This window comes from Capra hircus, chromosome 11 (genome assembly GCF_001704415.2).
Source record: "Capra hircus breed San Clemente chromosome 11, ASM170441v1, whole genome shotgun sequence".
Classification (NCBI taxonomy): Eukaryota; Metazoa; Chordata; class Mammalia; order Artiodactyla; family Bovidae; genus Capra; species Capra hircus.
The window spans coordinates 86,569,471-86,696,040 of NC_030818.1; the positions used below are offsets into that span (position 1 = coordinate 86,569,471).

At 44.6% G+C, this 126,570-nt stretch overlaps 1 protein-coding gene across 1 annotated transcript; it reads left to right on the plus strand.

The window, feature by feature from the left end:
- On the plus strand, positions 3,667-93,439 carry NOL10 (nucleolar protein 10). The gene is made up of 21 exons (XM_005687007.2): positions 3,667-3,866; positions 8,117-8,162; positions 10,369-10,467; positions 13,465-13,542; positions 14,754-14,791; positions 15,856-15,992; positions 16,714-16,779; positions 18,560-18,620; positions 20,544-20,629; positions 22,487-22,565; positions 23,731-23,880; positions 26,924-26,990; positions 34,316-34,368; positions 60,526-60,652; positions 64,459-64,538; positions 64,734-64,832; positions 65,855-65,944; positions 75,308-75,481; positions 75,730-75,977; positions 86,637-86,739; positions 92,588-93,439. The coding sequence occupies exons 1-21, from the start codon at positions 3,801-3,803 to the stop codon at positions 92,705-92,707; spliced, it is 2,067 nt and encodes a 688-aa protein (XP_005687064.2). The 5' UTR covers positions 3,667-3,800; the 3' UTR covers positions 92,708-93,439.

The following is a 126,570-nucleotide window of genomic DNA, read 5'->3' on the forward strand; positions in this document are numbered from 1 at the left end:
AACCATGAACTTCTAGATGTTCAAGCTGGTTTTAGAAAAGGCAGAGGAACCAGAGATCAAATCGCCAACATCCGCTGGATCATGGAAAAAGCAAGAGAGTTCCAGAAAAACATCTATTTCTGCTTTATTGACTATGCCAAAGCCTTTGACTATGTGGATCACAAGAAACTGTGGAAAATTCTTCACGAGATGGGAATACCAGATCACCTGACCTGCCCCTTGAGAAACCTATATGCAGGTCAGGAAGCAACAGTTGGAATTGGACATGAAACAGACTGGTTTCAAATAGGAAAAGGAGTACGTCAAGGCTGTATACTGTCAGCCTGCTTATTTAACTTATATGCAGAGTACATCATGAGAAACACTGGGCTGGAAGAAACACAAGCTGGAATCAAGATTGCCGGGAGAAATCTCAATCACCTCAGATATGCAGATGACACCACCCTTATGGCAGAAAGTGAAGAGGAACTAAAAAGCGTGTTGATGAAAGTGAAAGAGGAGAGTGAAAAACTTGGCTTAAAACTCAACATTCAGAAAACCAAAGATCATGGCATCTGGTCCGATCACTTCATGGCAAACAAATGAGGAAACAGTGGAAACAGTGTCAGACTTTATTTTTTGGGGCACCAAAATCACTGCAGATGGTGACTGCAGCCATGAAATTAAAAAACACTTACTCCTTGGAAGGAAAGTTGTGGCCAACCTAGATAGCATATTCAAAAGCAGAGATATTACTTTGCCAACAAAGGTCTGTCTAATCAAAGTTATGGTTTTTCCAGTGGTCATGTATGGATGTGAGAGTTGGACTGTGAAGAAGGCTGAGTGCCGAAGAATTGATGCTTTTGGTGTTGGAGAAGACTGTTGAGAATCCCTTGGACTGCAAGGAGGTCCCACCAGTCCATTCTGAAGATCAGCCCTGGGATTTCTTTGAAAGGAATGATGCTAAAGCTGAAACTCCAGTACTTTGGCCACCTCATGCGAAGAGTTGACTCATTGGAAAAGACTCTGATGCTGGGAGGGGTTGGGGACAGGAGGGGAAGGGGACGACAGAGGATGAGATGGCTGGATGGCACCACCGACTCAATGGACATGGGTTTGAGCGAACTCTGGGAGTTAGTGATGGACAGGGAGGCCTCGCGTGCTGCGATTCATGTGGTCGCAAGGAGTCAGACACGACTGAGCAACTGAACTGAACTGAACTAAACATAAATACATGGGAGAAACTCAGGGAAACTACTCAGTTACTCAACGCACCAAAACGGTCGAAACCCTCACCTTAAATGCCATCATTGCTACTGCTGCTTAGCTGCTAAGTCCTGTCCAATTCTTTGGGACTCCATGGACTGTAACACACCAGGCTCCTCTGTCCATGGAATTTTCCAGGCAAGAATACTGCTTGTTGTTGTTCAGTCACTAAGTCGTGTCTGACTCTCTGTGACCCCACGGACTGCAACACACCAGATTTCCCTGTCCTTCACTATCTCCCAGAGTTTGCTCAAACTCATGTCCACTGAGTCAGTGATGCCATCCAACCACTCCATTCCCCGTTACCTCCTTCTCCTCCTGCAAGAATAGTATAAGAAGGCAAAAAGAACACTGGAGTGGGTTGCCATTTCCTACTCCAGAGTTATCTTCCTGACCTAGGGACTGAACCTAAGTCTCCTGCATTGGCAGGTGGATTCTTTACCATTGAGCCACCTGGGAAGTCCAAATACCATCTTTCAGTTCAGTTCAGTCACTCAGTCGTGTCCGACTCTTTGCAACCCCATGAATCACAGCATGCCAGGCCTCCTTGTCCATCACCAACTCCCGGAGTTCACTCAGACTCGTGTCCATCAAGTCAATGATGCCATCTAGCTATCTCATCCTCGGTCGTCCCCTTTTTCTCCCGCCCCTAATCCCTCCCAGCATCAAAGTCTTTTCTAATGAGTCAACTCTTCACATGAGGTGGCCAAAGTACTGGAGTTTCAGCTTTAGCATCATTCCTTCCAAAGAAATCCCAGGGTTGATCTCCTTCAGAATGGACTGGTTGGATCTCCTTGCAGTCCAAGGGACTCTCAAGAGTCTCCTCCAACACCACAGTTCAAACGCATCAATTCTTCGGTGCTGAGCCTTCTTCACAGTCCAACTCTCACATCCATACATGACCACTGGAAAAACCATAGCCTTGACTAGACAGACCTTAGTCGGCAAAGTAATGTCTCTGCTTTTCAATATGCTATCTAGGTTGGTCATAACTTTTCTTCCAAGGAGTAAGCGTCTTTTAATTTCATGACTGCAATCACCATCTGCAGTGATTTTGGAGCTCCAAAAAACAAAGTCTGACACTGTTTCCACTGTTTCTCCATCTATTTTTTATGGAGTGATGGGACCGGATGCTATGATCTTTTCTGAATGTTGAGCTTTAAGCCAACTTTTTCACTCTCCTCTTTTGCTAAAGACAAAAAATTGTTTTGGGCTCTGCTTTGAGACTTCAAAGGCAAGGAAGGCAACTGACATGGAGATTAAAAAGCAAATGTTTGGTAAACAAATAAATGCTTGCTGGGTACCTCAGAGACAATGGGACAGGTAGAAGAATTTTAACAGACTTTGCTAGGTTCCTCCCTGTCCACCACACCTAGTTCATGCTATAGTTATCTCTGGTGACAGCTCCCTTCCTAGAACAGGTCCTCTGGCTACATTCTGCTAGACAGAGAATGGGAAGGTCAAGTCTCTTCCCATGTCTTTTGGACTGTGATTGTTTTCAGATGGAAATAATGCACATCCCAAAGAGACATGTCGGGGTGGTGAGTTTTGCTCTTCTGGATGAATGCCAAATCCAAATGAAGGGACTTTCCTGGTCCCTGCGGTGGATAGGAATCCGTCTGCCAATGCAGAATTCCATCCGGGTCTGGGAAGATCCCACATGCTGCTGAGCAGCTAAGCCCACCTGTTGGCCGCATCCACTGAGCCTGCAAGCCCAGACTTCACAAGAGAAGACACCGCAGTGACATCAAGCAGCGCAGTGAAGCCCAAGCATCACGAAAGAGCGCCACCTCGACCCAAACTCCGCAAGTAGAGAAATCATACGCAGCAAAGACGACCGATTGCAACCAATTGATAAATACTTCTGAAAAAAATCCAGATGGAAAAAAATCTTCATTTAATCATTTAATTTTCATCTCTGGCCACTCCATGCAACACGCGGGACCTTAGTTCCCAGAGCAGGGATTGAACCCGTACCACCTGCAGAGGAAGCCCAGGATCGTCGGGGCAGTCGCCCCCAGTTTTTCTTTTTTAAATACATCTCCAAAAGCATTTATTTCTATGGGAAGGTTGCAGAAACACTGGTGAGAACAGAATTTTACTGCCACCCCGCATTTGCTCGCAGGTCTCCTTCTCTACTTGGCTTCATTGACTGGGAGCCCCCCGCCCCATTCCCGAAGGCTTCCTCAGCCCGGCCAGCCACGCCCTCCGGGGTACCTCGACGCTTCGGCCCGGGAAGCGACCCTAAGAGCTTCCTGCGTCTCTGCCATGAGGAGGGAGAGCGGTTTCGGCCCTCCCCATCTTCACATGTCTCCCAGGGCGCTGCCATCTCTCCGAAAGCCTCACCGGATCCTCTCCCCTAATTCCGTCACTTCCGGAATCGGCCATTTTTTTTCCTCCCCGGCACCCGGAAGTGCGTAATCACCCAGCGCCGGCGCTAGCGCCTCACGCTGCTCATGCGCTCCGACAGGCTTTCTTAAGTTTCTGAAGCTCCCTTGCTCCGCGGGGAGAGGGTCCAGGACAGGAACGGGGCTTGTTGCCTCCTCGGCGCCGCCATGCAGGTCTCCAGCCTCAACGAGGTGAAGATTTACAGTCTCAGTTGCGGCAAGTCCCTTCCCGAGGTGAGTCAGGTCGGGTCCTCCTCCTCGCGGAGGCCCCTGTCTCCTCCGCTCCGTCCCTGGCAGTTTCTGCTGGCCTCGGGCCGGCCCCGGTCTCCGGGAGGCTCAGAGGCGAGGCATGGTACCTGGGGAAGCTGATCGGTGCTGGGAGACGACGACCGTGCTGTTACCATGCCAGAAATTGGGCCTCGAGGTAATCAGGATGGATGAGTTTTTCTTGAACTATCTTGGGGGAAAGTTCTCTAGACAGAGGAAGTGTCCCTTTGGACTTGTATGGATGTTCAGAGCCGCTGCTACAACCAAGGAGGAAAACGTGGACAGTTTGGTTGACAGATATTTCTCCCCCGTTTAAATGCCCCTCATCAGCTTCCCTGGTGGCTCAGACGGTAAAGGATATGCCTACAATGCGGGAAATCCAGGTTTGATCCCTGGATCCGGAACATCCCTTAGAGAAGGGAAGGGCAACCCACTCCATTGTTGTTGTCTGGAGAATCCCACGGACTGAGGAACTGGTGGGCTACAGTCCCTGGGGTCGCAAAAAAGCTGGATAGGACTGAGCGACTAACATTTTGACTTTTTTCAGCTGTTCTTCAATTTCTGTTATATGCCAAGTTCTAGAAATACAGCAGTGAAGGGAAATGCAGGCTTTGCAGCTGCAGAATTTATGACATGGACACATTTTTGAACCTTGTTGAAGTTAACTTGATATCATTGAGTCTTTAGACGCCAAAACTGAAAGGGGCTTGGAAAGTCAGCGATTCTCTTCCAATCTTTTCATGTTAGAACTATGCAAAGTTCCAGGGAGGGAAAAGGTGACTTGTCCAGGGGTCACACACCTGGGCTCTGACGCTTCAGTGTTATTTCTTAAGAGTGATGGTCAAGCCACCGTGGAAGCACTACCAGTGAGAAGAAAATTTGACAGAAGCTCTTTTCCACTTGAGACTACTTGTTAGACAGTTGTTTTTAAAACATGGCCCTTCCTACATGCTACCATTGGTCTGAGTTCTGCCGTTGGAAATCAGAATCAGTGTAGCTTTTTTCTTGTGTCCGACCCTAAAAGGTTTGGAGCCAAGGATCAGTTTCTTCTTAGAATTCAGGTTAAATAACTCCTTCTCCAGCTGTCACACAGCCCGATCCCTCTCAGTTTGTTCTTCTCCTCCGTGCATTTCCTGGGACGTGAGCACATGCAGGCAGTCCTGAGCTAAGTGTTGGGATACGTGATGAACCGGTCAGATATGGTTTCCTGTTGGAGAAAAAGGTAATAAGTAAGCAAATAGAACTTCAGATACAGATAAGTGCTTTGGATCCTGAGTGTCTATAAGAGAGCTCTTGTGGATGAAGTGTTCTGAGAAAGTGGTTTGGACTAAAGCCTTGAGGGCAGTCTTCTCTGCAAGAGGCAACCTTTGAGCAGAAACTTGGATGATGAAAAGGATGGAGTCTTGTGGCGATGAGGGGAAGAGTTTTTTTGTGCTGAGAGAACAGGTGTCAGTGACCTGCAGTGGAATGCACTTGGCACATTGTAGACACAGAAGCACCACTGTGGTGGCTGTGGAATGCTCAGTGGGATGGGAGAGGGGGGCCAGATGAGACTGAAGAGATGGGCCTTGTAGGCTCAGGTAGAAAGTTAGGGTTTTATTCTTAATGCTTATGGAAGCTACTGTTGGGTTTCAAACTGGCTACTCCATGTCAGATTACTGCAGCTGGGGAGAGTGAGTGGGGATGAGTTAGATGGTCCAGCTGAGAGACTGATGCTTGGGCTAGGATGGTGGCAAAGGAGATACTAAGACTTGGTGGGGTAAAGGAGGTGTTTTGGAGATAGGCTAGTGGCGCTTGCTAGTGGGTTGAATAGCGGTAGGGAGTTGAGGTGAAGGGAAGGAAAGAATCCAGAGAGGACTGTTAGGGTTTGGATCTGAATGACTGGGGGCACCGTGTTGCTGATAGTTGAAATGGAGAATTGAGCGCATTTTGCTCTACCTACTTCAAATGTAAGATCCACTAGGGTTTTTTTTTCCTCCCCCCAGTGACGGCAGGGTGCCTGTCCAGTGCGAGATTTAAGTCATCAGCATCTCTGGAGCTCTTTTGCTGGGTTTCAGGGTAAATTATTTGGCATTGGTGAAGTGCCGTTCTCTATTAGCGGTGATTTTATAGAACACAAAGAGGATGCCCGGAATCAGTGACAACTTTCAGGTCTTTGGTGAATTTTTAAAACTTAGCCTGATTCATTCTTGTACCGGACAGACTCTATCTAGTGTGCTGTCCTGGAGTGCTGTCAGTTTGTACAGAAACTCCAGCATGAATTGTCTTTGCTTCCTGTCATCACTGTGGTACAGAATTTCTGGCCCTTTAAGGCCCCAGGCTCCCATTTAAAAGGCAGTCTCCATCCCCTTCTCTTTGCCCCATGGTCATAATGTATGAGCATCCCTCATAGAACGGGAATCATAGCATTGGGCTTCCCTCGTAGCTCAGTTGGTAAAGAATCCGCCTGCAATGCAGGAGACCCCTGTTAGATTCCTGGGATGGGAAGATCCACTAGAGAAGGGATAGGCTACCCACTTCAGTATTCTTGGGCTTCCGTGGTGACTCAGCTGGTAAAGAATCTGCAATGTGGGAGACCCGGGTTCAATCCCCGGGTCAGGAAGATCCCCTGGAGAAGGGAAAGGCTACCCACTCCAGTATTATGGACTGTATAGTCCATGGGGTCACAGAGTCACACACAACTGAGAGACCTTCACCTTCACTTTTCATGATGTATGAGACCAGCTGTTGAGTGAACTGGCCTCTTCTTGAGCATAACTTCTGAGAAGATAAATTGAATACCCTATTAAAGGAGAGGCCCTGGTAATATACCTCTGTTTTGCTTGTCTTTTGTTGTTGTTTAGTTGCTCAGTTGTTTCCAACTCTTTGCAACCCTGTGGACTGCAGCCCACCAGTCTTCTCTGTCCATGGGGTTTCCCCGGCAAGAATATTGGAATGGGTTGCCATTTGCTTCTCCAGGGGATCTTCCTGACCCAGGGATCGAACACAAGTCTCCTGCATTGGCAGGTGGATTCTTTACCACTGAGCCACCAGGGAAGCCCTTTGCTTGCGTTAGTTTGATGTAAAAGGACATGTCGATTGCCCAGAAATACAGTTTAACATCACCTCTAGTTGAAACATTATTGCCTCAAATGAAATCAGAACAATGTAATCACAAAGACTAGTATAAACCCACAAATCAGTGCTCTGAAGACAAAGGCAGGAGGAGAACTCTGACTCGGACTCAGGCCCTTCAAAGAGTGACATGTGTTCCAGTGTCCACCCTTCCTCAGGTATCACACATCACAGTGAGTGTCTTTAGGGGTGGGTCTGTGTGACCAAAGAGCCCTAAAGATTATAATGTCTGGTATCTTAACATGGGCTGTACATTGGGTTTGTGCTTTTAGAAATGGTATCTGTTAATCTTTCTCTTGGTTTTCTTTGATTTCTTGAGCATATGTTTTTTTAACCTCGTGATTATTGACATTTTGGGAGGGACAGTGCTTAGCATACAGGCTGTCCTGTGCGTTGTAGGAGGTTTGGCAGCATCCCTGACCTCTACCCACTAGATGCCAAGAGTGCCCACCCCATCCCACTGTGCCAACCAAATATGCTTTAAGAATTGCCAGATGCCCTTTGGAGGCAAAATTGCCCCTGGTTGAAAACCACTGCTTTAAGGTAATTGTACTTTATGGTGCTTCATCATTGGACCTGTTCATGCAATGGATTTATATTGCTAGCTACAATAAGGTATAGTAATTACAGAACAAAATGTGGTGTCTGTGAATATGAGTTTTAAAAGTATCATTTCTTTATCATCAAGTCTCAGCTATTTATCTAGTTTTTTGTTTTGTAAAAAATATATTTATTTGAGATAGTTTCTTTTAATGTTTTGCTTTTTAAAATTTCACTTCAAGTGGTTCCATATATTAGTTATAGCCCATACTATTTGAGGCTTACTGCTTTCCCTTAGGTTGATTTAGATGAACTAGTTTTCTCTTGTGTAAAATTATGGTAGTTCTTAAAATTTATTGTCTAGTATAGGAAAATGCATACCAGGAAAAAATCTATATGGCAGGATGTAACAGTAGGGTTAGGATTACAGAGTATTTTCCTTTTCTATCTTACATATTCCTTTAAGTTTCAGTTTTTAAATATGAGCATGTATTATTTTTTGTAAGCAGAGAGACAATTCAAGTAAATGTGTTTTAAAATGAAGTCTCTTCGCTTTCTTTAAGTGGCTTTCTGACAGGAAGAAGAGGGCACTTCAGAAGAAAGATGTCGGTGAGTATTTTTTTTTTTCCATTTCAGCCACATTTGTGATCCCTATTATAATGCTTTTACTCACTTATTGTTATATTTAAGTGAAGGTTCAGAAAAACAGTGGAATTCGTGCAGTGGGAAATAAACATTCTTGCCCCTTCCCTCTGAAGAAAACTTTTGTTGTGGTAAATACAGTCACCTGTGGGCGTGATTTTCACCTACTCACACGGCAGTCAGTTAAGCCTCTTACTGTTTCATGGATGATAGCAGAAGTCATAAGACTCCTGGGTCAGAGACGAGGACCCCATGCATCATGTGGCACAGCAAATAGCGTGAACACCAGCATTCTTCCATCACTTCCCTGCCCAGAGTCCCAGGGGGCACTCAGGGTGGCCCAGATGGGTGCTCTGCATGCAGTAGGCTTGTCCTGCAGCTGAGGAACACTGAATATAGGGGTCCACTGCCTTTAAAGTAAGCAGTAAGCCAGCTGGCTCTTTGTCTGGAGGAGACTCACTCGTAAAGCTCCCCAGCTGCATAAATAATGCTGAGAAATGACTCAGGTTAACGGACTGGCCAGGGCCTTATAGTCTTGCCATACCCACTGAAGCAATCCTAGAAGGAGTAGCTGTCCTAGGTTCCGTAATCGCTTTATTTTCCAGCATGTTAAAATCTTTTTCCGTTTGTTAAATCCATCTGTCAGTTTTTGAGATATAGAGACGTTGAACCTTTTTTTTTCTGAACAAAGTAATTTTATATACAGGACATATAAACATGAACCCTGAAAGATCATTGTAGAAGATTTTTATTCTTTAAGTTATGACAGCAGGGAAGATAGGCTTGTAAGATCAGTTTTTAACTTAAATCATTTCAGACAGACTTTTATTAAATTTTCTCTGTTACAACTTATTATGTATGAAGAATGATTAACTTCTCATATATCTTGTTCAAGTTATTTTCTACAAATCAAAGACCTAAGATAATGGAGGGGTTTCTGGATGTGAGATAAATACCTCAAAGCAAGCATCTTGGAAAAGTAGGCTTTATATAGTATCTATAAAATTAGAAAATTAAGGACCTCTCTGGTGGTCTAGTGGTTAAGAATCCGCCTTGTAACACAGAGGACGTGGGTTTGATCCCTGGTTCGGGAAGATCCAGAACATGCAGTGGAGCAACCAAGCCCCTTCACCACAACTCTTGAGCACGTGCACCTAGAACCCGTGCTCCACAACAAGAGAAGTCACAGCAACGAGAAGCCTACACCTAGGGAGTAGCCCTCTCTCGCCGCAACTATAGAAAGCCTGTGCTCAGCAAGGAAGACCCAGCGCAAACAAAAATGATAAATAATTTAATTTTTTAAATTAGAAAATTAAAACTTTAAATCAAAGGAAAAAAGCAATTGCTGCTTTCTCAATGCCTACTGATTCTGATTTCTTCTGTTTCTCTCTTTGCCACTCCAGTGTTCAAGTGTGTAAGCAAACAGACTCAGATTATTTAGAGGAAAAATGTAGTTCACTGACTACTTTCTAACCCATCTCAAAACTATCCCTGTCTTCCAAGTTGTGTGGCCCACTCCTCCTTAGCCAGTTCAAATCTTAGGTTCAGGTTTAGTGACCAAGGCAGTGAGGGGCTGGACAGTCATATGCGGTCCTTGCAGAGGGCGCATACAGCAGCCAGCCAGAAGCCACCCCCTTGTGTTAGGGAACCCGTTTTTGAGAGTCCATCTTAGTGTTTTAACCCAGAGAGGTTGCTGTAAGTCTTCTCTAGCCTGGATCCTATTGGCTGCAGATCAGTGCTGCCAAGGAGAGGCAAAAGGCAGCTTGGTACCAGTTTCTTATATGAATTTTAAAAGATTTTGAAGGTTTAAGCTTATTATTTAGCCATGATCCATCACTGAATAACAGTAGTGGTTTAATGTTTATTCTGTCCCCCTTAATCCGGGCCTTGAAACTGGATGCTTAATGCACTATTATGGACATTTTTTTCCCCCATTAACGGTGATACTTTTTGCTTTTTGAAAAGTACAAATAGTTTAGAAAAATAAGGCAGGAGCTGAGAGAAAATCTTGCTGTGTAGTGGGGCTGTGTTGGTGCCTTCCCAAGGCTGAGAGGCACTGGGTTTTTGTTGTTTATAGGGACTGCTCCAAAATCTCTGTCTTCCTGTGACACAGAATAAGCACGTGACCATTAAACCAGTTATTAAACCAGTTATGTATTTTCTTTCTTTGCAGATATCCGTAGGAGAATTGAACTTATTCAGGATTTTGAAATGCCTACTGTTTGTACCACTATTAAGGTATCAAAAGATGGGCAATATATTTTAGCAACTGGTAAGCATTGTTTTTGTTAACATATGTTTCATACCAGGAAATGCTTTGGAGGAAAAGGGAAAATTATTCTAATATTTTATTATTAAAAAATTCCAAACATACAGAAATACTGGAAAAATTGTACAGTGAACAGCCATTTACCTGTCACCTTGATGCTTCAATAGTTTGCTGTGTTTGCTTTATCACCTGTCTATCCCATCTTTCTGCCATCCATCCGTCCACCCTGTGTTTAGATGCTTTTCAGAGTAAGTTGCAGATATTAGTATCTTTCACCCCTAAATACCTCAGTGTGTATGTCATTAACTAGAGTTCAGTATTTGTTTATGGCTTTTTAAAAAAATTTGCATGAGTAAATAATTTTGGTGAGTTTGAACAAATGTATATACCTATGTAGCCCAAACCCCCAGCAAGATCCAGAACTTTCCTTCCACCCAGAACATTCTCCTCACAGTCAGTCCCTGCCCCGACTCATGAGTAGCCAGGCCCCTCTCTGTGATTTACCTTTTCCCTACAGACAAATTTAGCCTGTTTTAAATAGACTCTTTTATATAAATGCAATCATGTACTGTGTATTCTTTTTGTGTAAGACCTATTTCACCTAGGACTTTGTATTTCAGATTCATTCATGTCCTTATATGTGTGAATGGTTCTTTTTTTGTTGCTGTTACCAAGCGATATTTCCTTCGAGGAATATGCCACACTCTGTTTATTCTTCAGTTGATGGACATCTGGGCTATTTTCATTATTTGGCTGTTACTGATAAAGCATTATAAACCATCTCATACAAGTCTGTTTTGAGGACGTTGCTAGGTCATAGGGTAGGTGTGTATTTAGTTTGATGAGAACCTGCTAGGTATTTTTCCAGAGTAGTCAGATCATTTTATACTCCCACTGACAAGGAGTGAGAGTTCCAGGAAAGGTCATTTTTATCATAATGATTTTCTCTATTATGTACTAGTATTTCTTATGCTACTAAGACCTCGTGTTAGCAATAATTCATCAGTATGAAAAAACCATAAAATATAGGGAACTTTCAATGTTTTGTCCTTTACAGCAACATTACTCAACCATTTTTGGTTGTGATTTTGCTCCATATATTCTAGATATTGTCCACTTACTTTTTATTGTTGTTTTTGGCTTAACATTCATCTATATCTCTTTTCCAACCACTTTCTTCTTTGACAGAACTTTTATACATCTACATGCCATTCTCTTTTGTTCTGTGTCAGTGGTTGTCTCATTACTAACACTATCCATGTTTTTTAGCCTCCAGTTTTATGTTCAGGATATAGGCTACGATTGTAGATTATATATAACATGTATATTACATAGAGAGTATGTTTGTATAGATATATTGTACTATAATGTGTGTGCTCAGTCACTCAGTCACGTCTGACTCTTTGTGACCTTGTGGACTGGAGCCCCCCAGGCTCCTGGATTTCCCAAGCAAGAATACTGGAGTGGGTTGCCATTTCCTACTCCAGGGGATCTTCCCGACTCAGGGATCCAATCCTTATCTCTCACATCTCCTACATTGGAAGGTGGGTTCCTTACCACTAGTGCCACCTGGGAAGCCCGTGCTATACTATGTACTATTTTTAAGTGAGATCTTGGGCTTTGATGCATGTCAGAACATATTGGACTACTTCATCACTTGCTTTTAGAAGTATCCTCATTGGTTTATGAACTTCCCTGATGGTCCAGTGGTTAAGTCTCTGTGCTTCCACTGCATGGGGCATGAGTTTGATCCCAGCTTGAGGAACTAATTTCCCACATGCAGTAGGGCATGGCTAAGAAATTTTTAGATATAATATATAGAGATATCCTTACTGGTTTTAAAAATCAGTCTTTTCCTGATTGCAAATGTGATAATCTTATTAAAAAATGTAACAGAAATATACAGGAGTAAATGGGAAAGACCCTAAAATTGTATTAAAATATACCAGGTGTCACTGTGCTTATTCCTCCATCGTTTTTGTGCAGAGAACTAGCACTGTCACAGTTGAGTTTTACGGAAGCCGGACTGTATTAATATTATGAGCATCACCCTGCAGGGCTCACCCCTCTTGCTGCACTCACTCTGCGTTTCACTTCATACTGTGTTTTGACAGCTTCCATGTCAGTGGTTACAGGTCTGTGTTATCCTCTTTATAAGTTATATAATGATCTACCATCATTTACATAACCGTTTCCCTCTCAGTGGACATTTAATTTACTTTCATCTTTTGGCCATTTGTAAATGATGCTTCAGTGAACATTCTTCTTGTCTTTGGTACGCTTATGGGTGTGTTTCTGTAGAATAAATTTGTATAAATTGAAATAAAGATTTAAGATGTAAAAATATCACATATTTTAAAAATACTGCCAGATTGTCCTTCAAAGAATTTGTAACAATTTAAACTTGTCACTGTACTTTCCTGGTGGCTCAAACAGCAAAGAATATGCCTGCAGTGCAGAAGACCCAGGTTTGATCCCTGAGTTGGAAAGATCCCCTGGAAAAGGGAATGGCAACCCACTCTAGTATTCTTGCCTAGAGAATTCCATGGACAGAGGAGCCCGGTGGGCTACAGTCCATGGGATTAAAAAGAGTTGGACATGACTGAGCAACTAACACTTTCAAACTTCCACTTTCATGCTTGTTACCAAAGTATGAGAGTAGATTTTTTTTTAAATATCCACCTAAATGCAAATATTAACCAAGTTTTCATCTTGGCCATTTGATAGATAAAAACTAGTTTTTAAAAAACCTACTTTATTAGAATATTTGTGAAGTTTATTAGTTATTTGTATTTCATTTTCTGTGTCTTCCTTGTTTATATCCTTTGCTCATTTTTCCCTTCACATGTTGGAAAGGGCTGCTTTTAAATTCTTTTTGTTTGGTAAGCTTATAATTATCCTACTTGACTGCTAAACAAAAAGTATAATCAACATATCTGCAGGATATTGATAATAAAAAGTATGTCCTTTAGGTTTTACATCCCATCGAATTTTTTATAGGAACGTATAAACCTCGAGTTCGATGTTACGACACCTACCAGTTATCCTTGAAGTTTGAAAGGTGTTTGGATTCAGAAGGTAAGAGATTATATTTGAATTCACGAAAATAGTTTTTATATTTGGATACTTTTCTCCTTTTTAAGCTGGGTATGGGTTGTGTATTAGTTACAGTAAATGTGGCAGCTTTGAAAATTCATTTCATTACTCATAGCTCTGTAGGTGAAGTCCCTGTAGGCTCACCTGTGTCCTGTGCTTAGGACTGACCTCATGGTGTCAGCGGGATAGGACTCTTGCACAGGCCCTGGGCAGGATCTTTTTTCAAGCTTACAGGTGGTTGGCAGAACGCAGTTTGTTGTGGTTGTTGGGTTGAGGTCCTGCTTGCTGCTGGCTGTGAGCTGGGGGACCACAGTCTTCTGGAGGCTCCTGTGTGCCTCACCTGGTCTCTGCCTCCTTCAAGCCAGCAGCAGTTCCTTGTGCTCTAAATCTGCCTCTTCTGCTTCCAGCTGGAGAAAACACTCACTGTTTTTAAAGGGCTCGGGAGAATTATAAATCTCAGCTTTGCCATAAAATGTGACGTACTCACAAGAGTGGTGTATCCTCATGTTGACAGGGTCTACCCACACTGTCCAGAGCAGGGGACCGTACCTGGGGGAAGGTCAGTGGGGTCGTTCTTAGAATTCTGCCTGGTACCAGGGCAGGTTGAGATGGGGAAGTTCATCTCCAACATGGAGATGGCCCCATGTTTGAGGTGAGGGAAAAGACATTAATGGAATTTGTATTCTCCTAACTTGTTTCACTCTCATTTTAAAAAAAGCAATACAAACTCCATGTGCTGCTAGTAGTAACTGTTTTCACTCTTTAGTTTTGTTTAACAGGTATACTATGAATGAGTAAAAAGTTACTGTTACCTTTTTTCAAGCAAACATTTTTGAGCTTTTAATGTTTGTTATTTTACTTTGAACATCTCAGAAAAACTGTGGCAAAATTTACAAATCATTATATTTGGTGAATTTATTATCTAATTTGCTTCAGTTCTGTAGAAAAATAGCTGATCTGTATTAAGAAACTATAAAACGTTTAACTTTCCACTTGGTGTTTTTTTTTTTTTCCCCACTTGGTGTTTTGAGGGCAATATAGTATGACATCTTTGTTCTTATTTTATGTAGATGGCAAAAAAGGAAGCAAAACCCAGCGTTTGTATATAATATTTGTGTTGAATTAGAATCTTTGCATCAATTTTATTAAAAATATTGATAATTATATTTTTCTTACTACTACTTATTTTTCAGTTGTCACCTTTGAAACTTTGTCTGATGACTATTCAAAGGTATGTTTTATAGCGTTGGTTTGTACTGCCTGTGCTCAAGAAATGAATGAGTGGAGTTTATTTTTATGATGAGTGTTTTTATGGTATTTCCATGGTTAAATTTGAAGTGGCTATGCAGCAGCAGCAGCACGCAGTAAAATAAGATCTATTCTTTGCTATTAATATCTGTTCAGTTTGTCTTGTGAATGTGACAACAGGGATGGAGACAGTCTTTGGCAAGTCTGATATCAAAATAAGTTTTCCATAGCATGTATGAATAAGACATTACGTATATTTTTAAGAATTGGTAGCTGTCATCTTTTTAGACATATCTAGGATATAAGGTGTTATATCCTAGATGTGTGATTTTCATTATTGCGTTTAAAGTAGTATTGTTTGCCAGCTTGCTTTCAGTTTCTTACTCATGTGAAAAATACAATAGCAGGTTGTTTGTTTAATATTCTTAACTGTGCAAGTAAGTGGTTGTGGTATATACTGAAGCAGTTCAAGACACAGCTTATATGTTTACATTTGCTTTTTTTTCTTTTTTGGTGCCATTAATGTGTCTTTCAGCTCTGTGGTCATTTTCAGCAGTTATAGAATTGTCAGTAGAAGTGCCTTATTAAATTCAAAATGAAAAATTTTTAGTGATGTCAGGTGTCATTGTGAAGGAAAATCGAAATTTCAGAGCTGGTATGTTTTATATATTGTCTACAGTTCTGGCAACTATGGAATACAGTTTCTATAGCCTGTGGGAGCTATTTATCATATGTTTCGGAATATTCAACTTTATGATATATTTTCTCTAGATACTGATAAATTTGCTTGTAAGTCTTTCAGTTACAAGGTAAAGCTTGCCAAAAAACCTATCTAGAATGCAGGAAGGCATTAAGTAACTAATGGAGAGGTTGATTCTTAACATATTTCTTAGCTATGATGGTGAGTTGTGTTTATACACGTGTGTTTACAGAGAGCAAGGAAGAGGACAAAACGAGAGTTTTTCTTGCTTTGCCAGTTTCAGTGATGATGAAATAAACACTTTATCTAGAAACCTAAGCAAACTAATTTTCTTGTTTCATTTTCAGATTGTCTTCCTGCATAATGATAGATACATCGAATTTCATTCACAATCAGGTTTCTACTACAAAACCAGAATACCAAAGTTTGGGCGAGATTTCTCTTACCATTATCCATCCTGTGACTTGTACTTTGTTGGCGCAAGGTATTGGGTCTAATCACCCTTTGATTTCTATTCTTAAAATGGAGGAGAGGGATTAAAAGAAGACTAAGACATTATCTCTGCCTTGTGGTTGCTCAAAGGGTGTAGTTCCGAAGTGACTGGCTCATTTAAGAGTCACATCCTTAACTTTCATTGGCATGGGGCTCTAAATCTAGAGACATGGTGACCCCGTAGGACGATGGTGGTGGAAAGTCAGTATCTTAGCCCCATTGCATGCATTGTAAAACATTATTCTTAAATGCTACCTTCTTTATGATTATCCATTTTAGAAAACTGAGAAAACATGAAAAAGAATAAAGAGAAAAGTCACCTGTCCTATAATTATGCCACCCAGAGAAAGCCCTTATTAGTATTTTTCTGTTATTTCATTGTAGTCTTGTTCTTATATACACTTAGAGATGCATTTTGGATCTCCTATTCTCCTGTTATTTGTAAATAATATTCTACTTAACTTCATAATGTTTCATAATATTCTACTTAACGACTTCATAATTTTTCCTTGGCACATGGATGGTTGAAATCACCCTTATGCATGAACAAATTTACAAATAAGGTCATTATCTTTTAGGTTTAGAGTACATTTTTGTATCAGTTTTACCATAGGAAGCGATGCCTTATGACAGATATGTTTCTAAAAATTATACTTACTTGAAGAAAAGTTCCTTTAGTTTACTGGATTTTTAACCCTTTCATTGTTTGGCAGCTCGGAAGTTTATAGATTAAACTTGGAACAAGGACGGTACCTGAACCCTCTACAGACGGATGCTGCGTGAGTGTTGTTATAAGAATCCTGCTGTATTTATTTCGGCCAGGAGATGGAGCCAGACTCCCAGTTTGTTGTCACATAGCCTGTGTTGCATTTAATCAGAGCTCTCTGGGCAGCTTAGGTAAAAGAGTAATGTTAAATTTTCTCCTACACACAAAAAAAATCGCTAAAAGACCTGGTGATGTCTTAAAATTTAAAAAAAAAAATTTTTGTATCTATCCAAAAAGGTTTTAACTCACCTCAGAAATTCAGTTATTGTTTTTTTCTGTGTTCTTTAAATTTTCATTCATGATTTTAATTTTCTGATATTTTCTCTTATAGGGAAATTTTGAATTAACTCAGAGTAGCGTTTTTTTAAATTTTATTTTTTATGTTTTTGCTAGTGGACATTTAAGATTTTTTCACGTTTTCTTTTTATCATGTGTTATAGTCTTTACTTTTGTTTTATTCATAGAGAAATATTTTAGGAATGAATCTGTCATAATGTTAATACTGAGTAGTAGCAACAGCAACACAGTAGTGAAAGCGCTTATTGTGTGCCAGTCTTTATTCAGGATTTTATATATATTCACTCATTTGAAGCTTATAGCAAAATTTTACAGTGTAGGTACTGTTATTACCACCATTTTACAAATAGTACAGCTGAAACTCAGAGGTAAGTAGCTTGTTTAAGGTCACACAGCTAGTATGGAGTGGAAGCTGGATTACTTCTCATCTAGGTATATAAAGTGGAGAAGGCAATGGCACCCCACTCCAGTACTCTTGCCTGGAGAATCCCATGGAGGAGGAGCCTGGTGGGCTGCAGTCCATGGGGTCGCTAAGAGTTGGACACGACTGAGAGACTTCACTTTGACTTTTCACGTTCATGCATTGGAGAAGGAAATGGCAGCCCACTCCAGTGTTCTTGCCTGGAGAATCCCAGGGATGGGGGAGCCTGGTGGGCTGCCGTCTGTGGGGTCGCACAGAGTCGGACATGACTGAAGTGACTTAGCAGCAGCAGCAGGTATATAAAGAGCTTGCTAGAGTTTCCTTATTGCTTTGAAAGGGATTTTTAAAGGTTGGATGAACAGGTAATGATAAAAACCGGTAAATTCTTGTTACCTTTTTTTTTTCCACATTGCTTTGAAATACCAATTTTATTTTCTTAAATTGTAACACCATGATGCATCCTTGAATAATAAAAGAGTTATCTGCTCTTTACTTCCAGAATTTCCTGTTTATAATAGTAACTGATATTTATTGAGTGTCTTATAAACTCTAGACACAGTGCTGAGCATTTTATAGTTTTTTCATTTAATCCTCATGATGACCATATGAAGTTGGTGAAAAGCGTTTTGCAGAGAAAAGAAAATTCAAGCCTAGAAATGGTGGACTCAGTAGGCTGGTCAAGCCTCTGGATTGGTGTTTTTTAGCCTGTGTTATTTTGCTTTGGGAGAAAATTATTGAGAAATTTGTTCTTGTGGCAGTAGGATAGTGGTTTTGAAGCAAGACCTTCCACGTCTCATCCCCTGGCAGGTAGGGTGTCACCCCGCGGTCTGAAACCCCAGGGCCCTTGTGCTGCCTTAGTGCTTTTCATATGCAGATGATCGAGAATCTGCTGGCTGCCGCCTTCTCCACAGTAGTGGGTTCCTGTTTGTTTAGACCTGGGTTCGATCCCTGAGTTGGGAAGATCCCCTGTGCCACAGTGCACAGGGTCGCAAAGAATCGGACTGAGCGACTTCACTTTCACTTTCCCCCTAAAGCAGATGCTAAAACTCTCTCCCTTATCGCTCTACTGTTTTAGGGAGAATAATGTTTGTGACATAAATTCAGTGCATGGCTTATTTGCCACAGGAACGATAGAGGTAAGCATACATTGACTTCATTTTGAAAAACATTCGCCCTGCATTTGCTAACAGAGTTTGATGTAAAGACAGGGTTACTTGGTTCCTAAGAGCAGAGTGCTGATGGTGAGACAAGCCCCTGGTTTGCTTTTCACGTGAACGGTGGGTCACGTTCCTCGGAGACACAGCTGTGCTCTTGCTGCAGACTGTGCCCCTCGGGGTTGGATTTGGCCTTGGGGGTGGGGGGCCGTCATCACTGGAGGTGAAGCTGATAGTTGCCAGCTCTTGTGGCGACCACTCTTGCTCTTCACCAGCTGTCTGCTGCTTGTTAGTTTTATGACTGCATTCCTTTCCCTGAGGCTTATTTTTCTCATCAGTGAAATGGAGATGATAAAAATTACTTGCCACCTGTGTGGAGGCGCTGTGCTGGTGAAAATCACATGGAAGAACCTACATGAGAGCATTATCAGCTGTAAGGGGACATGGAGTGTGATTTGGACATCCTGTATAGTAGCACTCAAATTATGCATGTTTGCATTTTAAACTACGTAACACCTTTGATTCAATTTCTTTCATACTTAGGAGTTTTTCTAGATTTGCTTTTTTAAATTACAATATTGTTAAACACAGTATAAAAAAAAGGTAAATATGTCAAAAATATATTGTTATAAAATGCCCTTCTGTACCTTCAAGTCATCGAGTCCTACACCAGAGGTGACTCTTTAATGACTTGTAATATTCTTCTTTCGTTTTTGTTTTTCTTTGTTTATGCAGGTATGCATATGTTTTAGTAACATGTTTTTAAATGTTTTTCACAAAATTGAGATTATGCTGTGGTTCTTCATTTGCTTTTTTTTTAAAATGTAATGCTATATAATGTACGTGTTTATACACTGGCGCTTGTAATTACTTGGAAAACTAAGGTAATTGTTTAAAACTGGTGGATAAGATTCCATTGTGTAGATGTACTGTAGTTTATTAAACCAATTCATATGGATGAAATGTAGATTTCTTTACTCAAATCATTTTTAGGTTAAAAGATTAAGATTTGAAATGGATCACCTAAGATTGATTTAATGGAAATATATAAAACTATGTTGATCTTGTTAGAAAAACTACTATGCCAAAGTTAGGCCAGTGAAGCATTATCTCACTAATTACTTTTCTTGAGATTACCAAGGGGAAGTTTTTGGTTATTTGAATAGAGTCCTTATAGAGCAAGCTAGGCTAGACACCAGGAAACATGCTGTGTAAGAGAAGTTGTGAATTAGAGCAGGCTTCTCTTTCACCAGCTGTTTTAAGACCAGCCATGAGACTTGTTGAAGGGGGTGCAGACCACCCAGCCCAAACGCTGGGTTCCTGAAATTCCTTGGGTTCCTCGATTACTGTGTGTGTGTGTGTGTGTGTGTGTGTGTGTGTGTACGCAGTCATATTCAACCCTTTGTGACCCTGTGGGGATTTGATATTTGATATGCATAGTCAGACCACTTTAAAATTCATTTTTGCATTAATTTTGATATTATATGTTGGATTTTGATTTCTTCTGTGACAGTTATTGTAGTACATATATTAAATATTTATCATTGATAACAGTAATATTTACATTTAAAATTTGCCAGTTATACCAAAATGTCTTTCATAACTCCTCTCCCTGCTACCACACCAACCAAATCAAGGTCCAGTCAGGTATCATGCATTGCATTTTGGACCTTTTTTCCCTTAACCATCCTTTTTTATTTTTCCTTTTTTAAATTATAAAAAAAATGCAGTTCATGATGAAAGGATTGACAGTACTAAAAAAGATACAAGTAAGAAGTTAAAAATGTTAAGTTCTTAATCTGCACACGATAACCAGTAAGGCTTTTCATTTTCTTTTTAGGGAGTATTTTTCTAAAAATTTCCTAATAGCAGCTGTAATTTACAATGATTGTTCTGTTTGTTTAGGGCCGAGTAGAGTGTTGGGACCCGAGGACTCGGGGCCGAGTTGGTGTGTTAGACTGTGCGTTGAGTAGTGTCACGGCTGATTCAGAGTAAGTGGAAGTGAGTTTAAATACTCACCAACTTGTGATTTAACAGATGTGTCAATGCTGAGATGTTGGGAAAGATTGAAGGCCAAAGGAGAAGGGGGGTGGCAGAGCACAAGATGGTTAGATAGCAGCACTGACTCAATGGACACAAGTTTGAGCAAACCCTGGGAGATGGTGGAGGACAGAGGAGCCTGGTGTGCTGCAGTCCATGGGGTTGCAGAGTGGATCATGACTTAGTGACTGTAGAACAGCAACCACAGTGTCAATACTAAATTAAAAGCAGTTGCTGAAGGATGAAACTCTTAAAACATGTTTCTCCGAGGTTGTGGTTTTGTGATTGTTTTATGGAAAAATCCTTTCCTGCGGAAGCTCACTAAGTGGGGAAGCCAGTGGAATTCCTTGTTTATTTAGTTACCGTGGAACTGAATTAAAATGTATATGCTACAAGAATTTATATTTCCCATTCTGTAGGATCTGGTGGTGGAATCCAGACAAACCACGCAGTTACCTATTGTGTGTTATTACATTTTCATAGGAAAAACAGTGAACTTACATGTATATCGGGAAGAAATCTGGGTATGTTGTAGTGTTGAAAGTAGCTTTACTTGTCGATTTAGTTTGGGGTGATTTTTTTGTATTACTTTTTTATGGTTAGCTTTATTTTTTTCTGACATAAGTGTTATAAGCTGTCACCTCTGTTATTGGACATAGGTGACCTTCTGGAAGGAGAAGCCAGTACAGTCAGAGAAAGAAATATGAATTAAATATTGGCTAGGGGAGGACAGGCTTTGTTGTTTACAGGTGATGTATGTGATTGTGTGCCTGAGAAACCCAGTAGAACGAACTGAGAAACTATAGAAACTAGTGTGAGATTTAAGTAAATTGGTTACAAAATAAATGTACAAAATCAGTGGCTTTGATGTTTATCAGCAAAGTCCATGTAGAAAGATACAATGAAAACCAGTTCTCTTTTATAACAAAAATTGTAAAATATTGAGGGTTAATCTTGATACGTAACTATCAAGAAAAGGAAAACATTTTATTAAGAAACAAACAGGTTTGAATAAATGAGGAAAAACAGTATCACCTCACCAAGAACGGTTCCAGAGTTCAGTTTGAAGAGTCAGTGGTGGAAGTTGATAGAACGAGAGGACCCGATGCTTCAGTGTAGTTGCAGGCTGAGGCTTTAGGTGGCGTAAGAGGCCTGAGGATGCCAGCAGTCAGCGGCCTGGACTCTAGGTTCTGGTCCAAGGTCATGGAGACAACAGCTGTTGAAATCAGGACTACGGCCATCATCTAGGACCCTTCCCACCCCAGAGTTACTTTTGGTTACTGAGTGAGAAGCATATTCTAGATTAATAGCTGTAAACATCCATTGTTCTGTTACTTTTAGAGATTCTAGGCTCTCATCTGGGGACTAGTCTTTTTTTTTTTTTAGCTTGACATCATTGACTTTAAAAGTGAAAATGGGTATATCCATGTCTGAATATAAAACTGTTTCCTCTTAAGCCAAAAAGGGTCATTTCTGTAAATACCTCATTCTGGCTTAATCAAAATGAAAGATAACTGTCATACTGGTCCTTTTCAGTTGGTTTTATATTTTCAGTAACTTTTATTGTTTGCTGTTACTTTAATAATGTTTCTTACAGTTTTAAAAGAAGATAACCTGCAAATTTTTTCAGGTAAGTTACATTTATAAGTAAAGGTTAGTTTTCATTTTGACTTGGAAAGTTTGGATACAGTTCTTTTAAATAGCAGACTAGAAATGTGATCCTCTCCATTAGAAGTGAAGAGTAATAATTTGTTACTTGGAAGAGATTTGACCATATATGCATGGAACGCAAATATTTTGCCTTTCAGAATAAACAGTTTGCCAACGATCTCTGCTTTGAAATTTAATGGTGCCTTGACCATGGCCGTTGGAACGTCCACAGGGCAGGTAAATATGTTTCAGCTGGAAACTTCGCTCTTAAGTTACTGTTTCAGAGGCGTGTATATCACGGGAAATACCCACTCGTCTGTTCACTGTGTGACCAGACTCTGAGGCATTACTGTTTGGCCAGCGTGGAGAGGGTACTCAGATTGCCGTGTTCTGTCAGGACCTTGAGAAACTCTGCTTCTGGCCCCAATGGTGGGTCTGAGAGATTCTCAAGCTGAAGCTGCCGTGGAGCTATGCCTCATGTGTCCTCTTGACTGTGGTTTAGAGCAGTGTTTTCTTGAGAGGGTGGAACAGAGTTCTGTGGAAAAACAAAAATTTGAAATTCTCCAGATTCCTATCTTTGAGGTTTATAGCGCATTTAAATATACAGTGGAGGCTCTGAGAATCCCTGTAGACAAGAAATGTGCTGAGTCAGTGTTTCCAAAAGGTATTTGTCCAAGGAGCCTTTTTTTTCCCACCCAGCACTGTCTCCCACATCCTGTGCAGGGAGTGGTCAGTGGGACCTGCCTCAGCAAATGCTGACTAGTCTGAGGAGTATGAATGAAATAGCTTCAGAGATTTAATTTCATCTTTCCCCCTTTCCTTCAAGGCAGAGCCCACACACTTAAGTCCGTCCAGACCTCAGCACAGGCGGGAGCCCTGCTTCCAGCAGAGTGCCTGTATCATCTGCCACCTGGGTCTGAGATCCAGCTTCCCCAGGCCTCTCACCTATCAGGATAGAGCTCAGAAGAGAACCCTGCCCTCCACCCGCCCCCCAAAGTCATAGCCTTGCCACCAGCATCTGTCTCTAATCTGCCACCACTGCCTTCATGATGATTCTTGTTCTTGTTTCTTTCAGCCACTGAGACAGTGCCTGGTACATACTAGGCCCTCAGTGTTTATATTTATTAAATTCATAAATGACACAAATTCTTGTGCACTTTTCCCATTTGGTTCCTTCCTTAACTTATCCAGGTAGTTCTCAATCTTAGTGTGCCTAAAAATTACTCTTAGGGTTGAATCCATAGAGCCATACCCTGGAAGGGTAATTGAGATTTTTCTGGAGTATTTTTTCTGGCTGACACTTTAGAGTCTTTGTACTCTGAGTGAGGATGTTCATTTTTTAAAGTTTCTTTTTAAGATGAAATATTTTATTTAAACAGAAATACCTTTTTTTTTCTTTTAGGTTTTATTGTATGATCTTCGATCTGATAAGCCATTGCTAGTTAAAGATCACCAATATGGGCTGCCCATTAAATCAGTTCATTTCCAAGATTCCTTAGATTTGATTTTGTCTGCTGACTCTCGAATTATCAAAATGTGGAATAAGAACTCAGTAAGTATTTTTTGTTGTTAAAATGACTTACTTGCCTATTTTCTTTATGTTCCTTTTCTTTCCAGTTGCCTTGTTTGAGTTATATGGGTTTTTGAGAAAAAAATACTGAGTATCCATTCAGTCCCTTGCCTGGAAGTTAGTTACTTCCAGGTCCTTAAGGTTGTTTTCTTCCTGTTAAGAACTTTTCCTCATTTGCTAGAACTGACACGCATTTTTACATGTTCAGTTCAGTTCAGTCGCTCAGTCATCTCCGACTCTTTGTGACCCCATGAATCGCAGCACGCCAGGCCTCCCTGTCCATCACCAACTCCCAGAGTTCACTCAGACTCACGTCCATGGAGTCAGTGATGCCATCCAGCCATCTCATCTTCTGTCGTCCCCTTTTCCTGCCCCCAATCCCTCCCAGCATCAGAGTCTTTTCCAATGAATCAACTCTTCAGTTAGGTAGATATAAATCATTATTTTTAAAAAACTTGATCCATGAGAAACCCCCTAGATTTTGGGGCTCTTTTGCAACCTTAGGAAACTTTTTATGAGCTACTACTAATCTTTCCAGGCTTTCCTGGTGACTCAGGGATAAAGAATCCACCTGCTAACGCAGGAGATGCAGGTTCAATTCCTGAGTCGGGAAGATCCCTTGGAGATGGAAATGGCAACCCACTCCAGTATTCTTGCTTAGAAAATACCATGGACAGAGGAACCTGGTGGGCTACAGTCCATGGGGTCGCAAGAGTGGGACACAGCTGAGCACACACGCACTAATGTTCCCATATCACTGTTATTATGCATCTCAATTTCATACCCTTTCCTTGTGTCAAACAAATAGATTTTAGATATGATACCTTTATAGTAATTTCTTACATGAAAAGTGAAAGTTGCTCAGTCGTGTCCAACTCTTTGCGACCCCATGGACTTTAGCCTACCAGGTTCCTCTGTCCATGGAATTCTCCAGGCAAGAATACTGGAGTGGGTAGCTGTTCCTTTCTCCAGGGGGTCTTCCCAACTCAGGGATCAAAACCAGGTCTTCCGCTTTGCAGGTAGATTCTTCACCATCTGAGCCACCAGGGAAGCCCAATTTCTTATATAGTGTTTTTCTTAAAAGTAGTATTTTCTTAAAGAATGTTTGATATTCTGTGTCCTTTTAAATGTCATTTAAAAAGTAACAAAACCCTATGTTGCTGATTCTCCTGTTTTGAGAGAGTAGTAAAAGGTTAGTTCATCTACTGGGACAAAATTCATTCAGTGTAGCAATTGCTTTTAGGAGTCTTTGTGTTTATTGATTTCAGACTTAGCATCTTTAAAGTGTTACTGTAAATAGAAAGATTCATTTTTGAGGTAAAGAGTGTGGGGGGCTGAGAGCCTCAGCATTGGTTACTGGAGGGCAAGCGTCAGTCCTTCCTGTGGGGCTCCCCTACACAGGGCAGAGGGGCCACCAGCAGCCTCATCACAGGTCAGCTGCTGATGGGAATCTCTGGCTGCTGGGACAACTTGTCAGCTCTCAAAGTACTGACCTTACTCTGCTCCGTGTTTTCCTCTGGATCTTTGTGGAGACTGAGTTATCCCTGGGGCGTGTCCTGTCTCTCAAGCCCCGTCACCTTTTCGGGCCCTCCTGAGACTTCCTTACAGAGAAAAGGAAGGGCCTCTGGCTCTCATCAGTCCTCGGAAGAATTCCCCTGATGCTTCATTGCCCAGGAGCCAACTGTCTCGCTTTGAGTTTGGAGGGTTTTGAGGGCTTTCTTGAATGTTCATGGTGTCTTAGGCCTGAATTTTTCTCTACTCTTTTCTGATAATCCAAACTAGTGTACTTTAAAACATTTCTTTTTACCTCTACAAATGCAGACTTCTCATGTTTGAAAGTTCCTAACACACTGGTAGAGTAAGTTTTCCATGGCCTGGCTCCCATCCTACCTAAAGGTGATGACTAACCAGTCGGAATGCCCCCTTCCCAGCCCTCCAATGGGCATAGTTTTCCCCAGCGTGGATTTCACGAACTGTGGTACTGTCTCTTTTTTGTTCTGTGCTGTTTTTATTCCGATTTCCCCATCCTTTTTCCTCTTCTCTTTCCATTTTTCGTTTCATTGGAAACTTGAGACAAAAGGGAGGTAACTGTGAGTTTCACTGTCTGTCTTGAATTAGAACCTTGCTGCTGTTTTTCATGGAGCACGAAATTAGTTTTTTAATACCTCCTCTCCCCCGCCGCCATGGAGCCTCTAATAATGGGTTAATAAATGCAAGAGCTGGCAGACATTTTCAACATCAGGTCTTGAAGTCATGTTGTAGTTGCTACAGTAAGTTTTACCTTGGCGTTGTTGTAATGACTGAATACGCCCTCTTGACCAACACCCAAATTACTTGCTTTTGCTTGACTCACTCTCCTTGTTTATCTTTCTCATCACCCTTTCCCACTCCCATCTATTATCTTCTTTTTTCTTTCACTTAATTTCTGTTAATTTTAAAAAATACAGCATATTTTCCCCCACATTTAAAATAAAATATTTTACCCTTCACTGTATAATAACTAGCACCTTATGTATTTATAGCATTTTGTTAAATTATTTTATATTCGTTATCTTACTTGATCCTCCTCAAATCCTAGCAACACAGGATGGCAGATACCAGCCTCATTTTACCGTATTGACTATCTCTTCTTTGTTTCTTTGAGGACAAGTTTAACTAGGGTGTGTCTTCCAGATTATGGACATTTTTAAGTTGACGTACAGATTTATTTTAAACTTTACCCTTGCCTGTTGTGTAGACATTATCTTTAAAAGTTTGTATTTATTTTCCAAAGAAAGTCAGTTCTCCCTACTGAGCCTCGGTTTCTTCCTCTCTAAAATGAGAGGATTTGATAAACTGATAAAAGAAATTCTCTAAGTGTTTTTTTTTTTAACCTTAAATTCTGTGATTTCTGTTAGGTGACTTTATTTTCTCACGTAAGCAGGATAAATGGAGTTATGTCTCCAGCTTACTTCCTGTATATCGCATTGCCAAAAGTTGTCTTCCTTTAACTGTTTTAACAGTTCACTTTTGCTTACTCTTTTAGGGAAAAATATTTACTTCCTTGGAGCCAGAACATGACCTTAATGATGTCTGCCTCTACCCCAACTCAGGTATGCACTACGGAGCAGCAGGCCATTCTGTGAGATGAATCTAGGCTTTGCTTTACAGGGTTTTAAACTCTTTTCATTTCTTAAGACAGGGTTTGGCTCAGTTAAGACAGTTTTTAGATATTGTATTTACTTGCAAAATTAAGAACAGGAAGTGATGTGGATGCTTCAGAAAGTGACACGCTCAGTGACTCAGCCCCCAGCCAGCCTAGCTGTTAGGAGAAGCTGGTGGCACTCTGTGGGTCGGGGCAGGCAAGGTGCTATTTTAGTGTGCACTTTAGCTCTTTTATGGGATTAGTAATTTTGTGTAGATTGAGGTTAGGGATTTGGAGGAGGCCGGAGTTGCCTGATGATACACAAGGCTGGCGAAGCCAGACGTCGAGTATATTCTGTGTTGCTGGCTCTTCTGTAAAGTACCTGGTAGATTTCGAGATTTAATACTACCTTCAAGCAAATCTGAAGAATTCTGGGGAAGGAGAGAAAATGAGAACACTTCTCACTCTCCCGCAGGGTTGTGTCCTGAGGACGGACACACACAGATACTTCTGATGGAGGGATACCAGGCAAAACAGGAGAAGTTCTGCTACGGAGGTGCACGCTGGCCCTGTGACAGCAGGAGAGCGAGGGGCTCCAGGCGGAGGAGCGAGAGGAGGGCAGAGGGGAGGTCCTCGCTGACACTGAGTGTGGGTGCTGGGTGAGAGACGTGGTGGGCAAGAGGAGCCCCGTGTGCCAGAGTGCAGGGTCTGTGGGAGGAATGGGGTGGGAAGCAGGTGGTGTGCAGGGTGTGGGCCCCAGAGTGACCATGCTGAGTGGCTGGGTGCTGTCTGTGGTCAGGACTGATGCAGGCCATTCTCACAGAAGGTGGTTCTGTCCACTGGGCAGAAGGTAGATCAGTTTTGGGCTAAAACGAATAGGAAGAGAGACGGAGAGCTGAGGTCGGCAGCACAGGAGAGAGGGCAGACTCGGAGAGAAAGATGGTGCTGTCTTCTCTGAGCATCTGAGTCTGAGGCGGCAGTGAGGCAGTGACGGTGTCTGGCAGAGGGTGTCCAACCTGCCTGCCCACCAATATCACCTGGGAGCTTTTTAAGAAGTACAGATTCCTCAGCCCCATACCAGGTGTGCAGACTCAGAGCGTCTGGGGGAGAGCCCCGAAATGGGTTATTTTTCACCTGCTTCCCAAGTGGTTGTGGATCCCCGCCCTGACCTACAGCCTCATCCTGGGAGCCACGTCCAGGGCACAGTAGGCAGCGTGGCCCGAGGAAAGCAGGTCTGCAGACATAAAATTTTAAGACATGTAAATAGAGGTCATCACAGAAGAAGTGGCAGTGCAGGCAGTTACCGATGAAAAGTGGAGAGACCGTAAGACAGCAGGACCTGAGTCCATGGAAAGGGAGGTGAGAGGGAAGAGCCGGCGGAGAGGCCGACAGAGTGACAGTGAAGGAACCAGCAGCTATGGAAGTAGAGAGAAGTGATTGCCCAGGCATTGCTCAGTGAACAGAGCATTGCATCGCAGAAGTGGAGGCAGAAAGGGGCAGGAAGGCCCTGTGCTGTGGGTCTGGATGTCGTCGTGGTTTCACTTAATCATGTGGAAGAGTTAGTGACTCCCTTACCATTCCTTTCCTTCCTTTCCCCCTTCCCTTCCTTTCCCCTCTCCTTTCCTTCCCTTTTGCATCTTTGGAGGTAGGGAAACTTAGATACATGCCCAGGGTTGGTCACCCGGCCGCTGTGCGGCAGAGGCTCAGTTGGAGCGAGCCTCCCCTGATCGTGGAGCCTGTGCACTTTCTTAAGTTACAGGGTGCTCTCCTGAAAAAGATGAGAAACCCTGAACCTTTGTAATTAGCTTTTCATCTGCGATCGTTGGGAGAATTTTCTTATAATAGGAGTGAGTCAAATTGTGATGAATTCAGAAATTAATGAAGGTGCTGGGGTCCTAGGTTGAGGTGCTGAGTGGTCTAAAATGGGGTTTGGGCTAGGTACAAAGGTGAATAAAATCGGGTGAAACTGAAGTTAGAACAAGAGGTTAGTTGGATTGAAGGAGTGGGGGTTTGAAGAGTACAGATGGTGACGAAAGTTGTTGACCTGTGTGCTGACTGGTTTGTGCTCACCTGTGGCCACAGAGAACTTGCGGAGTAACTAATCTGAAATACATGCTCTAAACATAAAATACACACCAGACTTTAGATGTACCACAAAACAGGAAAGAGTGTGATGTAGATCATTAATTTTTGTATCGATTACATATTAAAGTGAAAATATTTTAGACTTACTGGTTAATAAAAATGTATTCCAATTTACCTGTTAAAAAAATTTTTTTTTAATGTGTGTTACCAGAAGATTTTTAGTCACTTATGTGGCTTGCACAGTATTTCTGTTGGGCAGGGCTAGTCCAGACATGGAAGGCTTTGATAGTATAGAATACTGATAAGGTGCAAGGTGTTGAGAGTCAACTGCAGGCATGGAATGTGACTGTAATCTCACCAGAGTAGAAACCTTCTTCTGGTACCAGAAATACTGTTACCCCATTTAAGAAAGCAGTCCTTTCCTAATAATACCTTTCATTTTTCACATTCCCCTGCTTGTCCACCAAATGCCTTTTTAAGCCCGTTTATTTGAAACTAGTCTATCAGCAAGGTTGTGGATTACATTTAGTTGTTGTGTCTTCCACTTCTTTCAATCAGGAATTCTCTCCCATCCTTTCTTCCCCTTCCTCCACGGCACTTGAGTTTTCTACCATCAGGTCTGTAGTCTCTTAAGATGTTCTGCATCCTGGATTCCTGTGATTATTTTTCCTGGTGTCCTTTACTTGTTCTTCCGGCCCCTGTATTTTTTGTTGTTCTAAAATAGAAGTGAAATCTAACAGCCCAGTGCACTGTGGGTTAAATATTTGGGACAAGGGTGGTGCTCAGGGCTGACGGGTTCTCCATGTTGTTTCCCATCCTGTTGGTCATCCCAGAACAAGCAAGGAGAAGCGTGATGGCTCTGCCTAGATGGCCAGCAGTTCTCTCTGTTACACAGGATGCTTTCCTGGAGGTAGAACGTTTAAGATGGTGTTTTGGTCAGAAGAGTGACTTTATTGTCAGGTAGCTTATAAGAGCTTAATCAAACACAAACAGTAGCCAGATGATTTATTTCACAAGCTGGCGAGCCCCAAAAGGCACATCCCTCCACGGCTGTCTTAGGGTTGGGACCGAGCGTGGTTGGTTCACAGGTTTTGCTGTCTTTCCCTCTTTACTCTCCTGTCCCGTTAACATTGTTGGTTGGGTTTTTTTGCTTCATCACTATGAGTGTAAGCATTCTTTATCTTCTCACTTACTCATTTTGGAGTAATTAAAGCTGAATCTTGATTGCTGTTCTGTCATGTGTTTCTGATACCCAGACTGCTCAGAACGTTGAGAAACTGTTCTGCTTTTGTGGCTGCCTCAGCTTCTAGTTGCTCATGCAGTGTCTCCACGTTGGGTGCTGGCCTGCAGATTGGGAAACTGAGGTCGCGGCCCCACGACCCTGGTCCGCAGTGCTTGCTGAGCCCCAGCCCAACCTGTGGAATCCAGAACCACTGGGGGAAGGAAAAGGAGATGTCCACTCAGAAAGGCTACTCAGGCTTCAGAATTGTACCAGTGATCCAGGCTGTTTTTCACCTGCTTTTAGGCCTGCTGGAGGCAGTCTGTATCATCAGACCTGAAGTCACCTTTTATTCTCTCAGTAGCCTCCCAGTAGCCTGCCTAGAAATAAGATGTGGCCCATCACTAGCTTGGCGCCATGTGTAGTAAAACCGCAGGCTCCCCGCTTTCTGTAGGAGTTGACCGCATGGAAAGGCGTGTCCTGTCCTTTCTCCTCCAGCACAGGGCAGTTCTGCCCAGCTTGTCTGCTCTCAGCCGCTCCAGCTATGACCCGATGCCCTCCATTTCCGGGCAGTGATTCTCAGATGTATCTGGTGAAGGACCAGCCTTTTATGTTTTTTTGTTTTGTTTTTAAATTTCCAATCCATTGCAGGTGGATACTTTTGTTAAATATCATAAAGATGAATTAGTAGGAAAAGGGTCACATGTTTGGAACTTGCTGCAAGGTCGAGTCACTATACAGGTTTCTAAATTCTTCAGTTTCTGTACTCAACGGAAAGCTTGATAGCAGTTTTCAGACTGGCCCGGGGAGCACGCTTTGAGTTGTCCTGGTTTGAGTAGTGTTTCTGATTTTGAGCTGTGACCTTCCTGAGTCCTTCGCCCCCAAAGCCTGGACAGATGAGATTTCTTCTCTGCATGTCTCTGGGGGCCACGTTGTGGCCCCCACTCAGCTCACTGCGTCCTACGCTCTGCTGTCCACACTGGAGCTATGTGCTCCTCCTCAGTGCTAACGATCTCTGCCTTCTCTTCCAAGGTTCCTATTTTTATTGTTGGTGCTGTTCAGCTGCCCAGTCGTATCTGACTTTTGGCGACCCTGTGGACTGCAGCACACTAGGCTTCCCCATCCTTCACTGTCTCTCGAAGTTTACTCAAACACATGTCCATTGAGTCGGTGATGCCTCCAACCATCTCACTCTCTCTCGCCCCCTTGTAAGGAAATTTAAAGGAAAAGCCATAATCTCACAATCTCTTCACAAGTGTCATTACTCCTTCCATTAGAGGAATTCTTTTGGGGGGCCACACTGAGTGGCCTGTGGCGTCTTAGTTCCCCAGCCAGGGATCGAACCTGCACTCCCTGTCTTGGAAGAGTGGAGTCTTAAACACTGGACCACCAGGGAATTCCCAGAGATTCTTGTCTTATAAATCACTTTTTTGTGTGCTTTAAATTGTCACCATGTGTAATTGTCTTGCTTTTCAGTTTGACATTCTTATTAAATACATTTGTCATGTTACTGTATGGTGTTTATATCTGTGTTAATGATTTATTTGATCATGCAAGAAGTCTTTTCACTCTATCTTAGTTGTCATTGGAGTTTTAGAGTCCCATGTTACACGGGCTTTGGAATCAGTGCAGTGGTCACCTTGAGCAAATGGTCTCGCTTTCCCGAGCTACCTTCTCACCTGTGGAGGTAGTGCCTGAGCCTGGTACTTCGCCCTCTTCTCGCCTTTTACCTGTGATCGTCTTAATTTCTGCTGAACTAACTCCATCCCTGGCTTGACTTTCCTGCTTCCCTCTTGTTAGAAACTCCTCGTGTTCCCTGGGCTGTGTGAGGCTGTTTTCTCTTTTATAACTCGTTTCGGTTCCAACTGTCCCGACTTCGGTTTCTTGGTAGGTCAGCTTGTGTTGTTGTCCATGTTTGGTCAAGTGAGGTCCTGCTCATTGTGGGAAACAGCCTGCTGCATCTGGCCTGGATTCTTCTGTGTAATTAGAGCCCAGCCTTTTCTGTGGTCTGTTTGGTAGGTGTGGTGTGTCTCCTTGTAAAGTGTTCACTTGAATATTCAGGGTTGAGCCAGGGAACCTGGGCTTAGGGAACGTCTTTGTTGGGAGCCTTCTTTCTGGTTGTAAGATGTCTCTTCAATCTCCAGACCTTCTTCTTTAACCCTGTCTAAAGGTCTCGGAGAAGTTCTGATGGTGCTGTTAGACCTGGGAAGTGCAGGTCAGTAGAGGTGGTTTCTTCCTGTGGTGAATTTCAGTGAGCAGTTTTCTCCGGGACAGAAAAAGTTTCCTCATGAAAGAGTTTGTGGAGGCTACAAGTTAGGAGAAAGTGTCTGATTCTTACTTGACTTTCATTTAGACGTACATTTCTTGCTTCCTCGAGCGAGTGAGGGAGTGTGTGTGTGTGTTTTTGTGTTTGTGTGTCTTGCTTCCTCAGCTCTGTGTGTGTTGTGAAGGTTGTGTGTGTGTGTGTATGTTCTGGTGAAGGGTGTGTGTGTTTTCTGGGGAAGGTTGGTTCCAGCTCAGGACTCACTCCCCCTTTGGACTTGATGTGTACAGCATGGCTTTGCCGGCAGAGCATTGAGCTCCTGCTCTCTGCCTATCAGCGAACTTCCTCTACCTCAGCGTCGTATTTCTGTTAACAGCATTGAAGAGCATCCCTTTGGCAAGCTTTTGTGTTAACAGAAGAGCAGCACAAAAGTACTGTTTAAATCACAGAATTACATCACCATCCTTAACGTTTGGTGTACTTAATTAGGACTGTGAGCTTCCGTAGCGTCTCAGACAGTAAAGAAGCTGCCTGCCTTGCAGGAGACCTGGGTTTGATCCCTGGGTCGGGGGTCTGGTAATCCAAACGTGTGCTTTCTGTGGATTTTTCTGTTGTATTTTACAAATACATGTTTTAAATGAAGGTAACGCAAGTTGATATGTAAAGGTATTTAAAAACAAGAGCTCTTGACTGAAATTTTGCTCTTAAATTCTCTAGCTTGTAATGTTCTGAATGTTCTGCTCAGCACTCGTAACTCAGTACATATGAGCTTCACTTTTTGATCTGTAAATAAGGATGATAGTCCTTGCATCGGAGAGTCGTCACATCTTCACCAAGATAGAGTACGCAGTAGTGTTTTGTAAATGACAAAGGACTGACTTTAGTTTTGCTTCGGTGCATCGTTCTGGAACAGGGCAGAGAGGATCGGAGCTGCCACGAGAGCCCCTGCGGGGTGGGGTTGGAGACTGGGTTGCATGTGTGGCAGAGACCTGAGCCCAGGGCTGAGCCAGCTGAGTGCCCTGGTTCTGTGCCGAAGCATAGTAGATTCGTTACTGTTGCTCCTGGGGTTAGGGGGAGCCATCGCTGGATGCTACAGGCTGTCCCTCACTCCATTCTCACTTTCTGAGAACGCTGATCCCTGGACTAAATTATCAACCACTCTGGGTGAATCATTTTGGTAAAGGCTGTCAGATTCTGTCTGGGTCTTTTCTAGTGTAGCTACAACGTAGCATTCCTCTTAAGCCATTTTGTTTTCTATTAAGGTGTAAAGTTTAATTCAAACATAAGGAACTACTTTGCTATGACATTTTGTGGGAAATGCTTTACTTTAGTTCTTGGATTCCTGAATAACAGAAAGATACCTTTCTTAACTTTCATAATACATAATAGTGCATCAAAGCTACCTTTTATTGGTGTGTCTGAAGCTTAAAACTTACCCCCTTAAAAATGGTGGCCCTTCTCTGTGGGAACTGCTCAATCACTTAGCTGATACAGCCTTAGCGTTTTGCAGATGGGGAAGCTGGTCTTTCTGATACTTCAGACGCCCCATCCGGGAGGGTCAGGGACCACAGCCCACAGCCTGACTCCGAGGGTGCCTGGCCACTGGTCTGGCTTTTCTGCTGTTCATCATGTTCTGAGCATTTCACTCATTTCAAAATATAAAGCAAGTAGGAAGAGTATTTTTCTTTTCCCTTATGTTTACCTTTTTCATTATGTTTATTTTTAGGAATGCTTCTTACTGCCAATGAAGCCCCCAAGATGGGCATCTATTACGTTCCGGTAAGTGATACAAAAAGGAGTTACGGTAAAAATAGAACAAGGAAAGACACTGTATTTTTAAACTGGCTGTGTCGAGGGACTTTGGGCCTGTGGCTGTCTAAATTAGACACAGTGGCTCATTTGTCAAATCACTGTGCTTCCTGGAGCCAATAAAGTAATAAATGCTTAACCATTCTTTTATGGGAAACTATTTAACATCCCATTAAAAATCGTCAGTAGAAATTCGTCTTTATTCTTCAGATTTACATTTGTTTTTTGTTTCAGAATGTTTCAGAATCTTAAACTTCCAGCTATTAGTGATCAAGAGACCTAATCCTCTAAAATAAAAGTCTAGGACTCTTTCAGTCATTGCATTGTCTTTTAAAAATGGGTTCTGTGTATAGGAAACCATCTTAGATTGCTGTGATCCGTGATGGCATGCAGTTTGCTATTTTGTCCCTTTTTTTTTTTCTCCTTCCTTAAAACATTCTTCCATTACATATGCCAGACACTTCTCTCAGTTCATCCCTACCTATGCCTAAACAGAAAAGCCTGTACTGCAAAGTTGGCCTTCGATTCTGGTCAGCACACATCTCCTTTTCTGAGATCTGCAGAGAAGAGCATTGGGGTTGTAGAAGATCAGATGTTTGGGGGAGTAAACTCTCTGTGATCAGTGTTAGCCTCCAGTTATGAAGATTCTTCATATTTATGATGGTTCTTTTGAAATAGTTCAAACATGTGTATGTCCCCCCGCCCTCCCCCCCCAAAAAAAAGATATTCTGTTAATGTTGACTTTCTATGGCTTCAGGAACCTGATATGCTGTTGAAAGCACTTTGGGATGTTTCTTTTGGTTGATGGTGAAATGAAGGTCATTCAAACAGCAGCTTTTCCATTTTCCTAAATTGTCATTTGTTCCTTTTCTCCCCGGCCTCTCAGAGATACTGCCTCCGTTTTCCTGTTAGTTTATGTATCTTTGTCTTCATTCAATCAGTAACTGTTTATTGCTTGTATCAGCTGTGTCAGGCCCAGTGCTGTAGGTTGACAGTGTAACAGTAGATAGGGTACTACCTGTTTCTTTGAAGAGCTCATTATTAGAAAGTAAAACAAGAAAGTAGACAGTTTCCGGTCAGCATGATGAACACTCTTAACTGAAGTAAGGAACCTAGAACTGGAAACTAGTGGGAAGTATGGCAGATACTTGGAGAAACCTTCCAGAGAAATTGATTTCCGAGGAGCAACTGGAAGGCTGGTTCTGTGTTCTAGATGAAGAGGGTGGGGTGCAGAATGGGAGAACGGTCTTGGAACTAAAGGGAACATTATCTGCCGAGATCCAGAAGAAGGTAACACACATGGCTGGGCATTTGCCCTTGAGGGACGGGGTGGCTCTGGCTGAAGGCATGCTCCACCTTCCATGGGCTGGGTGTGGTGGTGCAGGTGGAAGAGTGATAGGATCAGACCTGCATTTCTGAAGGATTATTAACTTCTGGCTGCCACCAGGAGAATGGATTAGATCAGATCTAATCCAGAAGCAGCAAGAACAGGCTGTGGTGATCTGCAGGAGAGACATGGTCCCTCTGTTACCTTTGCCAGACCTCCCCTTTAGAAATTGGGGCTTGGGAGGTTCTAGGGTAGTTTCAGAGAAGTCTGATCTGGCAGGCAGTGATTCCAGGAGGTTATCCTCCTTGAATAGCCAGCCAGCATGTCCAGAGGCGTCCGCCGATAAAGACTTGTGTCTGTTACAAGAAGAGCCTTCCCTCAGTCCAGCACTGAGTCTTCTCACAGTGTCAGCCCATCTGGGCACCTCAGGAGAGGAAGACTAAATCAGCCTGCCCCTCCCTGAACTTCTCTTGGAAGAGGTCTCTCTCTGTCTTCCTCTCAAGAGGGCGTTCTGTGGTTTGATCTTCAGCATCTGCCTACAAGTTCTTGATGTCTCGTGTCGAAGAGCCCTTCCTCGTGTAAGAAGAGTGTAGAGTCCACCAGTGGGAGGGAGAATGAGCACTTAGTAGAGTGTTGAGGCCGGATCGGGAGTCTGCTCAGCTGATGAGGAGCCTCCGGCTGGACGCCCCTCGGTGTGGAGCAGGGTGGGGCGGTTCTGTTTTTGCAGGAAGGCCATTTCACCAGCTTGTGCAAAGATGGTGGCAGTGGAGGCAGAATTGGGACCGTTGACAACAGTTGTAAGATAGGCTTGGTCATTGCCTGGATGTAGGGAGGAAAGGAGAGGAAAGAACCACAGGAGACAGCCGCTTTCTCCCTGGTGAATGTGTGGACACGGAAGTGACTGCTTGAATCCAGGAGGAGAAAGGGGATGATAGACTTAGAACTGGAGGAGACCCCCATTCACTTCTGCTTGTCTGGATCCATTTCTCAGGCTGGGTTTTTTTGTTCCAAGCACTGGGAGCTTCACACAAGAGGGGACCCATTGCTGGCCAGGTGGTGAGAAGCAGCTTTTTCGATCAGTGTTAGCTTATCTTAGAAGATCTTCTTGGTGTCAACTCTGTAGTTCACATGTAACCAAGCGAAGTAAAAAAGCCACCCAGAGACTGCTCCCAGGTTGCTGCACATGTGGACGGTCAGTGCAGAGTTGTTCTTGCTCAGCTGAACATTGTGCAGCAGCTTGTACCTAAGTGTTCCTCCCTAACCTATCTTTCTGCCCTGCTGCCTCGCACACCGGGAGGGTTTATGGTGCCACTTATCTTTACTTGGAACCTGTTCTCCGTGACACTCCAGAGCGAAAGAGCCCAGGGGTCTGAAAGCCTGCCATCTTTGCTAAGATTTTATCAAACTCACCAGGCTGACATTTTTCACAGAGATTTATTTGAGGCCTGTAGAACCAGAGAAGTGTGTGTTGAATATGCAATTCATGCCAAATATAGGCGGTTTGGACAACGATTTGTATTAACATCTTATAAACCAGGTATGAAAACTTTTTTCCCCCCTGCTTTTAGGCTGTGCTGAAAATGAAGACAGCTTAATGTTCTTTCAGCTTGTTAATTTTTGCCTATCTACCCTATACCATCTTTCTTGAGTACGTGAAATCTTTTTAAAGTAAATGCTCTTCCTGATTTATATAGTCTCTGCCACTTACTTATCCCAATAGCTAGGTAGTCTTTTATGACCAAATACGTTTTCTCCAGCTCATTCCCCATTTTCTCAGTGTTCTCTTTTTCTGTCTCTGAGAGACCAGGATCTGTTCTTTTGTTTGTTTGCTTTTTAAATTCCAGGGCTTAATTCAGCTGCAGCTTTCAGGACTAATGCCAGAAACAGTTTTTCAAGTTTGGGTTCCTCTGAAATATAATTTAATCGTAGGTTAGTTCTTCCTAATTAACACCTTTGGCAACTGCATGGACTCCAGATGGAATCCAAGTCCCGTGGCACCCAGCCCACTCCTGCCAGTGCGGAGTACTGTTCCTGTTGGAGATGCTTCTGGGCTCCAAGGCCCCGTGGGTCAATGAGCTCCGAGACCACACATGACTGACACGTGATAACTGGCACGTTTGAGAATGTGTATGGATGCGTAAGGGCTTCCCAGGTGGCGCGAGTGGTAAAGGACTCACCTGCCAGTGTAGGAGACGTAAGAGACACAGGTTCAATCCCTGGGTCAGGGAGATCCCTTGGAGGAAGGCATGGCAACCCACTCCAGTATTCTTGCCTGAAGAATCCCATGGACAGAGATGCCTGGAGGGCTACAGTCCATGGGGTCAAAAAGACTCGGACCCGACTGAAGCGACTTAGCACGCGTATACACACACACGTGAATGCGTAAACTTGAGAAAAAGAATAATTACTTGTTTATTAGGAAGCTATTTGAATTAGAAAAATAAAAGTCAATTGATTGAGGATGTATGATTTTTTTTTTTAAACACTTCAATTTTTTAAATTTGGAAAGTACTCTTGGAACCAGAGTACCTGCACATAGGGCAGAGTTAAATACATAAAGAGTTATATTTACTTACACCAGTGCTTATGTTTTTTGTTTTTTTTTTAAGAAATAACACTGAAACTTATTCAGCATAATGCATGAAATGTACAGAACTCTTTGCAAAGAGAGATGACTATATATTAAGAAGCATAAAATCTCAAGGACACTTGTTTCACTTGGTTGTAACACCCAAGCACACATCCTCCCAGAGGCATTGCTGCTTGGGATGGGAGTGCTCAGTCATGTCCAACTCTGTGTGACTCCCATGGACTGTAGCCCGCCAGACTCCTCTGTCATGGGGATTCTCCCGGCCGGAAAACGAGTGGATCACCATTTCTTTCTCCAGGGGATGGACCTTCATGACCCAGGGATTGAACCCGTGTCTCCTGTGTCTCCTGCATTACAGGAGGATTCTTCACCCACTGAGCCACCAGGGAAGGCATTACTGCTTGGGATGTTTTGGCATGATTTTCCAGAAGGCTCAAGGGCATAGTTACATGGTGCTTCCTAGCAGTTACTCCTTACCTTCACCTCATAAGATGATAACGTATTTTTATCAGCTATCCGTTTGGCAAATACATTGTTTTAGTTTAGCGTTATATTTGACAGTACCTTACAGAGTATTTTGTGTCTCCTTTTTATATAGATACTCTCTTCCTCGTTTTAAAGTTTGGGGCTAGGGACTTGGTCTTTTATAGCAGCACACTTCTAGGGGCAAGATGGTGAAAGTCTCTGGAAACGAGGCAGGCGGCAGAGAGAACTTTGGCCGACAGAAGGTTCTGCTTTTCGTGCAGAGTCCGTTGTGCAGGCAGTCGTGCTTTCTCCCATAAAATAGATCTCATCTGCAGATCACTTAGGTGGCGTTTAGCCCCCTCGGCCAGGCCGCGCCGGCGTCTGGAGGCCACATTCTCCTGGTTGTCGTCCCGCCGCCCAGTTCGCCCTTCAGCCAGTCTGCTGTCGTGGCCTTTCCTGCTCTCGTGGCCCAGTGATTGAGCCTCGGCGCTCTCCCTTTGGTGCTGGGGCTTAGTCCTTGTCTTTTTGTTCTCCCCTCGGAGCTCACCTGTCCCCCGGGCTCCGTAGGGACACCTGTGTGCTCTGGACTTCCAAACTTCTGTCTCCAGCCTTTCCTTCCCCTCGGAGCTGCAGAGTCACATACCCACCAGTCTGCTGGGCCGTGGAGGTGGAGACCTCTCCGCTAGACGTCTCATTGGTGCCCTCTAGTTACGTGTCCACAGCAGAATGCCTGGTCCCAGCTCCCCACCCGCCCCTCTTCTCACTTCGTTGCTTACTCAGTTCCTCGGCCCAGAGCATAGGCACAACTGTGTTTCCTCGCCCGGCCTCTTCCTCTTCGCGTGTCCTTGTCCGGTCCATCCAAACCTCCGTCAACTCTTTTTCCAGTATTGGCTCAGATCCAGCCATTTTCCAGTACTTCTGCTTCTGCCACTCATCTGGGTTACCTTAATGGCCTCTTATCAGATCCTTCCTCTCTGGCTTTGTCTCTCTTGCATTCTGTTTTTCATACAACAGCCAGGTTAATTTAAAATATAAAAATAAGACTTCCCTGGTGGTTCGATGGTGAAGATTCCACGCTTCCACTGCAGGGGGTGCAGGCTCCACACCTGGTCAGCGAATTCCATATGCAACCTAACATGGCCAAGAATAGTGATGATAAAATGTAAAAGCAACCAGTCAGAGTCTATCACTCTTCTCCTTGACAGCTTCCAAGGGCTTATCATTTTGCTCAGCATAACATCTTAGCTCCTATCATTAACTTAGAACGCCCTACAAAATGGAAAAGGCTAAAAGACCAGAGTCTCCATTTTCTCTCACCCATCAGAGAACAGATCTCTGAAAACTGCTCATCTGTTTACAGAGATTGACAAGTGGTTAGAGCAAAAAGACCAAATCCCTCGCCATTGCTGCCAGCAGCAGGAAATAACTTACAGGTCGTAAATTAGCCCCAAACGCAGAATTAGTAGAGAGGAAAATCAAAGTTGGAAAAACAGTCCATGCAGCTCTCATTTGGATTCATCTGTTGCCAAGGGAACAAGCTGTGCTTGGCCGTTCTTCTTGGTGCTGAAGTCTCCCTGACACTTTCAGGTGAGTCCATTGTGTGTCTTGGGTCGAGATGGCAAAAACTGTTTAAGAATAATTTTCAGAAAAAAGGAAAGTCATGACTTTCACATCGATCTCAAATAAACATGTTAAAAATTTCATTTAACTTATTAAAGGAATCAGGCACGTCATCAAAGGTGAAGTCTAAAATAGAGATTTACGTGGAATAAGGTGATACTGAGTTGGGAATGTACAAATGAATAGATTGGCTTTTCGAAGGTATGGAGGGCTGTCTGTCCAGGACAGAATTCTTTCACGTGACTGTTAGCAATTAACCTTGCATTGCTGTCGGTTACTTACAGTTTACAGAGTTGTAAAATGTGTCCCATGGAATCAGAATCAGGTAATCTCGAAAGGCGTGCTCTTAGACCAGGAGTTTGGCAAACTAAACACCTAACTAAATGCCCACTGCCTTGGAACAGTGCACCCATTCAGTTATTATGTGTTGTCTACAACAGCTTTCTGACCAAAAAGGTAGAGTTGAGTAGTTATGATAGAAAGACCCTGTGGTCTGCAAGCCCTAAAATCTTTAAGAAAAAGTTTGTGGACCCCCTACTCTTGATTATACATAACTTTCCACGGAAGCGCAAAATCTTCCTTATATTTATTTACTTATATATTTATATAAATAGAAAACGAATAAATATGTAATGAATGTGTATTTTTTTTATTATGATATAAAAATCATGGACACAGAGATATTGTTTCTTTTTTTCCCAATTACATTCCCACCACCTAAAGCAGTGCCTTTTATGCTGTAGGCATTCGATTAATATGTGCTGAAAAATTAATAAAACATATATGAGATAATCAGATAACTGTAGTTTGAACAATCTTAGATAATGGTCGTATGTTTTGACAGTGGCTGGTTTGCAGTGATTTTTAGCTGTTCTTATACCAAACTTGAGTTTCAGTTCAGTCGCTCACTTGTGTCCGACTCTTTGCGACCCCATGAATCGCAGCACGCCAGGCCTCCCTGTCCATCACCAACTCCCGGAGTTCACTCAGACTCACATCCATCGAGTCAGTGATGCCATCCAGCCATCTCATCTTCTGTCGTCCCCTTCTCCTCCTGCCCCCAATCCCTCCCAGCATCAGAATCTTTTCCAGTGAGTCAACTCTTCGCATGAGGTGGCCAGAGTACTGGAGTTTCAGCTTCAGCATCATTCCTTCCAAAGAAATCCCAGGGCTGATCTCCTTCAGAATGGACTGGTTGGATCTCTTTGCAGTCCAAGGGACTCTCAAGAGTCTTCTCCAACACCACAGTTCAAAGCATCAATTCTTCGGTGCTCAGCCTTCTTCACAGTCCAACTCTCACATCCATACATGACTACTGGAAAAACCATAGCCTTGACTAGACAGACCTTAGTCAGCAAAGTAATGTCTCTGCTTTTGAATACTCTGTCTAGGTTGGTCATAACTTTTCTTCCAAGGAGTAAGCATCTTTTAATTTCATGGCTGCAGTCACCATCTGCAGTGATTTTAGAGCCCCCCAAAATAAAATCTGACACTGTTTCCAGTATTTCTCCATCTGTTTCCCATGAAGTGATGGGACCAGATGCCATGATCTTAGTTTTCTGAATGTTGAGCCTTAAGCCAACTTTTTCACTCTCCACTTTCACTTTCATCAAGAGGCTTTTTAGTTCCTCTTCACTTTCTGCCATAAGGGTGGTGTCATCTGCATATCTGAGGTTATTGATATTTTTCCCGGCAATCTTGATTCCAGCTTGTGTTTCTTCCAGCCCAGTGTTTCTCATGATGTACTCTGCATATAAGTTAAATAAGCAGGGTGACAATATACAGCCTTGATGTACTCCTTTTCCTATTTGGAACCAGTCTGTTGTTCCATGTCCAGTTCTAACTGTTGCTTCCTGACGTGCATATAGGTTTCTCAAGAGGCAGTTCAGGTGGTCTGGTATTCCCATCTCTTTCAGAATTTTCCACAGTTTATTGTGATCCACACAGTCAAAGGCTTTGGCATAGTCAGTAAAGCAGAAATAGATGTTTTTCTGGAACTCTCTTGCTTTTTCCATGGTCCAGCGGATGTTGGCAATTTGATCTCTGGTTCCTCTGCCTTTTCTAAAAGGAGCTTGAACATCAGGAAGTTCACGGTTCACGTATTGCTGAAGCCTGGCTTGGAGAATTTTGAGCATTACCTTACTAGCGTGTGAATTGAGTGCAATTGTGTGATAGTTTGAGCATTCTTTGGCATTGCCTTTCTTTGGGATTGGAATGAAAACTGACCTTTTCCAGTCCTGTGGCCACTGCTGAGTTTTCCAAATTTGCTGGCATATTGAGTACAGCACTTTCACAGCATCATCTTTCAGGATTTGAAATAGCTCAACTACAATTCCATCACCTCCACTAGCTTTGTTTGTAGTGATGCTTTCTAAAGCCCACTTGACTTCACATTCCAGGATGTCTGGCTCTAGATGAGTGATCACACCATCGTGATTATCTGGGTTGTGAAGATCTTTTTTGTACAGTTCTGTGTATTCTTGCCACCTCTTCTTAATATCTTCTGCTTCTGTTAGGTCCTTACCATTTTTGTCCTTTACTGAGCCCATCTTTGCCTAAAATGTTCCCTTGGTATCTCTAATTTTCTTGAAGAGATCTCTAGTCTTTCCCATTCTGTTCTTTTCCTTTATTTCTTTGCATTGATCGCTGAAGAAGGCTTTCTTATCCCTTCTTGCTATTCTTTGGAACTCTGCATTCAGGTGCTTATATCTTTCCTTTTCTCCTTTGTTTTTCGCCTCTCTTCTTTTCACAGCTATTTGTAAAGCCTCCCCAGACAACCATTTTGCTTTTTTGCATCTGCCTTTTTCTGCTACCATTAGTGAAGTTAAAAAGTTAAGAACATGAGTCATAAGTGCTAGACTGTAATTTTTATACAGCAGGATAAGGATCAGTTCCTTTGCTCTGACAGTATATTCTAATCAGAATGATCACAGAATCTTAGGGTCATGCAGTCCTTATGCATTTCTGAACTTCCCTGGTAGCTCAGATGGTAAAGCTTCTGCCTACAATGCAGGAGACCTGGATTCAGTCCCTGGGCCGCAAAGATCTCCTGGAGAAGGAAATGGCAACCCACTCAGTATTCTTGCCTGGAAAATCCCATGGACGGAGGAACCTGGTAGGCCACAGTCCGTGAGGTTGCAGAGAGTCGGACATGACTGAGTGACTTCACTTTCACTGTGAAGCATTATGTTTGTGAGGGCTGACAGATTTCTAAAAGAAATGCCTCATCCAGAAGATGTATTACTGGTGCTGTTGTGAGATAACCTCTTTCCTAAAAAAATATAGAAGGAGAATATGAAAGTAAGGACATTGAGCTTTTGTTGTACCTTTTTTGAAATGTGTGGGAATGTTGGCTTTGCATCTAGGATAGGATGGGCTTATGCATTATAATGATTGGAAATGCATCATTTTTCTTCCTGTGCTTTTAGCTGGAGCTACTGAAAGTGCTGTGCCCGCTGCTTTCTAAGATTTGGCTTCTAATATGGACCATTAATGCAGTTCAATTCAAAGCCAAGACTGACGGCTCTTAGGTTTACTAATCTGATATCAGAGATTCCCCAGATCTCTTTGACCCAGTAGTATACGCTGAAATGGCCCTGAATATGTTAGTGCTCACATGGAATCCTAAAAGTGATGGATCACATTTTCCTCTCAGTTGCTCATTTAAGCAGAGAGATATTAGAGACAGTGACAGAAATAGTTTTGTTCAAAGTTCCTGTTTTCTTCTTTTTTTTTAAAATTGAGAAATTCCGATTTTCTAGTGCCATTTGCAGTGTATTTTCTTGGTTTAAGGAGGCAGTACCAGATGTATCTGGGGAACTTTCTAGCATCAGAGGACAGGCAAGACAGAGCATGAACTGGACAGATAAATGCTGAAATGTTTTCCACAATAAAGGGTTTTGCCACAGGCTGCAAAGGAACAGGGGGAGCTTTTGAAGCACAGAACACTAGAGCAGGTTAAGAGCTTTGAGGTCATCTCGTCCACCCCTTTCATTGATAGCTGAGAAATTGAGTCATTTGTTCAAGGTCAAATGACAAGCTAGTTCTGGAGCTGGATTGTGAAGGCATTTCATCATTCTGAGTTGATTATGGAAGGAATTTTAAGATTCATCTGACCTGAGTTTGAATTCCTGGATTGCCACTTACAAATTTGGTGACCTCGAGCAAGTTGCTTATCCTGACTGAGCCTCTGTTTCTTGAGCTACAAAGGAAGAATGATTTTGTGAGACAGCTGTGTGCAGTAGACACTTCGTCATTTATCATGGTGCTTGCTGCCTGACAGATGTTCAGCTGATTATTGCTGCTGTACGTTTCTGCGTTGAGTAAAATTTGATGGGTCCAGTGGCAAAGAGTATTTATATTTAACATTATATGAATGTGGGCTTTTATGTAGCTAGGAAGAATGTGATATTGAACAAAATAAAGATATACTGAAAAGGTTGTGACAAAATCACAGGTGTGAGTGAAGAAAGTGACGTGAGAAGTATGATTTGATACTGTTCAGTCTGTTACAGGTCATGTAAACTAGAGGTTGAGAGAGTACTACTGAATGCCATTGGTTTTGCTGTTAGTTATTGGCTGGATGGCATCACCGACTCGATGGATGTGAGTTTGAGTGAACTCCGGGAGTTGGTGATGGACAGGGAAGCCTGGTGTGCTGCGATTCATGGGGTCACAAAGAGTTGGACACAACTGAGTGACTGAACTGAACTGACTGAACTGATTGAAACAGAAAGCAGTGATGAAATCTGGTTGCTTAAATTAAAAATCAGTTTTAAAGCTGAAGTCCATTTCCCACATTCTGTTATCAAAAGCACACTATAGAAAATGGCCAATAAAGACAAGTAGAAAACTCACTCTTCCATTAACCAAAGTGAAAGTGAAAGTCGCTCAGTTGTGTCCAGCTCTTTGCGACCCCATGACTACATAGTTCATGGAATTCTCCAGGCCAGAATACTGGAGTGGGTAGCCTTTCCCTTCTCCAGGGATCTTCCCAACCCAGAGATTGAACCCAGGTCTCCCACATTGCAGGTGGATTCTTTACCAGCTGAGTCACAAGGAAAGCCCAAGAATACTGGCGTGGGTAGCCTATCCGTTCTCCAGCGAATCTTCTGACCCAGGAATCGAACTGGGATCTCCTGCATTGCAGGTGGAGTCTTTGCCAACTGAGCTACCAGGGAAGGGCAAACACATTTTACCATTTTGCTCTATTTTTTCCATTGTTTTTAATTGATATGATCTAATATCTTGCTTTTTTCTCACTTCCTGTTTTCCCATGTTATTATAAACTCTTAGAGATCACTGTTATGTGGTTGAGATGAGGCATGCGATTTGAAAGGGACTGCTTGAGTGTTTTCTTCAAAAGATATTTGTTCCCAATACCTCTCATAGCATTGCCATACTGAGGATGATTCTGGTAATTTAAGATAAGTTTTCGGTGACAAGGCCCCTGGTTGTAGGTTGCCCTCTGTATCTGATGTGGGTCGACACCCGAGGCACACGTGCTCTTTTAGACTTACTGAAGGGCAGCCCGAAGGATTTTCAGGTTTGACTTTAATTGCTGCTGTTCTGTGCTCTGCTCAGTTGTGTCTAACTCTTTGTGACCCCATGACTGTAGCCTGCCAGTCAAGAAGTCTGGAGTAGGTTGCCGTTTCCTCTTCCAGGGAATCTTCCTGATCCAGGGATCAAAGCTGAGTCTCTTGGGTCTTCTGCATTGGCAGGCAGATTCTTTTGCACCATCTTGTTAATCTTAGCTGCTTGACTGTATAACCTGGTCTCTATGTAAGAAGTTAAACCAATGAAATTACAGCTCAGAAGTATTAAATACAGTGGTCAGAGTAGAAGAAAGAAAAAGAAATTTTAAATATAGTTAGCAAGTTCAGAATGAGTGAGATAGGGCTTTGCAGTGGTATCTATGAAAAAGGGTTTGGGGGTTTTGTTCAGTTCTAAGTCAAAGGAATAAATTTAGCAGGATGTTGGCAGTGATTCCACATGTGAGTAGGGCTGGGGAAGGACAAGAGATACAGTGAAGGGCTGATCTTGGGGTTGTTAATATGCTTGTTCATTGAGAAGTAATTCACAGATAGAGGATTAGAGAAAGCTCAGAAAAAGAGTTCAGGAATTGTGTTATCAAAAAAAAAAAAAAGGAATTGTGTTATCAGGCACCATCTAGAGAAGGAATGTTTATAGGATTTAGGAAAAGAATAAGTTCCTAAAAGAAAGGCACCCCATGGGAGGTAAAGAAAATGATGCGCATTAGACTAAGGAAGAAAATTTTCATTATTGAGTGTGTGGAAAGAGCTATCAGAATACAGGAAGCAGTGGAAAAGGAAAGAGAAGACAAATATGAATGAAAAACCTGATTCATTTTAAATTGAGTTCAACTCTGAGTTCAGAGATGGGTATTTTTTAGATGTCTTGATTCATGATAATGTAGATGGAACATACATTTAATTTTGTTCTCTAAGAAAAGCATTTAAAAGATAAAGCCAATCCCATAGGAAAGATCTGTGGGATAAGACATCTTATGGAAGGTGATAGACCTAATTTTATGGAGAAAAATACGTGAGGCACTTATAGGCAGAACAGCAGGTTAGTGGCAGTTAATTACAAGCTCCATGTATTTTCATTACTTTTTCTAATTAACAGAAAAAGAGAGGGATGAAAAGCAGAGTGAGCTTATTTTCTAACTTACCCAACCTCACAGCAGATCTCTTGTAACTGAATTTTCTCTTATGCATGAAATTGCTTTATAAGGTGTCGTGTTCTATTTGTAATCTTTCAGTTATATGTTCAAAATTGTGAAATGGGAAGTAAGGCATGAGTGTCAGGTGGCTAATAAAGCATCTGTTCTAATACAAACAAGTTGTTTGTGTCTTTACAAGGGGGAAATGTGGACTTCCTATTTTAATCTAAACACTTTCAGGCAGTAACAGTATCTTTGGCATTTTTCTCAACAAAGGAAATCCTCTCCATTTCCCATCACATTTTATTGGGTCACCAGAATAGCAGACGCACAGAGAGCATTAATGTGTAACACTCAGGAAGTAATTTTCTGAACATCCTGTCACATTTTCAAAAGTTAATTTCAGTTCCGGCAGGGTAAAAATGAACGTAATTTCCATATGGAAATATTTGACGCACGTATAGCATTAACTGTATTCTGTTAATATGTTTTTAGATGATACTTGTTTTTGCTAAAACGGTTACACATCTGGCATGCCTGTGTGCTTGAAAGCTTCCTATTCAGATGCTGGTTTTTAGTTTTGAATCAAATATTGACCAAAGATCAGTCTTTCCAGCTCTGGTGATTCCTTCTGTCTTGGTGCTCACCAGGTTCATCTCTTTACCATTCTTGTTTCGGGCAAAAGAGAGATGGGAATCACTCTGGTACTCCAGGGGCCTGTTGGTATAGTCGCCTAGAGGGTGGTGGTAGAAGGTAGTGCTTACAGCCAGGGGTCAGTTTTTAGTTTCTCAGTTTGCCTGATGGTCTGAATCCTCTGGCACTTTCTTTGACTAATATGCGTATTACCTACTGTGGAGTTGTTGTGTTTTGTTTTTTCTTTTTTAAACTTAAAAATAGACAAGTTATACAAATAGGTAAGAAATTTGAATTAAGTTCTTTTGAAAGCCCAGGCTAATTCAGAAAATAAAAAGAAAGTTCTAAGACTTGGACTTTCTTTTACTTTAATATGGTGTCCTCTCAAATTCCAGGCAAGTTTCTCTTCCAGTGCACATGTGCCTGGATGTCAGCACGCTCAGGGCATGACTTTTGTGTGTTTTACTTTCTGCTGTATCCCTGGTGACTAGAACCATGTCCAGTACTTCGTGGGCCCTCACTGAACATGTGCTGATTTGAAGGAATGCGTATTTGACACTTCATTTAAAAAATTTTATTATGTAAATATCTCAAATATGCGTAAGAGTAAAGATGGATATAATGAGCCTCCGTCTATCCGTCTCCTTGCTTCAGTGTCATCTGCTTTTCCCCCATGCCCTTTTGGGTGATGATTGTGGGATTGACTTGTGTTATTAGCAGTTTAAATTGCTCTAGAAGGTAGTTGTGAAAATTGTTGTTGTTGCTGTTCAGTCACTCAATCGTGTCTTTGTGACCTCATGGGCTGCAGCACGCCAGGCTTCCTTGTCTTTCATTATCTTCTGGAGTTTGCTCAAACTCATGTGCGTGAATCAGCGATGCCATCCAATCATCTCATCCTCTGCCACCCTCTTCTCCTGCTTCAGTCTTTCCCAGCAGCAGGGTCTTTTCCAGTGAGTAGGCTCTTCGCATCACGTGGCCACAATTACTAAATGGAGGGAATTCCCTGGTGGTCCAGTGGTTAGGACTCCATGCTTTCACTGCCAAGGGCCCAGGTTCATTCTTTGGTTGGGGAGCCAAGATCCCATGACTTCCCTGCATTGCACAGCAGATTCTTAACCACTGGACCACCAGGGAAGTCCCTGTACTGAATCCTGAAGGATGTGTAGGAATTAACCAGTGAAGAGGTAGAAAGAGAGAGCTTTCTGCACACAGGGATTGAAATTAGAGCCTCAGATCTGTTCAGTGCACTGGGAAGGAGCTTAGGTTTTCCAGGGATAGGGAGGGGCAAGAGATAAGTAAAACTGGAGAGAGAAAAAGGCCTATATCCAAACCTTTTGTACAGTGTTTTTGGTTTTGGTTTAAAGTGGAGTGGCATGATTTTGATGGGTTTTATTCAGGGGTGTGAGATCAGATATGGGGATAAGATTATCCTGCCTGTAGGAAGGGGTGACTTTGAAGCAGGGCTTGTGCCTGTTAGTTACTCAGTCTTGTCTAACTCTTTTTGACCCCATGGACTGCAGCCCTCCAGGGGATCTTCCTGACCCAGGGATCAAACCGGGTCTCCTGGATTGCAGGCAGATTCTTTACCGTCTGAGCCACCAGGGAAGCAGGAGTTAGGATTGTAATTGATCAGGAAAAGTTCTGTGAGCTCCCTCTGAAATACTGGCAATGGGTGGTGAAGGAAGACACAGAAGAGACAATAAGGAGGTAATACATCCTTAGGGCTTGGTGATCGTTAGGTGGTTGTTCAGTAGCTAAGTCATCTCTGACTTTTTGCAACCTCATGAACTGCAGCACGCTAGGCTTCCCTCTCTTTCACCGTCACCTGCAGTTTGCTCGGATTCATATCCATTGCGTCGGTGATGCCATCCAGCCATCTCATCCTCTGTTGCCCCCTTCTTCTCCTGCCCTCAATCTTTCCCAGCATCAAGGTCTTTTCCAATGAGTTAGTTCTTTGCATCAAGTGGCCGAAGTATTGGAGCATCAGCATCAGTCTTTCCAATGAATATTCAGGGTTGATTTCCTTTAGGATTGACTGGTTTGATGTCCTTGCAGTCCAAGGGACTCTCAAGAGTATTCTCCAGTTAAAAAGCATCAATTCTTAGACACTCAGCCTTCATTATGGTCTAACTCTCACATCCGTTCATGGCTACTGGAGAAACCATAGCTTTAGGATTTACTGGTTGGATCTTCTTGCAGTTCAAGGGACTGTCAAGAGTCTTCTCCAGCACCACAATTCGAAAGCATCATTTCTATGGCACTCAGCCTTCTTAATCGTCCAACAACATCCGTACATGACTACTAGAAAAACCATAGCTTTGACTGTATAGATCTTTGTCAGCAAAGTGATATTTCTGCTTTTTAATACACTGGCTAGGCTTTTCATAGCTTTCCTTCCAAGGAGCAAGTGTCTTTTAATTTCATGGCTGCTGTCACTGTCCACGGTGATTTTAGAGTCCAAGAAAATAAAAATTGCCACTGTTTCCATTGTTTCCTCATCTATTAGCCATGAAGTGATGGGACTGGATGCCCATGATCTTAGTTTTTTGAATATTGAGTTTTAACCCAGCTTTTTCACTCTCCCTTTTCACCTTCATCAAGAAGGCTTTTTTTAGTACTCCTTTGGTTTCTGCCATTAGAGTGGTGTCATCTGCATTTCTGAGATTGTTGATATTTCTCAAAACGAAAGTTGTGAGTGAGTTAAGTTCTTGAATTTTTGGAGAGGAAAAAAAGAGCTTTTGTCTTTCATAAAGGTCTCTTCTCAGTCAATATCACAAATATACGAAGTTCACTAAGGGCCTCAATCCTGAATTATAGGCTGGACCCCTGCTTCTCTTCATAAAGATCATCTGAAACAATTGATGTTTCAGTTTGATGTTGTATGGCTTGTTGATCAGTTGGTAACTCCATTTGTATGTGTGCCTCTCTGCCTTTGGGAACATTGTTTTACTTTAGGAGAGATGCTTTATTTAAAAAAAAATGAAATGTATGAACCGAAGAAGTCCTTCATAACTGCCACTCCCGCTAGTGTTGTTAACAAGATGGTGTACATTCTCTTTCCCTCCATGCCTATCCTGCAAACCCTGCCCACGCACTAGCGTGTGATTTTGCAGAATTGGGATCTCATGATGCATACTGTTCTGAGAGAGATTTTTGTCCTGCAAAGGTATATCAACATTATTCTGATCAGATCAGATAAATGTAAAGTAAACCCATTCTTTTTAATAGTTCCACAATATTTCATTATATAGGTATGTCATAATTTATTTGCCTACTTTCCTATTAATGGGTATTCACCACTCATTTCTTTGAGTTCTCTAAACCAGTGCTGTTCAGAAAACTTTCTCTAATGGAAACGTTCCAAGATGTGCTCTGTCCAACATGGCAGCAAATAGCCATGTGTGATTGATTATTGAGCATTTGAAACGCGCTCAGTGTGCCTCAGTTCAGTTCAGTTCAGTTGCTCAGTCGTGTCTGACTCTTTGCGACCGCATGAATCGCAGCACGCCAGGCCTCCCCATCCATCACCAACTCCCGGAGTTCACCCAAACTCAAGTCCATTGAGTTGGTGATGCCATCTAGCCATCTCATCCTCTGTCATCCCCTTCTCCTGCCCCCAATCCCTCCCAGCATCAGAGTCTTTTCCAGTGAGTCAACTCTTCGCATGAGGTGGCCAGATTACTGGAGTTTCCTTCCAAAAAACACCCAGGAACAATCTCCTTTAGAATGGACTGGTTGGATCTCCTTGCAGTCCAAGGGACTCTAAAGAGTCTTCTCCAACACCACAGTTCAAAAGCATCAATTCTTAGGCGCTTAGCTTTCTTCACAGTCCAACTCTCACATCCATACATGACCACTGGAAAAACCATAGCCTTGACTGGATGGACCTTAGTCGGCAAAGTAATGTCTCTGCTTTTGAATATGTTATCTAGGCTGGTCATAACTTTTCTTCCAAGGAGTAAGTGTCTTTTAATTTCATGGCTGCAATCACCATCTGCAGTGATTTTGGAGCCCCCCAAAATAAAGTCTGACACTGTTTCCCCATCTATTTGCCATGAAGTGATGGGACCAGATGCCATGATCTTAGTTTTCTGAATGTTGAGCTTTAAGCCAACTTTTTCACTCTCCTCTTTCACTTTCATCAAGAGGCTTTTTAGTTCCTCTTCACTTTCTGCCATAAGGGTGGTGTCATCTGCATATCTGAGGTTATTGATATTTTCCCGGCAATCTTGATTCTAGCTTGTGCTTCATTCAGCCCAGCATTTCTCTTGATGTACTCTGCAGTGCCTAAGGAACTGAATTTTACATTGTATTCCATCTTAGTTAAGTCTAAGTAGCCACATGTAGCTAGTGGCTACTGTATTGGACAACACAGAGTCAAGTTAAGTCATCAAGCTGTTTGCTTGGATCATGTTACTTGGACCTTCATAAATTACAGTTTAATGCTTCTTTGATGTTTGACAGTCATATGAAGTTTCTTTCGTAAACGTGTTTTAAAGAAATACTGTCCAGTTAGAGTTCCTTAGAGAGAGATCTATGAAATTGTTCTCAAGTTTAGTTCTAAAAGAGAGCTTCTCTTCCCAGATATATCAGTACGCTTCTTTTATCAAGTAAATAGTGTCCCTCTACCTTATTATACGTCACTTTTTGCCTTGGTTTCCATGGAGTCTGGTTTTTGGAGTCCAGTTTTTGGTTCTGCTACAGGAGGTGATCTTTTCCCTTTCATCACTCCCCCCATCAAACGACATAGCTTTCCTTTCATTCTGAGTTTGAAGATGTCATTATATGTATGCTTTTCCTTGTAAAGCGCTTCTCTTTTTGAAAATGATTAGATTTATGTCAGGTTTTTGAAGTCTATCCTAAGACTTCACTAAGAAAAGATTAATACAACATACATACTGCATCCTTCCCACAACCTTGTACATACACACACATACCATATATCCTAGTGAAAGAAGAAAGAAAGTGAAGTCCCTCAGTCGTGTCCGACTCTTTGCGACCCCATAGATGTAGCCTACCAGGCTCTTCCGTCCATGGGATTTTCCAGGCAAGAGTACTGGAGTGGGTTGCCATTTCCTTCTCCAGAGGATCTTCCCGACCCAGGGATCGAACCCGGGTCTCCCACATTGTAGGCAGACGCTTTACCATCTGAGCCACCAGGGAAGCCTGTATATCCTAGTAGGGCCATTATATTGTCATGTGTGGGAATCCTGTCTGTCATCATAGTGGGGAACACGCGTATTTAAAATCTGAAATAGACTTTTCACCTGGGTTGTAGAAAATTACTGAAGTGCATTACAGTTGATTACATTTTATTCAATTTTGACTTGAACTTGGGTTCTTTTACCCTCTTTTGCTCTGTCAGTATAATGCTCTACTTTGGCTTTCTTTGGGAATATATGGAAAATCTTCTTTTGCTTGAATTTAAAGTGCATTCTTCAGGATTTCCTAGTTCCAAATGGTACCTTGTAGATAAATATTAACTGCTAAATGTTGGGGCAAAATATTTTTTGGACTCTCCCCCCTAAAAAAAATAGCGGTGTTGAGGAGTGTAACCTTAATTTTAAAACATTTTACTCTTCCTATGTCTCTGCTAAGTTTCTTCAGGATACCCTTAGATTTTACATGGAGTTTAGAATTAGAAGGCATCAGAATATGCTGAAAATTTTTTAATAAATTCCTTTGCCTGTAAGGAAGTAGGATAGAACCAGGAAACTGCTGATGTGGTAACCAGGATAGCACACTAAAACCATCTGTGTAACTCCTGGCAGGAATAAAATGACAAAACAAGATCTTGGAGAGTGGGTGTTACCAGGTGTGTGATCAAAAAGATAAATACATTCTCAAATGATTAAATTGGCCGAGTGCCTTTAGCACCCATGGGGCTGTTGCATGTATTCTTATGTGCAGACATAGCCGTCAAGGTTGAGCATTTTTAGCATAGTTAGGAAATTGGGACCGGAAAAGACTGGAAGCAGAAGATTTTAACATTGCTTGGAGTCTTTGGAGCTGTGGACTCTGGCTGTGAACTTGAGGAAACTGCGTGGAACATGATAAACATCCAGTGATACTTGCTGCAGAGCCACAGTCAGGCTCTCTAGGAGAGAATGAGGAGGAGACCCTACGAGAGCACGTTTGCCCCATTTAACAGTGGACTTCAAAAAAGAGGGACCATGTTAAGATTCTTCCTTTTTTCTTGAGCTTTGAAGGAAGATGGACGCTGAGGACTTTTTCATACTATTTAATGACTATTTGTAATTTTTGGAAAAAGCAAAAATGAACAGTTTTTCATTCTAACTCAAATTAGAAATACTTAGGTTAAATATAGTACAGCTTTGAATACTTAAAAGAGAACTTGAAGACATTTGGTTTATGAAGGAATGTCATGATTTTGAATAAGATTTTTGCTCTCTCGAATTGGCCATGGTTCACTTGAGAGTAATTCTTTGAAGCCCTTTTCCTCAATTTAGCAGGACTGTTTGGTGTTCACTAAGCTTGCATGTTCTGAATATCACCAAGCTCAAAGTCAGTAGATCTCCAGTGGATATATGCACTTAGTTTTCAGTGCATATAAAAGTTATGTTTACATTATACTATATTGTGTGTAAGAGCATTCTGTCTAAAAAATGTACATTTCTTAATTTTAAAATATTCTATTGCTAAAAAAGAGGGGGGCTTTCCTGGTGGCTCAGCGGTAAAGAATCCACCTCCCAATGCCAGAGATAGGGTTTGATCCCAGAGTTAGGAAGAATCCCCTTGAGAAGGAAATGGCAACCCACTCTAATATTATTGCCCAGGAAATCCCGTGGACGGAGGAGCCTGGCAAGGCTACAGTCCATGAGATGCCAAGAAAGCAGCTGAGCACACACACTCCTACTTAGTTGCTAAGTCGTGTCTGACTCTTTGTGACCACCACGGACTGTAGCCTTGCCAGGCTTCTCTGTTCGTGTAATTTCCCAGGCAAGAAAACTGGAGTGGGTTGTCATTTCCTTCTCCAGGGGATCTTCTTGATCCCAGGGATCAACAGCTTGCTAATCGGCATCTGACAACACAGGGTTGTCACACACCTTCAATGTCTGAAGAACATAGTATCAGCAAAGTGCAATAAAATGAGGTCTGTGCCTGTATTGGAGAATTCCCAGATAGAGACATTGGGAAGGCTCTCTTTGGGGATCTTTAGTTTTCTATAGAGAATCCTCCAGTTTCTCACCAGAAGTGCTGGGGGTTTCAGCTGGCAGGGATGGAAGCCCAGCAGCACGCGTATGGCTCCTGGGTTGGAAACGGGGTGGAGGGCCACGTACTTTGATGTGTAGGCTGCCAGTTAGTTTGTCGATTCCAGCCTTACAGCTCAAGTCACCACTGCTGGGTATCCACGCACGTGGAGCAGCTTTCCTTCACTCTCTCCAGGGAACGGTCCTCTGGTTTCTTAAGGGGCTTCATCAACTCCGTCATCTCCCCTCTGTTCAGGCCTGTCTTCCCAGATACATGGAGCCTGGGAGTGCTGGGTCTCAAGGACTCTAAGGAATAAATCTAGTCTCCTCCTTGTTATTACCTCTGTAATTTATGCTGTGTTAAATCTGTTAACCACTGTATTTTCTTCTCTTGTTCTTTTTGTCCTTGCAGGTTATTATCTTTTATATTGATTTACGGTCATTTTAACTAGGCTTGGGAGGGAGAGGATATAATATATAGTTAGTGTGCCACTAAAATGTTTGTCGGCTGATGGTGGTAGGGTGGCATAAGTGATCCTACTTTTTCCTTTTCACTTGGCCTTATTTTATGATCGAGCTTCCCTGGTGGCCCGGGGTAAAGAATCTACCTGCCAATGCAGGAGACGCGGGTTCAATCCTTGGGTGGGGAAGATGCCCTGGAGAAGGAAATGGCAACCCACTCCATTGTTCTTGCCTGAGAAATCCCATGGACAGAGGAGCCTGGCAGGCTATAGTCCATTGGGTTGTAGTCGGACACGACTTAGCAACTAAACAATTATTTTATTTTATTATCATTTTATTTCAGTGTCTAAACTACTTTTTAAAAATGGAATGAAAATTGAAACCATGGTGGATAATAATTTTTCTCCTTTTTAAAATAAATATTTTTAAATGTTAAAATTAAATCGCTCTTTTGCTAATCTGATTTTTAGGAATGAGAGAACAAAGCACTACAAGTCAGGTACCTTTAAATGACTCATAATTACTCACGCAAATGCATGTAAACTTGAATATGCAATTAGGCAGCTCATTATGTTGCAAATGCAATTACATGCTCAAATTCATGGTCACTCCCTTGGCTCACCCAGCTGTCTCTCTTGTCTTAGGCTTATTTATGATCGGTTATTAGTAATCCCCAGCTGTCAGAATTTGAAAATACATGCTGGTGCTAGTGGTGTCATTCAGCTTATAATGGAGGGAAAGTTTGAAAAGGAAGTTTGTCTTTGAGTTTATGTACGCAGGATTGGTCATCTTAGTTGGCAAAATCCCATTCCCCTTCTGAAGGTAGAGGCTTTCCATTTAGAAAAATTATCATCATTAATAGTGGTTAATGATATTTACAGTACAGTATACTCCATCATCTCTGATCTGCCCTTCTGAAGTCCAAAAAGCCCTTAGTTGTTTTTTTGTTTTGTTTTGTTTTATTATAACTTATTGGCGGCAAAATCAGAAATGCTTCATTAGGACTCAAATCTGACATGTAATGGCAAGACTCTTTATAGTCTGTTTATCCAGATCACTAGCATGAAGATGTATGGATTTTGCCTCAGAAAACTTTTAATATGTTTAGTTATGGACCACTGACCCAGACACCACTGAAGACTTTATGTAAACGCAGTATACATACTGTGTTACCTTTCGGAAAATGCCTAAGGTTCTGAGTTTCAGATGCTTTTTGGCCCCAGCAGTTTCTAATAAAGAATATTGGCCTTACAGTGAGAGTAACAGAGTCCACATTAGATATGGGTTAAAATTCTAGTTGGGGGAAACTTTAATTGGTAGATGTATTAGACCACTTGGGTATTTTACATACAGTTAATTTCCCATTTTGATTCAGGGTTACTGTGAAAAAAGAAGGAAGTTATTTATTATATGCTGATATAGTTCTACTAAATGGAGTAATTAAGAGTTTTCTTAGTTACTAAAGTTTTTTAAATTGTTTTTTAGATAATTAGTTTAAAACTCAAGATAACAATTTCATATTTAATTGCTATTCTATATTGTCAGTGACTTTTAGATTAATAGTAGGAAATACTCTCAGTATTGTTATAAGTAAATGGAAAAGACTGTCATCTATATTGAGTTAGTACAGTTGGTTCTTTGTCTCTAATAATGTCAATAATTGTTAATCACCCTCGATCTATTAAAACCATCCATCCAGTAATCCTCAATACTTAGTTCTGCCTTAACCCAGCTTTAGGTGTGGTACATTGGTTTTTAAAAAGAAGAAGGGAAGGGATACCGTTTTCTGTCAACTCTCTGAGAATTTGAATATTCATTGTCTTTCCTCCCCACTCTTCATCATTTTTGTCCGTTACCAGAATATACGAGAATTTTGAGGTTTTAAACTAGGCATATATGCTTAACCTCTTACAGGTAGCTTGTAATCATGCAGACAAGTAATCTTGGGCATGTGGCATGTATTTTCATGTACCTTCAAATTGGTTCTTTTCCCCAAATGGATTAGAGCAAGCAGATACTTGGCTGCATTTGAGTCAAGGGCATCCCATAGCATACCGATAAAGATTCTCTCTTTTGGAGGACAGGTATTTCTGTTTAAATTGGTTGTCATTAAATTTGCTGAGAAACACCTCAGTATCCTTTATAGCAGTTTGTTGAGTCAGTTTCCAATTCTGTACTTTTACTAACCTGTACTTTAGAAAACTCTTTGTGAATAAACAGTGGAATACCATAGATCACTGAAGTTTAAAATAGAAGAATCTTCACCAGGTTTCTGAAACAAAACTCTTAGTTGCATAAAAATGTAGATCATCAAAGAATAATCCGTTTTGACTGCAGCAGAGAATATAACAATATAATGATACTACAGAAAACCTAGAAACTTTTGAGATAGTAAGTAATAGTATGTCGGTTGTTTAAAAAAAAAAAAAGATGTTTTCTTCAAGTTGTGAAGCCTGAATTTTAAGAATAAGTTAATTTATTTTAAAATCTTAGTTGAAGGATTAACATTTTATGAGTAAGGATGGTGAGGAAATTTTACACATGAATTAATACTGTGGTCATTACAGATACATCAGCGCTGTGCGTGATGTGGTTAAACTCTCTTTGTTGTTTAAGCCAACCACTGTTTTTGCAACTTATTGGGGGTAGACCTTTGCGGAAAGCTCTTATGTGGATAAAACCTCTAGTTAATGCCAACTAAATCAGTAATTTCAGCTTTGTTATCATCATTTTGATGTTTTTTTCTCTGAGTAGGAAGTAGGGAAACGTGATTAATAAAATGAGCCCATTAGACTTTCTTGTTTTTGATGGAACTATTTCCTCCTGTAAAATTTGATGGTCGTGAATTTGATGGCAGAGATTATTTACCTAGCCAGACTTGTCCCTAGAGAGGCAATCTGCAACAATTCCATTAGAATCCAGACAACAGTCAAGAAACATAATAAAAAAGAACCACGTGAAAGTAAGTCAGATCTGGTCTGATATTTTGATACTCCTACATCTCTTCCCCCAGGAATAGTCAGTAAACCCAGAGTAGTATCTTTTCATTGTCTTTGAACCCCATGTTTATGACTGATATAAGGTTTAAATGTGAAACTATTGTGAGGTCCTAGACAATTTAAAAAATACTTTTGCCAGACAAGACCTTTTAAGTCTTGTTTCGAAATCTTAAATGCATTCGTATGTGTTTTATGTATGAATCGATTTATTTATGAAACCTTTAACACCTGCTACTTGGCAGGCAGTGTTCTAGGTACTGGAAATTAAGCACTTAAAACAGGTGAAGTTTGGACCCTCCTGTAAGAACCTACCTTGGATCTTAACGTCCCGGAAAAGTGCTAATAGTGAATACACCTTGTTCCTCTCTGAAAGAGAAGGCTGCTGTCCTGGGTCATACAGCAGCACGTGGTAGAGCTGCACTTTTGCAGCTTTGTGACTAATGGAAAGCAGATTCCTTTGTAGCTCCGGTGCCTAAACTCTCACTCTCAGAAGATGCCCCGTGGTTTTCCTAGCTTGCTCACATGTTCATTGCAGCCGGAAGCCCTTTCAGATATGCTTATCCCAACCCAGCCTGTTTCATCTGGCCCTCACTTGTCTTCCACATGGACTCAGTGCAATCTCAGTCCATTTCTTTAAGCAGCTGAGTGTGTGTGCATGTGCATGCGTGTGCACACACATACACGCTATCTGCTCCAGTTAGGTTTTTTAACTCCTTGGGGGGTAAGACCATGGTCGGGGACTTTGGTTTAGCACAGTGTTTTATATCTAGTAGTAATTAATATCAGTATTTGTTGACTTCAAGCGACTGTCCTAAAACTGCTTAATATCAGAACAGTTTCTTTAAAGTGGTCTACACTGATTTTTTTTTTAATGCCTTGCATTTCTTCAAGATTTGTCTTTTATGGTTAGTCAAACCACTTAGTGTATCAAGACCTTTCCTTCTGTTTTTAAGAATTATATAGATTATGCTAGTAAGAAAATTCTCAGTGGTACTTTTTAATGGTCATTAAGAGTTGTTTTTCTTGTTCATGAGCCCCATAGCCTTTGGCAGGAGTGGTGGGATCACTCTCTTTCTAATCAGGCAAAATAATAAAACTAAATTAGTATGGCTATATCGAACATCTGCTTTTTTCTTTTTTTTTTTAATGGTTGAAGAGGATATTAGGGGCCGTTTTTCTTTGATGTAACTCTCTTCCTCCTGCCTTCCTTTCTCTAAAAAGTTTAAGCTAGATTTAATAATTTCCACTATGAGTTTTGTTCTTTGTTTAATTGATTACAGAATACACAGGCGGATAGATCCATTTTGTAAGAGCCCAGAGTTCTCTCTTCTGAAAGCCTCTACCATGAGGTTGGCTTTCCTGCTGAGTGTTATTTCCTTTGGGATAAATGTTGACCTCAGTGGGTGAGGTATCTGGTGGGAAAGAGTTGTATCAAGGGCAAAAAAGTGAAAAACAATCATTATTTTATGGAAGTAATTGGGTTACAAATTGAAGTATCCATATTTTATTACTTGGTTATACATTCTCTTTAATCCTTTGTTTCTCAGCCTTTCATTGGGACTAATTGTGGATCTTGGCCATCCCTTTTAGGTTAAATCTGAAGAATTCTATACACAGAATTTTAATTTTTTCATCAACTACATGAAATGGACCATATAAGATAGAATGTAATTATCAAGTCATTAGTTGAAAACTCTTAAGAAAGGGTGATTCTCCTTTTGTTTAGACTTTTGTTTGTTGTGCATGACAAACTTAAAAAATCTGCTATGCCAAGTGTATGCCTTTGTAAATTCTATTTATGTTTTGAATGAGAGAGGTGGTGGAACTATATAGATGGATGTTAGTCTTAGTACCTGAGTTATTATTTATTTTTCATAGTTCTCATGTAGAAATATTCATTAATAGCGTTGTATCCCAGACTGAGATTTTTTTTTCCCTTGTAAACCTAAGCTTCTTCCTACTTTGTTTATTCTTTTCCATTATAGACTTGGTGATGCATTTTGCAGTTATTTCTCAGTACTTCTGATGGAATCAAGGATTTTAAAAGTATATTTATGGAAGCTGGTTGTAAAATAACTGGCTCTTAGTTGATATGATGAGGGTATACACTTGATAACTTTTTGTCAACCCGGCAGGTTTTGGGTCCTGCTCCCAGGTGGTGCTCCTTCTTGGACAACTTGACAGAAGAATTAGAAGAGAACCCAGAAAGCACAGTTTATGATGATTACAAATTTGTCACCAAGAAAGACCTTGAAAATTTAGGTAAAAGAAAATTACGATGAAATGTTTATAAAATTATTTCTACTTGTTTTGAATTTTGAACATCAGAAGTGATGGAGTCACATTTATCTGATGTTGCAGATCTTCTCTTTCTGACGAATCAGGTATTAAACATAGTGCAGATAGTGTCTGCTTAGAAGATCCAGATAAGTTCAGTCTACTGAAGTGTTTTTGTATGTTAAGTGAGGAACAATTTTTTTAGCCTCCCATCTGTGTATAGGAAAATACCAGTCCAGGAAGCAGTGACTTTCTTTCAAGTACTATTTGAATATAATAAGATTGTGAGAAATCTCAGAGACTGCACGTAAATGATTTTTGTCTCTTTTGTAGGTTTGCTTATTAATAGATCTAATCCACAACTTAGAAACCATGGGTTGAATCCTCAAATATGTAGAACCTTAACTGTTATTTAGGTTTAAAGAATACAAACCAAAAATGCTTCTTAATAATGGCCAACGTTAAAATACGGCTTACATGTGCCCAGGCAGTATTCTGAATGTTTTATATACATTTTATTTAATCCTCACACCTGTGGAGTGGATATTACTATGATTTCATTTTATAGGTAAAGAAACTGAGGCATGGAAAGATTAAAGTAACTTCCCAAAGGCTTCAGTGGTGGTAAATGTGAGGGTTATAATTTAAACCTAGAGTCTTTGCTCTTAACTAGCCTCAGCCATACTGACACCCTGAAGAACATATTTGTCTTAGTTGACTAGGACTAGTTTGCAGGATGAGAGTAGGTTTTGTTAATCTTGCTCTCTTGGGAAAAGCGTGCATAGCAAATTATTGAGAACAGGAAAACAGGATCCATTCTTCACAAGCCTGGGCAGCTTAGTTGTCTTTAGAACAAAGAGATATACAATAGCTGTTAAAAGAAAATAGAATCATGTAACAGATTAGACAAGAGTCTTAAACTTTATATTTAAACTATATCTTTAGTACAGTTAATTCAGGCAAAAGTATTTTCTGCCAGCTATCACCAAAATAATTCCTTAAATTTTAATGTGTTTAAAAAGAAAAGAGCTGTGTTTAGCCTTTAGAAAAGTGATTTACGGATGAAATAAGGTAAAATAGATCTTTCTGTGGAAATGCCTTCTTAAATATCTCCAGCGTAATTTTTACAGTATGGATGTGTGACACTCACCTACATTCTTACACTGGAGAATAAAAAGACATTTTTATTTTGTGAATTTTTAAAAACTACTTTGTTTAGTATATTTTGGGTGCTTTTTCAGTCTCTTGACTATGTTTATTTTGGGTGAGGAAGGCAGTTATAAAGGTTTAAATATGTACATTCATGCTGCCAACTTTTTTCTTCAGATGCTCATATTTTTATGTATTTATTTCGCTGCACAAAGTCTTAGTTGCAGCACACAGCATCTTTAGTTGGTGGCATGTGAACTCTTAGTTGCAGCATGTGATGCATGATCTTGTTCCCCAACCAGGGTTCAAATCTGGGTCCCCTGCATTGGGAGCATGGAGTCTTAGCCACTGGGCCATCAGGGAAGTCCCCACACTGCTTTAAGACTATGCAAATAGACATAATAATCAACAAAATAAATTATACTAGAAATCATCTTCATGTCGATTATTATCTTTTAATATAAATTAGCCACTGGTTATATTTTTCAGTAGATTTTACCCTCAGTATAAACCATTTATCGAATAAGTAGCTTATGTTAAAGTAAAAATAAGGCCATGTAACTGACTTCTCTTGTTTCTTAAGATTATAGTATTTGAAAACTTGCTAGGTTCTGTCATTTCCTAGCTATGGCCTTTAGCAGGTCCTGTACCATGCCATTTCCCGGAATGTGTTGCGTGGCCCCCTGCTTCTGTAAGAAGTGCTAGGTGGGCAGCACAGGCTTTAGAGAGGCTGACGTGGGTTCACACCCGACCTCTACCGCGTAATAGCTCTGTGACTTAACCAGTTTACTTAACTACATTGTGCCTTGGTTTCCTCATCTATAAAATAATAACAATGACACCTACCCATCGAGTTGCTTAGAGAATGAATCCTATCATGCCTGAAAATTACTCAGTACAGTATTTAAACAATCCATAATGTTACCTATCATTTTAAGAGATTTGTGACAAATAAGTTTGAGAAATGTTCAGTTTAACCAAGTTAGATCAGTTTCTCTACTGTGGACTTTCAGCCTTTAATGTCATTATACACTGTAAATTGCCAGGAGGGAGGAAACTAACTTAATCACAGAACCTCATCTTCCTCCAAGATCTTTTGGGGCTAGTGTTCTCTGGAGCTAAGGATGAGAAAACCTGATGCCAGATCTCTCCTTAGAATTGTTTTAATATGAAAAACTTCCTGCTGGATTTTATTCATGACCTTACTTGGAATGGGAATAATTCTGGGCCATAAATAGTTCTATATACTTAATAGAGGAAATTAAAAGTTATAAAAACACATGTGCAGGTACCTCAATGCAGATTGTTGTGCATTTGGACATTTCATTAAGGTTTAGCCCGCCCCACTGCCCTTTTAAGTTTCCACTGTGCAAATTCAAACAATGGAGTTTTATTGACCTAACATTCTAGGAAAGTATTTTTCTGACCAAGACTTATAATTACCTTATGAAATTATCCTAAATTTAGGTTTGCCTTTTGATGTTGTTCTATTTAAGTTTTGTACACCTATGTGTACAAAGTTATGTACACCTAGACATTATTTGTAGCCCTGGAGGGTTGTTTATTTCTAAAACTTGGAAATCAGGGTAACGCTTTCCTTGGAACCTTAGTCACTTAGTATTATACCAACTAAAGCTGCTGTTCATGTGAATTATTTCATAGGCGATCTTATTCTGAAGATGAATATTCTCATAACCTTTCTCTGTGTAAATATTTGCAGTTAATAATTTCTATAACATAGGCAGGGCATCCTTATGTGACCCCCAGCACCACTAATTGTAAATGAAATCTACTAAATCTTGGGAACCCTGTGAAAGAAACTCTTTAAAGCAGGGCTGCTAGACACTCATCGGCATTGGACTTTTCATTCATCCTTAATGCAGTATGCGTGTATAATAGTACATGTGTTGGTAGACATTTGCCAGTTATTCTGTTTGGGGGGAACACATACCTTTTCTACATTATTGTTGTGACACAGTTTTTCTTTTGTTTTTAGAAATTACGGGCCATCTCCCTCCCCCACCTCACTCCCGCCCCTATCCCGGTCCTGTTCTTGCTTGGCAGTATGAAAGTTGACAACCTAGTGTTGAATCTCAGTATTATTTTTAGATTTAAAACTGGCTTATGGAATAAAGGGCTTCCCTGGTGGCTCAGAGGGTAAAGTGTCTGCCTGCAATGCAGGAGACCTGGTTTGATCCCTAGGTTGGGAAGGTCCCCTGGAGAAGGAAATGGCAACCCACTCCAGGACTCGTGCCTGGAGAATCCCATGGACGGAGGAGCCTGGTAGGCTGCAGTCCACAGGGTTGCAAAGAGTGACACGACTGAGTGACTTCACTTTCATGGAATGAAAAATACCTGAGAACCAATAGTATGGGGAGCCCTTCTTTACTAGTCTGTTACAGCTCATGAATACCTTTCCAGCATTTTTATGCTTAGTACAATGTTACATTAAAAATAAGTAAGATAATGTTGCCTGAAGTAGATTAAAATTTTCTTTGCAGTTGTTAAAGAAGATTAGTGGTTCTAATCCTTAAATTTTTACTTAGAAGTGAAATTATAATCAAATTGTAGTCCATGAAAAACTGCTGAATTGTAATCAAGATTTCATAAAGATCTGCCCTCTTCTGGTTAACTTCCCCCAGGGCTCACACATCTCATTGGATCACCTTTTCTTCGGGCATATATGCATGGATTTTTCATGGATATAAGGCTCTACCACAAGGTAAGTACAAAGCTACAGTTATTTAAGGTGACTGACAATCACTTTGTGGCCATTTCTTCTCTACTTATGTATATTTTTGTAAAACATACTTAAGATTTGTAAAATATCTATCCTTTGGCATAATAGTCATGCTGTATATGAGACATGCTGCTAAATATAGTTCTCTTCTGTTTCATTTTCTTCTTCTTCAAAAAGGTGAAATTGATGGTAAATCCATTTGCTTATGAAGAATATAGGAAAGATAAGATCCGGCAGAAGATAGAAGAAACACGAGCACAAAGAGTGCAGTTAAAGGTAAATGTTAGAGTCAGCATCAAAGCTACTAGAGAAAGGCTCTTCGTTTTTATTTTGTTTATTATTCGGAGAAGCTTTCCATCCATTTCTTTCTTTTCCCATTCTTAGTTTACGTCATTCACTAATATTCTTGACATGTTTTATTTGTCGTGAGGGTGGATGCTCTAGTTTCATCCTTACGGTAAAGGTAACGGTGTTCTGGCAAGTAATGCCAGGTGAGCTGATACTGTTGGTCCTACCAAGAAAAATATGATGCTGTTTTCAAACAGGTGTTTTTAGACTTTGGAGTGCTGGGGCTTTGATAATCCCCATTTCTTGGTGACACATGGGAATGTCTTAGGCTAGCTGCTTGGATCATGGGAAATGGTCATCAGACTATGCCAGGGCCCAGGAAGGAATCAGGCCACTCTAGTTCTATTATCAGAGAGAATTTAATGTAAAAGAATTGTTACCCGGCAAAAACACTGCGGTACTCATAAAGGAGGCGGTGGCTACAGGGAGCAGCTAACTTGCCAGGACCGGGCAGTAGGAGACAGGCCGGCCTAGAGACTCGGACCTCGGAGGAGGGCTGACAGCTGGTGGTGGGGCCCTCGAGGCAGGACGAGGCTGTTCCCGGGAGTGTGGGGAAGCCACAAACTGGACTCTCTTGCTCTACTGGAGCCACGTCATTGCTGCCAGGAGACAGAACTATTGATGCATGACACCAGCCCTGCAGCCAGCAGAGGGGAAGTGGAAACCCCATCTCCTCCTGCCTTCCTGGCCTGATCGAGATCAACCACCGAGGGATATGATCGTTTCTAGCTGGACATTTTGTAAAATGCACGCACACACTTTCAGTGCAGAGACTGGTAGCAAGCTTGTCCTTTTTCCAGATTGTTAGGTAAAAGCAGTGAATATGTGTGTGTATATTGGCCAGGGCGGTGTAGGACATGGAGTCCCTTTGTCCCTACTCTTTGCTTTAACCTTCAAAGCTCAATTGTAGGTATTGCAGTACAACTTTTTATTTTTTTCTCCTCCACTAGAAATTGCCAAAAGTTAACAAAGAGCTGGCACTTAAATTAATTGAGGAAGAGGAGGAGAAACAAAAATCTACCTGGAAAAAGAAAGTTAAGGTAAGATTTTATAAGGCAAAGAAAATCTTGATAAGTTATTTCTCTGTTTTCTTGATAGTAAATCGTATCCTTTTACTTTGAAAATATGTTTAGTTTTCCTTGTTCCCTCTGCTTATTAGATAGTATATGCTCAGTATGGAAAGTTTGTAAAACAGATAAGAATATAAAGAAGAAAGTCACTCATGTACTTCTGTCCAGAGAAAGGCATCATTAATAGTTTAGTGAATTTCCTTCCTGTCTTATTTATCTTAAAATTATAAACTGTAATAGGATACTACTATATATATATATATATAAATATAATATTTATCTTGGGTCTGTAAAATAACACACGTGGCTTCCCATTTTACTAAACAATCTTTATAAATATTTTGAGAGCTGCATATTTTATCTTGTGGATGTATTTTAAATAACCCTTTTATTGTTAAATGTTTAGTTTATTTATTGTTTTTCTTTGTAGTCACTAGGTTTGTTTATAACTGAAAAACTAACCAGCTTTCGTTTAGACTTGGCATTACTGGGCGCATGCACTCTAAGGAATAACTGCTCTCTACCTTCCATCCCTGATGTAAAATGGACAAAGGTCGGTCATTAACTAAGTAAGGGTCAGCTGGTGGTGTCAAGACAGGAGGCGGATTTTTTCTCATTTTCCCAGAGAATTGAGAGCTTCCTTGTTCCTCTCCGTGCTGTTTCCCCATCGGCTTAGATCAGGCAGGCAGATAAGTGGGCCGGACTCTTCTCTGGAATGAGTTGCAAAGATCCCATCTCTCCTAAGAGCCTGTAGGACCTGCCTGAGTAGATGGCCAAACTTCGTGTCTGAGCCAGCTGTGTCGAGCTGTCCGGAGAGTTTTGTTAGTGTTTGTTCTTTCTGTTCTCTCCCTAGTTTTTTAACCAGGTAAGTGAATGGAGACAAGTGAGCTCTTCGTGTGTTTATTTTTGTACCACTCTTCAGGAGTGTCAGGGGGCTGCCACTGAAAAGTCTCACGTCTGGTCCCCCTTGCTCACCAATTGTGTCCTTGTGGGTGCCCCTGAGCTTCACTGGGTCATAGCTTGTTCTTCTCTAAGATGAAGAGTAGGACTGTGGTGGGGATGGGGGGCCTTCTTGGTGCTGTGATTGTGTTTGTGGCTGTGTACCTTCCTAATTTCATCAGTGTATCACATGTTCGCGTAGAGCTTTAAGTGTTCAAAATGTGAGTGCTTCCGGCTCCCTTGACGATCTCTTTGGCATGCTTCCAGTGATTTTCTTGTTAACCCAGCCCGAGGATGGTTAGGGAGGTAACTTGTCAGCTTTATAGGTCATTCCCCAAGCTTCACAGATACGATCTTTGGATTTACACACTGGAAGCCGCAGTGGGAAGGGAGAGGAGCTGGTTATGCCGAGGTCTTCTTTCCTGTCTACGGTTTATGCATCTGAGTCTGTATGACATTCAGTGTTACAAAGAATACAACACAAATTAATGTTTAATTTTGATACTCTGTGCAGCATGGTTTACACAGTGTACAGGAGCCTTTCTTAAAGGTCTTATGATTATGAAGATGCGGGGGAAGCCTCGTTTCTCTCTGCCCCTCTTCTTCACACTCTTGCTGAGGTTAGAGACGGCTGAAGGAGACAGAGCACACAGTTGGCGTTTGCTGTGCCCAGGGGTGCAGGATGGTAGCAACAACCCCAAGAGCTGAAAACATGCAGAGTGACCTGCAGAGTCCATGGGAAAGTCATGGTTGTCTGTGCCTTTAAAACAATTTATGGGGTTATCCTATAAAGAAGCATCTAGCTACGTGCTGTTCATACTGCAAGTACAAAGAGGAAGAACCTGAGAAATCCCTCTCTTCTTCCATCAATTTCCCTTCAGCTGTTGGAAGCTGAAAGCATGGTGTTTGTAGTGGTGTGAACTCTAGAATACTGCTGGAAAGGGGTGTTTGTCATTGACTTTTCAGTGGCTTGCTGACCCAAGTCAGGTCTCATGATCAGAGTTCAGTTTCTTTCCAGAAATACTTAAATTTAGGAAGATTCCCCCAGAGAAGGAAATGGCAACCCACTCTAGTATTCTTGCCTGGGAAATCCCATGGACAGAACAGCTTGGCGGACGGCAGTCCATGGGATCGCAGAGTCAGACACCGCTTAGCTACTAAATACTAAACAACAGCAACAACAAAAAGTCTGTTGTTAGAGAGCTTGTCTAATTTGTTGTTTAACACTTTTATCTAATTCAAATGACCTTGGAACTTCCCTGGTGGTCCAGTGGTTAGGACTTGGTGTTTTTACTCCTGGCACCTGGATTGCATCCCAGGGAATTAAGATCCTGCAAGGTGAGGCCAAAAATAAAACAACAAAAAACAAAGACCTTAAAAACTGTTCCTGAATTAAGAAAAAAGTCCTTCATTATAACTGTAAAGAATACTTGAAAGAATTGTTAAATCCATCAGCACTTCACTAGTCTTGTCTTTGAACTCAGCTTTTCAAACCCTTAAGAGCCTTAATAGCTCTGATAACTTCTGATTTAAAAGTCAGTACGGTGCAGTTATGGCCTGCTTTGACTCCAGCTGAAATTTCATGGAGGCAGACAATGAAATATGTTCCCAGATATTGCTCCCACTGATAACATAATTAAATTCTAATAAGATGTTTACCATTCACTTCATGTTAGATCTGCAATGGCAAGTACTCACCACATAGTGTCAGGAAGCAATTATCTGGACCTTAGCCAAACTTAGAAATGCGGTGGTGTTAATTCTAATTAAGAATCAATTCATTTATTCTTTCAGCTAATACATATTGAGCTCCCAGTAGGTACAAGCACTTTGGGAGAGGCAAGCAAATGGTGATCCATTTGATCTATAAGGGGGTGCGTTGTAGCTAAGCCACTTTTCTTACGAGTCCCATTTCTTGCCTATTGGCCTTTTCTGCCAAATTTTCACCATTGCCTTAAGGTCTTGTATGAAGGTACTTCTCTAGAATTCTGCAGCAGCCCAGCCAGGTACTGTCATGCATGACATCCATAGGCAAGGTGTGTTCTGTGGTTCAGAGACCATGGGAGAAGTGTCCTACCAGCCTTAAGGATTGTGAGATGATCAAGTTTATTGCTTAAATAAATTTTTAAGGACAAAAAAAAGAAAGAAAAGACAATGCCTGACATTTGAAAATCAAGAAGTAGCACCATAAGCCAGCAGTAAGGGACAGAGTTTTAGACCGAAATAATGAACTAAAAAGGCAAGAGTGTCAGGGGAGCTGAAAATGGGAGAGGGGAAAGAAGAGGGTGAATAGAAGGATGGGAGGGCAGGCAACACTCCTAACAAACCTTGGAGAAATACTTAGTTTTCAAAACTCTGTGTACAGAACTGTAACAACAACAACAGAAACCACACAATCTTTAATTGGTACTGAAAAGCTTTAAAACATAACATACAGACAGGCTTCCCTGTCTATAACCAACTCTCGGAGTTTACCCAAACTCATGTTCATCGTGTTAGTGAGGCCATCCAGCCATCTCATCCTCTGTCGTCCCCTTCTCCTGCATGAGTCAGTTCTTCACATCAGGTAGCCAGAGTATTGGAGTTTCAGCTTCAGCATCAGTCCTTCCAGTGAATATTCAGGACTGATTTCCTTTAGGATGGACTGGTTGGATCTCCTTGCAGCCCAAGGGACTCTAAAGAGTCTTCTCGAATACCACAGTTCAAAAGCATCAATTCTTCGGTGTTCAGCTTTCTTTATAGTCCAGCTCTCACATCCATACATGACTATTCAGCATTTACTTTGTTACAGATGTGCAGATACTCTTTATATCTCCTCCTCCTCTGCTTAGCTCCGTTCTGGAATGGTCCCCTCCAAATCCTGGTTTACAGCCAGCATCTTGGTGGTTCACTCCACTTCATGCCTGTGATGGACCCAGGATCATAAGGACCTTCAGGTTTCTGAAGGAGTGTTGTTTCCAGCCCAGACAGACAAGCAGTCTGATCCTCACACCCACAGTTATCAGTAGCAACAACAGCAAATCACTCTTACATGCGGCTTTTCCTCTGGAAGTTCCTTAGGGTTTTCTCCTCCAATGTGAGACTAAGGCAAGAAGGAGAAAGAGTCCAAGGAAGTCTTCGAACTGGCCCAGGGCCGTTCCACCAGAGATCTAGCCTCAGTGCTGGCCACCTTGGGGCCCTCTCAGTCCAGGAACTCAGGTGCTGGGAAATAGTCTTGGGTAAAAACTGTGCGTAGTTTTTGCCTGCTGTGGTGCATAGTCCTTGGTTCAGATTTAAAAGAGTGGAAGATATAAAAAGCTGAGTAGAGGCCCTGAGGTGTGACAGGGCACCTCGGTTCTCTGTGCTGACCTGGCCAGTCTGTTTGGGAACGCACCAAACCTCAGTGTCTTTCAGCCTCTCTCTTCCGGTCAGACTCTTGCTCAGAGGGTGACGGCCTGGCTGCCAGCATTTCGAGGACTGGGAGCTGTCAGCAGGAGGGTGGGGGTGTGGGGTGAGGCGGCATCTCCCCCTCGCCTGCCTCCCTGGGTGCCAGGTGCATCCTCAGCGTGCTGCAGCCCCTGCCGGACGCGTCCCCCTCCAGAAGGGCCTCCGCTTAGGGATGCCGGGTGCTAGACCTTCCTCTCTTGCTTCTGCAGCCTCATTGCTCCCGTCTCCTTTCCTGGCCTCCTCATCCTTAGGGATTTGTGTTCTTTTAAAGCCCCTCTTCTATTGTTTTAGTGGTGTTTTAGCAGAGATTGGAAGGAGATGCTCCCGTTCAAACCACCATCTTTACTCAGAAGTCGGCATCACCTTAATTTCATAGATACCATTGCATTGCAAGTGTTGATCTGTTTTAAATGTGGAGTATTCCTCATGTATGTTGCTGTGTTGGGACACAGCGTGGATAATGAGCATCCCCACGCAGATCTACCCAGAACACCCTTCTCTGAGGCAGGGCTACAGTGTGACAGCACCTTACGATGTTTCCCAGATCCAGTGGCACGTGTTTGGCATACATGCACATGTGTATAGGGCAGACTGCGAACCAGAAGTATGTAAACTACTACAGCACATCACTAGCTCCGTCTCATCCTACTTTTTTTTAAAGACAGCTGTGAAAACAAACAATTAGACTAGGAAAACTCTCTGGGGGAAGTATTTTTACAGCTTGGTTATAAGTGTTTTTACTTTATATTTGTTCATCCAAGGCATACTTGTCTTTGGGCAGTGCAACTTGTTTTAAATTAAGGGAAAAAAGAGAATACTAGCCAACTTACTCTTTTTTTTTAACATGTTTCTCTGTGATTTATTAAATGTGATAATACAGTAGGATGGGAAAGAAAAGATTTCCCTTGGGATTTGTATATTTACATATGTATATACGTGGACATTGGCTTCCCTGGTCGCTCAGACAGTAAAGCATCTGTCTGCCTGCAATGCAGGAGACCTGGGTTTGACCTCTGGATTGGGAAGATCCCCAGGAGAAGGAAGTGGCAACCCACTCTAGTACTGTTGCCTGGAAAATTCCATTGATGGAGGTGCCTGGTAGGCTACAGTCAGTAGGATCACAAAGAGTCATACATGACTGAGCAACTTCACATAGGTATAGGTTATACATTTTGTATCTAAATATACATTTTATATACTTATAGATTACATTTTATATCTAAGTATATAAAACCTGACAATGTGTAACTATAAAACCTGAAAATATATACTTAGCAAATAGCTATTCTTCTGGTCTTGGGCAGTATCACCTGACTTGTGTTTACAGGTAACTCCAAAATGTATCCAGTGTAGCCCTCTCTTTTGTTCTGAGCCCTGGTGCCTGGTTTTCAGACACCTAATGGCATCCATCTGAATCCAGGCATACACTGAGTTAACCAGTCTTATATGGAACATAATTTTGTTTTTTTCTCTGTTTAACTTCTCTCATTCACTGGATTTTTCTAAAGACACTTCTAATAACAGTTTTACATTCACAGCAAAAGTGAGAGGAAGGTGTAGAGATTTCCCACATACCCCCTGTCCCCCACACGTGCGTTATGTCCAGACCCAACCCACCTCGCTGTTAATATCCTCCACCAAAGGGGGATGTTTGTTACAGCTGATGAACCTACATTAATGTGTGATAATCCCCTGAAGCCCACAGTTTACATTAGGGTTCACCCTTGGTGGTGTTCATGCTGTGGTTTGAGACACGTGTATAGCGACACATGTCCACTATTAGAAGGTAAGCATATTTTCGCTTCCCCAACACCCTCTGAGCTCCACCTTTTCATCCCTTTCCTTGACCCCAGCACGCACTGAGCTTCTGCCTGAGTCCATTGCTTTACCTTTTCTACAGGGTCATTTAGTTGAGATCGTAGCCTTTTCAGATTGGCTTCTTTTGCTTAGAAAGGGTCTCTCTCTGTCTTTTCGTAGCTTGATATCCTGATTCTTTTTAGCACTAAATAATACTGTGTTGTCTGAATGTATCACGGTGTACTTAGAGCCACTGGGGGACATCTGGGTCTCTTGGGTACATAATTTCTTGCCCTTTATTCCACCCTATGTCTTTTTTTTCCTGATCATCTCCAAGGATAGATCCTAACTTACCATATTCCCCAGCTTTCTAGTCACTTTACCTAGACATTTGGTAGAAATTTTTAACAGTATTTAAAAAAAAATTTTTAATACCATTTTTCAGTATTCCTCCTCCCATCTTCTCCATAGAGATATCTGTCAATTCTAGCTTACTAGTGTATCTTCACCCTTGGATTCCAGTTGCCCTGATTCAGGCCCTGTCTCTGTTCCCATTTCCTCAAGCGGCCTCTTCTGTCTTCCTCATGTCTGAGTTCTGTCTCAGTAGCCCACCATGTACCATGCGGCTGCAGAATCACAGAGCAGCTTTCTTTGTTCTGAGATTCTTGACTCACTCTTCTGCTTGTCACCTTTCTCCTCCTTATCCACTTTTTCCCTAGTCATTTCCCCTTACCTGCAGAGTGAGGTCACGGCATATTAAATCTTTTACAAGCGGGCCTGATCAAAAATTGTTTTTTTCAAATTTTGCCACTCTCCGTGCATTATCAGACTGCTCACCACTCCTCAGGAGACTGGAAATGCTCTTCCCAAATTCCTATCTGTTGAAAAGTACCTTTCTTTCAAGCCTCCTCCCCTATGTGCATCCCTCCTCCCTCCCCCTCCCCACTGAGATGTCTCTTTTTGGAATTACTTTTTACCCCTCTACTCCTAGAGCACTTATGTCTGCTTAGCATCCTTCATAAAGTGCCTTGTAGCATAGAGTCTGGTTTGTTTATTACTCAAGTTGCGAGTGAGTGAGTGCCTTGGGGTCAAGAACTAGGACATATCTCTTTGTTTCTAAATCTGTCTTGGAAATGATAATAGAGAAGCCTTCAGTGTGTCTCAAATATTAAAAACTCAGCATATCATAGAATTTTAGTAAAGGTTAGTCAGAGGAGAGTGAAAAAGTTGGCTTAAAGCTCAACATTCAGAAAACTAAGATCATGGCATCTGGTCCCATCACTTCATGGCAAATAGATGGGGAAACAGTGGAAGCAGTGTCAGACTTTATTTTGGGGGGCTCCAAAATCACTGCAGATGGTGATTGCAGCCATGAAATTAAAAGACACTTACTCTTTGGAAGGAAAGTTATGACCAACCTAGATAGCATAGTCAAAAGCAGAGACATTACTTTGCCAACAAAGGTCCATCTAGTCAAGGCTATGGTTTTCCTAGTAGCTGTGTATGGATGTGACAGTTGGACTGTGAAGAAAGCTGAGCACCAAAGAATTGATGCTTTTGAACTGTGGTGTTGGAGAAGACTCTGGAGAGTCCCTTGGACTGCAAGGAGATCCAACCAGTCCATTCTAAAGGAGATCCGTCCTGGGTGTTCTCTGGAAGGACTGATGCTAAAGCTGAAACTCCAATACTTTGGCCACCTCACGTGAAGAGTTGCCTCATTGGAAAAGACTGATGCTGGGAGGGATTGGAGGCAGGAGGAGAAGGGGATGACAGAGGATGAGATGGCCGGATGGCATCACCGACTCGATGGACGTGAGTTTGAGTGAACTCCGGGAGTTGGTGATAGACAGGGAGGCCTGGCGTGCTGCAATTCATGGGGTCGCAAAGAGTCGGACACGACTGAGCGACTGAACTGAACTGAACTGAACTGAAGAAATAAGCAAGAAGGAAGGCCTGGAAATTGGTTCTTTAACAATTTCATAATAATTTAGTAAATTGTGCCTTTTTTTTAATTTTAATTTTTACTTTATTTTACTTTACAATACTGTATTGGTTTTGCCATACATTGACATGAATCCACCACGAGTGTACATGCGTTCCCAAACATGAACCCCCCTCCCACCTCCCTCCCCATAACATCTCTCTGGGTCATTCCTGTGCACCAGTCCCAAGCATCCTGTATCTTGCATCGGACATAGACTGGCGATTCGTTTCTTACATGATAGTATACATGTTTCAATGCCATTCTCCCAAATCATCCCACCCTCTCCCTCTCCCTCAGAGTCCAAAAGTCCGCTCTACACATCTGTGTCTCTTTTGCTGTCTGGCATACAGGGTCATCATTGCCATCTTTCTAAATTCCATATATATGTGTTAGTATACTGTATTGGTGTTTTTCTTTCTGGCTTACTTCACTCTGTATAATCCGCTCCAGTTTCATCCATCTCATCAGAACTGATTCAAATGTATTCTTTTTAATGGCTGAGTAATACTCCGTTGTGTATATGTACCACAGCTTTCTTATCCATTCATCTGCTGATGGACATCTAGGTTGTTTCCATGTCCTGGCTATTATAAACAGTGCTGCGATGAACATTGGGGTACATGTGTCTCTTTCAATTCTGGTTTCCTCGGTGTGTATGCCCAGCAGTGGGATTGCTGGGTCATAAGGCAGTTCTATTTACAATTTTTTAAGGAATCTCCACACTGTTCTCCATAGTAGCTGTACTAGTTTGCATTCCCACCAACAGTGTAAGAGGGTTCCCTTTTCTCCACACCTTCTCCAGCATTTATTGCTTGCAGATTTTTGGATCACAGACATTCTGACTGGTGTGAAGTGGTACCTCGTTGTGGTTTTGATTTGCATTTCTCTAATAATGAGTGATGTTGAGCATCTTTTCATGTGTTTGTTAGCCATCCGTATGTCTTCTTTGGAGAAATGTCTATTTAGTTCTTTGGCCCATTTTTTGATTGGGTCGTTTTTTTTTTGGAATTGAGCTGCATAAGTTGCTTGTATATTTTTGAGATTAGTTGTTTGTCTGTTGCTTCATTTGCTACTATTTTCTTATGTTGCTTCTTAATAAATTGTTGAATAAGATGTTTTTAAGCTATCTTCCTGGGCAGATTTTATTCTAATATTAACTTTAAATTTTGACATTCTTTTTCTTACAGAGCCTTCCTAATATTCTCACTGATGATCGATTTAAAGTTATGTTTGAGAACCCTGACTTCCAAGTAGACGAAGAAAGTGAAGAATTTAGGCTTTTGAATCCACTTGTTTCCAAAATTAGTGAAAAAAGGAAGAAGAAACTGAGACTCTTAGAACAACAGGAACTTCATGGAAAAGTAATGTACTGTTTATCATTGAGAATTTGTACAATATTTAGTTTTCTGTATAGGTTAGAAGAGTCATTGAATAAAGCTGTAATTTGTTTGACCTTCAGCTTAGGAATATACCTTCTTTTATTAAAGACTTTTTTCCAATGCACGCAATGTCACAGACTCTGATAGGTTAATGCTATTTAAAAGGAAATAACGGGTCGATATTTTTGGCAGAGGGAAAGGAGCTGCTTCTTAACTATTTTTATTTTCAGGAAGAGGAGGAAGAACCGGAAGGAAAACCAAGTGATGCAGAAAGTTCTGAGAGTTCAGACGATGAAAAAGACTGGGTCGTAGAGGTCAGGAAACAGCGCCGGCTTCTCCAACAGGAGGAAAAAGTGAAGAGGCAGGAACAGCTCCGGGAGGATCAGCAGACAGTCCTCAAGCCGCAGTTCTATGAGATCAAAGCTGGCGAGGAATTCAGAAGCTTCAAAGATTCAGCCACAAAACAGAAGCTGATGAAGTGAGTAATGCTGCCCCTGATCCTGGCTTGCTCAGTGTCCAGCCTTGCTCTTCCTGGCTGGCCCTGTGCCCTCAAGGGCTCATCTTGATCTTTGGAGTTCATGTGACAGTAGCAGCTCGAGGCCAGAGGGGGCATACACTGGTCCTTACTGTAGTGATTCTGAACAACTTTTTGAGGCATAGTTTACACAGAGTAAGATGCAGGGTGTGGCCCCAGGAGTACTGGTAAATACGTACATTAGAGCACTTTGATTCTGCAAAACCCACACTCTTAAAAATGACGGTGGCAATTGTAGAGGTAACAGCTTCTTTCACAAAATATTTTTAAAATATTTCAGTTACGTTTACTCTCATCCTAGCTTATCTGAGTATTTAAAAGGTCACTTGGAAAATTTGCCAGGAATTTTTTTTAGCTTTATATAGGAAAACAAAGAGATCAGCAAGGGTGGTATTCTGGAATAGGTGAGTACACAGGAACAGAAAGTGGAATGATGGTTGCCAGGGTTGGGGCCTGGGGAGACACCACTTAATGAGCTATGCGGTTTCCATTTGGAATGATGAGAAAGTTCTAGAAATGGATAGTGATAATGGTTGCACAACAGTGTAACTGTTCACTGAAGAATAGTTAAAATGGTAAGTTTTATGGTTAAATATTTTACTACAGTAAAAATAAAGTCATCGTTAAAAAGAAATGGTATTATTTGAACAGTCTCAGTTGTCAGGTGTCTAAGTAAGGAGTTAGGTGTTTAAGCCCCCAGTGTTTATAAGCTCTAAGTCACATGATAGTCACATGAAATTCTCTGCTCTGAGAATTTCTTGGCCGAGTATTGATATACGGGATCTGGATGTAATAGAGTAGACAATCTTGTAAGAAGAGCCTAAAGGTCTGGGAGGCCAAGGGGAAAGGGCATTGGGGGGGGGGCGGTGGGCCAAGCAAGGCAGATGAGGCATCAGACGGGGGCTGTTCCAGTTCTGTGCCCTGTGCTTTTCTAACCCCCAGCTTCCTGGTTTGAAAATCGTGCTTTTTCAGACAGAAGAAGAGGGGAAAGGTGGGGAGGACATCGATAGATAGACTGAATTGTTTCTGGAATGGAGAGATGCCCATTCATCTTTATTTTGCCAGTTTCTAGCGAATGTCTGAGACACAAAATGTTGAGGGAATCCTTCAACTTAGATCCAGGAGCATCTAGAAATTCTGGCTCTGCCTAACAGAAGATACGTCAGTAGACAAACAATCTAGTAATAGGTTTAATATCTCATGAAGAGATTTTCTTTACCTACCAACCTCACTTTTTTTTGGTAACAAGTTTCTTTAAATGTAATTTACAAAACTATCACATACATAAAGTACATAGTCCACTGGTTTTTGGTATAGTCACAGAGTTGGACAGCCACCGCCAGAGTCAGTTTTAGAGCGTTTCGTCACAGCCCCACAAGCAGAGTTCCTTACCCCATCCGTCAGTATTCACTCCCATTTACTCCATCTCATCTCACCCCCAGGCAACCACTGATCTGTTCTCTAGCTCTATAGGTTTGTCTTTTGTGACATTTCATGTGAATGTTATCATATATGTGGCATTTTGTCCCATTGCCTTTACTTGGAATGATGTCTTTAATGTTCATCCATGTGGTAGCATGTGTCTGTTCCATTCAGCTTTATTCCAGGGTATGGGTAATGCTGCATTTTATTCATCCATGTATCAGTTGATGGGTTTGCTTGGTGTTTCAACCTTTCAGTGCTGCTGTGAACATCTGTATATGTGTTTGCATGGACATATGCTTTCATTTCTCCCGGCTGCATACCTAGGAGTGGGACTGCTGGTCACACGGTAACGTTATGTCTAACCTTCTGAGAAACTGCCAAACTTTTTTCCAGAAAGACTACTTCACTCTCTGTCTCCATCAGCAGTGTGTGCAACCCCACTTTTTATGTAGCTCTCATTCTTAGATTTTTACCTGGAGTCCTAGTTAGAAGCAGAGGGAAGACTGCTTGTTTTTAGTATCTGTTTCTATGGAGTGAATTTCTTTGTTAGATTATCCCGTGTTTTTGTCTTGCGTTATTTGCTTTACCTCTGGCTCCTGAATCTGTATCTGGACCAGAGTAGGCACTTGATGAATCCTTGTGAGGCTGTGGATCTTCTATGCATTGACTCCTTGTCAGGCAGCCCTGGAAGTTACTCTTCCAAGATCTGCTGAAAAAGAACTCATTTACCCGAAAACCACTGACCAGGACAGTCTGGGAGCAGTCGTTTTCAGTGTAACCATGGTAACAGGAAGCTGCAGTTTGAGGGTGGGAGACAAGACCAGATTGTCTCACGTTCTTGTTTTGCCTGTGAGCTTTGGTAGGATATTTATGTAGAAAACAAAAGGGATGTACATTTAGTAGTTAACAATAAATGATAGCCAAGCTAATACACTGCAGTTACGCATTCTTAATAAGTTAAGCATCAATAAGTTACATAGTTGTTTTGAGAAGAGCTGTATGAGTGATAATCCTTACACAGGCTTAAAAGTCCCATTGCTTAGAGTAACCACCCTTTGGTAGGAATAGCCCGCAGTTTGCTGGTGTTTGGGCACACACTCCTTGTTGAATTCTAGTCTTGACTGGATTATTTTGGCAAATCCCGAACTTACAATGTTATAATATTATTTAATGAAGCATTGTACCATTATCCTTCAGAGAGCTAAAGTGACTCCTTATGTTTATTCTTGGAGTTACCACAAGGCAATCAGCAAAACGCAGCATCGGAGTCAAGTGGATTATGTTTGAAAGTTCACTTGGACTTGCTCAGCTTTAAAACCATTTCAGTTTTTAAAACCAGAGTGAGTTCTCTCCATTGCTTCGCCTGGTAACAAGAGCGTCACATAAACACATACGTCTGTCAGCACATTCTTAGGCGCCTTCCAGTGCACTGTGCTCTCCTCCTGAGTTTATTCATCCACATGTCAACCTCTCCACCCACCCATCCGTCAGTCAGACAGTCGTCTGGTGCCTCGGGTGAGCAGAGTGCCGTCCTGGGCCCCCGGGGGTGGGAGGAAGGGCCCGGCTCACATGCTGGAAGCACCGCCATTCTCGCCGGGGCCCTGTGAGGCACCCGGAAGTCCTGGGAACGTGTGCGAGGAAGAGAGGGGGTGGATTTTTAGAGGTTCACTGAAGTCTTAATTAGAGGTCATATTGAAACTGGTCTTTTGAAAGAAAAAGGATGAACACTGAGAGCAGGGTGAGAAAGCTGGCTTTCTTGGCCAAAGGGGCCGTATGAACAGAACAGCTGTCTGGAGGTGAGGGAAGAGCTGTGGTCGTGCAGCGAGAGCACCAAGTGAGCAGCAGGGAGCACAGCCCGGGAACCGGGGAGGCAGGCGTGTGAGGCCCTGGCCCTGGCTGAGGTACGGGCGAGCCAGGGGAGGTTGGGGCTAAGATTATTGTGATCAGATCTGTTCAGTCCCTCCTCCCAGGTATGTAAATACTTAACACAGTAAAAGCAGTGCATGTTTGTTGTAGAAAATAAAAGCATAGGTGTAACAAAGCCCTATTTCCCAGAAAATGTTAGTGAAATACTGCAGTTTTAGAGAGAAAATGCAGGGAGAAACTGGGCCCATGAGATCAGCTAGCCAAGTGTAATAAAGCAGTCCCAGGGGCAAGTGATGAATGCCTGACATGGGGTGGAGAGGAGCAGACGGACGTTGAACCAGATTATTCCTGAGCGTGTCTAAGAAGAAGCAGCACACTACGATACCGTTTGATTACTAATTTAATATCAAAGGAGGTGGGGCGATGTTGAAATGTCTAGCAGTGTTGCCACTGAGATAAAGGACACAGAATGAAAAACAAATTTAAGGCTCAACGTATTGAGCTGGGTATTCAGCACATTGAGTCTCCAAGACCCATGTGTCCTCCTGGTCATGTTTGGCTGACAAATGGGAATGTAGGAGGTAGGCCAGAGACATTGGTTTAAGAGATAGCAGCCTCCCTGTGGGGTTGAGACCCTGGCTTAAAAAGACTTTGCAGAAGTGCATACAGGGAAACGATCTCTCAGAATAAAGCCCTTGGGAACAACAGATGTTTTTTTTTAAGTCTGTGGTGAAAACCATAGACTTCTCTGAAAGCATACAAGTGCATGCGAAGTAATGGATACGGTTTTAGAGGTGTCAGGAACGTACTGCTAGCCTGGGGCTAAGAGGTCTGATTTAGAGGGCTGAAGGAGAAGGTGGGCAGTAAACAGTACTAAGAAGTAGCCCAAAAGTTGGGGTGGGGGGGCACTGGAAAGAGCCGAGCGTGGAGAGGATGTCACAGAGAAGGGCATGGTACCGATGTCGGGTGGAGGGGGGGTTCCCAACATGGAGACGTGGCCGTGGGAAGAGTGTCAAGATCAAGGAAAGAATGGGAGAAAAAAGAACATTGTGAACAATTAGCGTAGATGGTTCCTTCAAGATACTGGCAGTGAAAGGAAGGAACCAAGGCCAATAGCTTGACAGGAAAGGGTTTTTAGGCTTGAGAGCTGTCTTATTAATATGTAGAGAGGAATTAACCATGGAAAGGGCAGAGTGAAGAAATGACTGGAATGAATTGGTAGGGCTGTACTGGGTGAGCAGTCAGGAGCGAATGGGGCCAGGAGCTACCAGTTAAAGAGATGGTCCATCTTCAGAAACCAGGGAGACAATTCAGGATGGGTGGGAGTGACTCTGTTTCTAGGTAGAAAGAGAAGATGTTCACACTGGCCTCTGTTGGGAATCAGGGCACGTGACCCCCTTCAGTTACCGGGGTAGCCTTGGTCTGGGGCACCTGATGTACATGCTGGAGGTGTCTGTAAGGTAAACTCAGGAGAAAGAGTCCTGAGGATAGCTTTCCAGATTTCGGTAACAGATGATAGCTCCTCTCCTTAGGTGATAAATACTACATGCCGGGAGGCCCTTACAGCTCAATTCATGAAAACATTCTTTGAAGCACCTGCTCTGTGGTCGTTGTAGTTGTTGTTCAGTCACTAAATTGTGTCCAACTCTCTGCAAAGAGATTTTCTGCCTTCAAGGAACTCATCTTCATCAGGTACTTTGGTATCTCGTGGTGAGTTGCTTATCATGTCTGCAACCTTATCCTCTTTGAATCAAACAACTGTGGCCAGCTAATTTCCTTCTCACTGATAGTAGATAAGAACTAAAAGTCTAATTCTGAAAGAAGTTTCATTTCAAACTTTTTCTTTCTTTAAAAGAGAATCTTTTATTACTCCAGTAATCAGTACTCCACTGATATACAAGCATGTTATCATCGCTGTATGTATGACTTTATTATCACAAGCATGCTATCGCTGAAATACAAATATAGGATGAAAGGTAACAGTCTCCTCTCCCCCGACACTCCCTCCCTGAGGTCCTGAGTGACCTCCTGGTCACTCCCAGGTATGCACACACTCATGTGTACATTTGTGGATTGCACTAATCTCATTGCCAAGTCACATGTTCTTTTCATTGAAAAACAAGATTTGAAATGTTTTCTTTGTAAGTGCATGGAGGTTTGCCTTATGGCTGCATAAGTATTTCAGAAGGTGGATGGGCCATAATACCTAATTTTGAGTATTTAGGTTGTTTCTTGATTTTCTCTTCCATTTTCACAGTTATAAATATGTACCGACGTGCAAGAATTTCTTTAGACCATAACCTGACGATAGAGTTTGCTGGGTCATAATAGGTGTGTGTGATCAGTGTGGCCAGGTTGTCCTCCAGAAAGGCTTCGTGTGCCTGTCCCCGCCACACTGGTAACAATAGTGGAACCTTCTCAGATTTTAACTGAGCTGAAGGTTGAGCTAACACCTAGTGGTTGCCTGAGCTTACATCTGCTGCAGTAGAGGCTTTGAAGCAATGTGTTCAGTAACCTTTATGTGTTACAAAGTTACATGTTTAAAACAAAGTACTTAAAATTCACCATTTATCTGTGGATTCATTTCTCTACTCTCTTTGTATCCCCTTTAATGCAGACTGTGGAGGGGTGATTCCTTTATTTTCCTTCAGTTTACCTCTTCTCTTCTGTGTATTCTTGCCACCTCTTCTTAATATCTTATGCTTCTGTTAGGTCCCTACCATTTCTGTCCTTTATCGAGCCCATCTTTGCATGAAATGTTCCCTTGGTATCTAATTTTCTTGACTAGATCTCTGGTCTTTCCTATCCTATTGTTTTCCTCTATTTCTTTGCATTGATCGCTGAGGAAGGCTTTCTTATCTCTCCTTGCTACTCTTGGAACTCTTCATTCAACTGGGAAGATCTTTCCTTTTCTCCTTTGCTTTTTACTCCTTTTCTTTTCACAGCTATTTGTAAGGCCTCCTCAGACAGCCATTTTGCTTTCTTGCATTTCTTTTCCATGGGGATCTTGATCCCTGTCTCCTGTACAATGTCATGAACCTCCGTCTGTAGTTCATCAGGCACTCTATCTATCAGATCTAGTCCCTTAAATCTATTTCTCACTTCTACTGTATAATCATAAGGGATTTGATTTAGGTCATCCCTGAATGGTCTAGTGGTTTTCCCTACTTTCTTCAATTTAAGTCTGAATTTGGAAATAAGGAGTTCATGACCTGAGCCACAGTCAGCTCCCGGTCTTGTTTTTGCCGACTGTGTAGAGCTTCTCCATCTTTGGCTACAAAGGATATAATCAATCTGATTTTGGTGTTGACCATCTGGTGATGTCCATGTGTAAAGTCTTCTCTTGTGTTGTGTTATGACCAGTGCATTCTCTTGGCAAAACTCTATTAGTCTTTGCCCTGCTTCATTCCGTATTCCAAGGCCAAATTTGCCCGTTACCCAGGTGTTTCTTGACTTCCTACCTTTGCATAAAAATTCTCCAAGCCAGGCTTCAGCAATACATGAACCGTGAACTTGCAGATGTTCAAGCTGGTTTTAGAAAAGGCAGAGGAACCAGAGATCAAATTGCCAACATCCGCTGGATCATGGAAAAAGCAACAGAGTTCCAGAAAAACATCTATTTCTGCTTTATTGACTATGCTAAAGCCTTTGACTGTGTGGATCACAATAAACTGTGGAAAATTCTTCATGAGATGGGAATACCAGAACACCTGACCTGCTTCTTGAGAAACCTATATGCAGGTCAGGAAGCAACAGTTAGAACTGGACATGGAACAACAGACTGGTTCCAAATGGGAAAAGGAATACATCAAGGCTGTATATTGTCACCCTGCTTATTTAACTTATATGCAGAATATATCATGAGAAATGCTGGGCTGGAAGAAACACAAGCTGGAATCAAGATTGCTAGGAGAAATATCAATAACCTCAGATATGCAGATGACACCACCCTTATGGCAGAAAGTAAAGAGGAACTAAAAAGCCTCTGAAAGTGGAGAGTGAAAAAGTTGGCTTAAAGCTCAACATTCAGAAAACTAAGATCATGGCATCTGGTCCCATCACTTCAGGCAAATAGATGGGGAAATAGTGGAAACAGCGTCAGACTTTATTTTTTGGGCTCCAGAATCACTGCAGATGGTGACTGCAGCCATGAAATTAAAAGACGGTTACTCCTTGGACGGAAAGTTATGACCAACCTAGATAGCATATTCAAAAGCAGAAACATTACTTTGCCAACAAAGGTCCGTCTAGTCAAGGCTATGGTTTTCCCAGTAGTCATGTATGGATGTGAGAGTTGGACTGTGAAGAAGGCTGAGCGCCGAAGAATTGATGCTTTTGAACTGTGATGTTGGAGAAGACTCTTGAGAATCCCTTGGACTTCAAGGATATCCATTCAGTTCATTCTGAAGGAGATCAGCCCTGGGATTTCTTTGGAAGGAATGATGCTAAAGCTGAAACTCCAGTACTTTGGCCACCTCATGCGAAGAGTTGCCTCATTGGAAAAGACTGATGCTGGGAGGGATTGGGGGCAGGAGGAGAAGGGGACGACAGAAGATGAGATGGCTGGATGGTATCATCGACTCGATGGATGTGAGTCTGAGTGAACTCCGGGAGTTAGAGATGGACAGGGAGGTTTGCAGCCGCATTCACAGGCTGACTTTGAAGGGAAGAAAGTGGGACCTGCTTTACTGCAGAAGCCTCTGGCCTTGGCCCCCGTGTCTGATCCTCTGCCACGGCTCCTTCCAAAGCTCAGGTCTCTCCAGGGAGCCAAGACAGGACAAGTCTCTACAAGCGCACGGCCAGGTACCTGGAGAGGAGACCAGAGCTGCTCTGCCCTGTCATGGAGGAGCTAGGTCATCCTGAGAAGAGTAGTAATTTCCCACAATTTACTTGAAAAGTCTTTTTCTTCCCAAATTAGTGTTCTCTGGGTACCACCTTGTCTCAGTGGCTCCATAGTTATTCAGAATTCCTATTACCTTTAAAATCTCAGCGTTTATAGCCCTGGAAAGAAAGAACAAAAATGAAATGAACGACCAAAGGCATTTGCTGAGGCTGACATGAGTCACACATGCTGGAGTCGGTTTACGCTTTACTTTTGAATTCTGGTTAAAAAAAAAAAGAAAAGGCAAAACCAAACCTTCATTTCACTCAGTTTGTCATGTGGAAGCTTGTCATTTAGAATACTTAATGGACACATTTCCTGAACAAAACTTTATAAATCAAGCATGGTCTGACACACGCCTGGAAACCAGAAATTCCTAAATTGGTATCCTGGTTTTAGACTCGAATCCTTCTGTGGCCTGGGGCAAGTTATAGAATGTCTTACCTCCCTTTTTGCCATCTATATTCTGTCTCAGGGATGTTGAAAGGATTAATTAGTTAGTCTGTTAAGAACTTTGAAGATGAAAAGTACTTTAAAAGTGCTTCTTAATAGCATTATTGCTTAGAAAAGAGTTGCCACTTCTATGCTAACCACTTTATGTCTCAAATTATGTAAGGAAGGTATATTTAGTACTAACTAGTTGTCGTAAACTAGAGGTAGAGCTTTCAAAGCTGTGAACATCAAACACTGGCTTTCAGAATTTCAAAGGAGCATCACTGTCTTGTGGAGCTGTGTTCTCAGTAATTAGTCCCAAAGATCGTGTTTCAGGAAAAAGACGACTCATAGAATGTACCACCACCACCACCACCAGTCTCTTTAAAATTCAGCCAAGCTTTTAAATTAGAAAAGGGTGCATTCAGTTTTAAGTTGGTGCAAGGAGTATTGGAAGTGTTTTTACTTGTTTTTTTTGAGGAAGGAACTGAATAGAAGAGACAACCTTATTCTTTTTGGTTCCCTCTCCTCTCCTAGTTTCATCCCAGGGATGTGAGGGTATTGCTTTAACCTTTTCTAGAGGGATTCCCAAATCCACCTGCCAAAGGAGATGTGGTTTGATCCCTGGGTCAGGAAAATTCCCTGGAGGAGGAAATGGCAACCTACTCCAATGTCTTTTTTTTTTCTTTTTAATTGAAGAATAATTGCTTTACAGTATTGTGTTGGTTTCTGCCATACATCAACATGAATCATGCCACTCCAGTATTCTTAACCTGGAGAATCCCATGGACAGAGGAGCCTGGCAGGCTCCAGTCCATGGGGTCGCAAAGAACTGGACATGAATGAATATGCACACATGCAGAGGGCTAGAGCTGACATTCAGTTCAGTTCAGTTCAGTCGCTCAGGCATGTCTGACTCTTTGCAACCCCATGAATCGCAGCACGCCAGGCCTCCCTGTCTATCACCATCTCCCGGAGTTCACCCAGACTCACATCCATCGAATCCATGATGCCATCCAGCCATCTCATCCTGGGTCATCCCCTTCTCCTCCTGCCCCCAATCTAAAACTTACTAAAAATATCTATCTTTAGGCTTAGTTCTGTTTTTTCACTCTAAAGCAAGTTAACGCTGATCTGCTTTTATAATAAAGCATTGTTATAAGAACATGTAATGAAGTGTTATATAACTGGTACTAAATTCAAAATCAGAATCAACATCTTGACTGTCATAGATGCAGTGAGTTGCCAGGCACAGCAGACCATAGCAAAGACAAAGATTATAGAAAGAGACTTTAGAAACATGATCACGAAGCGAAATTTGAGCTGGGGGTAAATTGTGTCCGAAAGTACGTTGAGTACGAAGTTGAAAGGAGAGGTGGCCCTGGATCAGGCTCAGGCAGCGCCCAGTGCCATCAGATGATCTCACGTGTCAAGCTGCTTGTGCTGTGGGCAATGAGCGTGGCCGACAAGCTAAGGAGTGAAGGAAAAGTCAGAGTTCTCATGGCACTTCTCTGTGCCTTGACCTGAAAGGCTTTGTGTTCACTGCTGTGTAGAAGGTGAATGAGTTGCTGAGATGCTCACATACCTAACTGGTGCCTGGATTTAGTATAAAATGGTTTAGCAGCTTAAGTGCCTCTGACCGTTACAGTAAATTACATGCTTCAGAAATATGGCTCCTTTGCATTTTCGCTTCAGAAATGTGATTTAGTAACATAAATAGCAAGCACTGAAATATGTGGAACCACCACTTAAAACACTTAATTAGTGGGTGTTTGGGACAGCCATTGTTTCTACTGCCTATTTGCTGAGTCTGAGTAATGACGGTTTGAGTGTCTGCAATTCTGTCCATTGATTGTGTTAAACAAATGCCATTTTCTGTCTTTACCACATGTGTAAAAGGTCATTCTTTGTGTGATCAATTCTAATTAAAGCTTGTTTCTAATGGGAAATCAAAACATAACCCTAATTAATGTGTCATTCTCTTAAATTTCCTGCAGTAAAACCCTTGAAGACCGGTTGAAACTTGAAGCGAAAAACGGAACATTGAGTGTATCCGACACCACGGTTGGCAGCAAACAACTGACATTTACATTAAAGAAGGTAAGTTGCTTTCTCTTGTTCTTTTTTAATTCACAGAAGGAAGACGAGGCTTCCAGCAGTGTTGTGTGTGTCTGACCTCAGAGCTGCCTTCCAGGCTTCCCCCTGCTGAGGGAGCGTGTGCTGTTCGGGCGTTTTTTCCCTGCAGCCGGAGCCCCTCCTAGGTTGTAAGCACACTGCAAGGCAGAGCATTGGCAGAGCCAGGCGTATGTCTGGTGTCCCAAGGGAGGCAGGCCCCCAGTGACCTTAGGCTCGGTACTGTTGGTGAAGAGCCGCAGCATGGTTTCGGGGTCACTGGGCCACCCGAGGTGGGACCTTGTAAAACAGAAGTCCTGACCATCCACGGCTGTGAAAGAATAGTTCAGGCTCACATGGACTTGATCAAGAACTGGTGATTTCTCATGTGTTCATCACAGTGCAATCAGCTTGCCCAGGGTGGATAGTTTCAGGAGGCGAATTACTCTATCCGCAGTAGGCCCCATTCTAAACTGACTTAACAACAGTCATTTCTAAGCCACCTTTGATGACACCTGGCATACAATGAAGGAGGAATAAGCTGGTTTAAATATTTGCTATGAACAGGTGAGTGAAGAAGCTCCATGGTTTTAGTTTTCAAAAAAATTTTTTTCTCATTTAGTCATTCTTGCTTAGTATGTATTGTCACAAAGAGGGAAAGAATGACAAAGACTTCGCTTCTGATCCTTTTCTTAAATTGAGATACAGTACAAGTATCTAAAATCCACCCTTTTAAAAATATACAGTTCAGGGTTTTTCAGTTCAGTTCAGTTTCAGCCGTGTCCGACTCTTTGTAACCCTATGAATCTCAGCACGCCAGGCCTCCCTGTCCATCACCAGCTCCCGGAGTTTTTAGTAGTCACCACATGCTGTGCTCGATTGTCACCGTCTAAATCTGGACCATCCTCATCACTCCAAAAGGAAACCCCACCCTCTCATGTCCCAGCCTGTGGATTTGCCTGTTCTGGACATGGTGTGTATATACAGATCACACAACGTGTTTTCTTTTGTGACTAGCCTCTTTTACCTTAGCATGTTTTTAAAGGCTAATCCATGTTGTAGCCTGTACAAAAGCTTTATTCATTTTTGCGACTGAGTAATATTTAATTCTGTGAATATACCAGTTTTTTGTTGGTCAGTTGCTAAGTGGAGTCTGACTCTTTTGCGATATTATAGACTGTAGCCTGCCAGGCTCCTCTGTCCATGCGATTCTCCGGGCAAGAATACTGGAGTGGGTTGCCATTCCCTTCTCCAGGGGATCTTCCCGACCCAGGGATTAAATCCATGTCTCCTTCATTGGCCAGCAGATTCTTTACCACTGAACTACCTGGGAAGCCCATACCACAATTTGCTTGTCCCTTAATCTGATGGTGGACATTAGAGTTGTTTGTTTTTTTAACTTTTTGAGGAGCGACTAGACTGTTTTCCAAACCTATGGCACCGTTGCCCATTCCCACCATCAGTCTGTGAGGGTGCTGTTTTTTCCCTCATCCTTGCCAATACTTGTTACTGTTGGTCTTTATTGTAGTCATCCTTGTGGGTGTGAAGTGGTATCTCACTATGGTTTTGATTGACATTTTCCTGATGACTAACAATGGTAGAGCATTTTTTTTATGCGCCTCTTGGCCATTCATACATTTCCTTCGGAGAAATGTGTTCACAACGTCCGCTCATTCATCTCTGGTTGTTGACAGTTCTTTCTGATGTCGTCAAAAGGCCTGCCAGATGATAAGGATATTTTTTACTTAGTTACTGTTCATTATATAGATACAAAAAAAAAAGAGCAGAAAAAGAAAAAATATTGTTTTTTCTTTGTGATGAGAACTCTAAGGGTTTACCCTCTGAACAGCTTTCCTGTGTGTAATATAGCAGTTTTGACTGTAGTCTTCACACTGTACATCACACCCCTAATACTCCTTTATCTCATGACTGAAGTTTGTACTTTTGATCACCTTTTCCCAAATCCCCCTCTTCCCACTCCCTCCATTAGAACTTTTTTATTCTGTGTGTAAGAAGCTTTTCAGTTAAATCTGTCTCCATTTACAGCAGACTTGCATCTTAGATTTCTCATTTAAATAAGCCAAAACTGGCTGTGTGTTCAGACTAACTCATTGTTCCTAGTTTCTTAGAGAGTCTCTGTGTGCCCTCGACCATTCCCTAATTCCCTGTGAAGTTCACGATGCTGAGGGGGCGGCAGGCGCAGGTCCCCTGTGGGAAGACCTCACAGGCTCCCGGCTGCCCGGCACAGGGCTCCCTCTGCCGCACAGGGTGAGCTGGGAGGACGCAAGCATACTCCTTCCCCACGTTTCCCCAGTTGGAAGGTACTGAGGTCAGTATCAGTTTATGATTGGTGGTAAACTGGAAATAAGATGGCTCTGATTTTCCCCGCAACACCCCCAAAAAACAAAAGAGGGCTACCCTGATGGCTCAGCGGTAAAGAATCTGCCTGCAGTGCAGGAGACATGGGTTCGATCCCTTGGCCTGGAAGATCCCCTGGAGGAGGAATTGGCAACCCACTCCAGTATTCTTGCCTGGGAAACTCCTTGGACACACAAGCCTGGTGGGCTACAGGCCATGGGGTCGCAAACAGTCGGACACAACTTAGTGACTAAACTGCAATACAAAAACGAAACGTTTAAGTGAAAATACTTAAAGCAGCCTTGCGGTTGCGTCTAGGAGAGGCTTTGACACTAGTTTGGGGAATGCATCAGTTGGTGTTTGACTTATGCCTGTTTCATCCTTTGACTAATAGAATTTCAACTATTAAATCTTAGTTTTATTTAAGAATTTTTATGGAATTATTTTTTGTTTTTTTTTTTAATACAAATCCTTTTATGCTAGGTGTGTGATATATTCAAGTGAAATCTCGAGTTTTCCAAGTATTTTCATATATACTTTCTAAAATGTTAATCAAATTGAAGGAGAAAAACCTATGCCTTAATATTAGTTAAAATTCTGTAGTGGCAAAACTAGGATTAGGTCCCAGATTCTACTTTTAAATACCCTGTAGTTCATTCCCTCAGGGGCCCTGGGCCAGCCAGGTACTGGTGCAGGTGTGTGCTTTGCGTTTAGCCTCCCCCCGTCCCAAGATAGGACTGCCATGGATGTGGGGAAGGAGTCAGGACAGGAACAGGGAGGAGAAGAAGCTGGTTGACTCTTAACTCGTAACGAATCGGTCACACAGTGGCAACATCTTGCAAATACAGCTCTTCTCTAGATTGGAGATAAGGACAGTTTTTTTCTGGACAGGGGCTTCCCAGGTGGCGCAGTGGTAAAGTGGTAAAGCCTGCCAGTGCAAGAGATGGAAGAGACCCGGGTTTGATTCCTGGGGAAGATCCCCTGGAGCAGGGAATGGCAACCCACTCTAGTTTTCTTGCCTGGAGAATCCCATGGACAGAGGAGCCTGGCGGACTGCCGCCCATGGGGTCATGGAAGAGTCAGACAGGACTGAACACACGCGTATTTCTGGACAGAGGTTTCTGCAGGGATCGCTGCTACCTCTGAGCTCATGTGTAGACACCTGCCTTTGTGGGGACTCCACGGGCCGGGCCTCATGGAGTGTGCTCCAGGAGACGGAGGAGGGGCTCCTGGAAGCCCACACCCCCAAGGGAAATCCACAACAGATGTCCGTATCAAAGATACAGAGCAGCTCCTGGCTTAAAAAGCCCCAGCACTCCCTGTTTATCTTTATTTAGTACCTCATTTCCCAGAGTTACTTGGACCAGAGACATTTTTAAAGGGATGCTTCTTAATATGAGAGCTTCCCTGGTGGCTCAGAAGGTTAAGCATCTGCCTGCAGTGCAGGAGATCCCTGGGTCGGGAAGATCCCCTGGAGAAGGAAATGGCAACGCACTCCAGTATTCTTGCCTGGAGAATCCCATGGATGGAAGAGCCTGGTAGGCTACAGTCCACGGGGTCGCAAAGAGTCGGACACGACCGAACAACTTCACTTTTCTTAATATGAAGAAACAGAATATTAAATAAGCAGTGTTCAGGGGCTTGCTGACACAACATTATCTGCTCTGCTAGGGAGCCTGCAGTTTCCCTTTGGTTTCTGAGTTCTCCATTCACAAAGGAGCCTCAGCCTGCTCTCTGCCACGTGCTAGGGACACACAGAACAGAGATGTGGCTGTGGGTGCCACAGTCCTGTGAATGGAGGGAGATCACGTACAGTCACCTCATCGTAATGTGGGACATGGTCCTGGAGGCCCAGGGGTGGGAGTGTTAGGGGCCCGGCCCAGCTGGAGGAGTGAGGGACAGCTGGGTGAGGGGCAGCAGAGCCCCGGGGGGCGGGCAGGGCTCCAGCCTCCAGCCTCGCTGGGGGTGGGAGTGAGCCTACATGTGTGAAGCGCAGCCATCATGGGGCTGCCAACTGTGGCCTCACACGTAGCCTGAAAGGCACGTAGAGCTGTCCAGCAGGGCTGTGTGCAAGGTTAAATTTTAACCGTGGTCTTAAGAACCGTGGAAAACAGTTGAAAAGGTCTAGTTAGCAGGAGACCGGCATACCGTTTCTATGTTTAAAAAGTCATTGTGGCCCGTTGCAGGAGGAGGCAGAATGAGGGGGCTGACAGAGGTTCCTCACCCTGTCGTGAGAGGTCAGGGCTGGCCTCAGGCAGAAAGGACCACGCCCTGGGCTGGGTGGGGCCCGGGGAGTGACCTACAGAGGAGCACACTGGGCAGGGTTACTTTGAAAAGGCTTTGAAAAATGGTACATAGGAAAAGTGCTCGATTCTTCAGAATCTCAGTCCAAGGGTTTCCTCGAATAGGAAAGAGTCATCAGTTTTTGGTCTTACAGACCATGTTCCTTTCTCATGATTCCGTCACCTCCCAGCTCTTTCACTTTACAGAAGTGGAATAATCCTGGCCATAAGTGAACACAGAGACTTGTTCTTCAAGGCGGACATGTGAATGAGTACCCCCAGGTGCCTGGAGCAGGGCAGGTCACAGGCTGGCAGACCGTGCAGGTGTCTCTAACGTAGCATTTTCAACTCTGAAAGTGGTTGCCCCACCACTGCTGTCAAAGTTGGACCTTCTTTTAGTTCCACCAGCTAAGATTTTTATTTTGAGCTTCACAGTTAGGGGTTTGTATTCTCCAAACCAGACTTGGTGGAACAAGGCTGTATTCTTAGAACTCCGAAGCTTCTCTTCCCTTCAGCGCAGATTCTACACTGATGTAGCTCTCTTCTGCGAAACTAGTGACACTGTTTGGAGGAGGTCTGGTTTTCTCACCTGAGTGTTGAGAACAGTGCCTTCACAGCAGCCATCCCAGAATCCATGTGCCCCTTCCAGCCGTGAACTTGGGATTGACTGACGTGTCTGCCGAGCCTTTATCAGTGTTCAGTGGTAGCTCTCTGCCTTTCAAGTTTGATTCTCTTTGGAACTAGGTCTAGGGGACTGCATTGTTAATCATGGGTGGGTTATTACACAGTTTGGGGACACAGAAGGACTTTCTTTGTCTTTAAGACAGTGTGAATAAACTATTGAATGGCTCTGGCTTGTCAGTGAAGGATAGTTCCGCAAGAGAAGTCGTGGGCGTTTGGAAAGCCATCACGCCTTCTTCAGGCTGGCTCTCCCGTGAGCAGCTGAGTGGCGTGTGGGCTGAGGAGCCAGCCTCGAGCTGTGTGGTTCAGTCCGGCATGCCCAGGCCGCGCTCCAGCCCAGGGGATTTGAGGCTTCGGCTTTCACAGGGACCATGGCGGCTGGCACTGGTCCTGCTGTCCCTGCCAGAACCGGGCTAAGGGTGGTGGTCGTGCCATTGGCATTCTGATGGGCCCCCAGAAAGGGCTGTTGACATGTCCTTTCTCTTTCTTTCTCCTCATGTACTCTTCTTTCTCAGTCGGAGCAGCAGAAGAAGCAGCAGGAGGCTGAGAAACTGCACCGGCAGGAGAGGAAGGCTGTGCGCCGCTCGGCAGGTCATCTCAGGTCCCGGCCCAGGCGGGGGCGGCCATTCCACTGAGACCGGAGCAGGCCCTGCGTGTGACCCCGAGGAGCTCAGTGCGTCTCTCCCGCCGGACCGCCGTTCATTTGGGCGTGTTAGCCACAGCCAGGGTCAGGCGGCCCTCAAGTCCCAGGGAACCCTCACGTCTGCAGAGAGAAGTCCAGACTGGGCCGTGGTCCCCAGGCCTCTGGTCAGACTCTGGGGCTGGGCCGGCTGGCCACGTGAAGCCCCGGGGCACTTCTGTGCCCTGTGGCTCCCTGAGAACGTTGTTCCTTCCCCCTGGTTTTAATCCAGTGTGAGAGGTGGTTGTCTTCTAATACTGTGAGATGTGCCCCTTGAGCTGAGAGGGTCTTCTGGGCTGCAGACCAGGGCCTGGGGTCTTCTGGGACTGTCTGCCCTGCCCACTGCCGCTCACGACTCCGCTCGGCCCCTGCCTCCGCCCCAAGAGGCCACTCTCCTCTCGCCCGACTGTGGGCTTCGGTCATGTTTGTGTTTTTAAGAATGTGCCGATAAATGTGTTTATGTGTTAGTCTGGGATTTTTTAAAACATATTTTTATACCAAGAGAATGTAAATTAAATGGTAATAGCCATCTAAAACAGAAAGTGGAAGCTGCTGGATGTTCTTTTAACTTGGCAGAGGATTAAATACAGATTTTTTTTTCCCCCATTGTCTTAAGTGCAATTAGAGATATACTGGCTGGAGACAACATTTATAAAAATAAATGCTTTCATTTGAACAGCTTCTTGGAGAGAGACCCATTCCTTGAGTTAATTTGAAAAATGATTTTGGTTTCTTTGTATGCAAATGTGTGAAGAGTCCGAGATAGTGACTGTTGGGGTTGTAAATGATAGAATCTAAGTTGAGATGTCAGGACCAAAAAGGCAGAGGCATTAATGAACACAGCCAGGCTGGAGAGTAACCGCCTCAGGCCACCGGGATCCAGGCCGCCTCCTTTCTCGTCTCCCTCCTGTTGGGACCTTGCTTCCGTCTCCTCGGTCTCCCCTCCAGTCTTCCTGCAGCCCTGCCCCCACCACGTGTCTCTGCTGCCCTGCAAACTGGGAACAGCACGAGTCAGGCTGTGACCTCTGTGGTCGGAGAGGGAGAGGATGTTTCCAGGAAAAAGAGAGAGAGAGAGAGAGAGAGAGTGTGTGTGTGTGTGTGTGTGTGTATGTGTGTGTACAGACACGTCACCAAAAAGAGACTCTTGTTACCTGGAGGGCCCTCTGTGGTCTGAGAGTAAGAGGATGTTTCCAGAAAAAAAAAAAAGGAGAGGGAGACAGAGTGTGTGTGTCTGTCTGTGGGGTGGGGTGGGGTGGGTGGGGGTGGGGGTGTGTGTGTATGTGTGTGTACACAGACACGTCACCAGAAAGAGCCTCCTGTTACCTGGGCAGCCAACACAACTTGTGTTGTGGTGCCAGAGGGCCCCCACCATTGCTTTCTCGGCCCGTCCCCTGGTCTTTTCTCGGGGCTCCAGCTTCCTGTGACTCTTGTGTCTCCCACATTGTTTGAGAAGAAGGTAAAGAAGGACGCTGCCGGCTGGCCTGTTTCCCCGGGGTTGAGGGACCTGTTTCCAGACCTGTGTCCTGGGGTCAGGCTCTTCTGCACCTATACCTGACCTTCCCGGGCCCCTCCCCCAACCTTTTCCTTCTTTCTTTGGGGTCCTCCCTGTGGTTTGGGGAGCCAGTACACCTTTTGGGGAGTTTGCAGAAGCAACGCTGCTTCTGGCCAAGGGGCCTTGCTCGCCTGTGAAGTGAGGGCTCGTCTGTCTGGAGCCTCAGCAGGTTCAGGGCGATGGTGCGGGCCCGTCCAGGGTGCCTGAGACGGGGGCACCAGGCCGGCCTGTGACCCAGTGGGCAGTCCCAGCCCTGTTGCTACAAGCTGGGCGTCCACTGCCTGTTTAACCTCCCTGGGTCTTGTTTCTCCCTGAAAGTGGGCCCGATCCTTGCTTTCGGTGAGGAGCGCGTGGGGCCTGCGCGTCCGTGAGCACCAGGCACAGTGTGAGGCTCTGCAGCGCTCCGTGGAGTGCTGTCAGCGCCGTCCTGCCCCCACGCTGCACACACGCGCTCTGACCTCAGCATGTTCCTTAGTACCAAGGTGTTCCCAGGGTGAGGTGTCCCTCAGCGTTTGTTCTGGGGGATTCCTGAAAGGGCAGATGGTGGCCTGAGCTGAAGCTGTGAGGGACGTTTTAGACAACTTGCTGAGTAGATAGAAAGCTGCAGAACGCATCCTCAGGGCCCTACTGTTCCCCTAGGGACCCCTTGAAACAGCCCCTCCTCTTCAGGGGGCTGTTCCTGGAGCACCTGCTATAAACCCCACATTATCTTCGAAGTACCTTGTGTTTTTAAAATGTCACGTGAGTTTTGTGCACCATGATTTCTGATCGCTTCCTTGCAAGCCTGAGAACATGACCGCGCTTCTCCTGGGCTTCCACCTAGAAGGTGCTGGCAGGGCGTCCATGAGCCAGAGGCCCAGCCTGAAGCTGGGGGCCTGGGTTTTGCCATCAGGACCACCCTGGGGTTGTTGTTCAGTTGCTCAGTCATGTCCGACTCTGCGACCCCAGGGACTGCAGCACGCCAGGCCTCCCTGCCCTTCACTATCTTCTGGAGCTTGCTCAAACTCAAGTCCCCTGAGTCAGTGATGCCATCCAACCGTCTCATCCTCTGTCGCCCCCTTCTCCTTATGGAAAATTTCAAACCCAAACCAAAGCCAAAGAGCTTAATGAGCTTCCATGTACCTATTCACTGTCCAGCTTCAGTAATTAACAACATAGACTCCCCCTGGTGGTACAGTGGATAGTAATCCACCTGCCAATGTAGGGGACATGGAGACACGGGTTTGAGCCCTGGCTCAGGAAGATTCCACGTGCCGCAGAGCAGTTAAGCCCACACACCACAATTATGGAGCCCCCGTGCTGCAGCTAAAGCCTGGGCTCTGCAACGAGAGAAGTCCCCACAATGAGAAACCTGTCCACCACAATAGAGAGTAGCCCCTGCTTGCCACAGCTAGACAGTGCTGGCTCACAGCAATGAAGACCCAATGCAACCAAAAACAAATGAATAAAAACAATTGAAAAAATTTTTTAAATGATTAATGACAATGACACAAGCTCATCTATTTTCCTGTTTGCTCCCATCCATTGGCCTTTTATTTTGGACTATTTTATCCCAGACATCATGTCATTTTACCAGAAATACGCATAATGCTTTGCTAACTTACTGTGTGTCCCATCCCCCCCACCCCCACTGCCACCCCACACACATACCAGAATGTGAACTCCATAAGGAAAGATAGGAGTGGGGTTTTTTTTTTTTTTTTTTTTTTTTTCCCTTTTCTGGTCTGTTTTGCTTACTGCTATAGATCAATCATCTAGTACAATGCCTGTTACACAGTAGCTACTTAATAGGTATTTATCAAATGAATAGTTGGGTCAAGTTAGATGAGGACTGTAGGTTGGATTTTGGATTAAATAAGAGGGGTGATTCCTACTTGACCAGAGCTTTTTCAGAGCTGAAATGCCTATTTGAATAGCTCAGGAAAAGAGAGGGAAAAGGGAATCAGAAATAGTGACTATAGAACCATTAGTAAAAATTTCAGTGTATAGAAGAATAAAAAACGTGAGATCAAGAGTTTTTGAAACAGAGATTCCAGCATGACTATACACCTCTGGAGATAATCCAGAAAAAGAAGATAGAGGTGTCCGACAGGGGATGGTTATTGACCTGAGATCCATTAGCAGGCAGTTCCTATTACAGTGTAACAGATTATCTCAAAACATAGTAGCTTAAAGTAACAGCTGTCCATTAGCATCAGGGGATCAGGAACTCAGGAGCAGCTTCCCGGGATGTTTCTGACTCCCTGTCTCCACAATCAGCTAAAGGCTTGACTGGGGCCAGGGGAGCCCCTTTCCAAGTTCACACACGTGGCAGTGGGCAGGAAGCCTCAGCTCTGTGCCACACTGGCCTCTCCATAGGGCCACATGGGTGTCCTCCCCTCACCCAGAGGCAGGGATCCAAGACAGCGAGAGAACCTGAGACCGAGGCCACAGTGCTTTTTTGATCTGGTTTAGGGCTGGCACGTCATCACTTACCTTTTCTCTGATCCGTCGCTGGTGAGTCACTAAGTACAGTCCACGCATAGTGGAAGAGAAATTAGGTACCATCTTTTGAGTGGAGGGAGTATCAAGTAGGGTTGCCAGATAAAATAAAGTTACATTTAAATTTCAGGCAAACATAACTTGATATAGATATGTCCCAAATATTGAATGGGGCGTATTTACCTTAAAAAATCATTTATCTGAAAATCAGATGTAACGGGTGGCCTGTATTTTTATCTGCTAGATTTGGCCACCCTAGGAAGCATCTGTAGACATAGGTTAGCAAGACCTCACTAGCCAAGGAGGGATAGGTTGGAGTGCACAGAGGCATGGACCTCACCTAGACAACCCGGGGCAGAGGATGCAGGCAGTTCAGATCGGCGGGCGGCAGGGAAGCAGGTGGGTGTTCTAATTGCCTGTTTTCTCACTGGGCTGAGGTGAGTTTCTTCCCCTGCTGACCGTGCCCTGAACTTCCGTGCTTATGGCCAAGCTCACCCTTGATTTCAGAGCCTTTGTTCTCCGTGAACCTCTTAATCCCCAGGAACTGTCCATCGGTTTCCTGTGTCTCCTTCCTACCCCTCCACCCCCAGGAGCACCTTTGGAGAACACCTATCGCTTGTTCGGAGTAATGAAACACGGGACATCGAGTTGAGTTGAGAATCCTGGGCTTTTGCTTTTCCTCTGATTTTATTACCCCTCTGAGTTTCCCTAATTCTACCTCAGTGTTTTTCAAGTGTTTTTTTCACTGTGTCCCATAGTAAGAAATACATTTGACCCTGGAGAAGGAAACGGACAGTATTGCCTGGAGAATCCCATGGACAGAGGAGACTGGCAGGCAACAGTCCACGGGGTTGCAAAAGAGTCTGAGGCTATTTAGTGACTAAACAATAGCTGCTGCTGCTAAGTCACTTCAGTCGTGTCCGACTCTGTGTGACCCCATAGACTGCAGCCCACCAGGCTCCCCCATCCCTGGGCTTCTCCAGGCAAGAACACTGGAGTGGGTCGCCATTTCCTTCTCCAATGCATGAAAGTGAAAAGTGAAAGGGAAGTTGCTCAGTCGTGTCCGACTCTTCGAGATCCCATGGACTGCAGCCTACCAGGCTCCTCCGCCCATGGGATTTTCCAGGCAAGAGTACTGGAGTGGGGTGCCATTATGTGTATAAGTACTATAAGTTGACCCTTGATTGTTTCTTCAACATCCCTGTCCAAATGAGCAGAACTTTTTTTTCTCTTCTCTTTGGCAAAACATGGTGCTGCCTTATCTTTGGAGTTGCCTTTTAATTAGGCCTATACAATGGCTTAATTTAGAATCTGCTCAGTCCCACAGTCGTGTCCTACTCTTTGTGACCCCCATGGACTGTAGCCCCAGGCTCCTCTGTCCATGGGGTTCTCCAGGCAAGAACACTGCAGTGGGTTGCCATGCCCTCCTCCAGGGGATCTTCCCAACCCAGGTATCAAACCCACATCTCTGTGTCTCCTACATTGACAGGCAGGTTCTTTACCACACCTCGGAAGCCCAAATACTACACACCTTTTTGTACATGTAAGGAAAATTCCAGTCTTAATAGTTTTGATTTATTTATTCATTTTTTTGCTGCACTGGGTCTTTGTTGCAGCATGCAGTTTTCTCTAGCATGTGGCATCTTAGTTCCCCAACCAGGGATCAAACCTGAGTCTCCTGCATTGGAAGGCAAATTCCTGATCACTGGACCACCAGGGAAGTCCCCATTCCTAATAGTTTTTATTCTTGAAATTCATTTTTTTAATCCATATGTAAATTTTCTAAAATTAGTGCAATAAAAGTAACAGATTTGAAAATTCTTTTGGGAATTAGGGTGCTGCTTCCTACTTAAGACTTTTAACCATCATGAGCACATCCTGGGTGAATGGAAATTTGTTAGAAAACATTCTGTCCTTGCCCTTGAAGATACGATGTCCTGCAGCCAGGTTTCGGGAGGGACACATCTCAGGGTGTTTGTGGTGTGTCCTGCTGCTCAGACCTCCTGCAGAGGCTGGAAATCGCCCATGGGCTCCAGGCCTTCCGGCCTACCAACCCCCACTGCCCACCCCCTCCAATCCCTCCCCTCTGCCCCAACATACACACGTCTTAATTGAGCAGGAAGTTGTTATTTTCTGACTGTGCTGGAATCCAGACCCGAGCCTATTATGGAAACCCAGATGGCACTTCAAAGTTGGAGGGCCATACACTTTCCTGTTGGGTGGGAGGAAGGCCAACTGTATTTTCCTAGTAGCCTTGGGTTTCTTTCAGACTCCGGGCAGCATCACGAATCCTAGGCTCTCGGGATTTGACGGGACCGACCTTCACGTTCAGCAGGCCCTCACACCTGCCTGATTGGATTTCCCCCGTCCTGTCCCTTTGAACTCACGGTCCAGCTTCTGCCAACACACCCGGCTGACCAAGGGCCTTCCTCCTGTTTCAGATGCTCCAATTGTGAGTTAAAATTTGAGTGGAAACCTCCCTCCCCTCCTCCCCTTTTCCTCCTACCCAGCCTGGGTTTCTGAAAGGCGAGTTGAAGGTCCCCCTCCCTACCTCCCTTCCCCTGATGCCCTCCCCCACTCCTCTACTGAAGCCCTGTAGACCAGTGGGGCTCATCTCAATTTTTCCGCATCTAGACCCTCTCCTCCCCGCTGCTTGACTCCTTTGCGTGTTGGGCGCTGTCTGGTCCTTGGCTCGTCTTCACCCACCTGTGCAGGTGCAGGCGCGCCGAGGTTTCCCCCTTTTCTCTCAGGACCATATCCCCTACCAACAGCCTTGCACCCTTCATCTGTGTGCCTGCTGGAGTCTCAAGTCAACACACCCAAAACATGGCAGGCACCCCCTGCCTCTTGTTTCTCCCCCTTGTTGCTCATCCAATAGCCTGAGTCAAAAATCATGGTTCCTATCAGTATCTATTGATGACACTGTGCAAGGGTCGGGTTCTTGCAGAACTTGCATTTTCATGGGGAGGACAGACGATACCTCACAGGCTTCGTGAAGTGATGAAAGCCATGAGGGCCGGCTCAGGGAGAGGCCGGGGGTGGGAAGGGGCACTGGGCTGACGAGGCTTGGTCAGGATAGCCCCTGTTGAGAAGGTGAGATCTGAAAAAGGCTTGAAGGAGGGGAAGAACATTCCAGGCAGAGAGGCTGGAGAAGCCCTCAGAGAGCTTGAGAATCAGAGATGTCTTTCGGCGGCTCTGAGATGGGCAGAGCCCCTTGGTTTCTGACATCATAGCTGCTGCTCTGATCTGGGCCCCCTCCAAGAGCTGCTGAGCAGAGGCCCCAGCACAGGGTTTCTCTGGGATGTTGACGGTACAGCCTGTTGGCCAGCGTGGCTGGCACTGAGTGTCCGACTCTTGTGACTGAGGCGGGCGCCGCTTGGTGTCAGGCGTGCCCTGAGGCCCCAGCGCCCCTGGCCAAGTGTGTGAGCCACCCATGCCTGTGGCTGTTGGCTCCACGGGCTGAGAGTCCAGGCAGCAGCACCTCCTGCAGACCCCCAACAGCCCTGCCTCTCCTCCCCCCACCCCTCATCCCTGCCATCCTTGAGCCTCCCAGGCTGGGCAGATTTTTCTGCATAGGGATGGTGGCAGAATCTGGGGTCCCCCAATCATGCTGTGGGAAACCGAGCCTTTCATGATGAAGGGCTTACAAAACCCCCGTTGGAGATGGATGAGTAGAGAAAACAGAAGGAAACAAGAGGAGACGTGGGTCTGGCCCAGGCTTGCTCCTGGTTAAGCTGCCTGTCAGTGGCCAAGTCACTTAACCCATCCTTACCTTGGTGTCTACGTCTGTAAAATGGTTTAATAATATCTGTCCCCTAAAGACTTCAGAGGATGGAGCTTAATGAATGAGGTCCATTAGACTCCTCAGAAGAAAGGTGTAACTAAATATAAAGCACTATTGTAATTAGCTCTCAGGCTCTTTAAACCTTGTTGCATCTTGTTTTAAGAGAGTTACCATGACAACAAGTTTGTTTGAAAAACACACGTAGAAGAGGCGTGGCTGTAACTCTCACAATAATAAGTGAACTCTATTTCGCTGGTTTCTGTTGCAACTAAGAAGCTCCCTTCTCCTTAGTTGCCTTAGTGGTCTTCTGTGGATAGCCAGCCACCGCTGTGACTGTTAACTTCTGCATCTGTGGCGAGACCTGTGTGGTTATTCTCCCGTGCACACAGCAGGCACTTAATTAATAATTCTGAGTTAATGAGCTCCACAGGCCCTGGGTGTTTGTTGGGCTGTATAAATTGGAGATATGCTCATGCTATTAACCACGCTGACTCTATTAGTCAGGGATCCCCAGAGAACAGAACCAATAGGAGATTTTAGATCTACATAAAGAGATTTACTATTAGCAATGAATTGGCCCATGTGATGATGAAGGCTGACAAGTCCCAAGCCATGCAGCCAGCAAGCTGGCTTGGGTCTTTCCCAAGAAGAGCCAGATTTTCAGTCTGAGTCCAAAGGTCAGAGAAAGACCAGTGTCCGAGCTCACAGTCAGGTGTGAAGAGTTCCCTCTAGTTCTGCCTTCCTGTTATGTTCAGGCTCCAGATGACCGGACCAGGCCCACTCGCCATGGGGAGGGCCATCTGCTTCACCCGGTCTACCCTATTCGAACGTGCGTCTCAACCAGAGACAGCCTCACGTACACACACCTGACCGAAGGTTGGTACCCGCAGCCCAGCCAAGCTGACACTCAGCCCTCCTCCCTAATTACAGCTCCCGTTGGCAGGCCGGGCAGACATGGTGGCCCTCGGTAATGGGAGATGGTTCCAGATCCGTGGGCCTCTCTCTTCAGCCACCAGGGTGGCAGGGGTTGGGGGGGCATTTCTGCTGCCAGGGGGAGATGGGGCATGGATCTTTGAAGAGTCAGTTAAGAAACGTCTGCTGGAAAATAATTATTTCCCCTGAGGGTTTGGCCTGGAAGTAGGGTCTTTGCCTTTCATGTAGTCAAATGTAGCCCCACATGAAGGAAAACCAGCATGTTCTCATCTCTTCAAGCAGAGCTGAGTAACAGACCCCCCATGAAACTACCTGAAAAACCTCAGGTCAGGGGCTCAGACCCACCCGCTCACCCTCAGGGTCAGTCCCAGGGGCCACAGCATCTGAGGCTTCTGTTCATGTCTCCTCACTTTCTGCTCTTCCTCAGCTGTTGTTATTACTTGTCTTCTTCTTTTTGGTTGTGTTGTAAGTTTGGCAGTATCCCTTTTTTAATTTTCTTTTTTTTTTTTTTTTGGCCCTGCAACACGGCATGTGGTATCTTAGTTCCCTGACCAGGGATCGAACCCAAACACTTGGCATTGGAAGCACAGAGTCCTAACCACTGGACCACCAAGGAAGTCATGTTATTACTTTCTAAACCTCAGCGTGTCCATTCACAGGGCCATCTATCGTCTCCACCCTAAACCCTCCAATTGACTCACCCAGCCCAGGAGAGGGGCTGTGTCCACCCCGAGCAGCCCTGTCTTAACTGATGCTGATAAAGAGAAAGGGAGCTGGACAGAACACACTGCACATCTCCCCCCTGTTCTGGCTCCTGTTGGACCCTCTAGAGAAGCGGTGACATCAGGTAAGGCCAGGGACGTGGGGCCCAGGGCACCTGTGCAAAAACGCCATCAGATTGGCCTGCAGCTTTGCAAGCTCTATCAAACACGTGGGTTGAGCTTCTTCCTGCTACTGTTAACCATAGCAGCACCTTCCTGGGCATGGACTTCGCCCACAGCAGTACCTCTCACCTTCAGGTCCCGAGGTACTACCAGCTCAGGAAACAGCTGGGTTTGCAGGTTACCACATCTAGAAACATGCTGGATTTCTTTCTCTGTCAAATGGACATACATGTTTCTACCTCCCAAGGCCATTTAATGAGATAAAGTGCATAAAGAACCAGACTTCTGTTGTGACCCCATGGACTATACAGTCCATGGAATTCTCCAGACCAAAATACTGGCATGAGGGTAGCCTTTCCCTTCTCCAGGGGATCTTCCCAACCCAGGGATCAAACCCAGGTCTCCCGCATTGCAGGTGGATTCTTTACCAGCTGAGCCACAAGGGAAGCCCAAGGAACCAGACATTGCCTAGAAAACGATAGGCTCTGGTGGATGTTAAACATCCACGGGGTTTCCTTGGTGGCTCGGTGGTAAAGAATCCGCCTGCCAATGCAGGAGATGCAGGTTCGATCCCTGGGTTGGGAAGATGCCCTGGAGAAGGAAATGTCAACCTACTCCAGTATTCTTGCCTAGAGAATTCCGTGGACAGAGGAGCCTGGCAGGGTACAGTCCATGGGGTTATAAAAAGTCGGACACAGCTTAGTGACTAAACAACAGCAAGCACCCTCCCCGCTTCCCTGCCCAGTCTGGCCAGCACAGTTGGCCCAGTGTGGACCAGGTAGGTGACGTGTAGGGGCAACACTGCAGGAGCAAGCTACCAGTGGGTTCTGCCCACAGGACAGCCACCTGACTGTGTGACGAGGCAGCACCACGGTGGAGACTCGGCCTCAAATGGGATCCCAGCCCCCGTGTTAGTGAAATAGGTTCCACGCTTGGGTCACAGGCTCCATCACCATGGACACAGTTGATGGAGTCCTAAGGCTTCACTCCCCACTGCCTGACCCCATTTGTGCCACCACTGTTTCATCAGCAGGAGCCACATCTTCACCAGATGTTCACCCCCTCTTCCTCGTGAGTCCCCTGTGTGCTCAGTCGCGTCCTACTCTTTGCAGCCGCGTGGACTGTAGCCTGCCAGGCTCCTCTGTCCATGGGATTTCCCACGCAAGAACACTGGAGTGGGTTGACATTTTCTCCTCCAGGGGATCTTCCCAACCCGAAGATTGATTCCACCTCTCTGGCGTCTTCAGCATTGATAGGTGGGTTCTTTGCCACTAGTGCCACCGCCTCCATTTTTGAAGGACCATCTCAGAGAAGGCTCTGGATAAAGACCCGAGAACTCACTTCCTGCATCTCTTTCCTCCCGCTGCCTGTTGGTCACTGGGGTCTCCCTTCCCTTGCTTGGAATGTTGCCAAGACCCCGAATAGGAAAATGCCTTCTATTCCTTTCTGTGCGGTTTTCTTGATGAGAATAAAGCCTAAGCTTTGGGTGAATTTGAAAATTTTTCCTGCACACATTCATCTCTGTCCTTTCTCACTTTGATTTCAGAATCCCAATTTCTTTCTAAAAGCATATTTGCAGTTTAAAGAATGACACGCAATACTTATCAATAAATCTGACTTCTAGCTCAGCAGTTTTCAAAAATATTTCCATCATCTCTAGGCTGCAGAATGTCTAGTGGAAAAACCTCATTGTTCGCCCACTTCTCCCTGAGGGCCCTGACTGGGCAGATGGTCACCAGGTCAGGGCTAATGTGGGCAGCAGCCAGGTGGGCGTGGCTGTGATGGGTTGGAGGAGAAGTCCCCAAAGCTGAGGGCAGTCAGGCCCTGGAGAGGCTTATTTTGCTTGCTTCCCTTATTAGGATATGGGCTCTAAACAGGGCTTGAGGCTTCAGAGTGTCTGTCAATTATACTTGAAAATACTTGTTCCATCAGTTTACTTTTCGAACTCTACAGGCAAGATGTGTTCGAGCCCTCAGTGTATGCCTGGCATTGCCCCAGACAGTGGATGGGAGACGGGGGACATGTAAGAGACAGATAGGGCCAGGTCCCTCCCCCCATGGGGACACGAGTGAACCACGAAAAGCAGGATGGGGCTAGGCAATGCAGGGCAGGGTTGGGGTGAGGAGCGCCAGGGCACCCTGGAGAGTGGGGAATGGAGTGAGGTCTCCAGGCAGAGGCATGAATGGCAGGCAGCCGCTGTGCCGGGAGGTGAAAGGGTTCGTGGGGGCACGGCGGGGTGGGGGTGGGGGTGCCTCGATTCTGGAGCAAGGGCAGCCCGGCAGCATCGGGAGCCCAAGTGTGGCTTGGCCACCTCACGCGCTCCTTCCTCCATCACCACATTGCCTCACTCATCCCAACAAGGGTGTCTTTTCAGAAATGGAATATGGGGACCCAGAATGCTTCAGGAGGAAACGGGATCGTGGGCATGTGTCAGATTTCATTCATATCCAACAGCTTTGAAGTCTTTGTCTTTCCGGGCGCCTTGCTTGGGTGAGGACTGGAAGGAGCCAGCCCACTGTGCTCTGGGCTCATCTTGGACCCGCTGGTCACCCCAGGCAGCTGCCCCATATCTGGGGGCACCAGACTCTTCGTCTGTCAAGGGGGTGACATCTGGGCACCTCCAGTGCTGAGAGAACCTGCCCAGGCTGTGTTCTTACACCATCAGGCCCCAACTTGCAACCTGAATTTACCTTATTCTTTCTAATTAGGAAAGAAATACATGCTGATTATTTAAAGTGCTTTAAACATTATACAGAAGGCTGAGTGCCAAAGAATTGACGCTTTTCAACTGCAGTGCTGGAGAAGACTCTTGAGAGTCCCTTGGACTGCAAGGAGATCAAACCAGTCAATCCTAAAGGAAATCAACTCTGAATATTCATTGGAAGGACTGATGTTGAAGCTGAAGCTCCAGTATTTTGGTCACCTGATTCGAAGAGTTGACTTATTGGAAAAGACCCTGATGCTGGGAAAGATGGAAGGCAGGAGGAGAAGGGGACAACAGAGGATGAGATGACTGGATGGTATCACCGACTGGATGGACATGAGTTTTTGAGCAAGCTCCAGGAGCTGGTGAAGGACAGGGAAGCCTGGTGTGCTGCAGTCCATGGGGTCTCAAAGTGTCGGGCACGACTTAGTGACTGAACAACAACAAGGAAACGTTATAGAAATGAAACAAGGAAAGTGGAATTCCCCCAGAACCCTGGTTCTCCAGAAATGACTGCTGTTGTTACTCGCTTGATCCTATTGTCTGGACGTTTGCTGGGAGGAAATAGCCACAACCCACAGCCGAGGTTCCAGGCACAGCCCTTCCATGTCGCTGGGCCTCTCGATGGGCAAAGCACATTTGGGGGTAGGGTGAGGGATTGGGAGGCACTTTTTGCCATTAAGAAGCTTCCAGTCTAAAGAGGGAGACAAAAGTCCAGGTGAAACTTAGGCCAAGAGGAACCTAAGGAGACATGATGCTAAAGGTCATGTGGTGACCTGGCTGGGGTCCTGGCACAGAGAAAGGACCTCATTTTAAAACCAAGGAAATCCGGGGCACCACTGGTGTTCCAGCGGTTAAGACTCCTCACCTTCAGTGCGTGGGGAGCGGGTTCAGTCTCTGGCCAGGGAACTAAGAGCCCACACGCCTCGGGGCCAATACAGAAAGAAAGAAAACCAAGGAAATCGGAGTGAACTTTGGACTTAAAGATAACATACCCACATTGGGGTGTGAACTATAACAAATATGCCATGTGGATCTAAGATGCTTCCAAGAGCAGAAACCGGTGCAGGAACACCCTGTATCATATTCTCAATTTTTTGATAAACCTGAAACTGTTAGAAACCACTAATGTATTAAAAACAACAACAAAGCCGTAGAACAGGCGAAGTGGTGAATAGTTTTTCAGGTGGAAGTTTAAGAATTTCGGCTCTGCAGGCTGGAAGAACCAAGGGCTCTCGATCAGGGACCACCTCCCAGCCACGTGGGGGAGGGTGGGGCTGGGGGAAAGCTAGCCGGATGGTCCATGAGAGGGTAATTAGAGGCCCCATCCAGACACCGGTCCTCAGCCTCCCCCTGAGAACCTGGAAATGCCACACGAGAAAGGGGACAATTAACTGTCATCGGGGGGGAAGGCTGGCCTTCCTTCCTCCTCTGCCAGCCCCTCAGGGAGCCCCTGCAGGTGCCGGTAAATAGATGCTCAGTAAGTCTTCTGATTCCTGTTCCTGTTCTTGTTTCATGGCCAGAGATCAAGTCCAGAAAGCAGTGCAGAGAGTCTCTCGGCTTCCTGGCCCCCTTGGTTGGCCTCCACCACCATGTTCCTGTTAAAACACTCAAGGTATGTTGGGGCCAAGGGAATTGACCGGCAGGCCTGGAGAAAGCCTGCTTTCTTCTGGTTCCTTCCCCTGGACGTGTGTTTATGAAGGTCTCTGCAAACGCAACTGCTTGGAAACATCTTGAAATAGGAAGCAGAGTCCCAGCTGAGTGTCTAGGTGAGATGAGAGTCCAAAAAAAAACAAAACTGAAAATCATTTCCTCAGCGGTTGCCAAGTTTGGAGGCCCTCCGCGGATCTGTGTACATCCTGCCGATGACTCAACTCGAGGCTCCCCTCTGTCCTCTGTGCTCCTGGCCTGCACAAGGGCAGCTGGGACCCGAGGGAGCCTGCAGCCCAGCGTGGGGCCCTGAGCCAGCCTCCTGCTCTGTTACAGCACCCACTCTTCCCCAGCCCAGGCTCAGGCCCTGGTGCCCGGCGAGGCTTGCTCTGCCAACTGCGGCGTCTGCTCACTGAAGATGCTATTCTCAGTACAAGCGACAACGTCCTGTGCTGTTCACAGGGGAAAATTACTCTGCTATGTTTTATTCTGTGTTGCTGTGCAGGCTTCCCACTGTGGTCCTTTGCCCATTTTTAAATTGGGTAGTTTGGGTTTTTTTGTTGTTGTTGTTAAGTTGTAGCAGTTCTTTTTATATACTCGATGCATGTTTGAGTGTTAATTTGCTTTGGTTGTTTCTGACTCTTTGTGACTCCACGCTCCTCTGTCCATGGGATTCTCCAGGCAAGAACACTGGGGTGGGCTGCCATGCCTTCCTCCAGGGGATCTTCCTGACCCAGGGATCAAACCCGCATCTCTTACATCTCCTGCACTTCAGGTGGATTCTTTACCACTAGCACCACCTGGAAGTCCCTAATATACTGAATCAGTTCAGTTCAGTCACTCAGTCACATCCAACTCTTTGCCACCTCATGAACTGCAGCACACCAGGCCTCCCTGTCCACCACCAACTCCTGGAGTCTACCCAAACCCATGTCCATCGAGTCAGTGATGCCATCCAACCATCTCATCCTCTGTCATCCCCTTCTCCTCCTGCCCTCAGTCTTTCCCAGCATCAGAGTCTTTTCAAACGAGTCAGCTCTTTGCGTCAGGTGGCCAAAGTATTGGAGTTTCAGCTTCAACATCAGTCCTTCCAATGCACACCCAGGACTGATCTCCTTTAGGATGGACTGGTTGGATCTCTTTGCAGTCCAAGGGACTCTCAAGAGTCTTCTCCAACACCACAGTTCAAAATCATCAATTCTTCGGGGCTCAGCTTTCCTTATACTGGATATCTACCCCTTATTCTATTTGATTTGTATCTGTCTATACACACATACCTGGGAGCAGGAATCAAGGTATGCACATACCTCTGCTGACTGCTGCTGCTGCTGCTGCTAAGTCACTTCAGTCGTGTCTGACTCTGTGCAATCCCATAGATGGCAGCCCCTCAGGCTCCGCTGTCCCTGGGATTCTCTAGGCAAGAACAATGGAGTGGGTTTCCATTTCCTTCTCCAGTGCATGAAAGTGGAAAGTGAAAGTGAAGTCACTCAGTCATGTCCAACTCTTAGCGACCCCATAGGCTGCAGCCTACCAGTCTCCTCCATCCATTGGATTTTCCAGGCAAGAGTACTGGAGTGGGGTGCCATTATTCTTAGGCATCTCATGTTCCGGGAAAGGGGATCTGGGTTACCCAGGTGTCTCACGGTGCCAGACTGGGAATAGGAGGAAAGGAGAGAAAACTGGAGACCAGAGCTGGGGATCTCCATCCAGGGTGGCTTATAGCTCCAGCCTCCAGTCGCCAGTCTCTGCATAGCAGTATCTGGAGGACTCCGCACACACAGGTGAGTCTGTGATTCTGCACTTGGAGCGGAGCCCATGCATTACCATGACCACTGCCCCTCACCCCAGTCCTGTTGAAGGTAACTGCACGTCCAGTAAAACCAGTACATCTTTGGGCAGTCTGGTCTCGAAACCCTCCACACCAGCCAAGGGAACTCTACTCACGGGGCTTTTCTTGTTAGTCTGCCAGGCTTCTCTGTCCTTGGGATTTCCCAAGCAAGCATGCATACTGGAGTGGGTTGCCACGCCCTCTTCCAAGGGATCTTCCCAACCCACAGATTGAACCTGGGTTTTCTGCATTTCAGGCAGATTCTCTACTGTCTGAGCCACCAGAGAAGCCCCTTTCTTGTTACCCCAGTTAAATCAAAAGACTTGATTGTAAAAAACAGAGGCACCCCAGTAAGTAGGAAGCCCACCTCGCCCACTGTGACCTCAGGCTGGCTCCAGGCAGAACCCTGCCCTCTGCTCCATGCTCCTGTGCATGGGCTGAGGCCATGGTGGCTTTTCATACCACAGGACCAAAGCTTCTAAGTGAAGGGGACCACAGTTCTCAGAGAGAGTCCCCTCAGATGGGAGCCTGTTTCCTTCTCCTGAAAGAGGAGAACATGGGGTGAACAGTGACGAGAGAGTCCGTGCACCGCAGTGTGTAAGGGGACTTCTAGCCACATGACCACAGATCTGTCTGCTTGCCTCCACAGTCACCTTCCTAGCTCTGCTCCAGGCTCGAAAATGAGCCTCGGGTTCTGAGCACCATTGTCTTTATGCAATAATTTGCATGCAGCATATCTTATCAACTTAGACAGCATATTAAAAAGCAGAGACATTACTTTGCCCACAAAGGTCCATCTAGTCAAGGCTATGGTTTTTCCAGTAGTCATGTATGTATGTGAGAGTTGGACAACAAAGAAAGCTGAGCACTGAAGAACTGATGCATTCGAACTGTGATGTTGGAGAAGATTCTTGAGAGTCCTTTGGACTGCAATGAGATCCAACCAGTCCATCCTAAAGGAGATCAGTCCTGAATGTTCATTGGAAGGACTGATGCTGAAGCTGAAACTCCAATCCTTTGGCCACCTGATGTGAAGAACTGACTCATTTGAAAAGACCCTGATGCTGGGAAAAATTGAAGGCAGGAGGAGAAGGGGACGACAGAGGATGAAATGGCTGGATGGCATTACCAACTCAATGGGTATGAGTTTGAATAAACTCCGGGAGTTGGTGATAAACAGGGAGGCCTGGCATGCTGCAGTCCATTGAGTTGCAAAGAGTCAGACACGACTGTGTGACTCAACCGAACTGAACTATCTTAATTCAGTGCCACTGACCAGATCATTTGGGAGGTTGTGAGCATAAATAGCAAACTTGATAACAAGGCCTGTCGCTGGCAGGGCACCTAGAATATTCCAGACACGCTGCCAGTGCTTTTCCACTCGTGGAAACCCCAGGGTCAGATTCCACCGTTTTGCAGAAGTGAAAGTACGGAGGTTCTCCTAGTTTCTGGACCGTTTTCTCCTGAGAACTAAGGGCAGAAGCCCAATTCCTGTTATCTGGAAGCTCTGATAACTCGGGGCCAACGTCCTCTTTCTCGAGAACTTGAAGTTGACCTCACTTTGTTGGCTTGACCGAAGGACGTGAGCTGTTGTGAGATTGCCGAGGTGGAGTGAGCGGGGGGCCGCCATGGCCTCTCTGGCCCAGAACACTGTGCTCCTGCTTTGCTCTGCCCACCATGCACATGCATCTCATGAACCCCCTCCGCGCCCCCTGCGCCCCCGCAGACCCATGTCGCCTCCTTCCCTTCCTGCATGGCGTGTGCCTCCCTGCACCCACCAGCAGCCACGCCCCATCTCTGGGAGGAATTTTTCTGCAGTGCTTGATGGATCTCTGTGGGTCCAGTCTTGTCATTCAGGGAAACAATAAGATGGATGTTAAATACCAGTTATGGAAAAAGAGAGCAGAACCCAAGCCAGTGATATTGCACAAGGTGTGGTGTGTTCGAGGGACATGGTAGACCTTCCCATCTGAGCCACACCCCGTCTATTTGTCAGATTCCTTCAACCGTGCAGACATCCCAGTTCTTCATCTCGTGGGTGTATGTCACCCACAATCAGGCTCCATAGGTTAGGCTGCTTGTCACCACTTGGGTGAACACCTTATAGACTGCAGAAACTGTGAAGCAGCGGTGAGCAGCAGGTCCAAGGGAAGATGCAAGCCAGACATGATGGATCCAGGTCCTGGACTGGAACCGGGTGCTTCATGCTGCTTAAGGGGCTGCTGGGGTCCCTGCGGCTGCCAGGAGGGAGTGCCAGCTCGATCCCTCTGCTTGGCCTGGCTGTGCCACCAGGATGGGGCTGAGCAAGCCCTGAGCCACTGGGCAGAGATGCAAGGACCCCGGTCTCCCAAAGCTTCTGCTTGGTCCTAATAACTGCGCCTTATATAATCACATCGTGATTCACTGTCTCCTCAGCTATGGTGGAGCTCAGCCCCTTGGAACAGAGCTTGAAGGAGTTCGAACCACGACTGACGTCACCTGTTTGAACAACTTTCCTGCCATCGTCCCTGGGGAGCTGCTCACCACAGTGGAAAATCTGTATTTCTAGAACCCTGGATAGAGTGGTGTGCTCTAGCTTTCACTGAGTGGAGAAAGCTCTGAACGCTGGTGGCCCATGGCCAGGCCACCTGCATCTTTGAGATGGGGCAGCTGGCTGTGTGGCCAGGGCTGGGGGGACCTGCGGGTGCCCCTCGAGTGAAGGGAGCCTCCAGCCTGCCAGCCTCCCATGCCAGCCTCTCGCCTTGAGGACGGAGGGGTTCACTTCCCCGAAGGGACCCAGGCCCAGGTTCAGTGTGGGGACTTCAGCCCTTCCCCTGCCCTTACTCCCTGGACTCTCTGTGTCCCTTGGGCTCCCTGTTGTTATCTGGCCATGGAGTTCACATTTGTCTCCCTCTTGTTCTTCCTGGGTGACTGCCTGTAGCCCAGGACTGAAACTGCAGCCTGCACCCTGGTGGGCCTGATAGTCTAAGTGACTAGAGGGCCTATCTGCTATCTGTGCTGAATCCCTCAGTTGTGTCCAACTCTTTGTGACCCCATGGACTGTAGCCCACCAGGCTCTTCTGTCCATGGATTCTCCAGCCAAGAATACTGGAGTGGGTTGCCATGCCCTCCTCCAGGGGATCTTCCCGACCCAGGGATCAAACTGGCATCTCTTACACTTCCTGCATGGCAGGCAGATTCTTTCCTCCTTGAGCCACCAGAGAAGCCCAGTTTATCTGCTATTATGGGTTAAACTGTTCCTCCTCTCCCCCCGAATCCACAGGTTTAAGTTCTAACCTGCAAGACCCATGAGTGAGACCTATGAATGAATGTGACCTTATTTGGAGATGGGATCGTTCAGAGGATCAAGCTAAAACGGGGTCATAGGGGTGGATCCTAATCCGAGATGCTGTGTTCTTGTAAAGAGTGAACTTTGGGCACATGCAGACCCAGAGAGAGGCCGTGAGAAGATGGAGGCAGAATCCCAGTGTTGCTTCGCCCAGGCAAGGAATGCCAGAAATTGCCAGCAAGCTGCCAGCAGCAAGGGGTGGGAGGCCTGAAAGAATTCTCCCTCACAGCCTCCAAAGGAACCTGCTGACATGCTGATCTTGGTCCTCCAGCCCCAGAGTCATGAGCTGATGAATTTCTGTCATTTAAGGCAGTTTGTGGTGCTTTGTTACGGTAGTCCCTAGGCAAACAAACAGCCGACACAGAGTCACTTGGTTTGAAAAAATGCAGCTAGGAGGGGCCGGGGCAGGGGGTTGGACCCACCTCTGCCCTCCCGGGCCCAGGCCTTGACAGGATGCACTGCAGGATCAGATGGTATCCGGGATCTTTCCTGTGGTCCTCAGGGAGAGCAGACAGAAAGACCATGTGTGGCTGATGGAGCTTGCCTTGTAATTCCGGTCAGAAGGTAGGGTCCCTGGGTGAGAGAGGGCTGCAGCAAGGCTGCGTGTGTGCAGGAGGGGAGACGCATGTGGCCGGCCTGCAGAACTCCAATGCATCTTGTTTGCTGGAGGAGCAGGGCAGCAGTCCTCTGGGGACCGCTGTGAAGCCCACGTTTGGGGAGAGATGCGCTGTGAAGTCCCTTTCACGGACTGGAGGACTCAGCCACCGAGAAATCAGCGATGCCACAGTATTACTTCCTGCGGGCTAGGCTTCCTTCCCATGAGCCACGGCTCCCTCCCTGGAAAAAGGCCGCAGACACGTGTATCCCAGACAGCTGGCATTGAGACTATTTCCTCTCGGTTGTGCAGAGGAACTCTCAGGGGTCAATGTGGAAAAAGCCGGGTTGTGCAGGCAACCACCTGACCCCTGAGGCCTGACTGGCCCCCCGGGAAGTGGCCATAGGGCTGGGCTGTCTCCCTGCTCTGGGCCTTTTGTCAGATGATCTGTAGGGCTGCTGGGTCTGACGGACAAGGGCAGCATCATTTCAGGGGTGCTCGGGGGCTCCCCACTGCCTGCAGCAACGTGGGGATCTGGGAAGCTGGGCAGGGGACACCCGGCCCATCCGGCTCACCTCAGTGGAGCCGCCACCTGGGGCTTGCACTCAGGTGTATCCCATTACTAAAGATGCTCACAGACCAGCAACCCTGGGGTAAAGCCCACCCCAAGCCTGTCTCTCCTCCCTCATCTGGGGGCAGCCCCCTCCTTGCCTCCTCTCACTTCTGAGTAGGAGGGGAGTCCCTTCCTGACCACCCACAGGACACACACTATGCCCTGAGTGCCCGGAGGTCTCTGTGCACACTGAGGAGTCCCCTCTCGTGGTCTCTTCGTCCCCCACCTGGCATGACACCCATACCCCCATTCGGATCTTAATTTAACCTAATTATTCCTGCGCGGAAATTGGAAAAATCCCTGATGCTGGGAAAGATTGAAGGCAGGAGAAGGGGACAGCAGAGGATGAGACAGTTGGACGGCATCACCAACTCGATGGACATGAGTCTGAATAAACTCCAGCAGTTGGTGATGGACAGGGAGGCCTGGCGTGCTGCAGTCCATGGGGTCACAAAGCGTCGGACACGCCTGAGCAACTGAGCTGAACTGAGAAATTGTGGGCCTGCTTAAGTTCAAGCTACAGAAGGACCACTGAAGTCAAAGGAGTGAGAACTGCCTTGGGAGGAGAGGACGACATGTCACAGGTCTCCTCAGACAGAAGAGGGGCAGCCTCATGCGGGGCCACCGACGTCACTAGGAGGTCTGAAGTGGGGACAAGTGTCCTCCAGGCGTTTCGGCCCGAGGGTCTCGGAGTCTGTATAACTAACCAGAGCACACTGTGGTCTGTGTGCGCAAGGCATGGTGTCAAGGGCCCTGACAGCCCAGCTTCTCCCCAGGGTCACTGTCTCCCAGACCTTCGCACTTCCTTCTGCTCTCACAGCATAGTAACAACAGCCCCGAGACAGCCTCTTCCCATTGGCCAATAGAAATCCCACATGCTAGCACATGCCCTTCTGGAATAAAGACTACCCCTCCCAGACTTCCTGGAGCTAGGTGTAACCATGTCACTAAGTTCTAGACAAGCGAATATGGCGTCAAGAAGTGCCTGGAGTGGGTTGCCATGACTTCCTCCAGGGCATCTTCCTGATCCAGAAATTGAACCTGTATCTCTTATGTCTCCCGCACTGGCAGCTGGGTTCTTTACCACCTGTGCCACTTGGGCAATCCAGCTAGCCCATAACAAGTGGTTTTTTTTTTTTTCCCCCACAATATAACTCTCCATTTATTTAGATTATCTTTCATTTCTCACAATGTTTTGTAGATATTAGGGGTTTTTTTTAATATAGCTTTTGTCAGAAATATCCCAAGTGTTTCATATTTTTTAAAAAGATTATTGAATATATTTGACATATAACTGCAAATTTAAGGTGTACAACACACTACTTTGGCACATTTATATATTATAGTATGGTTACTGTTGTAGCAATATTTATCACATTATGTATTTTTGATGCTATTGTAAATGGTATCTGTTATTAGTATGTAGCAGTTAGTGTTTTGATTTTGTTTCATCCAACCTTTTAAAATCCTGTTCCTTAGGGAGTAACAAAATCTATACCGTGACTTCCTGCTGTGTCCAATAACCCTTCTCTTTTTTTCTTTCTGAAAGCTCCCTATTTTAAGTTCCAGACAGGCCCTTTGAGGGATGTCAAGCTCACTTTTGACCCAGTTTCTGCTGATGGCAAATCCGGATGACCTCGCTTCTTAGCACTAGTCTTTCCAGATGGCAAGTTTCCTCCAGAGGCTGCTGAGTGAAGCCTTTGGCCCCAGCCCTGCATGGGTCAGCATCCCGGAGAGGAAGGGCCTCCAGGAAGGAAGGTCTGGGGTCAGCTGTCCAGGCCTGGGCAGGCCTCCTGGTGCGGCGCCTGTGGTACCCTGGGGACAGGGGCAGGGGCCACCAGATGAAGGGAGCATGTGCTGCCAACACAGGGGAGGAGCTGGAGCTGGAGGGCCAGGCCAGCCCGCAGCCAGCCTGGGGGAAGAAACGCCTTGTGTAGGGCAGGGCGTCGGGGCCGTGAGGCCAGCTGCCTTTGTGGGGAAAGGCAGCCGCTCTTTTTAACAGAGGCAGTCCTTCTAGCTTGGGGTAGGCGGAGGGGAGGAATATTTGCCTCTGTACACATTCCTACTGTTTCTAGTTCTTCAAAGCCAGTTTGCCTACTTCTGCCATTGAGAAGGAAACATTTTAGATAGATTCTTTAAAAAGGAACTGTTGTTTTCAATATCCTATGATAAAGCCTGATAGAAAAGAATATTTAAAAAAAAGCATGTGTAGCTGAGTCACTTTGCTGTACAGCAGAAATTAACACAACCTTATAAATCAACTATGTTTCAATAAAAATAAATAAATAAACCTATTATATATAGAATGGGTAAACAACAAGGTCCTACAGTACTAGCGCAGGGAATTATATTCTATAACCTGGGATAAACCATAAGGGAAAGAACATAAAAAAGAATATATATATGCATAACTGAGTCAATTTGTTGTTCAGTAGAAATTAACAGAACATTGTAAATCAACTAAACTTCAATAAAAATAAATAGATAAATAAGAAACCTTTAACAGTTAGAGAGAATACCCCAGGACGATCTCTCGAAGGCTTCTCTGACAATGAGGCTTGTTTCCAACTGTGGGGTCAACTAGACAAAGGGTCACTGGTGAGAAGAGCTTTGGGAATTCCAGTTGCTACAAGAACTTGGCTTTGGGGAGAAAGGTCAGAGTGGAAGCCGCAGTCTCAGACAGCAGGGACGTTGACGTCCCTGCCTCTGGGCACCAGGGGGCTCCGGGTCCCAGCACCTCCCTGTAGTCCCTTGACCCTGAGCCCAGCCTCACACTTTAGTTTTTTTCCAGTTCTTTTCTTCCTGAGAAAAAAAGAGCCAGTCAGCAGTGGTGGGCATGTGGCTTGGGTTGGGGTGAGGCCAGGGTCTTATGACCATCACATGGTGTCCACAGTGAAAGGACCCCACAGAATATCTTTCTTGTTTTCCACACTCAGTTTGTTCCTGCAGCCACTGAGCGGGGCTCCCATCACAGAAAGCCAGGGACAGCGGAGCTCTAGGGTGAGCATCATGGCCAGAGCCCCGGATTGGGTGGGCAGGGGAGGCTCACCATCACCACGGACTCTGTCCAAGTCCCTTGCCCACTGTAGACTTCACACCTTTAAGTGCTGCAGACAGTGGGGCATGCTTCACACGTGGTGTCCAACTGCTGTGCACAATGACCCCAGAAAGCCTACAGCATCTGCCCATTTTGTAGATGAAAAAATCGTGGCTGAGCCACCAAAGTCACACAGCCACGGAGCAGCCCAGCTGGATTGTGACCCGGGGCTTCCTAGTCCTCAAGGCTGAGGTGTGTCTGCTCCAGGCCCGGGAAGTCCTGACTGCTGACTGGGCAGACAGACACAGAAAGTGTCTCCTTAAGTGACTTACAGAGGCAGGGGTACTTAGGAAATGTACCATGGTTCATGCATTTTTTTTTTCCTGCTCTGGATCTTAACTGCAGCATGTAGGATCTTAGTTCCTGGACCAGGGATTGAATCCAGGCCTCCTGAATTGGGAGCGTGAAGTCTTAGCCACTGGACCACTAGGGAAGTCCTTGTTTATGCATTTCTGCATTTCCTTTTCAGGCCCCTGCTGTGCAGGTGGTCTGATGTAGAGCTCACAGGGGTTTCAGGGACACACAAGGCCAAGTCTTCCTTCAAGAGCTGGCCCTGGAGACTGAGAAACAGGGTGCACACACAGGGGACAACCCAGCGTGCTGGGTGCAGATTACAAGTGCTGAGGGATCCCAGGAAAGAGAAAGCCCCCTCTGGGGTGTGATCCAAGAATGCTCACTGAGAGAAAGGTTTGAGCTGAGCTCCAAGCATGAGCAGGCAGGGCTTGAGTCGGTGGGAACAAGGGAAGAACATTCCAGAAGGGAGGAATAGGATGAGCAGTGGGTCAGAGGCAGATGTGTGAAAGGCATTTTGGGCAACAATAGGTTAGCCTGGCTGCAACAGTCAAGGGTGTGGTGGTGTCTAGAGGGAGATAAGTTTGAAAGTTTCAGTTCTGACACCTGGTACAATGAGGATGAACCTCGAAGACATTATGCTAAGTAAAATAAATAAATAATAGTAGAGTACAAACAAACAAATAAGGGCTTCATTTTCTAAATTCATGCTTCTCTTCTAAATCCACCAGTTATAAGGACTTCCTTGGTGGTCTAGTGGTCAGGACTCTGCGATTTCACTGCCGAAGACATGGGTTCAATCCCTGGTCGTGGAACTAAGACCTCACAGGCTGTGCAGTGAGGCCAAATAAGTAAGTAAATAAATCCACCAATTACATAAAGATCCTTTTTTTGTCATTAGAAACTAGTGAACAGCTTTCCATCTTCCCTGTTGTATATCTGTAGTTGTGGCAAACCAACCAGAGGCTTTTTGTTACACTTTTAATAAATATATTCAAAACCCACCAGGGCTCTTTATAGGGATGGTTTTAAAACAGAGAATTATGTTCCCAAGTGTCTTTGCTGTTGTTCCCAACTCTACTTTTTGGAGTGTGCATATATGGAAGTTTTTTTTATTGATGGCTTGATTGTCAGTTATCCCTCTCAAAAATCACAAAGCAATGGGAACATTTTCAACTTTCAAATGCTCAACTGCACAAACTAAAGCAAGTCCTGTCTTAGAATTATCAGGACAGCATGTTTTTTCCTGAAGGGACACATTGTGTGCGCACGCGTGTCTAGGCTTGAAGTATCTGCTAAGTGACGGTCATGAGATCAGAGAAAGTCTCACATTTTGGACACTTGCTTTTTGTCTGTTCTCAGTTCAGTGGGTCTTTTAAGCGTTCTGTCACCTGATCACTTTTGAATATCTGTGGAATGGAAGATTTTGTTCACTCTTATCTCATTGCAAATTATTGAAAATCTCCTACTACATTTAAAAGTTTTGTTTTTTATAAAATTAACCACTTCTGGCTGCCTTGCTCTTTGGTGTCACTCTCTGCCTTCCTCAAGGATAAGGGCAGTGAGTTCCCTACTTTGCTATCTTTGTAACCTGATTCTGAATTCTTTTTTTTTTTTTAATTCCAAGTAAAATGCAGTTCCAGTTGCTCACAGAGTTTTTCAATAGCACATTGTTTTGAAGAGGTCATTTAGGGTCGAGAAAATACCTTCCCGGGTAGTCTTTCCTTTGAAGGCTCAGGAGAAAATAGTAGCTGTTTGTGCACCTCATTTTTGAAACATGACCTTTTCCAGAGACATAAGCAATATCCATAGTTTTATACAGTTGTATACAGCAAGCTTACCACTGAGTAATTTGTTCTAATGATTGTCTGTTCAAATTTCCACTCATGTTTTCTAGGCATTTTCCAATGGTATTTGTTGACAAAGGGATGTATTTTGGTTTGTTACCATCTTGTATTCCATTATTTTAGCCATTTAAGCATTTGCACACTGGTAAAGCAAGCCACTGCAATACTCTTGCCTGGAAAATTCCATGAGTGGAGGAGCCTGGTAGGCTACAGTCCACAGGATCACAAAGAGTCAGACACAACTGAGCAACTTCACACAATTCCTCCTAGGGGATTCCCTGGTGGCTCAGTGGTAAGCAATCCTCCTGCCAGTGCAGGAGATGAAGGTTCCATGCCTGGGACAGGAAGATCCCCTGGAGGAGGAAATGGCCACCCACTCCAGTATTCTTACCTGGGAAATCCCATGGACAGAGGAGCCTGGTGAGCTGCAGTCCATGGAGTTGCAAAGAGTAGGACTCAACTGAGCAACTAAACAACAATGTCTCTTAGGCTTTTTCTACTAAAATAAACCTCCAACGGTGCTTCTAGATATTTTTCATTACATTTGCAAGAGTTTGCAAAGAACTGGGTTGAGTAAAGAAAAGTTTATAGAGAGAAGTTTGAGGTGTGTCTAGGGCTCTGGGGGCTTAGTTTTCAAATGGGCTGCTACTTGAAGAAGTGTCCCACAATAACTGTGAACCTGGAAGGAGGCTTCTTGTCAGCAAGAGCGATCAGTATGAATCCACACTTCAAATGGTCTCGATGGTTTTTAAAGAATGGCTGACTTCCTGTCACAGACCACTATGTCTGCACTGGTTTTGCTGGATGTCTGTCAGCCCTGTACCTATTATGCAGTATTTTTCTCCATACCAATAGCTAATTCTCCAATTCTCTGGTGCCAGTGGAGAGACAGGGTGCAGGGGTCTAACAATTCCATCCAATTTTGACGTGATGTACCTTTTTTTTTTTTTTTTGGCCAAGCTGAACAGCTTCCAGGATCTTAGTTTCCCAACAAAGGATTGACCCTACACCCTCAGCAGTGAAAGTGTGGGGTCCTAACTACTGCAGCACCAGGGAATCCCGAGATGGGCCCCATTTCAGATGCCAGTCACACATGGGGACCCCAGGTGGCCCACGAATCGGCCCCAGTGCCTATATAAATTCAGGTGTTTCCCACAACCCCCTCCCCACTCCACAGCGCCTGGGATTAATTAAATTCAGAATTCAGGAAATGCTTTACTTACTCTCACAGTTCCTTATAATGGGCACAAATGAACAACATAGACCAGGTCTGGAATAGCCTGAACACAGGGGCCTCCTCCCTATGGAATGGGGGTCCATCGCCCGCTGGTACAGGGATGTGTATGCCAGACCCCGTTGGTTAAGGGTTTGTAATGGGGGTCCCACTACATAGGCACAATTGATTAAACCATTGGCCACTGGAGGCCGATTGGTGAACTCATCTCCAGTCCTCTCCCCTGCTTGTAGATCAGGGGTTGGGGCTGAAAGTTCCAGCTCCCTAATCATGGTTTAGTCTTTCTGGTGATCAACCTCCATCCTGAAATGATCTAGCAGGCCCTTTAAGAGTCATCGCATTTGCATACAAAATATGCATCATACTGAGCAAGCACTTTAGGAGTTCCAAGGCAGGAACTTGGGACAGAGACCAAATCTTTATTTTTTCATACCGTATCTATTCACTTGGATCCATTTATCAGGATTATTTCCACTTTGAGGTTTTTCAGGGGGTTTTGGTTTTGGTGGGGTTTTTTTTTTGTTGTTGTTGTTATTTTCTGGGTTATTTAAAACCACTTCTGCATTTTAACAGTTACTTTAGTTAATATCAGATTATGTAATCCAGATATCCATATGAATTCCCTGGGTATCAGACACTTGCAAATGTCACATGGTGCTACAAAGGGACAAAATGTGGGACAGAACGTGGATGACAGCTCCCTGTATATTGTGTGCAGGACAACCTTCTGACATGCAGGCCATGTAGGACCAGCGTCAACTAGAGCAATAAATATTTGCACATCTTCCTTTCTTTGGATGATCGAGTCAGTGGAGATTTTCGAGGTTGAGTGACTCATTCACCCATTCATCCCACAGGCATGTGCTAGGAGCCTCCTGAGTTCCAGATGCTGGGAACGGGCTGAAGCCACGAGGCACAGTCCTCACCTTTGAGAAGTTCAAGTGCATGGTGCAGCCATCAGTCCAAAGGACAGACAGTCCCACCGTCGGTGTAAGTACCGCTGGCTGGTGGCGAGTGCTGGAGCCTGTACAAGCGGGCACCTACATCAGCCATGAGTCATGGGAAAAGAGTCGAAGATGAACTTCCAGGAGGAGGTGAGGTTCTGGCTGAAGTTATGATATCTGTCATGGCAATTAAGATTCAGGAAACTACAAGGAATGCAGTGAAACCAGAGGGAAGTTTCCTGGGACTGAGTTGGGCGGAAGAGACGTCAGCAAGAGCCAAGGCTAAGGAGTTTCGACCTTACCCAGAAGGTAACAGGGGCCGATGAGGGGCAGAAGAAGGGAGGGGCCTGGTAAGAACTGAAGTGTTTTTTTTTTTTTTTTAATGTATTTTTACTTTGAGGCCTCCTCTCCTTTTAAAAACATTTTATCGATTTATTTGGCTGCACCAGGTCTTAGTTTCGGCAGGCAGGATCTTTATTTGCAGCATGTGGGACCTAGTTCTCTGACCAGGGCTTGAACCTGGGCCCTCTGCATTGGAAACACTGAGTCTTAGCCATTGGACCACGACGGAAGTCCCAAGATTTGGGTTTCTGGAAGTAGGTTGAAAGATGACACAGAGCAAAGATGAGACAGAAGTCAGGGAGCCAGTGAGAGGGGTGTTCTAACCGGTGGGGTGCTGTGGAAAAGAGAAAGCCTCAGGAAGGGGTGCTCGTGGGGTCACACTCAAGGTTAAGTGCCCCGACTCCAAGAGACAGACTTCATTTTAGACCAACCGGAAGCTCAGACCAGCTGACTATAAACTCAGGGTTTCCCATAGACTCCTTCAGGCCTGATAATCCCCAGAGTAGCTGAGTGAACTCAGGAAAGTGCTAGACTCTATGGTTACAGTTTTATGACAGCATGATATGAATTAGAGCTGCCCAGAGGAAGAGGCGTGTGGGGGTGAGGTCAGAAGGGCTCTGAGCCCAGAGCTTCCTTTATCTTCGGGTCATGGCATTCCTCCAGCAGCCGAGTATGACAACTGTCCAAAAGTACTCTGATGCTCACCCGAGCTTCAGAGTCCAGCATTTTGGGGGGTTTCCACTCCCTAGGCATGTTTGACCCATGGGCATGAGGTCAACTCAGTCTCCTCGACCCCCTCCTACCACCACGCCCCAGCTTGAATTTGGTATCTTGTGGCTCAAGTCACACGGTGGTTGGTCTTCCTGTGACCAGCCCCTGTCCTGAGCCATCAGTTTGCATAGACCATCAGAGTGGTCCGAGGGGCCCACTGTGAATAATAAGACACCCTGGCACATGGGAAATCCCAAGAGCTTCAGTGTTCTTTCCCCCGGGGCAGACACAATACCCAGTGGGAAGAGTAGGATACAGGAAATCCTGGAGGAGTGATGGTGGTAGGAAGGACTGCTGGGCGGGCATCAGTGGGAAGAGATGCGGGAGGGGGCGGTGAGGGGTGGCAGCTGGGAAAGCAGAATCTGTTTTTGTTCACCCATCACTGGCTCCGGGGCCAGTGTCTCCAAGCCAGCTTTGCCTGGCATGGCCTTGCAGTGCTGGGGGAGGGGTGGGGTGGGAGGGAGAGAGGCAAGGATGCTGAGCCCTGTCCTCAAGGTACCCTCTTCCCTGCCACTTTCTCTGAGAGCTCCCAGACCCTCTCTCCAGGCCAGAGGCCTAGGGTGACTATGGACAGTCATGCTAGGATAGTCCTGGGCAAACCTGGACGTCTTGCCCCTACGTCAGCATCACTTTACCCCCTAGAAATGAAGGAAAGAGTCTGGTCCTGTTTTGGAAATCACTGACCCGCAACTCCAGTTTGTCTGCAGAGCCTCTCTTCTCTAAGCATACTGGAATCATCACCAGTTCAAGAAAGAAAGATTTTCCAGAAACAAGATCAAAGACGAGACGTCAAAAGAATATTAGGTTCCAAGGAAAGGAGTTTCTAAACCACCAGGCCTGATGGTTTTCGCATCTTGAAGGTCCTGATAGGAAAAGCCCTTTCTTTTCTTGCTGGCCCATCAGTGGTAACAGAGCTAAGCAAATAGCAGAGAGTGGCAGTGGCCAGCACACGAGGACTGGTTGGTGAGCCACGGCTGGGGCTTGACTGGGGAGGTGAGGGGAAAGCTGGCCTCGTCTTTAATAGCAGAGGAGCCGTCAGACAGGAGGCGCCTGTCTATGTAAGTCCCAGGAAGGAGCGATGCCAAATCTGAAACAGCAGCCTGGCCGCCGATGACGAGACTGGAGGGTGTGTGGGAGGCCTGGCTGCTGCAGCCCAGCTCGACTCAGCCCACGCCAGGTCTGGGAGCTCGCCAGCTTCCTATGTGAGGAAGGGTGCCTGGGAAAGACCAGGCCTCCTGCCTATGAAGCAGGCCAGGGCAGGTGGCTCTCTCTGCACATGCTAGGATTCCTCATCACTGCCATCCCTGCTTCTGGGTTCTGGTGGTGGTCTCTCCATCCCCCGGGTGGCCTTTGACTGAGGTTCAAGGTCCCGGAAGGCCATTCCAGGTGTCCGTTCCAGGACCCAGTTCCGTGCACAACATCCCCTATATCTGTCCACCAGGTGTCCTGTCCCTGGGGTGAAGCCCTTGCAGCTTGGAGCTCTGCAGCCCCCTCCATTGGTTCCAACTGCCAGCCTTCACCCCCCAGAGTTGCTCTGCAGAAGCTGATCCCTTCCTTCCTCTGACAGCTGTGCTCCGAGGTGACAGGCCTGGCTCTGGGTTGGGGTTGGGAATGGGGTGGGGTTCGCTTTGAACCACGCCTCTCCTCGCCACTGTGCTCAGGCCCTGCTACAGAATCTGCAGGTAGAGATCAGTATTTAGGACAGACTCATACTCCCCACCTGGGCCCCAGTTGTGAGTTCAGGGCGTCATTCGTGCTTCTGATGGACCCCCTCCTCTGATTAATTTACTTGCATGGCTCGAAGAACCCAGGGAAACAGTTCACCTGCTGTTTGCTGGTTTATGATGAAGGGATGGGATCAAAGACGCAGAGGAGCATTCAGATGCAGGAGCTGTTTAGGCCGAGGAGTGTCGGTGGGTGGGTGAGAAGCCACCCCTCGCCCCCACAGCCCAACCTGTCCTTCAACCCGGAAGCCCTCTGAACTCTGTACTTTTGAGATGTTTATGGAAGTTTTTATCGTGCAGGCATGATTGATTATTAACATCTCCAGTGCCTCTTTCCTCTCCTGAGAAGGAGCTGGGGAGGTGGGGCTGAAAATTCCAAGCTTCTAATCATGGCTTGTTCATTTATTCTGGATGAGGGGTGATCAGCCCTCACCAAGGAATCATCCAAGCGTCACCTCCTTCGACCAAAACACGCCTGTTATCACCCAGGAAGTTCCAAGCTATTTAAGAAGTCGTGTCAGGAAAGTGGGATCAAAGGGCAAATATTGGAACAAAAAACTCTCAAAAAGCTCTTATCACCATCTCAAAGGTCTTAGGAGCTCTGTGCCAGGAACGAGGGCAGAGACCAGTATATATATTTCCTACTCTCTCACACCAGTCCAAAAAAAAAAAAAAAGAGGTAAAGCCCTTATTCAAAAATTGTTACGAATTTCAGGATGGCAGGAAAGTGAAAGTGAAGGTGTTAGCTGCTCAGTCACTTCGGACGCTTTGCAACCCCATGGTCTGTCCATGCAATTCTCCAGGCAAGAATACTGGAGTGGGTCGCCATTCTCTTCTCCAGGAGGGAATCTTCTCGACCCAGGGATCGAACATGGGTCTCTTGCATTGCAGGCAGATTCTTTACCACCTGAGCTACCAGATGGCAGGAACAGAGCGTTAAACTAGAGCAGGGTCACAGGGTGCCCATCCTGGCCAATCTTCAAGGATGCCCTCTGGCTTGTCGATGTCCTGCTTGGAGGGCAGAGGTCAGGCTCCTTTGGCTGGACGGGGTGGACAACCTGTCCGCTGTAGAAACCTGTAGGCAGAGAAGTGACCTCTGTCCTCTGAACATGGCGGATCCACTAAACCTCCCATTCTCCTCCTGAGGCCGCTGCTCAGCCCATCACCCATCCTTGGAACAAACAAGCTTTTTTCTGACCTTTGTAAGAGCAGAACCTAAGCTTTCATCACTTGCCAGGGAGAGAAGCAGAGATGGCCTGAAGAAAGGCCGCCCAGTTGCCCCAGACGGGAGGACACCCTGGGACTTGGGTCTGTTCAGGGCTCTCGCCACGTTCCTGGGAGACCAGAGGTACCAGCAGAGCCACTAGGGCCCAGGACAGTTGAGAAGGAGGTGTGGATGTCAGAACCCACTCGGGTGGAACAGACACGGAGATGCTTGTTTGCAGCCCTGAAGCCTTGCTGGGCCCTAGAGGACCTGGACTGTGGCCTTCCTTCAAGGCCCTTCTCTTCCCCCATCTCCTATCCTGATTTTCCTTCTTAGTCCCCAGACATGTTTCCCATCAGTCCTACACAGCTCAGAGCGCGAAATCTGCCTCCCAGGGACCCCTGAAGCTCTCAGGACCTCCTGGCTCCAGAGCCTGTGGCCCTCTGAGAGAGCCCCAGGGCAACGCTGCCTGAAAGAGCTGGGAGGCCAGGGACAGGGTCAGAAAAAGGCTCTGGCCCCCACCCTTGCTTTGCTTCCTCCCAGGGATGAGTGCAATGGAAGAAAGGTTTCCATCACTATGTGTCAGAGGGCAGGCCCCCTGAGTTGGCCCAGCCCCATAAAAGCACAGGTGAGGAGACAGGGTCCCAGAGGACAAGGGGCCTGACCAGGTCCCTGACCCCACATCAGGGTTCTCCGCTCTCCCTTGCTCTCTGACTCCTTCCAGTCCAGAATCCTGGCAATGACCTCCTCCTGAGACCGCATTGCTGGGCTCCCTCCCTTACCCAGATTCCCAGTGGGTGGATGCCCAGCACCCCACACACATGCCTTGGTTTGCTCTTTCCTCTAAGCAGGAACCCCTGGAAATAATTCTAAAGCTCCTGCACCTCCGTACACGCAGCAGCGGAGGACACCACTTGGAGATAGCCTCTTTTGAATCCTTTAATAAAAACCCTTCTAAATTAAGGCAGCAGTCCCAGAATTTTCTTATTTGCTTATCTGGATTCTTATGCCACTAACTTACAGAGCATTCTGTGGGCAATCGTAGGAATAAACCCTGGAGGGAATTTTGTTCCTTGCAGATGGAAGTGCTTTCAATATTAAGAGAAACATAATTTTAAACAATAAGCAGCAAGGAAGCCACATTTTTTGGCTGTTAGGGTGCGATGCTGCTATGAACATCCATATACAGGTTTTTGTGCTGCCGTGCATTTTCATTTCTCTGAGACCCAGACTCAGTGGTGGTGCCTGGTGTCTTTCCAGGATCTGGTCCTACTCTCCTTGGGAGCAGGTAGGTGTCTTGCTAACTATTAGGGCCTTCAGGCATGGAGAAAACTGTTGAGAGTCAGCTGACTCGTGAGGTCTCCATGAAGTTCCCTGGGCCCTTCCCTCACTCATTCACTGGCATGTACCCTGCGGAGGGAGCCCGGGAGCAGGAGAAGGGGATGAGTCCTGCCTGGAGAGGCCCTCACCCTGCCGTGTGGGCAACGTCTCCTGCACAGGCACATTACGCTGCCCCTGGACACATACTCCAGCGGAGCACGGCCCAGAATCATTTTCTCACCATTCACCTTCCAGGGGCAGTTTACGGCCCCTCGAGAGAATCATTCTCACCCATTCAGGCCCCCAGATCTAGATACTCCCCGGCGCAAACCCCTGTGTCCTCACCAAACTGGGTGTGGATATTCCCACTTTGAAAGTTGTTGTTCAGTCACTCAATTGTGTCCAAATCTTTGCGACCCCTTGGACTGCAGCACGCCAGGCTTCCCTGTCCTTCACTATCTCCTGGAGCTTTCTCAAACTCGTGTCCATTGAGTTGGTGATGCCATCCAACCATCTCATCCTCTGTTGTCGTCCCCTTCTCCTTCTGCCCTCAATCTTTCCTGGCATCAGGGTCTTTTCCAATAAGTCAGCTCTTGGCATCATGTGGCCAAACTATTGGAGCTTCAGCTTCAGCATCAGTCCTTCCAGTGAATATTCAGGACTGATTTCCATTAGGATTGACTGGTTTGATGA

Bases quoted from the DNA above. Each gene is read 5' to 3' on its own strand.
- NOL10 (XM_005687007.2), top strand. From the start codon at position 3,801: ATGCAGGTCTCCAGCCTCAACGAGGTGAAGATTTACAGTCTCAGTTGC. The intron at 13,543-14,753 runs GTAAGAGATTAT...CTTATTTTTCAG, and splicing joins AAGGTGTTTGGATTCAGAAG to TTGTCACCTTTGAAACTTTG. The intron at 23,881-26,923 runs GTAAGTATTTTT...TTACTCTTTTAG, and splicing joins AAATGTGGAATAAGAACTCA to GGAAAAATATTTACTTCCTT.